The sequence below is a fragment of the Acipenser ruthenus genome, chromosome 3, assembly GCF_902713425.1.
Source record: "Acipenser ruthenus chromosome 3, fAciRut3.2 maternal haplotype, whole genome shotgun sequence".
Classification (NCBI taxonomy): Eukaryota; Metazoa; Chordata; class Actinopteri; order Acipenseriformes; family Acipenseridae; genus Acipenser; species Acipenser ruthenus.
In genome coordinates, this window is record NC_081191.1 from 71,974,449 (window position 1) to 72,113,699 (window position 139,251).

The 139,251-nt window shown below is 36.4% G+C and overlaps 3 protein-coding genes and 1 pseudogene across 4 annotated transcripts; 2 read left to right on the plus strand and 2 right to left on the minus strand.

Moving 5' to 3' along the window:
- Positions 1-134, plus strand: part of LOC117394530 (maternal DNA replication licensing factor mcm3-like) — a 6,810-nt pseudogene extending 6,676 nt beyond the window's left edge.
- Positions 135-7,990: 7,856 nt separating this feature from the next.
- Positions 7,991-13,344, minus strand: LOC117435616 (E3 ubiquitin-protein ligase RNF114-like). The gene is made up of 6 exons (XM_034058939.3): positions 13,207-13,344; positions 12,692-12,842; positions 11,849-11,919; positions 10,712-10,826; positions 10,515-10,622; positions 7,991-9,899 (listed from the first exon to the last, which is right to left on the minus strand). Exons 1-6 carry the CDS (start codon positions 13,305-13,307, stop codon positions 9,828-9,830), a joined length of 618 nt encoding a protein of 205 aa, XP_033914830.1. The 5' UTR covers positions 13,308-13,344; the 3' UTR covers positions 7,991-9,827.
- A 1,008-nt stretch (positions 13,345-14,352) lies between these two features.
- On the minus strand, positions 14,353-27,052 carry LOC117435775 (E3 ubiquitin-protein ligase RNF138-like). The gene is made up of 8 exons (XM_034059195.3): positions 26,944-27,052; positions 20,964-21,128; positions 19,530-19,683; positions 18,075-18,214; positions 17,544-17,591; positions 17,082-17,187; positions 16,757-16,864; positions 14,353-15,945 (listed from the first exon to the last, which is right to left on the minus strand). Exons 2-8 carry the CDS (start codon positions 21,104-21,106, stop codon positions 15,862-15,864), a joined length of 783 nt encoding a protein of 260 aa, XP_033915086.1. The 5' UTR covers positions 21,107-21,128; positions 26,944-27,052; the 3' UTR covers positions 14,353-15,861.
- Positions 27,053-29,077: 2,025 nt separating this feature from the next.
- On the plus strand, positions 29,078-109,862 carry LOC117394661 (trafficking protein particle complex subunit 8). 2 transcript variants are annotated; one of them, XM_033993055.3, is made up of 30 exons: positions 29,078-29,462; positions 34,504-34,698; positions 36,103-36,186; positions 39,169-39,258; positions 41,885-42,059; positions 42,373-42,526; positions 42,872-42,971; positions 43,645-43,904; positions 46,095-46,210; positions 48,440-48,590; positions 49,367-49,467; positions 49,591-49,696; positions 52,803-52,934; positions 57,169-57,393; positions 58,610-58,718; positions 68,447-68,641; positions 71,384-71,538; positions 73,485-73,559; positions 75,536-75,662; positions 77,220-77,377; positions 79,490-79,935; positions 81,225-81,375; positions 81,698-81,794; positions 82,018-82,086; positions 82,183-82,241; positions 86,001-86,183; positions 86,693-86,794; positions 91,524-91,669; positions 108,982-109,071; positions 109,462-109,862. In XM_033993055.3, exons 1-30 carry the CDS (start codon positions 29,306-29,308, stop codon positions 109,694-109,696), a joined length of 4,443 nt encoding a protein of 1,480 aa, XP_033848946.2. In that variant the 5' UTR covers positions 29,078-29,305; the 3' UTR covers positions 109,697-109,862. The 2 variants fall into 2 exon arrangements, with proteins under 2 accessions (XP_033848946.2, XP_033848947.2); XM_033993056.3 differs by lacking the exon at positions 36,103-36,186.
- The last annotated feature ends 29,389 nt before the right edge of the window (positions 109,863-139,251 follow it).

Genomic DNA, 139,251 nt, shown 5'->3' on the forward strand with positions numbered 1-139,251 from the left:
GTTTTCCTGATTTAGAAGATGTAATTTGCTTATTCATCTTACAAATACTAAGTATTTTGCATTGAATGTGTGTATAAATGAAATCACGTATCAAATATATATACGTATACATAAAAACAAAATAAAATAATACCTTTGAGCATAACATTTCAGTGTTCTGATTTGTAGGAATAGCTTGTACATTGTAGCTTTCTGTTTCTCCACAAGGGGGTGCAAGAAAGCTAAGAAATAGAAGTTCCCTAGCAAGGATATGGAGGAATCTACCGAGCTAGCAGGCACTGGGACAAATATGCAAGCGTTTAAAAAACCTTTCACTATAAAGTATGGATTAAAAACAGAAGTAAAAAAAAAAAAGTCAGTAATAGAGGGGAAACATTCACTATTCACAATCCTGCTCCCGCACCATAAATAAACAAAAGTATAAATAAATGTAATAAATACAAAATAAATTAACTGCACACTTGTGCACACTTTATGAAATTCAGATTCACTCTGTAAAGTTTCAACAAGTTTAATACATTTTTATTAAAAGGACATTTGTTTCAAGAATCCAGAATCATATTTTATTAACCATTTTATAATTTAGTCTGAAACTTAAATCTAGACATAAACCTAGGATCCTCATCAACATGTGCAGACCTCATCACTTGTTGTATTTGTCAGACTGTAAAAATCTATCCCTTTTTTTGCCAAAAGTTCAAATGCAGCCAATGTCTTCTTCAAAATGCATTGGTCTGGAAAGAAAAATAAATATTGATTATTGTTTTTTTAATGTGAGATCCATGACTTTAAAAACTCAATTACAAATTGTGAACAAAAACTGGTTTCACTGTAATAGAGCTATATGAAACAAACCACAAAATAATAACTAAAAAAGTGTAAAAAGTACCAGTTACGATTACTACATCTTGCTTAATCATATGGATTGGGTACTATGGAGCCAATTATATTGTTTCAATTAAACAGAATTCCTCACTAGTATACATATATTTATCAAGAGATGTTAAGATGTCCCAATGAGATAAAACAAGCAACGAATGTACCTCCCCATAGTGGGTGATTTACTGTATAAAGTAAACCAGTATTATGAGGAATATACTGTATTTGAGTGTATGAGTTCTGGTTATTTCAAGAGCACTGGCAAATGGATTGTACGGGGTGGAATTATTAAAGCATGTCCTAGTCATTGATATATGGGTTCAATGTGGGCACCCTGTGTTACCAGTAAGGATCCTTTTGTGGTCTGGATGGCTTACAAATACTTGGAGCATCCCAGTCCCTTTCTCATGTATTCTGTGCTCTGGTGTCAAGATTGTGCATCTGTTGCAGCCTCAGCTCTACGTTGGGTAACGCACGGTAATGCTACAGCAGAGCTGGCAGGTGACGTTCACATCCTCTGGTCGCTACAGGAAGTACCAAAAGTATCCAGAGAATCAATAAAGATTCAACAAGGGATAGGACTTGTCTGACTGAACTGAAACTTGTATGGAATTTATAAAATGGGTCTTTTAAATACTCTATCCTGATTGGTCAAAACAGGTCACATAAGGGTGTGAATATTGCAGCATATGCGGGACTTTGTCAAAAGCTTTCTGGAAATCTAAATAACTTATGTCATATGCTTTGCAAAAAAATCAAGCAGGTTAGTTAAACACAATCTCCCTTTCCTAAAACCATGCTGACTGTCTCCCAGGATTCTGTTACCATATAGGTAATTTTCCATTTTGGATCTTATTATAGTTTCCATAAGTTTACGTATAATAGAAGTCAGGCTTATTGGTCTGTAGTTACCTGGTTCGGTTTTCTCCCTTTTTGTGGATCGGTATTACGTTTGCAATTCTCCAGTCTGTCGGTACAACCCGTGTCAAGAGACTGTTGCATGATCTTGGTTAGCGGTTTGTAAATAACTTCTTTCATTTCTTTGACTACTATTTGGAGGATCTCATCCAGCCCAGGGATTTGTTTATTTTAAGAGCTCCTAGTCCCTTTAACACTTCTGCCTCTGTTATGCTAATGTTATTTAAAACTGGATAAGAACAGGTTGATATGTGGGGAATTTTTCCAGATACTCCTTTGTAAAAACTTGTGAAAAGTACTAATTTAATATATTTGCTATTATTTTTCTTCATCTATGATTTTGCCATTTGTATCTTTTAGACATTTAACTTCCTCCTTGAATGTTCTCTTGCTGTTATAATATTGGAAAAACATCTTGGAATTGGTTTTAGCCCCCTTAGCAATGTTCATTTCTATCTATCGCTTGGCCTTAACTTCCTTTTTGACTTGCGTTTGCAGTTCCAGGTACTCTTTCTGTGTACTTTGTTTTTGGTCCCTTTTAAATGCTCTGTAAAGTGCCTTTTTTCACTGAATATTTTTTTTAATTGATCTATTAAACCATTTTGTTTTAGATTTAGATTTGTCTACTTTTGGGATGTGTTTTGCGCCTCTAGTACTACATTTTTTAAAAACTACTCCCCGATCACAAAAAAAATAATCTTCCCCAACACTGTCACCTGTCACTGCTTGTGAGAAAGGTTTGTTTTGATGTGCAGCTAAATATGGCCAGCCGTGGCAAAGAAGGTCTGCGTGATGTTGCTTGAAATCACTTGCTGCAGCTCCACCTACTGTTCGGAATGAACATCTAAAAAAAGGGCCTGTAAACCTTCAAAGCTGCAATTTCAGTGGCAGTGTTCAACTTAACATCTATAAATAGTGTTTGTTGTTTTTAATCAGTTCAATGTTTATTAAAAAACAAAAATAATTACTTATTTGTATTCATTTTTACTATATTTTTTTAGGTCAGAAGCGGAAGGATATTTAATAAAAATTACTTTTTTGTTAATTAAAACATGTTTTTACGTTATTTTTTATTTTTTTAATTTAGTTTCGCCTCATGACTTATAACGCACCCGGGGCGTGTGGATATTAGCGTATATCCCACACCCTGTCGTGCCTTATTGCTTACGTATATCAACTGGAAAACCAAAGAGATAAGCGTTCTGAGTACACAAAAGGGTAAACTATGAAATAATGTAGTCACCCAGGATACATAGATCAGGATCTGGGTGTGGGATACTGCTGCTTTGAACTGAAATTGAAAAACACAATTGGCAAGGAGCTGCAATTTACAGTATCAGTCTAGGCAGTAAACAGTTTTGATTCAGCATAATGATGAATTAGAGAATTATTAACTTCTTCTTCAGGCAGTATACACTAGTAGTAACTGTGACTAATAACATTGCAGCAAAGACAGCAACAGATGCTGAAACTGCTGTTATGACAGTGTCCTTTGATTTTCCTTTTGTCTGACATTTCTCTCCCATAAACCACCAGTCTTTACCCACTGCACATCTGCAAAAAATACATTACCATTTCACGGTTAAATCTAGGTAAAGCTCCTTCAACTTCAAACAATGCACCCAGAGCATATTAAATGTAAGTTCTGTGCGCCGCCTTAGCTAAGGAATAAATGTTTGTATTAAACTATTAAATTCATAATGCTACTGCTATTGCTTGGTAATTACACATTTTTTAGATGCCACACAAAGTGTGTTTTGCAGCTTCACTTATGCGGAGCCTTGTAGGGTCTGTCATTTGGTATAAATCACATTAATTCAAGCGTTGTGGAAGATTCGAGTTTAAATAATAAATAACACAACATATTAACTAAATATAAAATTGGCATTCAACATTACTAAAGTTTACCAAAGACAACTATAGCCTATCCAAGTGGGTCTGATACGGCGAAATTGTAACTTCAGTTTCTTTGCAAAAAGTAACTATATGCCCGCCTTATCTCTCTTACCATTTTGCGTTGCCTTTTCAGGAATTGTTTCATTTGATGCTTTGATGCATGCTGTTCCTGCCTCCGCAGCCAGGGGGCCGGGGTAGTATCAAATTCAGTTCCCCATGAAATTCAGTGCCTCCTGTTTGTTGTGACAATGCGCTAAACAATCTTTTGCTTGTCACAACATGTGCCCTGCTCATTTAATCAAAGCGGGTTCCCAGCGATTTTTAATCTTCCGCGGATACGCACAAAGCTTGTCATTCATGTTAAGCTTCTGCAAACTCCATACACTTTTAATGATTCAGCAAAAATAAACAACATAACATAAAAAATAATGCTTTTTTTAAGGCCGACCCCCAGCCCACTGCACCTGCTCGCAGACAAAGTCAGCATTTCCTTCGGCCGCCTCAGGGACACTGACTTTGTAAAACATTAAGGGCCTGATTTTCAAAAGGGGCAAAATAAGAACTAGGTCGCAAAGTGATTTCTAAAACTTGATTTTTGAGGGTTGATATAAAATGTGTCACGTATCCACCTGTTGAACCCTTAAAAATATAAATAACTCGATTTAGTTACATAAATCAGGTATTAAAAATAATTTTGCCCCTTTTGAAAATCAGGCTCTTAGTGTTGGGCCGATGAGACATTCAAGTCGTATCCCACAAACATTGTTAAACTTACTTCAGAAAAAATGAAATGTTTGTTTCGTAAAACCAACAATAAAGAAAATGACTATATATAGCATTTACATTGATAAAGAATATTAAACAGCTGTCTACAAATTTCCCTTTTTGTTCAGCTTTAATAGCCTATCTAAGGCTATTTTTTAAGTTCTACAGTTATTTACTGCTTCGGACACAAATTACATGAAATGGCAACAGATGTCTCAACTGTGTTCTATAGTGTTACAAGATGATGAATGTAGAAACATTCGCTATCACACCTAAAGTCGGCTTCTCTGCGTTTATTCTTTGCTATAATTGTTCTAGCAATCACGGTGTTAGTTCTGTCTTTGTGTATGCTTATCAAAGCCACTGCATTTAAAGTTGTCAGTGTTTTTGCTTTGCTGTGGAGAGTGGCTCCTGCAGGAATAATTTTATGCGTTGCCTTATTTTATTTTATTTTTTGGTGGTGGTGAAATGAAGATTTCCGCTGCCTCACCCACAATATTATCAACTTCTAAGGTGATATTTTTCCGTTCTTTAATTATCCAAGCTCTCTGTATATTTCCCGTTTTAAAAGTAATTATTTCTTGCGTTGAAAAAAATCTTCTCACAGCAAAAGTAAAGGCTCTGTACACTGAAAGGCAGTCTGTCTACCTGCCACTGAACTGGGTGGCATATCCCTCTCCTGCAGTCCTAGTGCATTCATGATCTGACACATTTTGAAACCTGAAGAAACATTATTTTGGGGTCTCTAGATGCTGTAGCACCAGTTGTATTTGTGTTTTTTAATTTGCCGGTTTCCCATTCTCCACCACACAAACCCCATCATTCTCACAAACAAAGGTCTTGCATAGTTATTATTATTATTATTATTATTATTATTATTATTATTATTATTATTATTATTATTATTATTATTATTATTTATTTCTTAGCAGATGCCCTTATCCAGGGCGACTTGCAATTGTTACAAGATATCACATTATTATTAGTTCACTTGCTGGTGGAGTTGTGGTAGGTGGTTGTGTACTTGGTGGAAGTAGTTGAGTAGCTGTAAGTCTTGAAATATCTATTAAACAAAAATTAGTTTAATGGTGGAACCATCCTCATCAGGTTACAGTCTCACTTGACTTTCTGGAATGAGGAAATCATAGGAGTCTAGCATCAACATCAGGGGCTCGAGTTGAAAGCTACAGGAAAAAGTTTTCAGGGAGAAGGCAACACATAAAATAGATTAGTAGGCGTTTTAGAGGGTGATGGAGAATGAGTGAGCAGAGGGTAGGGGGTGAGTGGGGTAGGAGGCGAGGTATTGAAGTGTTTGCAGATGTCAGTGATTTTAGTGGAGGAGTGTGGCAAAGTGCCCTGCCCCTGTGTGCATTTGTGTGTTCTATGTTGTATATATGCGTGCGTATGTTAATGTTGGTGTATAGATTGGTACACGGGATATAAATGGGTCTGTGTTTCACATGTGTTTAAATTGTATATTTGTATTTAGGCACGGGATTGCACATCACGCACGTGCATTTAAAATATAATATGTGAACACGGGGTTTCACGTAATTAATTCACGTGCTGGGATTCAAGTGAGTAATTAATTAGTAATTGAATCCCAGCACAACAGTATATATAGATGCACGTTTCTTGCACTAGGGGTTGGGTGTTCGAGAGTGGAGAACGGGTGAGAGAGAAGGAGAACGTAAAGTAGTAAAGTAAAAATAATATCTAGAAGTGTTTGTACTCACCGTGTTTGTTTGTCTCTCCGTGCACCGTTTGTTAAGTGTAGTACGTTTTGTTTGTCTCTTTATTTTGGCGTATAGTGCCGTGTCCTGTTTTGTGTACCGTTTAAAACCTTTTTATTTGTTAATAAACGCTGAGTGCAGCCATTGCACTCAGCTCATCATCACCACCGTCTCTGTCTGTGTATTCCTGTCTGGTCTGACGCCACCCACTCTGGCCGTCTTTGTGACAAGGAGGCAAAGTCATCAACTGAGATAGAGGAAGGTGGAATGGATGGGCTAAGGAGGGAGGAGGTAGAGAAATGTTTACGAGGCTTGTTAGTAGAAGACTGAATAATAGAGTGGAAGTAGGACCGTTTAGCAGAGGTGAGTGTAGATAGAGGAGAAGGTTTGGTATGAGCTGAGTGGAACACGGTGGAGAGCCAGGGCTGGGGCGGGCAGTCGAGAGGTGAGGGGGCAAAGGGAGTGGAGGGAGGAGAAGAGGGTGGAGGTAGCCGAGTCTACAGAGAGTTGGAAGAATGAGTTGATAGAGGGAAGTGCGAAAAAGCCGCAGAGGAAAAGACCGAAGGGGAGAGAGAATGGAGGTTTCGATGGAAGGTAACGGGGGATCAGCGGTGTGGGAAGGGATGGGAGCGACAGAGAGGAGATAAAGTTGTAATCAGAGATATCGAGAGAAGTAACCAAGAGTTCGGGGGAGAAGCAGTCCCTGGTGAAGACGAGGTCCAGTTGACGGACGGCTATGTGAGTGGGGGGGGGGGGGGGGCAGGGAGAGACAGAAGGCAAAGGAGTGAAGAAGGGGAAGAAATCCAGCTGTGGTTGGAGAGGTGGGTGTTGAAGTCACCTAATAGAACAACAGGGGTGGAGGGAGAGGGGAGGGAGGAGAGGAGGAAGTCAAGCTCATCAAGAAAGTGAGTAAGGGGTCCAGGAGGGTGGTAGAGAACAATGAGGAGGCGACAAGGCGAGGTGATTTCGACGGCATGAAACTCAAGGTGCTAACAGAGAGAGAGGAGAGAGCAGAAGTCCTGTTTCCCCACCCTGTCCAGAGGGGCGAGGAGAGTGGGACAGGACATAGAGAGAGGAAAGGGCAGTCGGGATGGTAGTGTTATCAGGGGAGATCCAGGTTTCAGTGAGAGCTAGGAAGTCAAGAGAGAGGTGAGAGGCAAAGGCAGAGATGAAGTCAGCTTTGTTGGAAGCCATGGCAGTTCCAGAGGGCACCATAGAGAGCGTGGGGGGGTGAGCAGAGGAAAGGGGGAGAGTCAGGGAGATCAGGTTAGAAGAGTTAGATTTGCAGCGGCAGGGAGAAGCCAGGGGAAGGGAACAAAAGGAGAGGATTATAGGGATATCAAAGTTAGTCATGGCAGGAAGCAGTAGAGGAAGTAGAAATGGCTATGGGAGAGGGTGGTGATGAGAGGGAGGTGAAAACAGATAGGTACAGGAGGAGCAAGAGCATTAATTAATAAATAGAAAAGAAAGGAAAGTGTATGCAAACCTGGTCTAGAGTTGGAGCCTTCACGGTCGTTGCTTGGTTAAAAAATTGGTTCTCGTTGGACTGTCCTCGTTTGGACTACTATAGTTTAGATTACCTGCCCTTTAGTGATAAAGCCCTTCGGTGTGCTCTATGCCTTCTGCCTTTCTTATTAAATTCAGCTGTATAATTAGTCTTACATATTTATTTCTTCAGCTACAACACCAGCATTTTTTTTTCAGCAATCCTCATGAAACAGTGAACATCTACTGGTTGTTTGCTTATATTGTAAAACTAAATGTTTAAAAATGAAACATAATTCAGATTTTACACACATCTAAGAGTTTATTTTTATTGTTTTAGAATATACTTAGGATGGACAAAAAACAGTGTTACCAAATTAAACATTACATTCTGGAATTGCATTACATTCTACAGTCCTGTGTTAAGGTGCTTTCAGAAGCTTAGGTTGCACATTTTACAAGTTGTGCTGTATACTATGGTGTTTTCGAAAAGGTACTGTAGTGGCGGTGTGTATTATACAAGGAATACATGTTATATGCAAATGCAAATGAACATCCAGGAGTGTCTACACAAAAACCTATACAAACTTTAAATCACAATATACCCCAAATCTGAAATCCAGAATCAAAATTGCTGTTCAGTCCACCAACATGTGATGACTGAAATGTTATTACCTAATAGGGCTGCTACGATTAAATCGAAAATAATCACATTTTTGTAACGCGCATTGTTAATAACATTATTTAAGTTTATCAACGAAAATCCACCGAACGCCCTGTCTTGCTATTTACAGTATTTCTGCCAGACAAGCAGTGGGCGTGCTGTTCTTTTCCTGCTCGTGTTAACTAGCATCTGATTTGCTGGTCCCATCCTACCAGCGAATCTGACAGCCCTGGCTATTACCTAACAGATCCTATTCAAAACATGGATGTTCCAGGTGGCATTTAGTACGGGACAAATCAGTAATCTGCGGATTAAACAGGAGTGCATGTTTAACATAATAATGCACAGAATATAACACTACTACAATAGAGCTTTAACTAGGATAGGCTGCCCACCAACTAAATGCGCCCTGCAATACCTTGTGAGTGGTCGTAGTTGTGAAAATGAATACAGTATTACAATATGTTTTAACAGAAAATAAAACAATGTCATACATTTTACTTCCTTAGTGTTTTGTAATTAGTGGGCTGTTACAGCGTGAATCTATAATTTAGGATTTAATTGAAAACTGAAATCCCTGACTGATTATTAGAGAAATGTAATTGTCTACGACTATCTCACTGATTATGTTGGTATTTCAATCATTTTGACAGTTGTTTTTAGTAAACTAGGGGTAGGCAATTCCGATCATGGAGGTCTTTTCCACACAGGTTTAATAGATACTTTTATTAAATAATTATAGAATAAATTGGAACCTGGAGTGAAGAGGCCAAAACTGCCACCCAAAACCAGTTTACTCAAACAAACCGTTGGTATTATGCATTATTTAAGCCTATTTTTTTAGGAAATAATTTATAACTTCAAAGACTTAATTATAAATTAAATTAAAATGGTCATAGACCTTATTTGCAAATCGTATTATCAACAGTAATCCTTCAAGAGAGACTACATAACAACATTCATTAAATAATATGACCCTAAATCAAGCAAGCTAACATTTCAGAAATGGAAGTACAGTGCACCCTTGTTATACCACACTATACGGGACAGGTACCAAACTGGTGCTAAGGTACCAGTGAATTGAGGGACATTACAATTAACTACAAAAACTGCAGGTTGGCAATCAAAACATTACATTTTTCAGTACAACAATGACAATAGTGTGCTTGCACAGTAAACATATTTCATACTGTAGGGGGACTGCTGGAGGGCTGTTAATTCTGTATTTGCTGTAAATATTTTCTGGGGTGATGAACAGGATGCACAGTGAAGAGCGAGCTGAGAACCCTAATAGCATCCTCTTTCCTCTTGTAAGCTGTTGCTACATTCTAAGGTTTCATTGGCCTAGTACTCTTTCATATCTGCTAAGTGGCATTTTAAAACCAGCAACATCTTCCTTTTCCATTTTTTCTCTTACATTAAATGTAATAATATAGTTACAAAAAATAATCTATTTTACAATCACAAAAACACAGTGATGTAACAATTTACTGCAGCAGTGCATTGTATGATGCTAAAATTGCACCTTGTTCATTTATTGCATCATTTTGTGTTGTATCCTGAAAAACAAAAAAATACAATGAGGTATGAATTCACATATTCACATCAATATCACACTCACTGAAAAAAAACAAGCAAAACTAGACAAAAGACAGAGAAGTGTGATATATCTGGTACGGGATTGAAATATCTTGATTTCAGTAATCACATCCTTTTTTTTTTAATCAGAAGTTAAACTCATCCCTGTGGCTTCAATATAATTATCTGCCTCATATGCTTAAAACTTCTCTAAACTTTCAACAAAAAATGTTAACATGCATTTTACCAACACCATCTGTAACCATATCTATATCTTTAAATAAGTCAGCTAACAGTACAAAGTAGTCACCCACTGGTTTCTGCAATAGTGCAATGCATAATGTTTGAATCAAGGGAACTGAAACTTATCAATAAGAGAAGATAGTTATATCTTCTTTAAAAACATTTTGAGAAACTTACTAGGCTACCACTTTTTTTCCTGTAGAAAACATTAAGTGCCATTAATTTTCTTTTGAAATATAATAGGTCTCTCTTTTTCAGTGTGGTCCATGCACTGACATTCAGACTTCCATTTTGTCTGTACAGTGTTCTGTCTAAGATCTGTAGGACTTAAGTATTCTCAATTAGCATCTCACCACATAGTCCTCTATGTAGAACCCATGTCTCAAGTTTAAGTGTCCAATGAAGTTCCTGCTTTGATAAGACGGATCTCCATGAGGCATGGATGCACAGATGGGACACACCTTCCAAAGGAAATACAGCAAAATCACATTTGTGGGCAACTAACTGGACTGGATATTAATTACATAATAAGAAGAAGCTTCAAATTTACCACACGCCTGTTGTCAAACCCATGATTTTCGTTACAATGATTCAAGAGGTCAAGATCATCGAGTCCTGTCTCCTGACAGTAAGGACATTGAAAGGTCATCACTGATAGCCTGAAACTGAATACATTTGTATGCAATGTTAGAGCTTTCATTAAAACAATGGGACTTAAAATAAATAAAAAAACAGTGGGTAGACCTACACACTTGTAAATTAAATCACTTGTAAATTACATTACAGTACCTCACCTCTTTTAGGGGGAAAGAAACAAAAAAAGCAAGCCAGTGGATTTAAAACAATAACATACAAAATAAATGATGATGGCAAAATATTTCTTGTTAACCTTTTAACAAATTGAAACTATACTTCTGCAAGAAAGAAATTAAAACTACAGTATATTGTTTCAAGAAAGAGACTAAAACCCAGCACCTGTTTTAAAGTACATACATAGGAGAAGTGGAGTAGTAAATTAAATAGTGTGTATTTTACTACCATGTATTTTGCTGGCATTCTTTGAAAGTGATGTTTAGATAAGATCAGTTAAATAAAGGAATTTGGACTTTACAACAACAACTTCAACTTACACAGCCGCATTACCCAAGGTGCTTTTTTTATGTTATTCACACTGCTTATGGTCTATGTAGTTTGTTTATAGTATGAGTTTAGTTTTTCAAGCCATTTTCCTTCTTAGGTCAGATCAAGTCACGTAAGCAAAGTAAAACAAAACACCTGGGACCCAAACTCACTCTAAAAACCTATCCACATCCTGCGATTTCAGTTGTAATTTAAGTTCCTGAAACTGCAGGATGATTCACTGTTCATATCAAACTGTTATTACTCACAATAGCATTAAGATTGAAGTCTTTGAAAGGGTGAGAAAAAAAAGAAATTAGCCATGGGAGATTGAGTCTGTCTCATGTTAGAAGACACTTCAAATTGCATGACACCTCCAACAGCACTGAATGCATCTAGAACAGAAAATATGCCTTGTTACATGGAGGTCTCAAATCTAAGTGTAGATCAGGCCTAATACAGCTGAGATATGACCAAGATCATAATCCAAGATGGTCTAGTGATAGCTGGGTAGGAGAGCCAATATTATCACTGAATGGCTATAAAAACAAATTTAAATGGTACTAACTCATGTATGTTCTGTGTATTCACTGCAGAGACATGGCTTGTAAGATGGGATCTCATTTGGCTGAAAGGCACCTAGGAAAAAGAGAACATTATTCCTTTCTCTTATTTTAATGGGTTGTAGCTATTCAATTCTCTGTGTTTATTTTACTGATTAAATCTGCTGGAATTGTGTCAAAATCAAGGGGAAGGTGCTTCATAAGCATGTGTTTATTTATATATACAAAACATATATACTGTACGTTTTGTGGTGGTTATTAGCATAAAAATGGACTTGACTGAGATGAACAAACACACAAAATGGGTTCGTTTTTTGAGAATGTGGGTGGTATTTATATACAACTAATTGTATACATTGGAGGAGTGGAGTAGTACATTAAATAGTGTGTATTTTACAGAAATGAAGAAGTTAAAAAAGCAATACAAATACTTTTCAGCAGATGGCGCAAGTGTTTAAAAAACACTTGCTTATCGTTCGCTCTTTTCACTGTGATCCAGTATTCCAAAATATACAGTATATTATCGCAAAAATATACATTATCTTGTCAAATTATTATTATTATTATTATTATTATTATTATTATTATTATTATTACTTGCTCCCATTAGACAGGGACTTTCTAATGATTTTTTTATTTTAATTTTATAAAACCATAATAATATCCCGCCAACACTGAACACAGCATTTCTTTGCTTTTCTGATCATTAAACATGTATGGGATGACTTTACAATGTTATTTTCTGTTTCCCTTGAGGGCTATCCATACAACCACATTTGTGTTTTTACTTTTTTCAGTTGGACTACTCAAACTACTTGTATTACAGTAGAGATCTGAAGTCTGCATACCACAGAACGACATTCCATACAGGTGCCACGTCTGCCTTCCATCTGCTTGATGACATCAGTGGCTGGTGTCATTTGCCCAATATTTGGATTCCTGCAGGCGGGGCAGTGTTTTTGTACTTTCAGTGATTCTGTGAGACAACAATGGCAGAACCTACAGAACAAAATACCAAAGAGAGATATTTGTTCCAATTACTTCAGTCACTCTAGTGTGATTATAAAATGAACCTCCTTGTCATAATCTACACCCCCAAACCAAACCAAAAAAAAAACTGTTCCATTAGCCACTGCAGTATCAACGATTATTAGAATCATTAGAATCATATTTAATTATACAATTAAACCTCATAGTGGGACACTGCAGCTTTAACATAACTGTTACTAATTTTTAATTCCTAATACCACTCTATTAATCCGGAAAGTTTTCCTGAAGGGTAGACTACTCCATTTTCAGCTTTCTGTAAATATGTATATATATATATTGTAACAAGTGAAATAAGCAGAGACCTGCTACTTACACATGTTGGCAAGGTAAACACACAGGTTCAACAAAGACATCTTTACAAACAGGGCATTCAAATTCAGCTGGTGTGTTGCCGTCTGTAGTGCCAGTGTCCATAGTCCTGTCTCTTGTTCAACTGTGCCTGACACTTCACGCTGGCTTCAGTTTAATAAGCATTGACTTCCTTATGACTGTATCTATTTTTAAAAAGAAAGTCCCTGGCACATTACTTGCAATTTGACAGATGTTGTTTCAGGTCATGGTTTGGTCTTTGACATGGTAGTCTGATAATATGTAATATCTTTGTGTATCAGTTTTTACAAACATGACTGTGAAGGTGTATTTTTTTAAATGATCCTATTTGGTCAAATGATGGCTTATTCCTTTATTCATGTTTTTACCACACCTGCTGGCCTGTGCTTTTTGGAAAATATATATTTAATACCTTTAAGGGAAGTTTTAGGTAATGGTTAGGTCTATTAGAAAATAGAATGGTGCACTTTAGTGTTTGAATGTAGACGTGAATGAAATTATATTAGCTATCAGATTGAGAAGGTACTTTTTTCTGATCAGAGGGCTTGTTAGGAAATCAGTCCTGACTTATTTACTCAGCAAGCTTGACAGACTCAGAAAATAATTAGCTAACCTGGACTCCAATAGCAAGTAAAATATTCTACAGAAGCTAATGAAATGTACAGTAGATACAGTACATACCGGTACAGGTTTAAAGAGCTGAGGTCATGCTGAGATCATTTTAAAAAACACTGTGTTTTCTGAAGGAAACTGAAATTGAAAGTGAAAAATAATTCCCTGTCACACACACACAGCTAGTCCTGTCATTATATGCCTCGTAAAACTTTTCACATGTTGTTCATTCAGCAGAAGAGTATTGTAGTTAGTTAATCCATAAGATCAAACACTCAAACATAACATGTTCAGTTGTATTGAAAATAAAGTTAGTTATAAAATAAAACAAACATGTCAACAAGTCCTTTGTCAATGTCTGTAGCTTTATGAATATTATAAATTGTATTATTTTTATTAATTCTGTCTCATCTTTACCAAATAAAAACATAACACTGTATGCGTCAGTGAGAGAAGAAAGCTTGTCCATGCAGTTATCATAAAATGTGTATTTTAGAAAATGAACACACCAAAGAAATATGTTTTGATTACTTTTATTCAACAATTGTGCTGCACAAATACAGATTTACACATTATTGTAAACATTGAATATTATTAATAGATAATGACGCAATGTTTTTTTTTTTGTCCTATTCTGTTCCCAAACAGTATGTCTTATGCAGTATGAGCTTTCAGAAATTATCAGAAATATATTTTTATATATTTAAAGAAATATATTTTAAAAAAAGATTTAATAAAACTGTTGCTATTGTTTATATCTGCATTAAAAATACATGACGTATCATTTCTTTAAAACTACAATAAAAAACACCTACACATGCCTTTTTTAAATATGTTTTTACACTTCACTTCTTGTTTTATGTTTTCATTACAAATTGTTTTGTTTCAATATTATGATTTAATATAAATAGAATATTATAATTTTGTTCTATACCATATCACAAAGCAGGTGGTGTCCACAGAGTTGAAAGGTTCTGTATCACACAAGGAAGCAAAGACACATGACAAAGAAATATAATCCTGCATCTAAGATAGAAGTCTTAGATGCAGGACAGAAATTATTTCAATAATTCCATCTCAATATAACTGAGAAACATTAATAATGATGGCAAATATACAGAGGTATAAGAGTGTGAGAAATAGGACAAATGGGAAAATGGCAGTTGTAGCTTCTCTGACTGGCCAAATAATGCGTGTGACCTGCAAGACCACAACGTGGAGCCCCTGATAACATTGTTAAAGTGAAAACAGTCAATGTCATGCCCCTTGCAAAGTTAGTGAGCTACTGCTATTTTCTCATTATTTTGGTGAAAAGTTGCACACTACTACCAGTGTATTTATAAGGGTTCTGATTTGCAGTTTATTTTTATTTGCATTTTGCTTTTGAGTTTTAAAATCTGGTTGAATCCAGAGCAGCGGTGGACGGACTACCGATCCTGGAGAACAGAGACCAGCCCTGCTTCTTATCCACTCTGAATGTGCTCAGTGTCTGGCCAGTAGGGTTCGTTGTTGCATGATGAGGAGAAGCAATCCCTGCCGGTTTCCCATCTCCCACCCCAGGAGTGTCAGAGCCTATGTGACGCCCTCCTCGGGGTCCCCAGCAAAGTTCGGCCTCTTTGCACAGCCCAGACGCAAACTGTCGGAGTCCAAGCTGTGTGACTCATCGTGTGCGCCCAGCAGCACTTTAACTGGATGAGCCACTCGGGACCCACTTTGGAGAATATCAATTGGGCTTTATTGGGTTTAACCCTAAAATCAGAACTCCTCAGTTATATAGGTCCAATGATCTCATGACACATCAAGTAACCACAATTTGAGTAAGATGCAGATAAGGTGATTTTCACATTTTTACTTTTACTCCAATGTATTATAAAAAAAATATATATATATATATATATATATATACAGTATATATATAGATATTTTTTACTGTATCATGTTACTAATGATTGTACTTAATGGCTTCTTAATCAAGCGGTTCCAGGTGAATTTAACCTATGGAGGTTAACATTTCCAGTGTTGTACTTCAGCGTGTTATCCAGGAAAAGCTGGCATTCCATGACAAGTGAATAGCAGATTGCAGCTGCACATCTTCATCTTGACGAATGTCCTAAAATGTGAAAACATTAACCTCCTGGTAATTCAATAATCAGCTGATGTGTGAGAATATCATTAAAACTGTTTTCAACCCCAGGCGAGGCCATGCTTCAGTTCTAAGGATTTCTATGTTTCAATAACATCTGCCTTTACTGGTTTATTTTTTGAGGCAATAATATATGCTAAATAAAGTCGCCATGTGCACTGCAGTTTTATACTTTTTTAATCAAATAGTAAAGTGCAGTTGTCTCGATAGTCCATAATCAAAGGTAGGCTCAAAATTCTGCCAGTTTAGAAGGTCTTTTACTGAAGAACAAGAAATTGGATTTTTGAGTTCAAAGTATCCCTGGGCCATTCCTCATAATTAAGGGGAAAGGCATATAAATACATTTGTATAATTGATATGGTAAGAGGTAAAAAAATAAATAAATAAATAAATAAATAAAGTGTCAGAAAACTTAATTTTTACTGCAAGTTTTAAATAATCCTACAGCTATAAAGTCCCTGTCTCATATGGTGTCTGATATGAAGCTTTGACACTGTGACACTCATGAAACAAAATCCAAAAAATGGCACATGATAGTTTTATAGAATACAAAACTTGCATATTATTATAAAAGTGCAAGAGCCTTCTGAAATGCATTATTGTTTTAACTGTACTGGGCACTGATAATCCTAGATTCAACAAACAATCAGTTCAAAGTGTACCTGTGTATGTGTGATGAAAAGCTGTCTTATTTTACATCACCACAGCCTTAATAATGAATCTTTAATCTAAAGAGCCAATCTAAAAAGACAAGTTTAAAATTACAATATTTACTCACCATATAATGACCATAGCTGATTCTGTGCCTTTGGTGTAAATGGCTCATGAAATTTCTGCTGAAGTAACTTGGATTTCCATAGGGCATTGCAACGCAGATAGGACAGACCTAATGCATAATAATCTTGTCAACATGTGTGAGTATTAAGCTTTTGTAAAACAATTTTAACTACTACTATGCAAATCAGCTAGTTCATGTTAGTTGATATTGTTTTTCTCTTGCAGAAATAAAAGTTGGGGAAACTTTCAACCTTATTTAAAATCAGGGCCAATGATTGTACAACACTGTACATATATAGAAAATCACATATGAATTCCTAACTTACCACATGTGTAAGGTCTCCACAGTGATTGTAGTTGCAATGCCGCACCAACGCCATATCAGTAAATCCACTCTGATGGCAGTAGGGACACATAAATGTGATCTCTAGGCTATAATGGGATGTCAGAAAAAATAATTAGATCTAGTGCTTCAATCGGTTATTATGCTGCTATAGATACAGCCATTTTATAGTCATTCAAATAACATGTCTTTATAGACAATAACATATTTCTAAAGAAAAATAAAAAAGGGGAGATTTTTAAAATGCATATTAATTTTGGAAGATTTTACCAATTTCTGGGAAAACACTGCCCCTGTTCATAAGCTTTTTTATTATTATTATTATTATTATTATTATTATTATTATTATTATTATTATTATTATTATTATTATTATTTTTTAGCAGACACCCTTATCCAGGGTGACTTACAGTCGTAAACAAAAATACATTTCAATCATTCCTACCTTCCATTTTCTGGGGCCTGAGGTTGGGCACTGTTTCCACTTTGAAACCTAAATTTAAACAAACATACTTTTTCATCATCATTTCTAAAAACAAATACAAAGTACTTTTCGTATTAGTTGCATTTGTGCACTTATTAAACCGAGCTATAGTCAAACTTGCAGCACACAAGCACTGACCAACTAGATGCAATGCCGACAACCCCACTTTTTATTTTGGACAAATTGGTTATTTTTAATAATTGGTATTTGGCACACCACAAAAACACAATGACCACAGTATAGAACAGAACTAAAAGACACATCGTTATTAATAACATGTTGCAGTACTGTATGTTGTAAACAGAGATGCAATACCCAGGATAGATATAGTCCTTGAAGAGCTGTTCAGGTGTTGAACTGCTTTTTAAAATGACTGTCAGATTAAACAATCTGTTTCATTAATTTACCTCGTCTTCTCAGTTAACACTGGAATCTTATTGGTAGAATTTTCCTGAGGTGTTTGACCTTCAAACTACTGTCACTCTAACTTACCCATCTGCGGCTGTGGCCTGTGTTATCCCTGCATATATTGCCTGTGCTCTGGGCACCACAGGAGTTGATGGAGGGGTGCCATATTCTTCTTTGTACAGTGTGCAGTATTTATAGTGAGATCTCATTTTACTGAAGAAAATCTGTGGATAAGATAGCAAGTTAATCATTACACCCTGAAACACTTGCCCAATAAATTAAAGGTCTCCCTTGGAAAGCATTTACTATGTGTGACAGATTTTTAAAACCACCTGAAACCAGAATGCCGTTTTGGAATAGGTAACATGATTTGAATATTCCAGCTTAGTCCATATTGTTCAGGGTTTTCCAGGTACTGGTACTTATAACATTCTAGTTAGTGGCAATTCCCTTTCTGAAAGTGATAGTATTTGGTTTACTTGTACAATGTAAATGTAGTGTTGGCTTAGAGCACTCTTGTCAAGCCATATAGCTGGAAATCACGTTTTAGGGTAAACTGCCATCATGAACTGGTTTCAGAGGTAATCATACCTACTTTTCATGATTTCTGTGGTATCCTTAAAGTTTAAATATTTACTGGTATCTAAAATATTTAAGCAATGTGACATGGAGATGCAACATGTCGAACTTGCAACAGCATCGAACTTGCAACAGCAATTCCATCTCTTATCACATATTATTATTATTATTATTATTTATTTCTTAGCAGATGCCCTTATCCAGGGTGACTTAAAATTGTTACAAGATATCACATTATTTTTGACATACAATTACATTATTTTTTACACATTATTTTTATACAGTGGGTAGGTTTCCATATTGTTTTATAGAGGACTATTAAAAAAAAAAAAAAAATATTGAATGCTAATCATATACTGGAATTTCAAAAGTGTTTACCAGAAACCACATGCAGATGTGTCAGCATAAAGATATTGAAAAATCCCCTAGACAGGTAAGGGGATTTCATAAATGTTTTTGTTTGTTTGTGGAGCTGACATTGAGACAAAGTGAAACAAACTCTTTAAGAAATCATAGAACTAGGTCACAACTTAGCCAAGTTGGCTTTGACTAACCCTTGAGCTATTGAAATACAAATTCTATTTTTCTAGTTTAATAATTCAACAAAACAATAAAACAATAAGTTATGCAAGAAATGATTACTTTTCAATGTAAAGCTTGTTGTGTTTCTTGAAATATGACATTTTTAGGACTTTGAGTGTGTGGGCTATAGCAACACTTGTAGTGCATACATAGTTAACTTCTATTTGTGCCCATATTCTCCTTATACACAGACATTCAACATCCTATTACCCAATAACAGATATTTGTCTCCACTTCAAATACTGTACATGCAAATTATTTGAATGTGCAATCTGAACCAATGCAAAGCTTTTTTTCTGCAAAGACTGGCACCACATTTAGTTTGAATAGTTGTGTGTATGTAAGTGGTAATTAAACAAGAAACACATTTAGAGTTACCACAGTGCTGCATGCCCTGCATTTCCCTTGTTTTTCCTTCATTTGACGATGTATATCAGTGGCTCTTCTCTCATTTTCTCTCACTGGTCCTCGGCACATTGGGCATTGTGGCCCTTGAGTCCTTACTGCAGCCACAAAACAGTTTTTACAAAACCTGTGTAGTGAATAATACTTTAAATTACATGTTCCATTATGATACATGATGTTCCATTCATGATACATGAACTCTGAAGGTTATTTCTTTTTAGAGAAGTGTGATACACTTCCAACTTGTGCAGTGCCAAAGTGAAACTAAAATCTGAGCTGCTGTGTGGTTGCAAAAACAACCCTGTACCAGTATGTATAACTCAGCAGCAAACTATTTTAAAATCAGATGGTGTGTGAATGTGAGTGTGTGTCTGTGTCTGTGTGACTCAACTGAAAACTGTATTTTTATCAGAAATATATTTAATATATTTACAATATATGTTTTAATATAGTATTTGTACAACAAACATTGAGATATCTAGCATCAAATAACTTTTTAATATTCTGTGGTCCTGAGTGAATATTTTTCTTATCGTATGGTTTTCAGGCCACCAAAGGAATTGAAGTAAATCTAATTTCTCTATGCAAGTTTAGCACTGTACCTCCTGTACTGATTTACTTATTGATTTATTTACCAGACTGTGACAGGGAGAGCCCTGTCGCTAATTCTTGTGCAAATGTGTGCAGCTGGGACGTGGAACATTAGACACGTTGCTAGGCAACCATTTGAGCAGTTCAGCTCTCCCGTCGCTGAGCTGATCGGACTGACTGCGTGGAGCTCGAAAAGCATCTTTGCCACAGCTCGAGGCGACTGCACCACCCTGACTACACAGACAGGTGCTGTGTTTACATCGAGGAGGGGAGCGTCTGCTTCATGGAGAGAACTCCTACATTAAACCCTTCCGCTCTGACACTGTGCTCGTGAAGGCATTGCCAGCTGAGGCCATTTGAGAAGGCTGTTTGAAGAGGCCTGGAGTTACCTTGAAAACGGTGGGACTCTGGGAGGCCAGAAGTAGGTCGGTTTAGGGGATGTTGATCCCAAAAGGTATAGAGAGGGTTTGCATAGTGTAGTCGGTTCCTGGAGCGCAACGTTCCTTTAGCGGGATCAGCGCTCGCCTTATGTGGCAAACTTTTATTTTTAATTTAGTTTAGTTTTGTTTTCTTTATTAAATGTGACCCTAGGGCTACCATTGCTGGTAATTAAATCTGTGTGCCTGTGCCATGTGTCAACACCCAATGCTCTGTGTCTGCCTCAGTATTATTCCTTGACGACTCACACACGTAATAACCCTCCCCCAGCCCTCCCCCCCCGTTACACAGACTTAACTAATTTAGCGTCTGTTTTATTACAACACCGTTGTTTTATCCAAAATAATTAAAAAATTTAAACAAACTCCAATTACTTACACATGTTTGCAGGTTTGTGTTCGAATAGGTGTTTTGAAGACCTCTTGACAGATGGGACAGTCAAAAGCCTCTGGGGAGTTCAGCTCTTCCAGGGATTCATCATCTTCCCTGTTAATGGAAACAGGGCCTTCTATGGGATCCATCACAATGTCAACTGGATCTCGGCTGAAATGAGAACCCATCCTTTAAACCACTGAAGCTACTGTATGAGTGTCAGCAGTGCAGCAGTGTGGAAAACCCCCTCCTTGTGAGCAATTTGTACCAGCAAATGGGAATTTTATTATCCTGGCAGTGCTTTCATTTTTAGGCCGGTTAAATATTAACAAACAAATATTGTATACATGCTTTACATTAAATTCTTACCACACACCCCCACAACCACACTCACATAATTCTAACATTACACTGCAAAATGTTACAGTACTATAATTACAGTACGTCAGGTAAAAGAACAGTGCCAACTAGGGCCTGAAAAACCACCTGTAAAATACGTTGAAAGCCATAAGGATTTTTTTTAGTGTGGATTACATTATTTCTAAACCCATATTTTCTCATTTTAAGCTTTTCATGTGAGAAAAAAAAAATGTATGGTCTTAAATGACAATGCAGTGGTGATGTGCTAATGGAAAAAAAAAAAAAAACATTTGTATAATATGTGACATTTTGGCATACTGCACCAATACCAAAGGTATTGAAATGGTATAAACTAATCTGCACAACATATTGCAGTATCATGCACACAGCCAACTGTTGTCTCAGTGTACTATGTATCAGGTTTATTCCAAACCATTCAAATGTTGCATTATTGGTAATGCTGTTTTATACTGTACTCTGCTAAGGTTCTACTAGGGTTTTTAAGATGATCCGCTGGTAATATAATGGTGTCAAAATGGTATTATTCTAACTTTTCTGTAAGAGGTTCCCAGTGAATATACTTTATTTATTTTAAATACTGCAAACTGGATATATGTTTATGTCATTTGAGAGTGCTTGAGTGGAAATGTGGAAATACAATATTCAAAGAATTTGACTTCTACCTCTGTTCTCTCTGCTGGTGAGTTATTTTATTTATTTATTTTTTTGTATTACTTAGAATTTGTAGTATTACTTGATATCAACATAAAGGATATTTCATGGAGTACTATAGTTATTCCACAAAGAGAATAACCAAATAACCATCAAGCTTCCGAAGGGATGACATACCCACAACACTTCATGAACATTTATGGAGTATTCTGTAACATGTACAATGTATGGTTTAAACCTAAATGACCAGCTGAGTTCCCTAAAAATCAAACTCTGCATCTGCTTGGTAAAACAGTGTGGAACAGTGAGATTTTCCCAGTCATTCTGTTGTGCTGAATAAAGTTATGTAACTGTATAACTTCCACCACTTTTGCTTTATTTATTTATACAGAAGGATTGTAATGTAGCATAATAACGATGAGCCTAAAATACAATTTGTAGGCAATAATGTGTCTAATATTTGAAAAATATTGTAAAGGTAACTCTGAGTCTTGTTTTGTGTAACTATATTGTTAGGGCACCTAAACAAATGATAATTAAGGCTTTATTATCAGTGTTTTCAATATCTTAACTGTGGTTTCATGACTTCCCTTACCACCAGCAGAAGCGTTTCTTGTAAATGTGTAAAATAAATATACACTTTGAACACCCTTGTAAGAACAAATTAAATAATAAGAATCATTTGGGACTTTCCAATGTCATCAACTGTAAATAAAGTATTTATTAAGGTTGACCCTTATTCCACCACAAACAAGGAGGTTTCCATTGCAAAACATTGGCAACCAAGATATACCAAAAAAAAACAAAAAAAAAAAAAACCTCTCAAGTGTAACCAGCACTGGCCATACTATGGTATGAATCAGTAGTTAATACAATAAGGACTGATGTAAGGATATGTGGAAAGTGATTTGCGGCTGCAAAACACCCATATTGCTGCAAAAATCAACGTTTTGCACACGCAAACCGTGTTTAGCAGCCGTAAAGTTTAGCGGCCACTAAAAATGCAGCATATGTAAAGAATGGTTTTCACCTGGCGTTGTGCACCCGCTATCAAATTATGCCTTTGCCATCATTAAACAATTTCAATGATATTGAAATGTATTCAAATGAATTAAAGAGCATGGAATTGGGCAGGGATCTGGAAAACTAAGTGGGTGCAAACATTATAATGAGAGATAAGGATTTTGCCTTGCACTTGGGCAATTGCTGACCATTGTGGTAGGAAATACACAAAACACAGGAGTTGCAGTGAAACGCCGTAGTGTACATTTATTATATAAAAAAATTAATAAACAAACAAAAACCTACTCCAACAAGGAGTGCTAACTAACCACAAGTCCCTATCTAGGTCAGGACAGCTAAGCTGTTTCCCTGTATAGAAAATAATTGGTAACTTTACAAACAGCACAACTAATCCACACAGTGACAGTGCATTTTGAATACTCACAGTAATCTTTCATAAACACCATATGTCTCAATCTACAATGGTCTCCCCCTTGAACTGGATTCGAGGCTGGCTTTATACAGCCAGGACCCCGCCCTAACAAGACACACCTGTATCCTCTTACACAATTAACTTCGGCCATTGTGACTATGACTTTCTGGGAAATGTAGTCTTTTAGTCGGCAGCCATTTTACTCCACTACCCACAGTACCCAGTATACAGACAGTTATTTATTGTGGAAACAGGATTGTTTTCATTCTGTTACTTATGTATGCATTGTTACACACTTTACCATACACCCCACGAACCACTCTGTCACACCCTCCAAAAACTTTGCACCTCTTACAAGGTGCAAAGCATTTTAGAAGCGAGTAATTAAGAGCTGTATAAAACCACACACCTTCAGAGACTTGTCATTGGCCTCAGGATGGCTGCTGTGGTACACTTCCTCATGCGGCACTTGATGCCACTTTGTTTAGGATGTCGGAGGATGCGGTGGTAAGGCGTTATCGTCTCACTCCACAGGTCATCCTAGAGCTAATCGCTGAATTTCACCTTTTCATCACCTGGTTGACTGTCCTCCTGGTAACACCGACAGCATTGACGTTCTCCACTATAGAGGACCATATGGCCTCTGGTAGCATAACTAATGTTGGCTGAGGCTTTTCCAAATAGCTCAATTTCATGCTGAGTAACCTCAGCCGTAAGGACTCTCAGTTCCTTCTCAGAAAAAGTTTATTTTCTTTACTGTGTGCCCTGAGGACTTTGTTGCCTTTCCACTGACATATTTTTTAGTTTGGTTTGATTTTCGTGCTCCACAAATCTCATACAGCGCCTACTGCTCTCTGTATATCTAACTCACCTCACCTCTGGACTGTAAGTGCCGGCCGCTAAATAGCCCGATGCACAGGCGGTGCTCATTGCGACCCTCGTTATCATGATTGCAGCTCGTTATTTGTGCATGTTGAGTAATTTGCTCTTAAGCTTAAATTATCTGCAGTGCAAAAGCAATTTGAATTTTGCAATCGCAATTGCACTACGCCTATCCTTACATCAGCCCCTAAATACATTAAAAGAGGGCCAGGTGGTGCAGACTGCTAATTCACCAGACCTCTAGAGATGCCAAACTTGTCATGAGCACTAAATACACTAAAAAGCTCAAGCAATCATTTTTAAAGTAGAAAGAAAGAAGGCATCTAATATCAGCATCTTAATTTCACCAAAATAAGCTCATACTTGTAGATATTGTAAACATGTTTGTGTTTCATGTCATTTTAAAATTCCCTTTAGCCTCTTATGTAAAAATAAACAAAACAAAACAAAAAAAACATCATATATTTGCAGATATGAAAACAATGTGTACTTAAAAAAATATAAGACTGTATTACAAACAAATAAATTGCACCCAGGGGTTCTGGAAAAGCTTGAGTGGTTTGTGAAATGTCACAGTACACTGAGATGCAATTTATATGTGTGTAATTTAGCAGCTTATTTATTATATTATAGTAGTCTCTGCATATAGGAACACCTCTTAAGAGAACACTTTGGCTTAGGGAACAACCTTGTGGTGAAACAGAATTTTCCCCATTGTGCCTAACGGAAAAGGAACTTCACTTAAATGAACAGCATTTTTGGCACTGATAGTGATTCATTGCTAACTAATTAAAAACTAATACAGTACTGTTTTGCAACCTGATAACTCATCATCATCAAGCTCAAGTTAGAATGGTTTTTAATCTTTTCAAAACTGACTTGTCATCGCGAGAGTAATCTAGAGCTGCTGTTGCATTTTTTAACGTGCGTAGGCTGGTGCTCTGTTAATAACTATTGTGTTCAAATTATTTCTCGTATTCATAATTACTGTTTGAGCCGCTGCTGCATTGTTACCGTATGTAGGGGTGCTTTGTTAATTTAGCTGGTCAGTTAGTTATTTATTATAATTTATTAACATACGCTTGCCTATTCCTTTTCTCTTACTTATTTTGTTCATTTCAGATATTGACTCAGGTGCGTCATGACATAAGCAATACATACATTTGTATTGATTCGTTTTGTGATTGGCCTTGTCATGGTCAACTCTGTCTTAGAGAACGTTTCGCCTAAGAGAATAGTTTGCTTGCTTCCCAAAGAGTATTCTCTTAGCCAGAGACTACTGTATATGGGTTTTATTTCACTATATTTAGACAGAGAATGTTGTGCAATTACTTTTTGACATCAAAACCATGCAATTAATTAAGCTAAATACTGTTGCTACCAAGCTTCATGACAATTGGATAAGCATTTCTACAGATATATGCAAAAATGTAACTGTTACAGACAGACAGACAGATAGACCGATAGACAGACTCATCCATATATCCTCAGAATCTGACATTCTCAATAACTGATGCTACATAACGTTTATACCAAATTTCATTCTCTAGATATATGCAAAAATATGTGAAGTGTGACACACGTATGAACTGCCGCTAGACTACTTCCAGGGGATTTCATTCTGGCGGTGGATAATAATAAACTCCGATAATAATAGAATACCGGACACGACCAATGATCTTGTGTTCACTCTCCTCTCCCCTGGTTCATGGTGCAGTTTACTGCGTTTTGTTAAAATAAAAATACAGAATACAGTGTGATTCCCTTCTGTGCTGATATTTAATTTGAGTAGTTCTCAGGAAATGCCCCCATGCATCACAACTCTAGAACTTTACTTTTTGGCAATACCAGACTGGTCATTTAAATTTCGGACGGTATATAGTACAAAATAAAAGCCCTGATCGAATTGTAGCTATCTACAAAAAGCCTAAAAACTTTGACTACAGCACAAATGAGCACCGAAAAAAAGATGCCCCATTTATATATACGACTTTTGGTGACTACTGTAATAAGTCTGAGCCCAAGGTACTAATTGGAGTGTACATGCATGGAAGTTATTATTCAGTAATAACATATGGTAACTGGAGCAATGATATCTGGAGCAATGAAATCTGTTAAGGAGAACTTCACAGTTCAAAACAAATTGCACACATTACGATTATGTAGTGTGGACAGGGCCTAACTCTTTACCTCTTTTGAACTGTGAAATAGTCAATTAAAGAGTAGTTAGTTCTTTAGTACATTTAAATAACCCCACTCAGCTGCCGTGAAGCGTGCTGTTCAGCCTTTTATATACCAACCTGCTCTCCAATCAGCAACAAGGTGATACAGTTATTAACCAATATAACGTATGTATTCACAATATTGGTGAGTGCTGTGTTAAATGACTGAAACCTAATACTCAGGGCCAGGTGTTATCAAAACCCTGGACTGGGACTGTTTGGTGCTAGAATATACGTTATAATGGTCTTAAACTACCACTTGAACTTCCCCACTCTCTCTGAATTGTGTACTGCGTATAGCCACTGAAATATATGCAAAGCACATGCAACTCCTAGAAAACAAACTACACAATTTAACTAGATTTATACAGTATTATCGACTGCAGAAGAATGACAATGTATTAGAGTTCCATACCTGGGAAGATGAAAACACCAGAAGTCTCCAAGTAATCTTATTTCAGGGATTGTCTGGGAATTTGTTTGAGATAGCAAAATCCCCTTTCCAACTGCTATGCTCTGCTCAACAAACTTGCAAAGGTTTAGTTTTGTTTTCACTTTCTGTGTTGTTATACAGGAAGTAATCTCCCTGAATATGATACATCTTTGTTTTATTTGTTCCATGACTCAAAAGGTAACAGAGTGTGTTTATCAACTGTCTACGGTCTTATAAAAAGCACCAAAAGTGTTTGTTTCTCCATGTTTTGCTCCTCTTTACTAAGCACTCTGTGTCCTCCACTTACCCAGAGAAAGCTATATAAAGCCTGGCTCACCTACATTACCCTATTGAAGCTAGGTACTGCATACTTGGAGAACACAGCACCCAAACGCTCCCATATAACCATTTTATAGGGATGTGTACAATTAGCTGAAAACATAAAAGGTGTTAGCATGGAAATGTGGTTAAGAACAAAGATTGTAAAAGGTTATTGTATTAATACAATGCGTGTATTGCAAAGAAAAAGCACTAAAGTATATTATTAGTATTATCAGTTTATTTGGCAGATGACTTTATCCAAGGCGACTTACAGTATTTACAGGGCAATACAAGATTACATTGCAATAACAATATTTAAATATAATGTAGTTTACAGTAAGTGCAAATACTACTAGAATATAATATGAGATAACAATTATTGTGAGATGTTTTTCCCCTGGGAATAATACTTTAAACAATTGTTCTGTACCAAAAAAACATAACAATACAAATGCAGTTTCCAGTTGTCATGAACTACATTATATCTGTCTGTTAAATATTTAAACATAATACCTGATAACTGTGAGGAAGCTTAGTGTGGAATTATGATGCAAGTGTGTAATACCAACAGTGCACACATACAGTAGAAATCTGCCTTTTATAATGCTTAAATAATCTTTCTTTCACAGCATACGCTGCTATTCTCATGCTTAATCAATGTGCACTTGGTTTGAAGTTCTTTAATAGCTATTTTACTTGATACTACATATTTTGTATAAAGATTTTGGTTTTTACACGTTTCCCCTATACAAATTGCCATGATATTCTAGCTGGTGCAGCTGCAGTATTTTTGCATCGGTCAGCTGTATGGAGAGAGATACAGTCAGGCCCCACCCTGTGGAATACATTCAAACCATGAAAACAGGATAATAGCACCCTCTGCTGTTTAAAGTCTCTAGTCCTACGTAGTAAAAAAAAAAAAAAAAAACCAGTACATTTCAACATTAATTAAGAAGACTCAAAGCTACAGTACAAAACGGTATCTCTCAAACATGAACTGCCAATGAATTGATTACATCACATACCTAAATTGAGATTTTGACCAGAACGTCAGTGACGTTAATGAACAATTACAACTTACAAACAAAACTACCATGCACCAAGGTTACTTTGCAACTTAATTGCTTTAGTGAGATACCCTGTGCCCTAATACAATGTTGGGGCGTGTATTATATTTCAGTTTGATGAAATTTGGAGCCCCAGCTCACATGGCAGTGTCTACTCTAGCCTGAATCAAGGACCCCAGACTAATATCCAATTTAAACCAATTTATATTTCTCCTTCTCGCATTCTATCTTTCCCCTGCAATGGAGTTACAAATCTTTTTTTTTAAATGCAGTATTTATTATTGAAGAATGCAATTTTAATGGGTTTGTTGTTCAATGGCAAATGCATTCTGCTTTTGTTTAAGATCTACACTATTCCCTGTGTGCCCTGTTTACTCTAATTATATTCTGGCTTCACTCACAGCTAAAGTGTCCTCTTACGTTAACCCTACAATAATCTTTACAATTATCAGTATGAAACAGAAGTAAGTTAAATAAACAAGGCACAAACAAACAGAAAACAGACAATGTAATTTCATTACACTGTGTTGCCATCGCATGGTAAATCCATCATCTAATTTTCATAATACGCCACAGTATTAAAAAGTGAAATCACATGTTTTTAAATTATAGGTACAAACGTGTCAAAGTAGTTTCCATTTAAATGGGGGAGGGGGATTCCAAACATTTGCAAGAGCCTTGCACAGTACTAATATATACAACACATAAACAAACTTATCACAGCTGTGTGCTGTTTGCGTTGAAAGGTTGTGTAGGGTCCAGTCGTGTCACATGACAGCGGCGGTGCTACACCGGAAAGAACTCGATCAGCAGGCAACTCCAGGATTCAACATGGCTTCCCTCGGCTGTCAGTAGACGCGAGTTGTTTTCAACTCAGGAGCTTCAAGTTTACCACTTAACAGAGATCCGATAATTGTTCTTCTTTAGAGATTGAACCGCAGAGCGCGTTATCCGCAATGGCCCAGTGTCTCCAATCTGTGCAGGAGTTTATCCAGGACTCCTTTGTCCCGATGGTGGCCGTCTTGTGCAGCGAAGATGCAGAGCAAGTGACTCGTAAAAACAACCTGAATTTCTCTGAGCTGGTCAGGCCTTTCTGCCGGCTCACCTCGGAAGGTTTGTATTTTTCATTTTTCAACTTGTCAACTACAAATTGTTTCGATGTCTGGCAACAGTACGAGGAATTTTCTCTTTCGACTGTTGACACAGACCATCGTCAAATGACAGGAAGGATATGTGATAAAATTGTATGGATTCTACTTGTGAACAGACTAGGCCATCTTCCGTTTCAGATCGTGCCACCTCAGAAGGATCATTAATATTTGAACAGCGTACCTATGCTATCATTATGACAGACCAGATATACAATTGCAGTCCAGTGATACATGATGATGTGCTGTGTCCGTAGTGGAACAGGCCCAACACTCAGGAACTAGACAAGCTCGTATAGTTGCACTTGCATACAGTACAGTCCTACTATAAACAGATTTGGTTCTATTTGCAGCTACAGTGAATTTCCTCTTTGCTTGTCTCCAATGTAATAGAAAATCCTTATTATGAAAACATATCTTTTTATATTGAAGAACAAAAATGTGACGTTATGTAGACAGTACTACTTCACAATACAAACCAGCCCTACCGGAACCGAAGATTCATAATTTACAATTGCAACTATTAGATAACTATTGGAGTATTAGTTATTTTGTGCTGATTTACACTAATCAAATAAGTATGTTGGAGACAAGTTACAAGACACAATAAAAAAGCAACTACAATTACGGTAGTTATCAATTAGTCCTAACCATGTTTCTTCACAACTGTATTCTGGTATTAAACTCACTCTGCAGTGCACATAGTCTCTGTTAGTACTTGCAGCTGTCGGAGATTATGTAAGATGTAGGAGTTAAGTAAGCAATAAATACATGATATACCGTATGCTGTATAGTATGCTATGGATAACAAAAACATCCTACTATTTATAGTCTCCATATTTTTGTTGTTCATGTTTTTGCTATAACCTGGGTATCAAAAACTTGTCTGGACCACATTCTGGGGAGTTGTTTGCTTTGTTTGTCCTTGCTAATACATGAACCATGTGTATTATCATGCTAAATAGGAGCTGTATAAGGGTTTACCATTTTAACCAATTTGGGGAGCTGCTTTCCAACCAAAAATAAATGAAAGTCACTCACATTAGATATAAAGAAGCCCTGTTAAAAACCCCACTGGGAATGTCTGTTCTTGGCGTACAGAGATATACTGTAGTGGAGGTGGCAGTCTTTCTGTCTTTACGTCTATCACACATTTTATTTGTAATCTAGGAAAATGTATATATCCAATTGTTGTAAAACTTGGCTTTGCATTCTTTACCACAACTTACTGAGAGTTTCAAAATATAGGATGGAACCTGTTTCTCTGTCTGTACTGCTGTCATTTTACATGTACACTGTGGCCTACATACAGTGGCTGTAGGTCATGGTGATCTTGTAATGATACGGAAGCTATGGTACTTAAATACTTGTTAAGACTATATAAGAACCAAAAAATAAGGACATTGAAACAAGTGAAATTGTCATTTTTTTTGCTACAGTATGTGTTATTTAAGAAAGGAGACGGGAAGGATATTTATTATCCTACACGGAAAGTCACCGAAAATAACTCATCTGTAGAGGCTATTGTAATTGAAAAGTTTTAGAAAATGCATCTGAACACGAAAGTCACAGAGCTTTGAGCAAAGCACACATTTACTGTCCCAAAAGGCCTTTTTGAGTACAATGCCACATGACCAAACTGCAGTACAAACTAAACTGCACTCCCTTTGGTAAGGCTGGGGCGATGCCTAATATTTCACTATAGATAGTCCTATATCGTTCTCCAAAAAAAGCAAATGCATCAATTCATCGATGTTATGAAAAGGTAAAAAAAAACAAAAACGCAGTAATACATGTGGAGCTGTGGATTACTGTGTAACATTGCAAGTAATGCTTTAAAAACTATTATGCATATTAAATTGATTACATCAGTTTATGCATATACAGTAGTTTATATTTGAATTGTGTTAAGGAACATGATAGTATCCACATTTTGTTTTAATTTAAGCGATGACTGGCACTTGCTTACAATCTGTCCAGCATTAAAGAATACCGTCCTGGGGACTGACGTTGCCTGGATGCTTAATACTTCTGACTAAAGATGCAACTTTTGGAACGATCTTGGTTGTTTTTCTTAATTTTTAGTCGCTGGGGGGGGGGGGGGGGGGGTTGTTCAGATGTATAAATGCAGATTTTGTTTGAAGTTTTGTAGAGTGTCATCTGCAGAGGTCGCGTTTACGCAGGACATTTGAATGAAACGCAAAACAATAACAGCAGTATGTTTCTAAAATGCAGATGTAAAAGAAAACATTTCCCCTTTTCATCCCTATCCAATAATTTTGTTAAAATTACAAAGTAGTTATATGCAATGCAACGTGTAAAAATGGTTCCGTTGCTCCCTGCATCCGTTTTTTTTTTTTTTTTTTTTTTTTTTTAAAAACAACCAGTGGAGGCCTCCCATGTAGCACTGCACACATCCCTGGTATTAGAGTGACTCAGTAATCTGTATCAGAGCATCTTACCTGTTGACTCTCAGCCAAGGATTTGGACAAGTAAAACACATGCTCAAAAATCATGGATGAGGCCTGCAGGGTTTTTATTGAGAACTATTCCGACAACTTTCCTGATTTTGCAAAACTTGCAGCAATTGCAGTTACAATACCTGTATCTTGTGTACCAGCAGAATGGGGTTTTAGGTGTCAGAACAGAGTACAGACAAACAAACGCTCTCATTTACGTGAGGATCTTCTAAAACATGACAATTTCAATGGAAGCGCTTGAGAATTATTAAAACTTTGATTTGGAAAGAGCACAAGTCATTTTGGACTTGGGTGTTAAAAGGAAAATTTTAAAGAACCTTTAAACAGCAAAACTGTATATATAGTTATGATGTTGACAGCTACCCACAGAAACATTGGTACATGTTCTACACCACTGATTTTTACGTTGTGAACGGGGGATTTTCAAAAGAAAATGTTTCATGTGACGAATAAACTCGCAAAAAAAAAAAAAAGGACATGGTATGTCTTCAATTACTATACACTTAAGTGTGTATTGTCGACTAATGTGCTAATTACATTTTTACCAGTTTCAAAACGCTTGATTTCTGAAATGGTCGTTTTTTAAAAGGAAAATAAAACAAAAACCGTCAAAGTGATGTATTGTGATTTGTATTTGTTTACCAGAGTAATAGTGCAGAAAGATTGTGCTTCACTGATTTTAGTATTCAATTGTACAACGAGTTAAAAACTGTAAAGCTCATGAGCAGCACCAAGCAGCATTCTCTATAGAGGCAGAATCACCAGATGCCTGCTTCGCCCACCCTGTATCAGTAGATTCGCTGGTGTCCGAGCGAGTGCTGCACTAATGTTTCATTTTTAGAGGGAAATCCGAGAATCAGCTGTAAGACAGACAAATATGCTTATGTTAGTGCTTTGTAGGAATGGTCTCAAAATAATAGGTTTACCTCGTAAGTCTGGAGTCTCGTTTGAGGTTTACATTTATGGTAATAACTTGCGAAAGTTAATAAATTGAGTGCAAAGGTTGTTGCCATTTACTGCTAGCCTTAGAGGGAATGCTGGATACAAATAAGTTCAGGAGATTTGCTTATAAATAGGGCCTGCAGATTGGTTTACAACCAGCTTGCGTAACACTGGGATACTCAAAGTGCTCTGTAAGAGAATGGAACATGAGCATAGGTCTGCTTGAACTCAACAGGGTAAAGCTGTTCTAGTAGGTCCTTATTGTAGAGTTGTAGTGATGGGGTTGGTCGTAACATATGATTGACGTCCAAAGTGTGGCCGAGTTGAGGCGCTGCAGCAGTGGTTTGAATGTACAATAGTAACAATGTGAAACCGTGAATCTATAGTTTTAAAAAAAGTAGAATAAAATCGAGGGATTATCGGAACACATGCAGTCAGAAACGGCTATAGGTGGCTAGGAGTGCACTATTCAATTTTTCATTGCCATTTTCCTCCAAGTTTTTTCACCTGCTGGGGGAATTCACACATTTTTACATTTACATGGATAACCTCTTATCCAATTGTCTGGTATTAACATGTTTTAGCGTATGTTATTTTGGGCATTTATGGGGGTGTCTGTCTGTCCCATTTGTATGTCACATTTACATTTTTGCACAAATATGGGGAACCAATTATCATGAAACTCAGTATTAACATTACACATCACAAACAACTTAAAAATGTAAATGAATAAAGTACAGGATTGCATTTTGCAGAGTACAAGTCAAAGCAGAATCAGGCCTTCCAATGTTAAACACATCAGCAAAGACAGAAGCATAATTGGAGCACTGCATTATTATTGAGGTCTATACAGTTGTTGCCAGCCCTGAGGCTGATCAGTATGCTCAAAGGTAAACAACTGACTGAGATGCTCCTGGGTAGGTGACTTTCTGAGCTTTCAAGGGTTGTGCCAGGGCTACCTTTCTTCTCGTTGCTTATGTGCAACTCCTCAATTGTGCAACATGAAAAAGATTTACATTTTTGTAATAAACATCTCTGGCTTCCAAATGCTTAGAAGCCGAGGTTGAGGAGGCGGTGGGTTACAGGGAATGTGTGAAAGATGGGAGGCAGGTTAAGAGATGGACAACTCTGGGTACGGTCGTTCATGCAGTCACTTACCTAAAAGCGCCATTCAATGCCAATATGTGTTTTATCAAAAGATAATAAATACTAGAAAGGGTTGAATCAGTAGTCGTTAACAATTTGACCTGAATTACACACAAGCCTCATTTTAAATAGAGATGGCTGTGAAAACTGCGAGTGTACGTGTAATATTGGAGAAATTCTTGAAAAATAAGAGCTCATAATATTCTTGGATTGAGTGTTTTTGGAGTTATGGATAAAAAAAATAAATAAATGTATTTCTCCAAATTCTATATATATATATATATATATATATATATATATATTATACAGGTATATATAATATATATATATACATATATATATAGCCTATATATTTTTTTCAATCAAATGTAATGTGGCAAATTCATTACATTTCATCATAGAATGTTCAATTTGCAACTCTCCCTTTTTTAATTTCAGGCCATATGCGAGATCCTAATAACCAGATCCAAGTAATCAAAAATCTGAAGATACACGTGTCCAATATTGTCACCCAGCCACCTCACCCGGCTGCCATTCGGAAGATGCTGAGTGAAGTTGTCTCTGTCAGCCAGCCAGCGGAAGGATTAGTTGCTAATGTGATCACAGCAGGAGATTATGATCTCAATATAAGTGGTAAGTCACAAGGCTTAAAGCATTGCAGACATAAAAAAAAAATATCTTTCCATATCCTATTACAAGCAAAAGGGCCATCAATTAATCGACCTTTTACAATTATACAGTTAAGTGTTTTAGCTACTTCAGGCATCATAGTGTACAGGTGGTTTGTACATTTATATATATTGTTGCATGTTTGCAGGTTAGTGAGTTGACCGTTTAAATGACTTAAACTAAGGCTTTAAAATGTATTAAACATATTGCTGGGCCCCTTTTTACTAGTGTGGAAGATACTTAAGTTCTTTAATTGTTTATTTTTCTACTTTGAATGTGGATTTGCATAGTCTAGATGTATTGGAAAAAGTCTGACATCAAAAAAACAAGCACATAGCCAGTCTTAGTTCGCACTTCCAATTAAAAGTGCATTTCTGCTAAATGATCATATTTTAACTGACTATGTAACTCATAACTAAGTTTAAAATAACTACCTTTTTAATATTATAAACTTAACTGCAAGTGATTTAACAAGCTGCTTAACATTTGAGAGAACGATTGATGGATTAATACACTGCTTTTTTTGTTAAATCATTCCTGTAATGAGGACCTCTCAGCGAGCTAATCAACTATAGGGATTGTTGGTTATTGTGAAGCGATACAAATTTAAATGTGGTCTTTTTTAAAAATGATTAAAAAAAAAAAAAGAATGGATTGCTTGTGGGATTTTTAAACATTCTGCTTCTCTGATAAATGTGAATGATTATTAAGGGACCAATTATTTCACAACGAATATATTGGAGAACCAGGAAAGTGAATGCATCCTTTTTGTCTTGTTCAACTGGGGAAAAGGTGTTTTTTTTTTTTTTAAATACTAAACAGATGATGCAGCCTAACTTAACAAGATCTACAAAGAGCTGTACACAAATTGCTGAACATATATTTTCTCCACAGCATAATTTGGAGAGCTAGATGAATTTAATTCTTGTTTCATTACAGAATCTTTGTAAGTTGTCTACATGCATACTAATGAAATAGCATTTATGATTATTGTCTGTGAATCCTATATTTACTTTGTGTATAATATATTATTATATTAACATATAGTAAATGTATTTTTCCATTAATGATGTTCATAGTTATATTTAATGACATTATGCAATGTTGTAATTGTAAATGTTTGATCCTCAGAACAGTTATCTAGGCCTAATTGTCTAATTTACTTCTCACTTATATTTAAACATCATATTTTTTAATATTATATATGATACACATTATCAAGGTATATTCTGTACTTGAAGGTGTGAAAATAACAATACTTCTCATCTCTCAAGTTTAAAAACAGACTACCTTGTCTGCTTTTTAAATCCTTTTTAAAGCAATATGATACCCAATTAGGTTAATAACATGGTATTTTATTTCCATCAGATCGCTCAGTTAAAGCTAGTGTTCCTTGGTACAATAGTTGGAAAGAAACACTGACGCAACTGAACACATCCAAGTCCTTCACAGGTATTCTCACATGTTGGTGTGGGGCTTTCATACTCCTGCTTAATTTAAAACCCCTGTTCCTGTCCCCAATCAAAATGTTCCTACTGTAGCTAAACTTGCTGTCTACAGTAGCTAACTCTTGATTCTTTTGTCTGTAAATGGTTCTCTCTCTCTCCTAGATCCCTGTTTGTACATTACTTGCTGTGATGCAGGAGGAGGCTTTCTAGTTTACATGTTGTTTGTGCTCGTATAAAAATGTTAAGTTGCTAAATTGGTAACATTCCTGTACTGTACATCACATTTTTTGTATATTTGTTATTGAGAAATAAGTTTGCTTTTGAAACTTTACCTTAAGTGCAATGAATCTTATTAATGTTTCTCTTGTCTTTGTAGCATTTTGTGTTTAGAAATCAGCATTACTATCCTGTTACATAAACCAAGTTTCTGTGTGTTTAACAGTTTGTAATACATTGTTTTCTTTTTAAAGTGTTACAGAACACCCTGCAAAGTTTACAAGAAATACATCACGTTACCTTTCCTGTGTCACATGTTGTCAGTATTGCAGTGTTACATTTTTTTAACATATTGCTGACTCTCTTTTTAAATTTTTAATCGCACATCATGGGTCATAAATCAACTGGGCAATACATTTCTCAATACTCGGGAGCACCAGGAAGCATGAGCCAGAAAGACTTTGATGTTTTGAAGAAAAATGCTCTCCTGGTGAACGTTCCCAAGTAAAGGCTCGAAAAAAGTAATTCCCTAGTTGATTTACTGTACCTATAATGTGTGATAGAAATCTAAACCATCTTGAATATACTGAAAAAAAAAGTCTGCGATATAGACAACATGGGATACAGCAAAGGTAATATATTTCTTATAAACACTACAGAGGGTTCTTTATTGGCATAATAATAATAGTAATAATAAATAATAATAATAATAATAATAATAATAATAATACATTGATTGTGTAGAGACTTGCTTTACATTTTTACTTTTATCAAATTATTTATACTTTTTATTTAACTGAACATTATGAAGCAGCACATCCAGCCTGTTATCCGCTAATTTACTTCTTTATGTCCTCAGATTCTTCCCTCTAACACAGTCCTGATTCCAGTTATTGCTTGCAAGTTTTCCAGTCTAAGTTGTAACCACAGCACAGCTTTGCTAAGAAAGACGTGTTTACCAATAATATGCTTCACTTTTGTTGTTCTGTGAAGCATTGGCTGAGTATATCTTCTCTTAGGATTAACCACTGAATGAAACATTAAAACAAGAAAAGAAAAAAGTCTGTCTTCAATAACATATATACAGTGCCTTGCAAAAGTATTCAGACCCCTGACCAATTCTCTCATATTACTGAATTACAAATGGTACATTGAAATTTCGTTCTGTTTGATATTTTATTTTAAAACACTGAAACTCAAAATCAATTATTGTAAGGTGACATTGGTTCTATGTTGGGAAATATTTTTAAGAAAAATAAAAACTGAAATTTCTTGCTTGCATAAGTATTCAACCCCCACATATTAATATTTGGTAGAGCCACCTTTCGCTGCAATAACAGCTTTAAGTCTTTTGGGGTAAGTATGTACCAGCTTTGCACACAGTGTCGGAGTGATTTTGGCCCATTCTTCTTGGCAGATTTGCTCCAGGTTGTTCAGGTTGGTTGGACGACGCTTGTGGACTGCAATTTTCAAATAGTGCCACAGATTCTCAGTGGGATTGAGATCAGGACTTTGACTGGGCCACTGTAGGACATTCACCTTTTTGTTCTTGAGCCACTCCAATGTTGCTTTGGCCTTGTGCTTGGGAATCATTGTCCTGCTGAAAGATGAATTTCCTCCCAAGCTTCAGTTTTTTAGCAGACTGAAGCAGGTTCTCTTGCAGTATTTCCCTGTATTTTGCTCCATCCATTCTTCCTTCAATTTTAACAAGATGCCCAGTCCCTGTTGATGAGAAGCATCCCCACAGCATGATGCTGCCACCACCATACTTCACTGTAGGGATGGTGTGTCTTGAGGCATGGGCAGTGTTAGGTTTGCGCCACACATAGTGCTTTGAGTTTTGGCCAAAAAGCTCTATCTTGGTCTCATCTGACCACAAAACCTTTTCCCACATCGCAGCTGGGTCACTCTCATGCTTTCTGGCAAACTCCAGACGTGCTTTCAGATGGTACTTTTTGAGTAACGGCTTTTTTCTTGCCACCCTCCCATACAGGCCAGTGTTATGCAGTGCTCTTGATATGGTTGACTGGTGCACCATTACTCCACTCCCATCCACTGAACTCTGTAGCTCCTTCCAAGTGATTGTTGGCCTCTCTGTGGTTTCTCTCACAAGTCTCCTCCTTGTTTGAGTGCTGAGTTTAGAGGGACGGCCTTTTCTTGGCAGTGCCTGGGTGGTGTGATGCAGCTTCCACTTCCTTATTGATCCAACTGTGCTCACTGGGATATCCAAACACTTGGATATTATTTTGTACCCTTTCCCTAATCTATGCATTTGTATTACTTTATCTCTAACTTCTGTAGAATGCTCTTTGGTCTTCATTTTCCTTCAGATTCACAGCCTGACCAATGATCCTTCAACAGTGGGGTTTTTATCCAGAAAATGTGACAGCAACTTTAATAGTTCACAGGTGGAGGCCAATGGTAAGGTAATTGTGTCCTCGTTAGGGCAATTTCTTTCATCGGTGTAAACTGGGAGCTTCCACAGCACAGGGGTTAAATACTTATGCAAGCAAGATATTTCAGTTTTTTATTTTTCTCAACATAAAACTAATGTCACCTTACAATAATTGATTTTGAGTTTCAGTGTTTTAAAATAAAATATCAAACAGAATGAAATTTCAGTGTACCATTTGTAATTCAGTAATATGAGAGAATTGGTCAGGGGTCTGAATACTTTTGCAAGGCACTGTGTGTGTGTGTATGTGTGTGTATGTGTGTGTATATATATATATATATATATATATATATTTGTAATTATTTTTCATTTCAGCAACAACACCTTGGTTTGAGACCTACAGAGAAACCTTCTTCCAGTCTATGCCAGCATCAGACCATGAGTTTCTTAACCACTATCTGGCATGTATCCTTTCCTATTCTCTGGGAACTTAAAACTCCTTAAGCATTGTGTACACTTTGTATTTACAAAATTATGGAAATACAAGATTTACAGTACAGTTGAGTAGTTCTATTATACTAGTATACTGTTGTACACATGTTAATATTGCATTATGAGACTAGTTCGCAAATACAACAGAATGAGATGGGGAGGGGGTGCAGTGTACAATATTTCAATACAAAGCACATACAGATTCAAATGCTACTTGGGCTGTAGAGTTTTATAACTGAACACATGACTTACTTTTGCTGCCTGCTGTGTGGTACGTAAGCCATATATATTAGCAACGTATTTTTACTGACACATCTGCAGTCATTTATCAGTGTTGCTCAGTGGTTTTCATTTAGCTTGACTGAAAATTTCACGTCGGGTTCAGCATCCAAACTTCATTCATTGGTTCACGATTCCTCTCAGTCTAGCAGCAAACAAGTTCAGAGTTTTGATTGTTCATCTTTCTTCCTCTTGTTGACTTCCTCAAGGATGTAGACTGATTAACAGATTATCAGGTTTTTAAATATGGGTGTGCTTTATTCTTACAATATGTATTAGAACTGAGGTCATTAGGGAAACAACTAGTGAATAATAAAACATGAACAATTATGACTTTTCATGACACAGCATACACACTAAGAAAAAAATATTATTTTTGATAAAATAACATTCCAGAAGTAAATTGGTCAATTAAAAGATTTGCTGAGTGGGATACGAACAGGGAACTAAGAACACCTAACAGTACATAATGCTAACAAGATAATTGATATAAATCTTGCCCAATATATACTGAGCATCAAAAGAAACTTATCACTTTTATATTTGGATAAAATTCAGTAGATGTGATCGGAAAATGACAAACTGTTTTAGAGCAGGTGCAGTGACTTTTTATTGTGCTGATTAACAATTGATATCGCGGAGATGCTGCAAAATGATCTGTTGTTCTTGGGCAGATGTTGTGGCTCTTGGTCTCCCAGTTCGTGGCCTGTCATTGACAGAGTGTGTCTGGTTATACCGTCTTGCCAGGTTTGAAATTGCTGGCTGTGAGCACCCAAGACGGCGAGCCACAGTACGCTGCCCTAGTCCAGCCTCCAACATGCCGATTGCATGAAGGCGCTCCTCTCTTGACAGACGTGGCATATTGTTTTTTTTCTCTGATTTTCTTTATTGCTTTTATTCAAGCTTGCAGTTCAACAGCTGAAATCACTCCATATCCAGTGTCCAATCAACTGTCTCATTAATTAGATGATCAAGTCAATATGCTTCAGTCATAGTCACTCAAGCGTGTCATGGTCAAGGATGAATGATCGAGTGGTTAAAAAGAAACCAAAAACATTTTGTCAATGTCCATCATTTATATACCTTATTTTTTTCGAAACAAAATGTGTTATAATAGTTATAATATATAGCTAATATTTCGTAGGTCAGCAATGTTTTTTTGTATGAAAAACAAACCCATTATGGCAAAGTTGAATTAGATTTTGTAATAGTATGGCAAGAGAACGTTCACCAAGGGTATTGTTTACAAATGCTATGAAAAAATACTGTTAAAATATGTGTTTGAAATAGTGTGCCTCTTTCATGTAGGAAAATGCGAGAGGTGATGGTCATAAATATTAGATAATATTTGCTTGAATCATTTTGTTAGCTATATGTACTTCAAGTAAAAATTGTGCTTTCTAAGCCACACATCAGATTTAAGTATGTCACTAGATATCACTGCCTGTATACTCAATGTTCTGTGCGACAAGACCTACACGCATTTTGTTGACCTACATTGATATTTACATTGAGGTGCACCCCTTGTACATCATGGTTACTTCATTTAACCAGACAAGGCCTGTACAGTAGACTGCTTAATTAAGCAAATGCTGTGGCGTTGACATGAAGTGTCCATAAGAAGACCTGATGCTCGTCAAATGTCAATTGAAAATCAGTGGTCAACACGGATTTATCATCAAAGTAACAAACCAAAGGATATTGTATACACACCAGCCAGCAACAGTTAGTCATATATGTTGCTGTAAACTATATAGCCTATTCAGTAACACTGTGGACCAAGCAATCAGAAGATAAATAGAATTTAATAGGAAAACCAAATTTTGAGCAAGGTTTGATTTTTCTATTGCCAGTGACTTGTATGTCCGTGACATGCGTCCCCTGCCACAGCTGGAAATTCAGAATTGACACGCAGACAGGGTGCCATGTTCCCCAGATTCAGTTGAAAGAATATTCAAACCACTGTTCATCACAGTTGAATAAGCTCTTTATTAGATCTGTGTAGCCAGTAAACCCTTCTATGTCCTAGAGAATGAAGTGTGACCACAAGAGTCTAGAGCCTGTTAAAGGCTAAAGACTTTAATATGAACAAAACGATAGTGTAGCATCATATAGTGTCTTGCCTCATCATACAACATAGTGGAAAATATTCCAGTATATCTAGAATTGTAAATATTGATATTGTTATTGCTGTTTTTGTTTTTTTTTGTTTTATTTTGGAAAAGTGGTGTATAATGGTTACAATGTGTTTTTAATTCATTTTGTTGTATTAAATGTTTTCAAATGTATATTTATTATCCTTAAAATGCATTATAAAAAGGCATGCTTGTAGTTTCATCTAATGAACCTCAGCCTGTGGAACAGTTTTTGAAGCTGTCTCAGGAACAGCACCGGATTCAGCACAGCAGTGACTACACCTATCCAAAGTGGTTTACTCCAAACACACTGAAGTACTATGTGCTGCTTCATGACATCAGTGAAGTAGAGGAACAAAGGTATCTTCAGATATATATTTCTTCTTGTATTCAGCTTTGACCTGAAGTGAAATGAGTTGCCTCAGATTTGTTAAACTACCATTATATAGTATCAAAACTAATGGATGATTTGTCTATAATATAAGCTTTTACCCAAAGGTCCCAACATATATTTAAAAATTCATTTTTTCAGTTATTTTGGTTCTTTGCTTGTATTTTGTACTTCAATTTGGAATATACAGATATTTCAAATACAACGCTATATAGAATGGCTGTTCCCTCAATATATTAGTTATACAATGCATATGTACCTGGGTCTTTATCTTTTTTGCAGGGCAGATACTGTTTATGAAGAAATGAAACAGAGATATGGAACGCAGGGTTGCTATTTACTTAAAATCAATTCCCGAACTTCAGCAATATCAACAGATGAGCAGATACCAGACCCTTGGAGCCAGTATTTACAGAAAAGTAATTTGCAAAACCAGGTACGAAAGAGTCTCTTGATAAACATTTTATTATTGTCGCACATTATAAATTCACACATGTATGAAAGAAATTGTAATTATATTTGGGCAAATGGAGGGTTAAATGGAATTATGTAAACATTTTAGGGTAATATATATATATATATATATATATATATATATATATATATATATATATATATATATATATATATATTCCTCTTCAAAGAAAAAAAAAACTTAATTTTTACTCGTGTTTATATATATATATATATATATATATATATATATATATATATATATATATATAATATAAAAAAAGTTTATCATGAAAAGTAAAAAGAAATGTAATAAACTGTGTTTTAGGAATTGTATGAAGATGGCACATCTGTCGTGATTGGCAGTACAAATACAGAAAACAATGTAAGTGAACCTGAAGTGGATGGAATCGATCCTTCAGTCAAAGGTAAGCCAGGTACATTTTGTTGATGCATGCAGGAAAGTTCATACGCAATCATGTTTCTTTTAAGTTGTAAAGTGTATTGAATTAATTGCAAAACTACTGTATACTGTTCATTTAGAAGTGTAGATATAACATGATACACCACTTCTATACCCATACTTGAGAATCCTGAAATGATACTGAAAAGTTTTATTATAGTAGGTTAAAATGAAGGCTATGAAAGTATGAAGATTGAAATGGTATATTTATGCTTAACCAACAAGTTTTCTAAGAAACTTGTATTGATATTTATGTATTTCCTTTTTATACAATGTACTATAATACTTTCTGTGAAAATGCTAAATCTTAAATTGTTTAGTTTTAAATGCGTAATATGGGAAAAAATATATTGATTGCTCTCTCGTTTAAATTGTTTTGCAAATACACAGACGTGGGTATTCGAAAATTGCTGATTAACATTTACCAGTTATAAGATTGGTTCATTTTGCAGCTGTTTTATGAAAATTGAGGATTAATGCAGTAAATGCAAGATAAGGTTATGTAATCACTGTAATAGCTCTATTGGTGGTTAATGGTTAATAAAAAAAATACAGGTATGCACATTTTTCTTGAAATTGAATGACAGTGGCTTGAAAAATTATATATTCTTTTTTAAAACATTTTTTTTTCTTTTTAGCTGATGGTGTTCCCAACAACTTCAAAACCCACCCTCTTCAGCTAGATCACCCCAGTGATCCAGGTGGTAGCTTTGATGCCCTTGATACCTTAAGGAATGCTGTACAGATAACTGATGGGAAGAAACCTAGCACTGTGACCACACATGGCGCATGTTTGACACTTAATGACCATGACCGGATTAGACAGTTCATTCAGGAGTTTACATTCAGGGGGCTTCTACCCCATATAGAAAAATCTATCCGTCAACTTAATGACCAGGTAAGAGAAGACATTTCACTATTGTTTGCTTGTGTATTAACTTACTTGTATAAAAGTAGAAGTTACTTACTGTGGTAATGTTAAAAATAAAATTAACTGCTAAATGGGTAGAATATATTGTAAAGCATATTCCATGACTACTGCAAAACAGTACACTGTAGCAAATTATTATTATTATTTTTATTATTATTTATTTATTTATTTATTTATTTATTTATTTATTCATTTATTTATTTATTTATTTATTTATTTCTTAGCAGATGCCCTTATCAAGGGAATACTTACAATTGTTACAAGATATCACATTATTTTTATATACAATTACATTATTTTTTACACATTATTTTTACATACAATTACCCATTTATACAGTTGGATTTTTACTGGAGCAATCTAGGTAATGTACCTTGCTCAAGGGTACAGCAGCAGTGTCCCCACCTGGGATTGAACCCACGACCCTCCGGTCAAGAGTCCAGAGCCCTAACCACTACTCCACACTGCTGCCCTATAAAAATATAAAATATAAAAATGTTTTGCAAATACAGAGAGGTGCAAACGTGTGTGCTTTTTTTTTTTTTTTTTTTTTTTTTTTTTTTGGGCTTATGGGTTTTTTGAATTGCTATAATTTAACCTCAGACTATTGCTGCAGTACTTTGTGGTCATGTGTGTTTAAGGGTTTTGCTGGATAGACAGCACACTTGATAGATTGTTTCCGTTCTAGTCTTGCAGATTATTGCAGATCTTAAGTTTGCATACAATGGTGTGAGGAACTTTCATTTATTGTTGCTGCTTCTCTGTCTAAAGCCCTAGTGGGAGTCATGATAGTGTATTGCTCATATTTACTTTTAATATCTTAACTGTGCCAGAAATAGACAATCCTTAGATCAAGTTACCGATAATAACAGAAAAATCACCCCGAAGACCTATTTAGAATTTTTTTTAAAATTTTTTTTAAAATGCTAAACTTTTGCCAATATATTTGAAATTCCTATCATTCACTACTCTCTTTCTACATAAAGAAGGCGGGCAGTGTGCAAAGACACTGCTACTGACCAATCATCAATTGTTGTGCACCTACGTAATAGAATACACACAGGGGGGGATGAAAAAAAATACTCTATACAGTGCTCCAGATAATTTTTCTGTCAGCAGTAATCACTCCCAGAGTTTTGTTAGCAGGAGTAATTTTAAATGTCCCACAAACTGCAGCAGTACAGTTTTGTGATAATAAAACAAGTCAGGTTTTACTCTGGCTTTTATATTTTTGTAGTCTTTTGTGGACTAATCCTTTGAATAAATTTTAGTCTCTACTGGTATAGAATCCTCAAGTGCTTTACACCCTGTTTTTATTCTGTACCTTAAATTACTATAAACAGATACACTAATCATACATCATAACAAAATGTATTTAGTTTGTTTATTTTGCAACTTTTGTAGTGGTTTTGCAATATAAAACATTGCACTAAAACAGAAAATATCATTATAATTTGTACAGCCCTATAGTGATTTTCATGAAAAAATTTCAGGTTTCCCTTCTCAAATAAAAGGTGTAGTCCATTACAGTTGTTACAAGGGAGGAACTAAAATTATTATTTTTTTTTTTTTTTGGAGCTTGTGGTATAGACTAGTATAACAATTGATCAACAGGGTTTTACTTTATTGTACTTGTGTTCACTTTATTGCTGGTGGAACACAGAGCCACCAAAACAGATCTCAATACTTGGTGAATTGGCCTCCACCATATTAGTGAAATGTACATGCAATTTGTTATAGAATGTATATGTTTTATATTTGTGTTTATATTTAACAACCAAAAATAACCGATTGTTGTCAAATAATAATAAAAAAAAACACAAAAAAAACCTGATCAACAAAAAATAAGAACAGAAAGAATCAAGCCCTAAATATCTTATATTCTTTTTTTTTTTATATGCTATTAGGTAATTTGATCTCCTGTGGTTTTTAAATGAATGTTGGACCAAATAATTTTGGCCTGCTTCCTAGCTTCTTGCTTACATGACCCATGTGCATTTTTTAATTGGGGTTGGTTTTCATTATGTCTGTCTAAAGAACAGTATCAGCATCTGAAATCTGCATAAAGCTGATTAGGTACATTTTGATTTTGTATCCCTACTTGTGTTGCATTTCGAGTATTGGTGACTAATGCATGTGTTTTTTGTTTTTTTTCAGCTGGTGTCACGAAAAGGTTTGAGTAGGTCTTTATTTTCAGCTACTAAGAAGTGGTTCAGTGGTGGCAAAGTACCAGAAAAAAGTATAGCTGAACTGAAAAATACAGCAGGCCTGCTGTAAGTATTATGTTTGATTTATTATTATATTAAACACAAAAAAACTATGTTGTACTTGACGGTAAGAGCTGACAATTCCAAAAAAGACGGGAAACTGTCAGGTAAGGCTGCCACTGCGCCCTTACCTGACCCATGCTCTGACAAGGCTTTCCAGCACACACTGCTTAACTGGTGCAGTTCAGACAACGTGTAGTTACCACTGGACAGGTGAGGTGAGGTCTAAAACCAGAACAACCATGGTTGTTTTCATGTTGTTGTAGAATTATATGTGAATTGGAAAAGCTAATTAGAATAGTTGGATTATTAACACATTTGGAGTGAAACAAGTTATTTATCAGGAGGCAGTGTGGTCCAGTGGTTAAAGTCCAGGGCTTGTAACCAGAAGGTCACTGGTTCAAATCCCATTTCCTGCCACTGACGGTCACCGGTTCAAATCCCACATCTGACACTGATTGACTCACTGTGTGACCCTGAGCAAGTCACTTAACCTCCTTGTGTTCCATCCTGTGGATAAGATGTTAAATCAGTGTCCTATTGTAAGTGACTTTGCATATAATGCACAGTTCACAGCCTACCTCTGTAAAGCGCTTTGTGATGGTGGTCCACTATGAAAGGTGCTATATAAAAATAAAGATATTATTATTATTATTATTATTATTATTATTATTATTATTGTGTACTTTTACAAGTATCCACATATTTACAAATGTCACAACTATTTCAGCTATTTCTTTTTTTTTTTTGTTTGTTTTTGTTTATGAAAGACAAACATGTGTTTGATAGGGTGGAAAAGATATGTGATGTATGTGCGGCATAGTAATGTACAGAACCACTAAAGGTACATGGTGTAAAAATGAAAATGGCAGGCTACCTTCTCATGCTCACGACTTACTATACTATCTCTTGCTGACGAGCCTCCCTTTTTAAATTTACACCATGTCCCTTTAGGGCTTCCGTAGTAATGAGCTCATTGAAGAGAGGCAAATAATACGGTACACAAGCAGTTTTCAACCAATCAATCCATGAACTTCATAGATCTCTTATCCATTTATGAGACTGACTCGTCTGAGCTTCTAAAGGATATGTATTAGGCTGTTTCAGAGAACTTTTGAATCCACAGCAACCCACTGCTGACTACACATATTGTCTGAAGTGAATCCACCTACTGTACCAGTTAAGCAGTGTGTGCTGGAAAGCCTTGTCAGAGCATGGGTCAGGTAAGGAGCGCAGTGGCGGCCTTACCTGACAATTTCCCGTCTTTCTTGGAATTGTCAGCTCTTACCGTAAAGTAAAAAGTAGTTTTTTGTTTAATATCCATTATTTTTTCACTGAAAGGCTGATTTTAAAACATGATATTTATATGCAATGGAAAGTAGATCCCTCCATTTAGATTGTAGTCCTCTCTGTATGTTTTAAAATACGTTTTTGGTTTGCTATTTATTTTTTTATTTGTGGTGCAACTCTTAGTTTTTGTATAAGAAAAATGATCTACTATTATAGCAAGCATTCCCAAGTAGGACCACATTTTTATACCTTGTTTAAACATGTACATTGATTCAAATGGCACCATTAAGAGGAGAATGTTACATTTCCATACAATCGATTCAACCATTTCATCACTTGATATAAAAAAGATAATAGCCTTATAATCATAAAGAACAGGATATCCCAGATACTTGTAACTCTGTTAACTAGGGATTTCAACATGTAAACAAACACTGGGGTAAATCACATACAAAAAAAATAAACACTTAAGCACTGCTTTTTTACTTTTTTTTTTTTTTTTCAAATAGAGATACCCTATACTGTATGTATTGTACGTTATAGTTCACACGGAAGGAGGGTTCTGAACATAAATGATCAGTCAAATGCTGCAAATCCATAATTGTTTGAGCAATTTATTATGTGATTTTTGTGTTCAGAAACAATTTGGTAATATTAATTATCATGCACATTATATTGTTTGTAATATGTTATCGTACACGATATATTAATATTACAAATATATATATTTTATGCTTATGTTTTAAAGTGTCTATAATGCATATACTAAATATATACCGATCTTGCATTTTGCATTTGACCTGAATAACTTAATAAATTGCTTGCATAGTCAAGTTTTTTTTACAATAGATTTCTAGTTTTTACAATACAAAGGCCCTCCCCTGCCCCCTTCTCCCTGCTGCTTCATGCCATTGCTTTTAAATGTGTGTGCTTGCTACCTTGCAGATATCCTCCAGAGGCTCCTGAACTTCAGATAAGGAAGTTGGCAGATTTGTGCTTTTTAGTGCAGCATTATGACTTGGCATACAACTGCTACCATACAGCCAAGAAAGACTTTTTGAATGACCAAGCAATGCTTTATGCTGCCGGTGCTCTGGTAAGTGGAACATTGTATAAAACGTTTTCATGGGAATCCTTGATACCCACCGTGCTTGGACACCTTCCATAGGGATTGTCTAGGATAGCTTAAAAAAAACAAAAAAAAAAACACAGATCATTGACAACTTTGAGAAACGTTCAAAATAAGTGTAAAGCTACATAGAGATTTGATGACACTAAGCTTTAGTTCTGGTCGATTTTAAATTGATTTCCTTGTATTTGAAGAACAACTATCACGTTATTAAACTGAAGCAACACTTGGCAACCCAATAAGGGATAGGAACAGATTGGTTGGAAGGAAGGGATTGAAAATTCGAGAGATTCATCGTTTTGCATGCTTTTCCCAGAATACCAAAAGAGGTATTTCAGACAAGCTGAGTGTTGACAGGCTTACCAATCCTTTTCTTAAATGAAACCTGACCTCTCTGGAACTGTTGTCTTTGTATAGAAATGTAATGTGCTAACTAAACTTTGCCATAGTTCCAGAGGGGGCAGACATTACAGTTGTGCACCCCCTAGTGGTAATTTCTAAAACCACCTTTTAGGTAGTTAAGGACAGTTTTTCTTCAATAGTTTGGTAAGCTTAAGCAGAAACAATAGAGAATGACAGAGAACACACACAATGTAAGAATAAACATAAAAATAGACACATACAAATGTAATAATTATAAATGTAGATGGCATTAAGTACCACCTTTAAGGTAAATCTAAAACACCACCATGTAGTGTGAGATTTATTTCGATTTTAAACAGGAAACGTTCTTTGTCTTTTAGGAAATGGCAGCAGTATCTGCTTTTCTACAGCCTGGTGCTCCCAGACCCTACCCAGCACATTATATGGATACAGCAATACAGACTTACAGGGACGTGTGCAAGTATGTGGAATACGTCTCATAGTTACGAGATATAAATAGTACTACAATTAGACTAATTTAACATTTGATCTGTTCTCGTTTTTAATTCTGTTTAAAAGTATCAGTTTTACACTCTTATTACAGGAACATGGTGCTGGCAGAAAGGTGTGCTTTGTTGAGTGCTGAAATTCTGAAGAGCCAAGTAAAGTGTTCAGAAGCTGCCACTCTCTTAATCCGGATGACCAGTGAGGTAAAACAGCAACAAAACAGTTCAATTTTGAAATCAATTTCTTTTTTGTACAATCAATATTATCCTCTATTTTCATGTGATGAATATTTTGGTACTTTTCAGTCTATAGAGTGTATGAACCTTTAGGGCAGGGCTATTTTAACATTTATTTATTTATTTATTTATTTATTTATTTATTGATTGATTGTTATTTTTTAAACAATGCACCTTCTGTTTAGTTTTATTTAATATATAATTTATATCACAAAAGTTTGGGACTGACAAACTCCTGGTTTAGGACAGAATACCAAACCGTAGGCTTAATTCTTAAAAGTTTTAATTACATGTCTTTGGATGCACAGAATTAAGACAGTATTTGGAAACACTCGTATTCACTTTCTATTCGGGCAATAATACAAAATAGTCTGCACTGTAAATTCTTATCACGTTACCATTGACTTCCCATCTTAGCATAAGTGTGTGCCGTTTAAAATGTTTACAACATCAAAAACATTAACCTCAAGATAAAACTATAGTAACTAACAATGACAAACTTTTTTATTATTAAAGCGAACGTAGAAATTATCCATTGGGATTTGGTAAACTTTCTATCGCTTTGCACTTTGTCAACTCTTTTGTGTTTTCTTCCTTCGTTTTTCTTTTGCAAGTAAGAAATGTATCCAATTCAAACACAGGAAAACAAATTCAGCCAGCCCTTATTGCTGTAACTAAAATGCAGCCGCGCCTAATAATAGAGTGGGCAGAACATAGCGTGATCACGTTATCCTCTGTGAGGAGGTGTGTGCGAATCAGTAGCAGTTTTGAAATCTATGTAAGATTCTCAGTAATCATGAATGCAAAATAAATATATATTTAATACAACTTTTTGTCCACTACACGTCTGTCTTAAAATATTTAATTATGTTGTAGTTTTGTATTAACAGAGCTGTAAAGTCACTACATATCGCAAAAGACAATGAAACCTGTCGTATTAATCGTAATAATACTTTCTCAAAATATTGTATAAATCTCACATTAATATAATTCTTTGGTTTGTACAATTCACCTAGATTACATTTGTCACAAATTTTTTTTTTTTCTAAGTGGATTATACTGTATAACAGTTTGTTTTTAAGACAAGTGGCCATTGAATTTCCAGACTTAGCCGTGGCGCCATGTCTGTGGCACCCTGAGTTGTGGTTAACCTATTAACCACACCGACTTCATTATGCTACACATACAAACTGCTTAAAAATAAATGTAAATACCATTTAATCTTTCTGAATCCCTTTCATGTTATTCTGTCGGAACATTAAAAAAACTAAAAAAATAGTTGACAGTTTTTGGGCGGTATTTCAAAAACAAATTCTAAACTCTCAAATTACATAATTGGTTAATGCTATGTGTCCGGAAGACATACCTCTTTGAATTATTATCCTATCAGGTGGGGGGTTGGAAGATATATGTGGGTTGGATTAAGTGTCGCGCATTCAGGTTTGTCGAAGTTTAGCTCATTCTCTGCTCCGAGACAATGGGAACAGCAAGCGATACTGCATTGACAGAGTGGCTGTCTCATGCCACACCCTCCTGACAGTCTTGGCAGAGTGACACATATGTTTTAAGGGGCAGGCTGTAGCATAAAAAATAAAAAAACCATTTAGGGCCTAATACTTTATATACGTATTTTGTATGAAATGTTAGTCATTATTTTGTAACTTTAAAAAGTACTGTTATGAATAAAAGTAAGCGACTTCTATCAGGATATTCTTTATAGTCTTTTGAAAATTGTATTTTGGACCAAAACTGAAAAGTGTAGCAGTGTATAATTTGCTTAAAGTGCAAACAATTGAAAATCTGCCTGTAAATAGTTTACAGATTTACCCTCACACCACTAGCTAACTGGTAACCTATAGTGACCTATTCCTAGTGTTGGAACAGTTTATTGATAGATTTATTTTTTTCTCAATTTTAGTTATAAAAAAAAGGTTTGTAACCATATATGATGGTCATCTGAATTTAAAAAAGAACCCTTGTTAATGGGATTCTGGTATGGCTTTAATTTAAAAAGCCATTCCATGAAAATCAGGCAGAAATTAGGGTTGCAATTAATGGGAGCAGAAATAATGTTTAAGATAATTGCTCTTATCCAAGATATTGTCCAACCCAAAATGTTCCCCCATTTTTTTTTCAGAAAGTAAAAAAACAAATAACGATGCAGGGATGAGGAGGTAAAATACGAATTAGTACGCTGAAGAAGGCATTAGCAGAAATGTTTGTCTACTTGACTTACTTATAGTCTTACCTTAAAATTCTCAATCGCTACAATCGTTGTATAAATGAATCCACTTTATGAACAATTAATACTTTAGTTCACATGCAAACCGCATGCAAAAAGCTAACAAGTCTGAATCACTGAAGCAGCAGGGTTTGCATTTCTGTGTGCCATTACAGGAATCCTGCAATTGAGACAGATGCCTACATTTTTTAAGTAAAGTATAATAGTTTAGTAAATTATGTGTATTCGATTAATAAACTATACAGAAATGCCCATCCCTAGTTCGTGCCCTCTGTCACTCAGCTGTAAAACTGGACACCTGATGGATTCTTACATTTTTTTGATTGCAGTAAGCATTGAGTATGCCCGTCCAGAAGCTAGGAGATTCTAGTTTAGAATCCAGCTCTACTGCTGTTTGTCTTTTGGGCAATTTTTTTTCAGCTAGAGACGTGGCCCACTTGTCTGTAAAATTGAGAAATAGCTGGGCCTCGCTGTAAATGAGGTGTGACATCCAAGTACTGTTAGAATCCTGCCTAAATAATTTCATACATTAAGATTGTGAAGTTTTACAAACATTTCTGGAAAAAAAAGTTAGACTTCATCTTAATTCTGTTTTTGAAGTCAAAATTCAGGGCTTTGTTTTCAGAAGAGAGCTGCATGCCATGTCGCTGTCTCAAAACAAACAAAAAAAAAACATATTTCTTGTATTCACTGCATTGATAGTCGAAATACTTTGAGAATATCTTGCAGTTTTTATTAATATCTTTCAAAGTGCTTTGTTTTACAGTTTTAGTGAACGTTGATTTGTTACAAGGGCATTGTAGTAATTTTTTTTTTTTTTAACTAATTTAGGATTCAGACCTACGAAGTGCCCTTTTACTGGAGCAGGCTGCACATTGCTTTATAAATATGAGAAGTCCGATGGCGCGCAAGTTTGCATTTCATATGATACTGGCCGGACATAGGTTTAGCAAAGCTGGGCAGGTAAGTTTCTCTCTATTCTTCTTTTTTATATAAACATTAAGAGCTGTACTCTGATTAGCACCAATCTTGGATTACTTTGTCTAAGGTAGGGGTGTCGTGATACACTAATGTCATGATCTGATACAGTACGTATTTCTTGACAGTCCTGTAGGGCTACTTTTATGATGTATAATAAGATGAAATGATCATTTAATGACTGACTTGTTAAAAGACAACAATTGAACGAGATAGGGGAGAGTATGTATTCACACCAACTATAAAACATACGTATTCTTCATTCAAAAACCTCTTTATGAACTGCAATGATTTATGTTTTGCTTTTGGTCTTGTATCAATGCAAACGATACATATTGTACCTCAAATATGATATGATCATGTAAAGAAGGTATCACGATTCATTGATGCACAGTGAATCGTTCCACTTCCCTAATCCTAAGGTAACCTTCCATAGTCCAATGTGTATTTTTTAAATAGTAGCTCTTTGCAATTAACTTAATGTACCACAGTTTATTTTTTAAAACATACATTAAAATACAATTTACTTTGAGCATTCTTTGACCCACTTGCGTTTGTGACCTCTGTGTCTGATTCAGCTCTTAGTCATTGAATGTATCAAACTTCAATTCAAGGCTAGTTGTATTTCCTTCACATTCTGGGCAGTAGATGAAGCATGTGGACACATTTTAAAGCATTATAGTAATGCTTTTGGAGCTACTGTTTTGACCTTACTAGAGTGTCTTGCTGATATCAACAGTTGGAGGTCTTAAAATCTCTTGCAATTGAACTTAGATAAGACAGATGTTTTGCTGTTAGGTTCTCAGCAACAGCTAGAACTTGCAAATTCCTGAAAAATAGATTGGGCTAAAAATAGGACTGGTCTGTGGTCTGTGGACTGGTCTGGGAAGTAGTAAGCTTTCCTCAGCTGGGACTTGTGTGTGACATCCAGTTAGGCAGGGACATGACAGCATATAGGAGGGGTGCCCACATCAGCACGGGCAGAGCTGAGTGAAACAAGCTGCTGTGTGATACTAGGCTAACGGGCTGGGAATAATCGTCCTAATAAACTGTGGATCTTGATACTGACCTTAATTCATTTTCCACTGTACGTTACAGTATTAATTTGGTCATTGTACATTTCGTGAACAAAAATGACCATATCCGTTATAAGGCCAAACACAAATAATACGGTCTCCGAATTCTGTACCCCGACAACCGCATTATAAGGGGTAGCACTATATAATGTTGTGTGTGATGCAGCTTATGTTACTATTTGTTCAACTTACTAAGTACCGTATTCCTTCAAATTTAAGATGCAGTTTTTTAACCGTTTTTTGGCGTCTCAAAAATATCCTGCGGCATAAATTCGAGTACAGTAGTGATGCGTGTATTAAAATCGGCAACAAAAGACGTGACTACCCAAGTACACAAACAGCAACGTGACTGACTGCCGAGAAGACAACAAAGACGTCACTGCCTGATCTCAAATCATCCATGATACAGGCAGCCAGTTTCAAAGAAGCATCATTAGCTTCCTGAGGAATTCAAAGGAAGCTTTTACAATTTCAGCGTTTCCAACAAACCAGTACCAGCTTGGACAGATTGGAAATGCTGATCAGACACCTGCATTTTTTGACATGCCAAACCACAGTTAACAAATTGGGAGAAAAACAGGTGTGAGTAATCATGACGAAATGAGAAGCAGCACATAACTGTAATGCTCTGTGTGATAGCAGACGGCTGCAAACTGCCTCCATATGCGTAATTTGAGGTTGTAAATGCATATTTATTTGATTTATTTTTTTTCTCAAATTGAGGGTGGGAAATTTGGGCTGTGTCTTAAATTTGAAGGAATACGGTAATCCCTTTTAGATCCGTGTATCAAGCGGATTTTTAGAGGACAGAAGTTAATTCAGTTGCAATGCATCAGTCTGTACCAGTTGCACACATAGCATTTCTTCCTCAAAGTGGGGGTTGGGACCCTGTAATGTTTATGGTAGGTGGCAAAAAGTACTGGAAAGGTTTTCTTTTTTTTGATTATCTGCAGAGGCTTTTTTGTAGTTTTGGTAGCTCAGTAAAATTAGGTATTTGTTGCATCCCTCTTGAGTTAGCTGGATTAAATGTATCCAATCAATTTGAAATTGACAACGACAAAATATTTTGCCATTATTTTGATGCAGTGAGGTACATGTAGTTCTGGAACAAGCTTCCCACATTGCCTCAAGGGCCCCGTACTTGTGTGGTGGGATGACTGTTGTCAGAAGTAAATAATTCACACTAGAGCTGCACTCACTAGAGCAGTACAGGGATTTTTCTAAAGCTAACCTGTAAATATTTTAGAAATTGTGTCTCTCCCTCCCCCCATAAGTGCTTCTGTCTAGTGATGGGCACATGTAAGTGTTTATTCGAGTAATCGTATAGAAAATTGTAATCGTTAAAAAAAAAAATAATAATTACTAATCGTATAATCTTGTATTGCAACAAATATACATGGTCTAAACAGACCGTGTCTCATGTCTTCATTGGACAACTGTAAAATATAAATAAGTTTCAATTAAGTAACGTCTCTTATTAAATACTGTACATACCACCTGGTCCTGGTATACGTTCTGCTACATGAAGCCTTATAAATAATGTAGTACAGACCCACGCTAAGCCTGCCACTGCAACTCAACATATTACTATAAATGCATATTAAATAAATCATTATTTCTTTCTATGGTACAATTACTCCAGCTCCTGACAGATTAAAAAAAAAAAAAACAGCCATTCTTAATGGGCAACAGAAGTGGCTAGAATGCACCATTGCACAAGTTAAAACTATTTTAATTAGTCAATTTAATGAATAAGAGACTACAAAACAAAAGATCATCCAATTTTGGTTTTGTTAGCGGTCGTGGTGTAATTATTTGTATGCAAACCGCTGTGGTTAATATTAATAAGCAAGCTGATACCAATCGGAACATGAATGAGATTGCAACCAATAAACATTAAAAATAGTCCAGAGTGATTTTGGGGGAGGCGGGGGGGGAGGCAATTGTTTGGGGACATTTTAACAAAGTAGACACTAAACAGTAAAATTCACACTTTGCAATAAGACTGAGCTACATGAACAGCATAAGGGACGATGGAAAACCACCTACGATACAAGCAGCATGTATCCTTCTACCTGCAGAGAGAGGCCCAGCCGCAAGCCTCAGGCTCTGTTGACTGCGAGACTGACAGTATCTTTCATTAGAAAAGTATTAAAGTATGTGCAGCAACAGTAAATGAACAGTGACGCTGTTTTATCTATTTAAAAAACGTAAACAGTGGCGACTCTGGATCCAACCTTCTTCAACTATTAATTCTGCCTGTGTTTTCACCCACCTTCGCCACATGTAATAAAAGCACCACCAAACTGAAAGGTCAGTGAAAAAAACAGATTTAAAAGAAGATCTGCGTTGAATGCACCCCATTAAGCTTGGAATTGATAAAGGGGTTATAAAGCTAATAAAGGTCTAACTGGAAACTTCTACTGTAGCTATTTCTGTGTTTTTTTTTTTTTTTTGTTGTTTTTTTTTTTAAAACAAATTCAGCTCAACTCAGATAAATCCAAAAGCAGATTTTAAATTTAAATAAGATAAATCATGACATCAAGGCACATTAATCTATCTATCTATTTTTTTTATACTGCTTTAAGTTTCTATCTGTTATGCAGCTAAGCGAGTCTTCATAACAAGTATGATATCTAATAAGTTTTCAGTGCCACAGGGGAAGATCTGAGCTGGGTCTATACCTGGCATGACCCAGATCTGTTCAGATAGTGTGCTTTTATTAAACCTATAGTAATTAATTTAATTATTATAGGATAGGCAATTAATTGGATAGGCAACAGAATATCTACTGATATTCAGAGTGCTCCCAGATGCAGGTACAACCGACACTGCTTCATACATATTACATTACCTCATCTGTAAATTAACTAGAGGACAGTGCGCAGAAGTGCCCTAACAGGAACTTAAGCCTATTCAATTGATCTAAATAGTGATGTACATTCATACGGTTTCCATCTAAATAACTGAAAAAGTGACACCTCTGACATTTTATATACTGTTCCAAAAACATAAGAAACTTTCTTCTGTCTTTAGTGATGTTGGTTTTCCAAGCCACGGTGTTTAAACTGTGGTGGCTGTATTTAGTTATGTTGGAATGAAATGAGTATTGATGTTTGTGCTTTTTTTCTTTATATATACAGAAAAGGCATGCCCTGCGGTGTTACTGTCAAGCTATGCAAGTGTACAAAGGAAAAGGCTGGTCCCTTGCCGAAGACCATATTAACTTTACCATTGGACGCCAGTCTTTTACATTGAAGCAACTGGACAACGCAGTGTCAGCCTTCAGGCATATATTGATCAATGATAGCAAGCAAACAGCCTCCCAACAAGGGGCTTTCCTTAGGGAATATCTTTATGTTTACAAGGTAGGTAAAGTGAAAAAAAACAACCAACTAAAACCCTTAAAGCCGGGAATAATAGTTTATGCTTCTACTGACTAGTGAAGATGCATGTGATTACTATAATATGCAACATGATGAAATCCATGCTAGGCTTCACATATTTATTTTATTTCTTTACTTTAAACCTGCACCATACCAGAAAGACATTTCCATAGGGCCTGTGTATATCATGCATGCTATCAGATATTATGTATAACTTGGAAAGCAATAATTGGAAGACCACATGAAAGCATTAATTCCTATAGGATTTCTAGATTAATCCACCAGTGCATACAGCCTTCAAAGAACATGCTACCTGATTTACATATAAAATCCAGTGAACCAGCTGTAACGATTGGTATTTAGTTTACTGAGCGACTTTAGAGTACAAATTAGCATGTTATTGTCTCCATGGACAGCTGCTTTGACATAGTACTATACAAGTGTAATAGGACGTGCTGCAGTGTTTATAAGAAACGCATTACATTACCGTTGCTGTGTACCATGCTGTCTGTATCACAATGTTATATTTTTAAGCATATTGCCAACTCTTGACATTTTTAATTACACAGCATGGGTCATAAATCAGCTGGGAAATACATTTTTCAGCATTTACTCTGGGAGCATTCGCCAAAAGAAAAAATATTTCTCTTCCAAACTACGGCACTCATTTCAATTAGAGAGCCAGCAGGAGGGAGCATGATCTCGAAAGTTTTTGGAAGAAAACATGCTCTTCTTTGCTGCTCGGCTCTTCATGAATCGATATAATTTTTGCTAGCGCCTTTTCCTGTGTGTGTGTGTGTGTGTGTGTGTCTATCTATATATATATATATATATATATATATATATATATATATATATATATATATATATATATATATATATATATACAGTAAAGTATATATGTGTGTGTGTATATATATATATATATAATTACATGTACATGCTGACCTTTATAGTTACGTTCTTATTCATAAGTTCAAGCATGTGATTGGTTGGTCTAACAAATTTCATGAAAGTATGTATGGATGTATGTTTGTAAAACAGTCAAGTAGGCAAATGTTTATGAAGGCAGTAGCCAGAACTATTTATACTTGGTTTAGTTTCTCAGAATGTATCACTGAATGGCAATTAAATCTGGTAATTTTCCAAAGAACAATTATGTTTTAATTTATCATGTCATTTTTTTGGTTTTCTTAAGAATGTTAGCCAGCTGTCGCCAGATGATCCTTTACCACAGCTTCCGTTGCCTTGCATACAGAGCTCAGCAACACGGGTCTTCTTTGGACATGACCGGCGACTGGCAGAAGGTGAGTTTCCGGGACACGTTTTTGAACGTAATTTTCAATTGCTTTTTGCACATACATGACTATGTCTGTCTTATTTTTACTTTTACAAATACAAAGTTTAGGAAAAGGGCTTGAAATATGAGGCAGAACTCTGCAAATGCATAATTGTAAGGGTAAGTTTTAGTGCCGGTATCTTACATAGGCAGAGTAACATAGAAGACTGCCATGGCATGTCGGTTTAAACCATTTCAAATCCATTTGACTAGGAGCGTAGTTAGTGACCCCTAAGCTTAATTAGGCTTATCCTAGAAGCCTCAGCTTTGGGTGCAACTAATTAAGTTCAAAGCAAAACCTGACATGGATTGAACTGCAATGCAATGAGAGTTTTCTGTTAAAATAAAAGCTTGTGTAACCAGATCATGGATGAATTGCATTGTCAGAGTGCATTTCCCACACATCACTAAAATGTGTTCAGTACTCTTCATAACAGTAGGAGAAAACAACAATGGTGAGTTCAGCAATCATATCGTTCTCCTAAAATTGACTTCATTTCTCTCAAGTGGTTATGTTTGTAAAGGTTTTTGAGTGTTTAAGTGAAACAAATGTAAGGCGTTTGTTTATAACTATAATTAAATGGTTAAACAAAGTGCAAGTAAGAGAGAAGGCTCTTAAAACTTTCCCCCACAAACAAGAAATACATATTTATTTTGACAAAATGCAATGATCCGATTTAGTGTTAATGATCTGTGTGTCGTAATTGTACATGTCAAGTACTGTATATTAATGATTCTCAAACAAGCACGTACTTAGAAAACGCTCTCTGAAAACTCTTAAACCATTCTTTATTTAAATAGGTGTTTCTAACTAACCTTTTGTCTAAATCCTCTCATTTGCATTCATGTTTAGGTTTTACTGGGTGTGTATGAATTGAACACACAACTGTAATTGATTTGTATAGTTAATTTTAAATAGCTATTGAAGTCCTTTCATTTGAACATATTAATTTAATGTGTTTCACATAATTGACTACTTGGATTCACTTGTCAAATTCTATTTAAAACTTTCCTTATGATGAGTTACGTGCAAAAAATAAAGTGACAGTCACTGTTTTTGTGTGTACTCTGAATAGAGTTTTCTTGAACAAACTTTCATTGCCCCTTTTGCTTTGGGTAAGTATTCTAATTCTAAAAGGCCCTCATTTAATTGATACTACTGAAAAGTAAATTTCCTGCTGAAAGCGATAAAACATACAGTAGCGGTATGTTAAACTTTGTGACATTGTGTGCTTACCTCAAGTATGCTTACTAATTGCATTGTCCCTGAAGCATCCGAACCTAAGGCCTTGTCATCTGCTGGGGTCCCCACTGTTGTGTTGAGCCTGATAACAGATAAAAAGAGAAACCAACTTCGCCCTCCAAGGAGGACAATGCAGTTAAAGCCGATGTCTGTCTTTTAATATTATTTGTCTGCTTTAACTGGTGATCTACAGAATAATACATTATTTGGTAATTTGAACACATAGGTTTTTCTTGATAAACATGATTTATACTGCTCCCAAGGTCTCACCTAGGTAATCTCCCCACTCCGCCCAAAATGTTTCCCCTCGATACAGTATGCATGATACCATGTAGGGGTGAGAGTAACTTTTAAATGTATGAGTAGTGTGTGCTGAGAGAGAGATATATGCCATTTTGAACCTTATTCATGGTGAAGGGTCTGTGATATCCCCTTCAAAACTGGACCTCAAGCCAATCCAATTAGAACACTCTTCTCAATAGCAACCTATAGTAATTATTATAAAAACAGTGTAAGAAAGCTAGTATGCAAAAAATGCCCCCTACATCAAAGGATTGTGAGTTCAAAACCTGTGGTTGGCATGCTGATTTCTGTGCTAAAGATGAGGCTCGTTTGAAGATTACGTATATGGCTGGTGGAGATCCTCATTGATGTAGTTAGCAAAAGCCACAGGACAACAGTGTGCTTGGTAGCAGGTTTTGAAAAGCTTTTGGCATGGACTGATCATGTAGTTTCTTGTGTTCAACATTCCTAGCAGGGGTCTCCAAGGCACATATGGTAGACATCGTGAGCAAGCCTATCTGGTGTTTCCTTGTGCCCTTTGGCAGTTTATTAATCCTGTATTCTGGTATCTGCTGCCTTGCACAGTTAACATGGTATCATGTCATTTAAAGCGAAAAACAAGAACATGCTTTTTTTTCCTGCTGTTTTTAAATTGGAATATTTTAACCTAGCAAACTGTGTCATGAAAAATGCTGTGCTTTTAAAAAAAAAAAGAATAAAATAATTGCAACCCAGCATCCCACAAAACAATATTTTTTATTTTTTTTTATATAAAACTTTCGTGTGTGTTTGTAAAATCTCAGTAGAGCAAAGATCTGGTAAAACTACAATTCTTAGATTCCCCTCATGTCTGAAATTCTTTAGTTGGTCTGCTGTACAGAACGCCTCCACACACGTACTTACTGTACTGTGACAATGATACAGGAGTGGTTATAGCTAAGTTAAACTGAGGTGAGTTTGTCACAGGAAATAAAAACATCTTGTGTTTTGTGCAGAGATTTGCTTTACAATACCAGGACGTGTACAAATAGATATATAGTCTGCTAATATAGTCTGCTGATATTTTATTTGATGTTATGGAGGTATAATTGGCACTGCACTGGAGAAAATCTCAATTTAACTAGGAAAACATTCACCAATCAAATATTTAAAAAAATAGAGCTGGAACAGGATTGCCGACAGAAAGACTTTTGGTACTGTAACAGACTCATCGCTGAGTGCTCTGCCAAAGGGACATTGTGGTCCTGGAAGAGTCCAGTGAATAGCAAACAGACTAATAGCCTAGAACAAAGAAGAATTAAGGGAGACATGATTTTGAAGTGATTAAAATCTTAAACAGGGTTCAATATAACCAGTACATTTTTAAGCGCACTACAGAAACCAGGACCAGAGGACGCAGTTGGAAATGAAGTGGAGACACACATTTCAGTAGTGTGGGCTGGGGTAGGTTTTGGCAAACACATGTGTTGTTGAACTGGGTAAAGCTGTAGGATGTGCAAATATCAGGTCAGCATCAAGAATGAATAAAGCTGTCGTTTGTTTATGAACGAAGAAGAGTTGGTGCAGAGAATAGTTCAGGATTAGTAATAGACAGGACTCTTGTTTCTGTTTTGCCACTTGCAACCCCTGCTAAAAAAATAACAATTTCAAATATGTTTTTGAGTAATTAGCTCATTGTTAGAGAGCTGAGAAGACACGGACAGATTGTCAGGGATTTCAATGGTCCCTCTAGGCTGTAAATCTCCTGAATTGAAACATGTTGTTTCTTTCAGAAGATAGCTCTATATGTTGCTGAATGATATTAATGGAGATCTTAACATTGTATTAAAATTTCAAGTAGATGGGAGTGAATATGTTGTGTTTTGCTTCCTCTGAATTCATGAAATGTTTTAAATGTGGTCATGAAGGGCATAAAGCAACAAATTGTAAGTGAGGTGATGGGGAAAACAGCAATGCGGGGGAAGGGACCTCGGGGGAGAGCAATCCCGCTGAAGGTACTACAGAGACGCCCGGTCAGGGAGTTGGGCAGGCAGGGAATGTGGGAGAGGATTTGGGAGCTGAAGGGGAAAATAGTGATGACAATGAGCCTCGGGGGACGCAGGAGAAAAGAGAGGTGGTGTGTGAGGCAACAGGGATTGTCGGGGCTCAGGCTGGGGAACCGGCGAGTAAGATAATCTCAGCCACTGTGGAAGACAGTGAGCAGGTGGAGCTAGGAGCGCAGGTTAGAACTGCCGTACAGAAAGACGTAAGGGGGGGGGGATGAAGTGTTGGAGGAACAAAGTAGTCATCAGAGCAGAAATCAAGGAGTGGTGGTTTCAGGGGAAGAGAGAGATGAGGGAGAAATAAATAAAGATATGGGTGAATTTAAATTCCCCAATAGGAAGAGGAAAGAGGGATTGAAGCACCAGGGTGCTGCAAAACGTGGGCACTTTTCTGAAAGCACAGAGAGAGGGACCGGCGCTCGACTAGGAAGTCAGAGCTCTGAGAACAGTGTGATTGAAGACAGCACGGCGAGTGATGAGGAAGGCAGTGACACTGACTCCTCTTTCACTTACGAGCTGTCAGCTAGTCAGCAATTGAGAGGAGGGTACAGCGCTGAGAGTATTCAAGCTTTTTTAAAAACGATTTAAAGGAAGGAGGGGGAGTAGTGTGAGAGATCACTTTCCAGATCTCAAGCTGTTCCTGAGCTCGGCTCAGCAGGTGATGCGCAACGCTGAATCTTTAGGGATAGAAAAAAAGGAGAGATAGATTGAAGAATGTGATGCGTACATGCTACTCTAAAAATGCAATGATAATGTTTAAACACCTTCAAGTAATTTTTCTTTTTCCTGTTTACTTGGTGTTTTTTTCTAATTGTGTGTCCTCATACTTTTCTTTATAATCTCTCAATGCAAAACCTTAGTTTGGGGGGCTCTAAATGTGAATGGATGTAAAGATACAGTAAAACGAGCGTCTCTTTGAGTATTTAGTTAAAAAAAAAAGAGTGAGTGTCAGTTTTCTCCAGGAGACACACACTGATGATAAAAATCAGATACTGGGTCAGTGAGTGGGAGGGGACAGCCATTCTCAGCCATGGCTCTAATTTTAGTGCAGGAGTAGCCATTTTATTTGCAAAATGTTTTACTCCAGATTCCTTTAAAGTAATAGAAGTAATTAAAGGACGATCATTAACGGTTCAGGTATGGGCGGGAAATACAACTTTTAGTTTTTATTAACATTTATGCTCCAAGTAACGGAAGAGAGAGGGTGTTTTTTTTTTTTTTAAAAAACCCTGAGTGGAGTGCTGGCTCAGTATCAGTCTGAGGAGATTGTTCTGTTGGCTGGGGATTTCAACTGCACTGAAAATGAGCAGTTAGATAGGAACAGCTCAGAGCCTCACCCCAGCTCAGTCAGGGAGCTGCTTGTTGAGTTAACACTACATGAACTGGTGGATACTTGGAGGAATCTGCACCCTAATGACAGACAGTACACATGGGCAAAAGGGTCTCCTGGGCTGGTATCTTTGGCCAGATTAGATTTTATAGTTTTAAACTCCAGTTAAATTTAGTTGCACATTGTTCTATTCTTCCAGTTGGTTTTTCAGACCATAGCATGGTCAATTTAAAAATTATTATTCCCTCACCAAGAGTGTATAAATAGTGTTGGCACTTTAACATAAAACTGTTACAAGATGCACACTTTTTAAAATGTTTTAATTTTTGGGGGGAAAGATGGAGGGGGCAAAAACATGCCTTCTCTTCATTAAGGCAGTGGTGGGATGAGGCAAAAGTGCAGGTGAAGTTGCTTTGTCAACAGTATACTGAACACGCTCCACAGAGCACTGCTATAGTCATGAGAGAGCTGGAGGAGGACATCACGGAGCTACACAGAGCTCTGCAGTCTGGCTATGATAACAAGCTGTTTGAAAGCTTGAAAACTAAAACAAAAAACTAAAAAAAAAAAAACTGAATGATCTGTTGGATGCACGGGTACAGGGGGCGCTGGTGCGCTCCAGATTTCACAGGTGGATGCCTCAACTCAATACTTTCTTGGGTTGGAGAAAAAGGCAGCTCAGTGCAAGCTGATTCATTATTTAAAGACCTCGACTGGGCAGGAGATGAGGGAGCCTGAGGCGATCCAGAGGCATGTTGTAGCTTTCTACATGGATTTGTACATGGCGGAGACTGTAGAGGAGTCCCAAGATGCCTGGCAGTTCCTCGAGGGTCTCAAGTTTACTGCAAGTTGAGTTCTTCAAGGTGCTTTGGTCTTATGTGGGGCGAGACCTTTTTGAAGTCTTCAAGGAAAGTATACAGCAAAAAGAGCTGCCTTTAAGCTGCAGGCGTGCAGTGTTGACTTTGTTACCAAAAAAAGGAGATCTATGTAATTTGAAGAACTGCGTCCTGTAAGCCTCCTTTGCTCCAATTTATAAATCCTGTCTAAGGCATTGGCAAACCGCTTGAGAACTGTTATGGACCGTATTGTGTACCCAACAGATCTATTTTTGATAATGTGTTTTTAATTCGGGATCTAATAGCAGCCTCCAAGCTTTTTGGTTTTAAAGCTGGTCTAATTTCCCTGGATTAAGAAAAAGCTTTTGATCGGGTACCCCATAAATGTAAATGTAATGTTTTTAGAGAATTTGGTTTTAGCCCTAATTTTGTGGAGAAAATTCAATTGCTCTATAATAACGTGTTCAGTGTGCTGAAAGTAAATGGTGTGTTGAGCTCTCCTTTCCCAATGCAGAGGGGCATCCGTCAAGGGTGCTCTCTGTCTGGGATGTTATATTCCCTCTCCATTGAGCCCCTTATTGAGAAACTCAGGCAGCTCTTACATGGCCTTTCTATTCCAAACATGACAAATCAGTTGTTTAAAGTAGTGGCCTATGCAGATGACATAGCAGCGATTGTGACAAACAATCAGGATATTAAGGCTTTGAGTTACTGCCAGGATATCTTTTGAGAGAGTGTCATTTGCTCGTGTTAATTGGGCTAAAAGCAATGTTTTTTTGATGGGTGATTGGGAGGGTACCAGACCGCCCGATTTACCGGGGGAGCTGCAGTGGAACAAGAGGGTGTTTCTGCATCTCGGAGTGTTCCTGGAATGAGAGGGTACAGCACTAGAGAACTGTGAGGGAGTGTTGGATCAGGTGAAGGTGAGATTGCAGAGTTGGAGGTGGCTTTTGTTAAATATATATAAAATCATGTCTCCACAAAGTCATAGAACAGTTCTTGGTAATTGAATAATTAATCAGCCATGCATACCTTGCATATTTGTTGATATTTATGGAGTTGGGACTGGTTGCACAATCAAACGTTTTTATATTCTTGAAGACATGACCACTAATGGTAAAATCTTCTTGCATTTGTTTTTGCTTAAAAAAATTTAGATTCCAACAGAGAAAAAGCACAACGCATTTTGACACACAGCGTGTCTTCATCAGGTGTAGCTATACAACAATCGCTAATTGGAGAACAGCTTTTGAGTGTATATATATAATAGATATCAATTAATCCAGTCATTGAGCAATTAAACAATATACATAGACACATCATTATAAAGTTACAAATCACAATGGAGAAATCAGGTGTGACTGTTCAACCCTTTTATCCAATTGAAAAGTGACTGAAATAGGCTGTTAGATAAACAATTTATACTAGGAGTGGGAATTTTGAGTAATTTAGTGCTCGAGTACTCGAGCGTTAAAAATTTCGACCACTCGAACCTAATGCCAGACAATATTATTCTACATATGTGCCACAAAAATTACCACGTTAACACTAGAACCACTGCAGTTATACACTATACATAAAACCACCGCCGGCAGTCATTATGACGGTACATTTTAAACAACATCAGTATTAAAATGAAAGACAACTATCCGATACAAATCAAGTTGTATTCAAGCACATCATATCAAACATCTGCACAGCCAAAACGCCGTATTTAAATGAACAATTAAACATAAAAGGGTTTATTTTCTAACTTGACACATATAAAGCACTACTTCAAAAAATGAAAAAAATGTAATTAAATAAACATTTCAAAAGAAACCAGTGTGTAAATAGGTATATGTACAAACAAAACTAAAAATGAAAGTAGTTTTTCTTTTAAAAATAAATAAATAAATAAATAAAATAATAATAATAAGCATACTCAACATCTTGTGTGGCATACATATTGAGACCTCTGCACATAAATAATTAACTTTAAATCACAAAACGGGATTATATTCTATTTCCAGGTTTCTTCAGTTTCACTTTCAGTTCTACATCTGCCATTTAGGCTCTTTTATGCACATTTTTTTTTTGCATTACAAAACTTTATGTAGCTCTTCAACTGTACAAGCAATTTCAATTCTGATTAAATATTTAAAATCCTCATAAAATTGCACATCTCCCATATATTCTAACTTTTTTTCTACATTGTTTGGGGGAAAATATGAATGTGCATATTTTTTAAATATTATTATTTCATATTTCAGTATTTTTTGGAGGCATTGCTTAAGACAAAATCTATAAAAACACCCTACAACAAAATAGATGATATCATTGGAAAGGTCTGCTCAATACCTTTCTGTTGATATATTGGGTTTTAATTGGTGATTTTATAGTTATTAAACTACAAGTGCTAAAATAGAAAGTTGCTGGATACATGCACAATTTATATTCATTCCTAGTAGGCAGCATAGGGTTAACACTGTAATTAGTCTTGCTGTTTTTTAACATTTCTTTTTCAGGGGCTCACACAAGACTGTAATAAATCACTCACAGAGTATATATTTGATATCATGAAACCTGTTCATTATAGGTTTGGCTACTTTCAGTTTCTGACCAGCTGAGCTGACAACAGTCAGTAATAGGAACATTTCACGATTGACACCCATTTAATTTGCTATAATTTTCCTTGGAAATTTCCACTAGGCCAAATTTGGTCAGCTGCTTGTCAGAAGCACAGACTACACTGGGGAAAAAAAAGCAATTTCCTGCAACCTGTTTCACAATTAACAGCTTTCATGATTACTCAACAAAGAGCTTAAGTAACACTAAAAGGTGAGTGATGTATAGTGATATTTTGTGACCCCCTGAAATGGAGCATGTTTACCTATATAATAATTCTGGAATTAGTATTTCTGACTCTTGTGTCACCTCTTTTGTTGTATTAACTTAATACTCCATTTTTATCCTCAGTCAGATAAAACATATTGGATCTCCTTAAAATGATCTTTAACAGTTGCAGATCTTAATCCCTGTTGCCGGTAAGATCAATACAATTAGGCCTTTTGTCAACCAATAGTATGAAAAACAGCAGCTGTGCATGCAAGTGCATTTTTGTCTTTAACTCTTTCAGGACCAAGCATTTTTCAGTGGGGTGCTCCCCCAGGACCAGGTGTTTTTTGGCTGTATATGATTCTCTTCCTATAAAAATCTTGGAAATGGTGTCATTTTTTTCAGAAAACTCTTGTGTATATTAAAGTTTTTCACAAACCGTACAACATTTTTTTTCGTTTTTTAACACTATATATATATATATATATATATATATATATATATATATATATATATATATATATATATATATATATATATATATATATATATATATATAATTTTTTTTTTTTTTTTTAAATGTAAAGTATTTTTTATTATGTATTCTGCTTGGAGATACATGCATAAAAATGTGTTATTCAATGACCTGAGGGACCTTACAATACTTCCTGAAAGTGTTGTTGAAAAATGTTGATGTTTGGGCAAATTACAAGATATTGTTTCATCTATGTGATTGCAATGACATAATACACGTTTATTCTCAGGGTCTTTATAAGCAATAATAGACACTACTCTTGATTTTAGAAAGTGAACATGAGTCCCTCCCCTATCCAATGATATGTGTTTCAAGTCTGTACTGCAAAGTACGGTGGCCCTGTAAGTCATCAAAACAAAGTGCTTTTTTTTTTTTATCGTGTTTACACGATCACACTCATAGAAGTCCACTTCAGAGTGATCGTATTAACACGATCCTGGTCCTTAAAGGGTTAAAAGTATGTAAAATGTAAATGTCTGAAACAGCACTATAATCGGCAGCAGTACTGAAGTCTACTGCTGTCGGTTTGAATCAATCCCTGTTGTCTGCTAACTGTTGTGAAGGAGATTGCACTTCAAAAGAGTGTCATTCTGTTTATGAATATTTTTCAGGACAAAAACAAGCAGCTACCCATGTCAGCTTGGACCAGGAATTTGACTGTGAATTGTCACAGCAGTGGAAAGAGCTGGAGGAGCAAGTTGTAGCTGTAGTCAACCGAGGAGCAATCCCAGTGAACTTCCAGCCAACTCAGTACTGTCTGAACAGCCAAACTGACAACTTAAGATTTCCATTGGCTGTAGTTCAAGGTATATTCTTCTTGAATATTGTAATGGAACAAAAAAAGATACAGTGACATACATTAATTCAGACTGTTTTAATATCTTAGTTTTCCAGTCCTTTTATAAATACACAACATTTCAGTAAATAAGTGAACATAAGACATCCACCTAACAACACATTTAAAAAATAAGAAAACTAAAACAGCTGAACTACAATTGATGTCTACATTTAGAGTTACTCACAATCTAAATGGGCTGTATTATTCTCTGCTCCTGTGAGAATCTAAAAAGGTTGTTCAGTCTTCCCTTAATTAACGGATATCAGGGGGAATTTAATTTGTATTTATTTATTCGTTTATTTATTTATTGACGCCCTTATCCATGGCGACTTACAGTTATTACAAAATATCACAATACAAAGCATCACCTTACAAAATATCAATGCAGAAAATCACTTTACAGAATGTCACATTACAGTTAAAGGGTACTTTTTATTTTATTGTGTTGCCATGTTCCCATGTTTTGCTACAACTGTTTAAGTAAGGTGTGTGTATTGTGTTAATTTTTTTTTTTTTTACATTTTGACCACTTATTTAAACTTTTAAATTGCATTCCCCTGCCTCCACGATGGCTTTACATGGACCTGCATGGACCACTCAAACTACATTTCCCATCATCCTCCTGCTCATATGTAACTCGGGTGGATTTACCAGTGAGCAGGGGGATGATGGGAAATGTATGTCTGAGAAATACATAAGATGCCATGCTGGAGCTATAATAGAAACAGCCAGAGAGCTCTGCAATTTAAAAGTGAAAAAAATGGTCAAGATGTAAAAAATAATAATTAAAACAATACACACACCTTACTTAAACAGTTGTAGCAACACATGGGAACATGTAACACAATAAAACAAAAAGGTTGTTACATACCCTTTAAGAGCAGTTATAAAGTACAATACAATCAGTAGAAAATAAGATCAAAGTCAAATCAGAATACAAAGTTCATAATACATAATACAAAATTCAAAGTAAAGAATACAGTAAATTACATTTAAGAGCAAGTTCGACTAAGAGCAGTTAACTTACAGTAAAAATGTTTGCTTATACAAGTCCATTAAGAGGCCATAGTAAGTATGATAAATGGATAAGAACAATTTCAAATAAGAGCAGTTACCAAAAGCGTGAATATGGATATCTGAAAGTAAAATCAAGTACAAGACACAGTGAATAGTTATAAATAAGAGCAGCAGTAGAATACAGCAAGGTATGTAGCAGTTTCGTACAAATACAAGCTGATGCTTCATTGGAAAGAGGGTCTGTAACTACTGATTAAAGATACTTGGTGAAATTGCTGACGCGTAACTTATTTTTGTTGAAAAACGAACTTCCATCAGTTCAGTGATTCCACTAAAGCAGCGCCATAAACTTTACTCTGGTGAAATTACAGGCATTTCTGCAGTGGGAGTTTTTTTAACATTAGGTAGGTAGATTACGTTTACAATGAGGCATGCTTAAAATTTGTGGCCCCTCCCCCGGGTCCGGCAACGTGGATTTCAAAGAACCTCTAGAGGCCCTCTAACACACACCTCACACGTGGAATTTTTCTACATGGGGTAGGTCACAGAATCACCCTTTACCTGATTTGGCATGTAGACAATGTTCACTGCCACATTCTTTTAGCCTTGGGTCATATGAATGATACAGACCACTAAACTTCAGACAGCATTTTTACAGTTGATACACTGCTGTATTCTAAGATTCTCTCGGGTACTGTACGGTACAAATTAACCTTTTCACTGCTGCATTGTTTTAATCTCGGTACATTTAAAAAAATACAGATTTATTTTTATATTTATTATTATTATTATTATTATTATTATTATTATTATTATTATTATTATTATTATTATTATTTAGCAGACACCTTTATCCAAGGGGACTTACAGAGACTAGGGTGTGTGAACTATGCATCAGTTGCAGAGTCACTTACAACTACGTCTCACCCGAAAGACGGAGCACAAGGAGGTTAAGTGACTTGCTCAGGGCCACACAATGAGTCAGTGGCTGAGGTGGGATGTGAACCAGGGACCTCCTGGTTACAAGCCCTTTTTTTTTTTTTAACCACTGGTCCACACAACCTCCTATATTTACTTCATTTTTTAAATCATTCTGATATCTGGTATAACATTGCCCTTGGATTTTCCCCTGGGCATCCCATTTGGTGTAAGACATCCGAGGCCAGTTATTTGTAAGAATATTTTGTAAAAAAAAATAAAAAATTAACACATATTAGAAGTGCATCTGGCTGCTCATCTTTAATTGTAAGTTGCTTGGTGAAACTGCAAGTAGACTAAGAAATGTAAATATGAATCAGAGCTATCTAGTTTTCTGTCACCTTGAACATAGTGGTTAAAGAAACGGGCTTGTAACCAAGAGGTTCAAATCCCACCTTGGCCACTGACTCATTGTGTGACCCTGAGCAAGTCACTTAACCTCCTTGTGCTCCGTCTTTCGGGTGAGACGTAGTTGTAAGTGTCTCTGCAGCTGATCTGTAGTTCACACACCCTAGTCTCTAAGTCGCCTTGGATAAAGGTGTCTGCTAAATAAACAAATAATAATAACAATATAAAAAAAGAACAGAACCTCTGTGCAAGAATGTATGTCACAGAAGGTCTTGGTCTATTACTGGGAGATGAATACATTTTGCAATTTTAAAAAAACAGCTGTGTATTTCCTTATGATTGTGGACATTGATTTGGTTTCCTTTAGAGCCCATCATCGTGGAGGTTGTCTTTAAAAACCCCCTGAAGGTTCCTCTCCTGCTGACCGACCTCTCGCTGCTGTGGAAGTTTCAATCCAAAGTTTTCGGTCAGCTTCAGAACGGAGATGAGCCAATTAGCAATGAGAAAGAGGCACATGTGAAGGTAGAGTTTTCTTTTTAATTGTGTTGTACAACCAATTAAGTTGTTTCATAACTAAGGGTCTATCTAAATCGTGGATTCCGCGTAAATCAGGAAATTGAGGGGTCATCATGAAATTCACCTCTTTAGAGGCCAATGCATACCGGACAAGTACGGAGAGAAAAAAAAAAGAAACCTTGTTTTAAATGAACTACTGCACAACGCAAGTGATGCAAACTATGTATCTTCCTTCTGTAGAGAAGCTTTTTTTTTTATTCCGTCCTGTGTGCATTGCACTTAGACAAAAAAAAAAGAAACGTCCTTAGAAAAATACTCTAAAGTGGTTAACGTTTTTGTTTACTGTTCAAATGACAACGATGTTTTAATCAGCCTATCAGTGCATCAGACTGGCTTTTCTGTGACCTGTACTGTGCAGGAGGGGGTGTACGTGCAGATGGAGGGAATTGTTTTGCACATCTTGTAATGTGTCTTTGGAGAAAGTACGATCAATCGCTATTTTGCTTCAGAATCACACATTTAACGAAAGGCTACTACAGAGGCTGCTGAACAGAACGTAAAATAAACAGCTGGAAAGTCAGCGCACACAAATAGTATTCCTGTCGGTTGTAGCCAAGTTAAATCAGTACTACAGGTACGATCTTGCACAGCCGCCTCGTTTCAAACAAACTTTTTAAACACAGTTAGAATTTTAGACCCAAATAGGCACGTTTTCTTTGTTTTGACTCGGCACTAATAAAATAAATTATTGGATGGGACAAATAACATGCAACGAACGTGTTGCATATATTGCCTTTATTGAAGTATGGCATTGCCCTTGGGTAACAAGAGTTTTGGGACTGTTTCTAATCAATTTCAACATCTGTGTAACTTGGCAAAGCTTTGCTTTACACTTCAAACAATTCAGTGGATGCAGACGTGCAGCCTCAATGTATGGGCAAGTCCACACCAGACAGAGAATGTCGGCAGCAACTGCAGGGGGATGCTGCATGCTTGCCTTTAACAAATGATAGCCCTCTGTTTAATAAGGAAGCAATTACCACTGTTTTTAGGCTTTTATATTGTCTGCTTAGGTTTATTTAATGTTTAAACAGGTCAGTGAAATCCTACATTTATTCCATAACCTACCCGCGAAAAATACGTAACTTTACCGCGATTTAAGTAGACCCCTATTCATAACTCCTCTACCCTCCATCCCCGGCGTTAAACATTCGGATTACTTGCTATGCATGCTCTGTGTTTGCTCCCAGAGCAATTTCACTGCCCATAACCTGGAAAGCAAGCAAGCATATATTGTTTGAACATCAGTGTTGTGTAAATCAGTGAAAATAAAAGCCCCCTAACCATGTTGCTGATTCTCTTTCAAAAACTGCTTTGATTGAGAATTATTTTTGAAGATGCAGCAAAATTACTTCTAAAAGACCAGATAAAGAAGTTTCCTGAAGACAGACAGTTTGGAATTGCTTCAGGAGCAGCCTCAAATTGGGTAATGGCCCAGGTCACACAAATAAGTAATTGAGAAAGTAAATGCAATTACATTTTGTGTCTAAAATGTAGGTATGTGTATAGTCATACGTATAGGGACTTCTTGCTTCTCTAGTTTTATATAGTAATAGGCCCCTGGTCATCCAGTTGTTTGGAATAGTGGAACTGCAAGTGACAGCAATTGGCAATTTTCTTCCTAGAATATGCCCAGACAAATCCCGAGACAGCACACCTATACTGTTTGTTAAGGCTCATATGTTTATTGACGACATGCAAGCGCTCAATTAAGATGTCCCTGTGAACTACTGTTATGATCTGTGGCCATTCATTTATTTATTTTTTTCTTGTAGTCCTTTTAAAAAGTGCACTGTATTGAAGGGGGTTTTGTTCTGATTCATGAATTAAACATTTCTTTCAGATTAACCATCAATTACATCATTTGTGAATTGATCTTTTCATATTAATAGGCAACCTTCAAAAATGAGATTGTCAGCACAGAAGTCATACTGGAGTTTTCTATGAGTAGTGAAGAAACGAAAGTGGTAAGTTTCTCCATAAAAAGCTTTAGTTTAAGTGGACATCTTATTCAAATGATATTTTTTTAACATTAATCTGCTCCTCTGATTAACTGCACTTTGTTTCTATCTTGGCAAGCCCCTCACAGTTTCAGTAAAAGCGCATGTACTGCCCCCAATGATTCCTTGCTTGCTGCAATGTGTGAGAACCCTGTGCTTTTGCTTCCAAGAATCCTACTGGAAAATGAGAGAGAAGAGAGTCACATTTAACCAAACAGCCCTGCAGTTTTTAGAACCCTTGCAGTTGTGAAAACAGTGGCTCGCCCCATAGACTAAAATAGCCTATTGGAAAGCACTGAGTCGCAGTCTGATTTCAAGAGAAGGGCCACAGTTCAGTGAAACGAGGCGTTTGGATCGCAGTTCAGTGAAACGAGGCGTTTGGATCGCAGTTCAGTGAAACGAGGCGTTTGGATCGCAGTTCAGTGAAACGAGGCGTTTGGATCGCAGTTCAGTGAAACGAGGCGTTTGGATCGCAGTTCAGTGAAACGAGGTGCTTGGATCGCAGTTCAGTGAAACGAGGCGTTTGGATCACAGTTCAGACATCCACAGGTTTTATGAACGAAAGAGAAATCTTGCTGTTTTATTTTTCAATGGAGCCTTCTGGGTTTCCTATTGGACTGCAAAGTAATTTTGCGTGCAGCTTCAGAGCACATCAGCAGTCACAGTCACAACATGCGGATAGCTAGAACAAGTGAAGACTTCCCCTTCAAGCCGTTCATTTTACTGTATTTCAAAAAATTGCAGAAGCGATTTAGTGGTTTTGTTATTGTGTCTATTCATATATTACCATAAACGTTGAATAAGTTGATTTTCTAGGCATTTTTGCGGGGCCCTTAAAAGGGGGGGAGTGATTTAACAGCTTAACTAAAAACAACACTGTAAAATTAATGGAATAAAATGTTGCAAACAATGGTTATTTCGAAACTAAACCTGTGTATATTTCTTTATTTATCGGTGTTGAGCATGTAGGAAAAAAAAAATTGTAAAAAAAAAGTATTTTAAACATTGAATTGAAGTCTCAAAAAAGGGGGAGTGACTTTTACCCCAGAGTGACCTATAAAACGACTTTACGGTAAGTTCTCCAACTGATTTTATTCAAGCAAATGGCCAGTGTATTTGTTAATATTTCTACAGTAAACATAGTACTGGTGTTGTTCAAACTGTAAGCAACTTTTCAGTCTAATCCTTTTGATACAGTATCTAAACTGAAGAAAAGCTGCGCTGGCACTTTATAACACAGACATCTTATTCGGCATTCGTTTTATAACTAAATAAATATTAGGCCTATTACGTGGTTATCTTTCCTAAAGCATTTACTTTTTTGCTGCCGAGAGGAGCTACGGCTTTCTCCAGGAGACGAAACGCTTCAGCCCCGCTCCGGCAGCCGAACCTGGGGCGAGCCCATTCCCTCTTCCCCTCTTCCGACCCGCTCTAACTTCTTGCACTTGGTTTGCTTGTCTGTCGCGTCAAACTGAACTCCCAACCACCGATTTAGCCAGGCTATTTATAGTTTTAGAAACTGCTAATTAAAATGATCCACGAGTGGGAATGTTACCTTTTTTATTTTTTACAAAAAAAAAAAAATGTTGATTTACATGGTGCTTTATGCATGGTTAATTCACGGCAAGTTACATGTTTGCTTCACTATATGTGCATTATAGAGAGGGAGTTATTATTTTATTTTGTATTTGTCAGATGTGCGTTGTTGTGTCCCGCGGCGCCCCCTCCCCACTCCCCCGTTTATTACGCTCTTCAGTTATAACACTCATATTGTGTGTCCCCCGAGACCCGCATTATAGCAAGGGAGCAGTGTGTGTGTGTGTGATGTATGCATTTTATTTATTTTGCCAGGTGTCATGACTAGTGAATGACTACAAATTATGAACATGTTAATGTCTTTATACTGTTGTCACAAATGACTTGCTATGATTTCCATTTCACAGGCACGTTTGAAGCTCCTTCCCCATCAGACAGGAGAGTTGCACATTCTTGGGGTTGTTTACAACTTGGAAACAGTCCCATCTGTGAATGTGGTAGATGGAACAGATCTTTCTGGTGTACAAGGGGAAGGTGAGTGCAAATGCCATCTATTTTTAATTTTAAGTATGTTATTCCAGGTGGCATATCTGCACATGCTTGGCGTCTGCTCAGAGTGGACGACCTGGGAATTTTGAAAACTAAATAGAAATTCCAGTTTTCCCCAATGCATGACCCAACAGGGTGAGCAACAACACACTGAATTTCCGTGGCCAACACTCCAGATAAGCTGAGTTCTACAAATTAAAAAAAAAAAAAAAAAAAATTATTTATGATATTTTAAATGGTATGTGTAATGAATACACATAGCAATTTTGCTGCACAGCTTGAGTTCACATGTTATCAAGCGTCTTAGTCCCCCTCAGCCTAACCTACCAATATATCTACCTATTGTATAAACACAATATTCTGTGTTTGGAGAGAGTCTGGATGCAATATATATATATATATATATATATATATATATTTTAATAGAAATATATAGTATATGCATGCAGGCCTAGGAGGCTGTGTGGTCCAGTGGTTAAAGAAACGGGCTTGTAACCAGGAGGTCCCCGGTTCAAATCCCACCTCAGCCACTGACTCATTGTGTGACCCTGAGCAAGTCACTTAACCTCCTTGTGCTCCGTCTTTCGGGTGAGACGTAATTGTAAGTGACTCTGCAGCTGATGCATAGTTCACACACCCGAGTCTCTGTAAGTCGCCTTGGATAAAGGCGTCTGCTAAATAAACAAATAATAATAATAATAATAATAATCAGACCTTTTGTTAAGTATATTCCATCAGCAACGTTGGAATTAAAAACAAATAAATCTTGTTCTATGTTTATTTGCTTCACAGACATATTGTTTGTGGTCAACAATGAAAGTAGGAACCTATATATTTTTTATTGTAAGGCCAATTTTTGGCACAGTAGTTCAAAGTAACCGTTAAAAGTCTGTAGTTCATGCATACCCCATACATTAGCATTAAAGTTTGTACAATATTTATTGAAAGTACTCATGACTTTAAGGTAATGTTGCATTTTTCTCACCCAAAATACATTTTCTCACGTGGTGTCTAAATTGGAGAGTAGATTACCCAATGACCCAAAACCTCTGGAGTGCTGGCTGTGAGCCTATTATTTTTTCGTGTGTGTTTTTTACAAGTGTAATTTTTTATAGCACTTAGACAAAGTGACTATGAGATGATATCATTGCCAAAAATGACAGGCAGTAAAGGGGTTAGAGAATGTCTTTTCACCTCTTCCATTCAATCACCATCATACTATGTTTTACGCCAGTGTTGCATTTGGTTGTCAAGAAACAAATACGGTTACGGTACAGATTATAAAGTCAGCAACTTCTTTTTTTTTTTTTGCTTTGTGTTACAACTTACTCTTTCAACTCTGCAGATCTGTAAAGAGGTCATGGCAGACTAAGAGGTGAAAAGCTCAAGAGCAAGGGCAAATATGAAAGGAATTGCACAGCTGCTGTAACAGTGAAAAACTTGCAGGACTTTGTGCAGAACAGTTTACCTGCTGCAACTAAGTTGTTTTTATACCAGTATAATTTATGTTGTTTCCTTTCTTTCCCCACTTTTGCATTCAAGGAAACCTTGTAATTAATGGTATGTCAGTTCGAGGTCGTCAAGATCTGGAAATTCAAGGACCTCGTCTTAATAACACTAAAGAAGAGAAAACTTCAGTCAAGCATGGTCCTGATCGACGGTTAGACCCTATCATCACTCCCCCGATGCCATTGCTAGAGGTGATTTATTTTTCAGCATATTGCTTTTCACTAAATCTGAATCTATTTAAATAAACATATGGACAAGTCCTGACCCATTTCCTGATTTTACACATGTGTAAAACATGTGTACACTCATTTGTTTTAGAGTTTTAAATGTTAAATTTAATAGAAGCCAATGCTGACATTTTGAAGAAAAGAATGCCAAATGAAAATTATTTTACAATTGCTGTGCAGTAGTCAACCTTGGTTAACTCCATTTAGTGTCGCCAAGGTGTTGAGTTAACCACGGATGCACATGAGCCATGGCATTAACATGCATATAAGTAACAGAACTCAAACATTTTACAGTATTACAGTATTTACAAGCTTATTTTGTTAAATGTACTTATGATAACAGTTGAACGAACTGCAGTGAATGAATCAAATACAGTATACAGTACTGTACAAGCTCGATACAACTCGTATAGTTCGGTTGAAATAAGAATTAATAAAATAACTACAGTGTTATTTTTGCAAAAACAATCCAGTCACAAACTGTTATCTATACTTTTAGTTATTGGATTGTACTGTCTAATTTGATGGCTTAAATAGCAAAACAGTTTCACACAGAAATCAAGCATTGTTGTATTGTTTCGCATGCAAAAACATGCACTTTGCAAGTTCTGCTGACAAACTTTTATCCCGAATAACCTGATTAAAGCCAGTTGAACTAGAAATAATTTTTTGCATCTTGCTTATTGTAATACTGTAACCATCTGCACTTGGCAGTTGCGAATGAATAGTTTTTATCCCTTTGGTACCGGTAATATATATATATATATATATATATATATATATATATATATATATATATATATATATATATATATATATATATATATATAGTGTATTTTTCTACTCTGATGCATTATGAGCATCAACAATTTTAATTGACAACAGAACTGGCAGAAGGCACAGGTGTTGTTGTCCATCAAATCAACAGTACGAAGGTCACTCTTGAAATCAGGACTTATAGGATGTGTTGCAGTAAGAATACCTCTGTTAAGAAAGGGGAACAAGACTAAAAGGCTAAAATATGCACAAGAACACAGAAATTGGACTACGGAACAGTGGTCAAAGGTGCTTTGGACTGTTGATGGATGGACAACGACACCTGTGCCTTCTGCCAGTTCTGTTGTCAATTCAACGCTTGTCTTCTTTCTATTCCGTAAGGATATTATCTTCAAGTACTGCTCATTCTTGTTAGACAGCTTTTTAAAAACATAAGAACATAAAAAAAGTTTACAAATGCAAAGAGGTTATTCAGCCCATCTTGCTCGTTTGGTTGTTAGTAGCTTATTGATCCCAGAATCTCATCAAGCAGCTTCTTGAAGGATCCCAGGGTGTCTGCTTCAACAACATTACTGGGGAGTTGGTTCCAGACCCTCACAATTCTCTATGTAAAAACAAAAGTGCCTCCTATGTTCTGTCCTGAATGCCCCTTTATCTAATCTCCATTTGTGACCCCTGGTCCTTGTTTCTTTTTTCAGGTCGAAAAAGTCCCCTGGGTTGACATTGTCAATACCTTTTTAGAATTTTGTATGCTTGAACCAGATCACTGCATAGTCGTCTTTGTTCAAGACTGAATAGATTCAATTCTTTTAGCCTGTCTGCATACGAAATGCCTTTTAAATCTTGGGTACAGTAGTCAAAAATATTAATATGTTTATTTTTTGAACATGCAAGCCCGCTTTTTTGTTTCAAAAAATAAATTAACAAGCGCTGTATGTATGTGAAGATCACAATCGAGAGTTTACAGTTACATATGATCTGTGTTCATTCACAACTTTTGTTCAAATTCACGATTTTCATGATTTCCGTGACAAAATCGTAGCCTTGCATATATCCATGTGTTGCAGACTGATGACCTCTGGTGGTCGACACGTTGGTGCTGCAGCCAAAATACCATAACATGCTTTATATAAGTTCTGAATAGGGAAACTAGCTCTTTTCATGCTAAGGCTACTATATTTAGAGTCTGTCACTCTTCCCAGCACTTTACCACAATTTGTAGACTCAATATTTTTAAAGGCTTCAGCCCTTTGTGCCATCAGTAGATATGAGTCATTTACTGACAACTTTGTATTTCAGGTATTCTTTATTAATTTTCCTACTGGACTGCTCTGTGGAGAGATACGGAAAGCATTTGTCGAATTTGTGAATGTAAGCAAGGTTCCTCTTGCTGGATTAAAGGTTGCATCCAAACATCCAGAGTTCTTTACATTTGGAAGCAATACTGCAGCACTGACACCACAAAGTCCCACAGCATCAGAAAACTGCAGTGCATACAAAACTATAGTAACAGACTCTACCTCTGCATGTACGGCATTGACTTCCCTGGTGTCTCCTGTGGACTTTGGAATGGGTTCTGGGAACTCATCTCTTGGGGTGATTGATATTCCGCTGCCTGACTCTGTACTCTTACCGGGAGCCTCTATTCAACTGCCTCTGTGGCTGCGAGGACCTGATAAAGAAGGCGTCCATGAAATTCAATTCCTGTTTTATTATGAAAGCCCTAATAAGCTTTCCAAGCTGAGGTAGGTAAAGTAATACTCAACTGTTAATACTGGGCAAACTGTAAAAACACACTTTTTGATTTTGTGGTGTTAATGCACACATTTAAGTGTTTTTTACAGCCTTTATATAAAGGATAATCACTCAGCTGTTTGACGTGATGGTGGTAATGGGGGGAAAAAGCATGAGGATGTCTACATTGGACACAAGGAAAATATACCAATGAATACATTGCACATTAAGCAAGATAGACTGCTCTTTGGACTACTGCACTTGAAGCCTTGTTGTGTTGGACAACTGTCTTGTATTGATTGTTGCTTTGTAGGTTTCATTTTTCAGCTTCAGTGTCCTTTCACCTGCTGACTGCAGGTGCGTTCATAACTTGGTGTAATGCTGGGACTTGGCAGTTTTCCCAGTTGCCATGATTGTTTCAAAACAGCTGAAAAGATTTCCTTGAAATTTTAGCAAGTGGTTGAAATAGCTGATGTTATAATTAAAAATGGATGACTGGTCATCTTTGGTACACACAGTTCTGCTTTTCTAAAAAGTGGATACTATGTGGGATATCGCTGAACACAAATTGATGTTGCCTCTAATTTATAGTTAGACCCTGCCCACCTATGTGCTGTTGAAATAACAAACAGTGTGTGTAAGTCGGTGTCCACAAGCACCTGAAATTATTAGGCTTTTTATTTTGGCACATTTAGGCTACTCTGTTTGTCTTTCAGTGAGAAAACCTGGATGTGAGCTAGGGAGGGGGGAAAAGAACCTGTGACTTATGTGGGACTGTTTATAATATAGCACTATAATTGATAATTGGTTGTATTTGACCTTCTGAACCCTCTCCACAGACTGTGGAATAACATGTGTATGTAAACTTAATATGACATACAGCATTGGCATTTTTGACATGCATGTTGTTAAGTTTTCTTAAGATATATTGGCTGCCTAAAGATTAGTGCACTTGTTTATCTTGCCTAATACATGGAAAAACAGGTCAAGAATGATTGTCCAACCATGAAAAGTTTGGACATCCCTGTCAGGGCATTGTCTGTTTGCTGCCTTTCCCCACATTAAGTTTTGTTTCTAAAGGCAATGTCAAACAGGATTTGTGGTCCAGAAAGTGATAGATGTTTACATAAAAGATCCTTATGATACATGAATATATCCAACTTTCTTACCATTGTTTGCAAGCCTCATTTAATAGAAATGATTTTAAATGTGGAACATCTGTCTGTACTTGAATTATAAATAGTCGTGTGATTGGTCAGATAGCTTAGGTTTGTATTTATTTATTTATTTTTTTCTCCAGCCATAGAGTTTTACGACATACAGCAGTGATCTGCACCAGTCGGTCTCTGAGTGTGAGGGCAACAGTTTGCCGGAGTAATACTTTCCAAGATGAAGAAGATGGTAGAAATGGCAATATGCTAGTTTTTGTGGATGTTGAAAACATCAACACTGTAAGTATTATTTACTAATTTATTTATTTAGTTCATTATGTAACATTCTTATGAGCTAGCTGAATAGATTTTTATTAAGAGTTTGTATCCATAATTAAGCTATTAAAAATTACAAGTCAGTCCTTTTAAGTAGTGCATAATGGGATTGTGGATAAATTAGCAGGGTACACCAAGATGTGTGTATTTCTTTTCCTTTTTTTTTATTTTCTTCAAGTTGCCTTTGCTGTCCTAGTCACATCTGATAACCCGTAAACTCAAACCACTTCATTCAGCTGCCACTTGTTCCACCTGTGTTTACTTATGCTCATTTTTGCTTTTGCAGAACGAAGCAGGTGTTAGGGAGTTTCACATTGTGCAGGTGTCTAGTAGCAGTAAAAAGTGGAGGTTCCAGAAATGCATAAACCCATCTGAAGATAAAGGTCAGTTTCATATTTGTAAGCCCAGTTTAAAATTTGTTCTGGCCCCAATCTTGTGATGCGTGCAGGGTCTATTTGATTAGTGTCCTTGGTATATGTCCAGTACATTAAAATAGAGCAGTGGTGTTTGATTGCTTACAACACTAATTTATCCTGATGTTATTCATGTAATTGTGTCAAGAGTTTTTATACAGCGTGTTCTTTATATTTTACTGGTGTTTTACAGATGCGAAGCTTACAAGCAGAGAACGAGGAAAATTGTGCTTCAAAGCAACTACATGTAAATATCAAGAAGGTAAGTTACTGGTGGGGTTGGGGGGCATATTTAACTTTGTTATCGTACTTCTAAAATGTTGTTCTTTAAACTCCTATTTTGTATTTTTGTCTTTAGCTACCTCAGGTGCATTAGGGAAGTATACATTTGCTGACATCATCTTAGGAAATGAACAGGTAAGAATTTGTCTTATAGTGACTTCACAGTTCAACCCTTCGTCTACCAAACTCATAATATGCTGGGTTGACTAAAGCAGGCAGTGCTGTCCCTTTCAAACACTGACTAGAAAACACTTCCAGATTTCAAATTTAGGCACATTCAAAACAATCTAAGGTAGCTTCTCCCCATTTAAGTACAATGTTTTTGTTCTGTGCTTCAGTCAAACAGCCTCACAGATCCTAGATCCTTCCCCTTCCTAAAATCCTCTTGTGATTCCAGAAGTGGGCCGATCTTTTAAGCCTTCTTTTCAAAAACTCTCATCTTTCAGTGCAGGATGCTCCAATTCATGTTTAAAAAGGGAGTATGAATGTCTATGTAGTATACGAACATTCTGTAGGGCGCTTTTCTACACTTTTTGTTTCTTGTTCTTGTTAATACTGTTTCCCTTACCAGATTTAAACCTCTGTGTATATGATTGTATATGAATTTGGTGCTATCCTACATACTTTCTGTTTGAATGGAAGCAAAATACTCTGCCCTCCACTCATAGAAAAAGTATAGGATATTGGGCAGTGCCTTAACATTATACACATCTGAAATTTCCCCTACAAAGAGTTCAGAGACCTAACACAGGTAGTACAGCCCTAGCCCAGATAATAAGGAACTTTTCTATTTTATGTGATATTGTGTCCTGAACATCCCAGTAATATAATCTGAAGCTATTTAAGTAGATCTACCCAAAGCTGATGGATCAAGGTTAATGTATATTTTGTAATTTCATAATTATTCAAATTAATCCCATAGCTTATTATTAGTTTTTGGTTTTCAGATGACTCGTAGTATTCACCTAAAAGTAGCTTGACTCATTCTCGCTGACTTGTCTGGAAAATGACACTTGCAAAAACATATATAATTCTCAGAGAAGCCTACTGTGTGGAGAAATAGCTCCATGTCTAGAATCAAATCATCAAGCAAATAAAAAGTAATCCGTTTTGGAAATTGACTCATTGTAGATTGCTTCCTTTTTCTTTCATTTGGATTTAGATAGTAATGCTCAATTGTTCGTAATTCATTTTATGCAGTACAAATTTGTGTTGCTAATGAATACAAACGTTTTCCTCAATATTCCATGAGCAATTCAGTTTTCTGAGAATTCCATACGTGGTCTGGTATCCTTCAGGCTTCAGTATCCCAGCGGTGGACAATGTAGTGGCTGTTTGCAATAGCCTAAATTGGGGGGTTTCAGCCCGAAGGGTACTTCTGTGGGTCATAGGGGGTATGCAAAAATTGGCTTGCTAGACCCTAAGAAGCTTTTAATTTCTAGGGCTAGCAAAATCCGCTACTATATGCTGCTATATTTCCACTACTATTTTCTACTTTCATAAATTGGCATCTCTGTGATGGTGAAAACAGAATGTCTTTTAAAAGGTAGACTTAAAAATGAAATTCTACAATTTAACATTTATTGTTTTTCAGGTTAGCATTAGTGATTAAACATAGTTTGTTTCTGGGAAGATCTATATTGTTTGTTTTGAATTCTGGGAAATGTAAATCTTCAATGGAACAGTATTTGCAAATTGTCATGTGGCTGAAGAGCTTTGCTCGTTAGGCTTAAGTTTATTCATTTACTGGGTTGTTAAATTGATTATCAAATGTAATTGTATACCTAGGGATATGAGGTCAAATTTACATTTCTATTGACCAAAGGAACATAAACATGCAGTTATAAACCATGAATTTCCCCTGTGCTTCTAACATTGATTTAAGGTGGGTAGTTTTAAGGAAAACATTCCTGTGATATGAGGCTATTTTGTATTTTCTATATGTAAGCTCAGTGTGCAAGTAGTTCCAATGCTTAATTATAATCCCAGAAAGGCTGTCATAATGGTTCAATTGCAACGAACTTGCAGAGTTAGTACGGAGCTGCTTACTAAAGTTGCGTACCAGCTAGTACAGTACTATCTCGGGATCATCCCCAGCTGCATACTAACTTAATACCAATTGCAACGAAAAAAGAAGCTGAACAAAGTTGGGGACTAGCTGATCCCCAGCTTTAGTATGGTACTAAGGATTATGGTTTGTTTGGTGTGCTTCCAAACAGGAACTGAAGAGGGCCAGAGCTCAAAATGTGAGAGATTATTATTTTTTTTTTAAATTATTTTTTAAAAGTGTGGTTTTTCGTAAAGTAGCTTTTTATTTATTTATTTATTTATTTATTTATTTATTTATTTTACGAAACCTAAGATTCTTAATTACTTTATTTATTTTGATTTATTCATGCTAAAGTTTTAAACTTGAAAGGATATATTTACGCACAACAAATACATAGGTTGAATTGCACCTTGCTTTTTTTTTTTATTAATCAAAAATGAGACCTCCCCATCGCAAGTGGTGTTGTATGTAGTGTAAACATTGAATACAATATTTTATTTTTTTTTAAATATAAAAAAAAAATAATAATAAATAAAAATTAAAATGTATTGCACAGGCAATACATTGAACCCGGCACAGCGACTACAGCGCTGATCCGCTGTACAAGAGAGTCGTGACCCCTTATGAGCGTCTCGGTATTCTTGTGTTGCATCACCTACCAGTTAATCAGCCAATCACAAAATCTAAATCATAAATCCTACTCTTCTTATTGGTTGTTGCTCGAGAACCAAACTGCGGTTTGTAATTTGAAAAGGGATTGAAAGCAGACGTAAAAAATTGAGCGTTTAATTCGCAAAAAACGAACAAGATATGAAAATGAAGAGCTTTCTACTGAAGCCACCTATACTGCTCCCAGTCAAAGTACAACAAGCGAGTCCCCAGCGCTGTCTGATTCTGAAGATTTTTCATGCCAGGCAGCAAGTCCTCACATTCAACCAACACAAGTAAGGCACACGTGTGAGGAGTAGGCCTAATAAAAATGATTTCTCTTAAATACAGAAAATTTAAATCTGTCTGGGAAGATGAGTTTTTCTTTATCGAGTTAGAAAATAAACCCATCTGTCTGATTTGTTAGAAATCCGTGTCAGTCATGAAACGGAGCAATCTGGAAAGGCATTTTAAAACAAACAACAGTGATGATTCAGTCCGCTTTCCAATGGGATCTATAATTAGAAAACAGCAAGTAAAGAAACTGAAAACATCCCTGAATTACCAGCTGCAGTTGTTAATCAGGCAACTGGGCAGGAATCGGTAGTTACTGAAGCGTCTTTTCAAATTTATATGGATTTTACTCATAAAGGAGTGCTTCATTGAATCTGCTCAAATTCTTTGTGCTAACTTTCCAAAGAAAGAATACTGAGAGATCAGTCTCTTGCAGCTATCGGACAGTACAGCTACAAGGCAATGCGAAGCTCTTGGTTCTGATGTATTTGAACAGCTGCTTGAGGCGCCTTGCTTCAGTATAGCACTGGATGAAACAATCGATGTCCGAAATATTGCACAGCTTATAATATGTCTATGTGGCCCGCTAATGATCGCAGAGTTACTTATGTGGCCCTCCACAGTATTATAGTGGGGAACGCTGGGTTAGACTAACTTAGTCTCGTACATAGTATCCTCTAGAGGGCAGCAGCAGTTGTTTTGGGTTAGTTGCTATTGAGATCATTTTTAGTACGCAGCTGGGGACTGTCTTGAGCTGTTGCAATTGGTATTAACTTGCGTACTAGTTTAGTACGTAGCTCCATACTAACCACAGGATTAGTACGGGGTTAGTACGCTGCTTTCATTTCGTTGCAATTGACCCAATGATTTTATGTTTGTTTGTTTGTGTGTTTGTATTTTAGATAATCAGTGCAACCACTCCATGTGCAGACTTTTTTTTCCGAAGCTGCCACTCTTCTGAATCAAAGAAGACCCTGACTAACAGTTATACAAGTTTTGTACCTGCAAGATGGCCAACCGATGACGTGGGAAAAGTCGTACGGAAATGCAGTGAAATTGATTTGAACATCATTGTGCTCTGGAAGGTATGGCATATGGTTTAGGTTTTATGTTGTCTTGTAACATTTATGTTGTGCATGTAAGACCATGATGCTGGGTACACAGAAATGATTTGACATGCTTGATAGAAAATCTTATGCATCTATAACTTTAAACTCACAAGTAGTAAAATTCAAGCCATTATTTTGTAAGTCCTGCTTTTTTAAAGCTGTGATTGTAATAAGAGTTATCAGCTACTTTAGCTAAATAACCCTGTGCCTGTACCTTTTTGGCTAAAAGTACAATTTATATTTACTCTACCAAAGCAAGTGACTTGTGGTGTATACAGACATGTCAGTAGGGAGTATGATCTGTTAATAAACAGAAAATTGTTATTCTAGTTGTGCTTCTTAAATGTAAATTGTTTAATCACTTTCCCTATGCCTGTGCCTACTGCTTTCCAGGTCCTATAATGATTAAAATGGATTTGCATGCCTTCAGTTTGCCTGTTTGTGTGTGTGTTTTTCTGGTCATTTGGTTGCCTTTTTATTTACAGGCATATGTGGTTGAAGACAACAAGCAGCTTATCTTAGAAGGTCAGCTTCATGTAACTCTTCAGACTATAGGGAAGGAAGCATATTCTTTATCACAAAAACAGGTAAAGTATATGTGTGTGTGTGTGTTTTTTAACATGGCAGTGGTCTTTGTTACATTTTTGGATTTATTCCTTGTTTGTACCATTAAAGACAATCCAACACAGTCCAACAATTCATTGTGCAGAAAGATTCATTCGAGCCTTTTCCCCTCTGCCAGTACAGTCCCTGGATCAAAAAATGTTAAGGCCAAATATTAGCTGCAGATGAGATTATTTATTTAGTCTTCATTGGTGATAGGGCCATTGTACATTGAGTCAGGTTCCCTTTCTAGTATGAAATGCAACCATTACCGAATGGGTATTTACCTCCTCAATATCCGAATTCTGAGTGTTGTATACCAAAGCTACTCTTTGAGCCTGTGATGCAGTCGTGGCCCCGTCCCCAAGGGAACAAAAGGACTGCACTCACAAATCTCAGCGACATTTCTCCTTTCAAGACTGATCGGAGAGCCTTGTTCAGATAAGTACATTGTTGCTTCTATCTGTATATATTTTGCATATTTTGTGTTTTACACAAATTATTTATGATATTTAAACTAATCGCTGTAATAGTTTCGAAATAATTATGCGTATATGTGTGCACTATATCCTGTTGCTTGTTACGTCGCGCTGCGGCCTGGTGCTAAAGTCACCAAAATGATAACGAACCGACACGGTACCTTACCTTTACCGAACCACTATCCACTAAGGTGCTGCTTCCCAAGCAACCATCTCCAGTATGTAAACCAGCGGCCCCAGTAGCCTCAAACACCGGCACAGTCTGCTGAACCCGCTGCCAGAGGAGATGTTTGGGACCGGCACGCACCAGGTCGCTGTGGGGGCTTTAATAGGTTCCACCGTCTTGTGCAGACAGAAGCCGCAGGCCAAGCCACAGGCTAAGCAGCAGCCCTAGGAATTTGCTGCCACAAGCCCAGAGCCCCTTCTCAGGGAGCCATCTGGACTATTGGCATCAGTGCACCACAGACATCTGGATGCTTACAACCATTCAGACTATTCGCTGCAGTTCAAGCATGGTCCTCCTCCCTTTTGGGGCGTACAACATCAGTCATGGACCCACAGGGTGCTTCTGTGGTGTCTCAGGAAGTAGCAGCTCTGCTGCAAAAATTGGCTATTTGCATGACAGACCCCCTCCAGTTGGAGGAAGGGTTCTACTCCAGGTATGTCGTAGTGCCAAAGCAGGATAGTGGCCTCAGACTGATCCTAGACCTCAGACAGGTCAACTTGTATCTGAGCCAACGGAGGTTAGAAAATGTTGACAGTGCAACAGCTGTTGCAGTCAATCAGGCCAGATGACTGGTTCACCACTGTGGCCCTCAAGGACGCCTATTTCCACATCCCCATAAAACCTGCGGTTCACCCTTCAGGGAACAGCATAGGAGTTTCATTTTTTGTCATTTGGCCTCTCCCTAGCTCCATGTATATTCTTAAAGTTGAGACTCAAAGGCATCAGTGTAGTCATTATCTGGACAACTGGCTAATTTGTGCCTAGTCTCGAGCACAGGCAGAGACCCACATGGAACTTGTCACCAGCCACCTTCAACGGTTGGGCCTTACAGTGGCTCATGCGAAAAGTCAGCTTGTGTCTTCCCAGACAGCCTCCTATCTCAGAGTGTGCTTGGACTCGGGGCTCTGCTGGCCACTCTGTCGGACAGCAGAGTGCACAGAATAGCCACCTGTTTGGAGCTCTTTCAGCTCAGAGCGCTCACTGTAATGACGTTTTAGAGACTTATGGTTCTGATGGCAGTAGCTTTCCAGACCCTTCCATTGGGTCTCCAGCGTATGCGCCCTCTAGGCCTGGTTCAACAGCAGTGTTTTTCAGCTCACGTTGAACCGCAACCGCCTATTGACAGTGGCCCACAACTGTCTAATGGCACTCTCTTGGTGGGAACAGCCGGCCCATCTATACCTAGGTGTAGCGCCGAGCAGTTTTACCAGAAAGGAGGTAGTCACCACGGACACATCCAGCCTGGGCTGGGGCGCTGTGTGGAATAGCCGGGGTGTGCAAGGTGTATGGAACCCCTCTTGGCAGGGTCTCCATATCAATGTTTTAGAGCTGCAAGCAGTTTACCTGGCCTTGCAGAATTTTTTGCAGGAGGATCGAGGTAGACATGTGCTTGTCTGTACAGACAACACAACACTGGTAGCTTACATCAACCACCAGGGCGGCCTCAGGTCACCCAGTTTCCATTGTGTGTCCCGCAAACTTTTGCTGTGGGCGCACGAGAACCTCATCTCACTGTGAGCAGTGGATCTGCCCTGGGTGACAAACTGGGTGGCGGACCTCCTCTCAGTGGGAGGCCCCAGCAGCTCAGAGTGGAGGCTTCACATTGTTTTTTGGATCCCTTTTAATGGCTTTCATAGGGTAAATTACATATTGGATAGAAATTCAGTTTCAACCTCTAATTTTGCAGACTTTGGTGTAGTAAGTTATGGTTCTAAAGTATAAGTAAATACCATACTTTACTCATTGTACCTTTTGATATTTCAGCAAATATTTTTATATTGTGAACATTTGTCTAGGAATTTCCCTTGTTGCTTTTCTTACTTCTTTGACTTTTATAACACACTGTTGCTGCATGTGTCAGAAATCACACATGTCTGGCTCACAGGAAGACCTGGATGATTTTTCTGATGAATTAATATCTTTTCAGCAGTATGCACATGTGAATGAACCAATTCCATGTGTTAAAAATATCGGTAATGCTGATAGGTGGTAAACCATAGTGCTTTTATTTCCAGTATTTTATTTAAACTGCAAGTTAAGTTGTTCTGAAGAAATCTGTTCAGTCTCAGTTTTGACTTTGAAAGTCGTAAATTCGATAAATCATATTTGTTGTCAAATGTCATGAATTTTATATTTTATATATATAATATATATATATATATATATATTTTTGTGGGTAAAGGGTGCCCTATACGGTATTGTTTCTGCTGACACTAATGATAGTGATGCAAGCTTTAGACCAGCAATTCAGAAAAAATACCTTTAATTTCAGTTTGCTGACATCCCAACGTTCACCTTTGCCCTGTAAAATGTAAAGTTTAGTGAAGATTGTCTTTTTTTTTTTTTTAAATTAAAAGTACTCCAAACAGAAATATTCTGTTAATTTAAAAGGGTAACTGTCTCAAGATTATCAGCTTTAATTATAATATTTCCAAAGGTTTCTTGGGATTTTGGCTGATATACTAATATTTAAAAACAGCTATAAGAAACAAAATAAAAACGAAACCTGCTGCCTTTGTTTTGTTTTTATTGCGGAAGGGAAGGAAATGATACTAAATCTGACACTTTTTTTCTGTCTACTGTTGCATGGCAACTGTGTCCTGTGAATAGTCATTCATATGCAATGCTTTTCGAATCAACAGAGATTTTATGCCTGTGGTGTTTTTTTTTAAGCTTGCATGCAAGAGCTTTTAGTGAGTCGCGCAATGAATGCCAAAAATAGAAGCATGTTACCACAGGCATCATGAGGCCATTCATGCTGGTGTAACAAGGTGCAGCCTGGGCATGAACTGGTGACCCTGTGTACCTCAAGCAAGCGTCTTAACTACAATGCGTAAGTGCTGGGCTCATCTGCATTCATGGTTTTAGAGCTTTCAGCCTCATCTAACCAGCTGTCATAACACTGAAATACCAACTTCCTATGTTAAAACATATGAATGAACCCGCTATATAGGCATATATAGAGTAAAGGTACTTGAAATTACATCATTCCCATACATGTATTACCCTTTCAATAACCAATAAAAGTACAATCAGTGCAAAGTAATGAATCCACAGTCATTTTTTGTAACGGCTCAGTCTGTGGACATGCACCTCTTGGCAATTGCTTGTATCTCTTGAAAGTTCTTTCAAGTTTCTGTAGAAGAAAATTAAATATAGTAAGTGAAATTATACAATAAAAACATAAACATACATGCTGGGGGGGGGGGGGGGGGGGGGTCGGTCGGTCCACACTTATTTATCTTGCAGATTTCCTACTTTCACTCTGAAGGTGGCATGGATACATCTGTCTGATTCAGATAAGCCAAACCTAAAAACAAAACAAACTTCAGAACAAATATTTACTTTCTTGCTGTCACAGGTAAAAAAAAAGATAAATACACCTATGTGTTTTCTCTTTGGATTGTAATGTTTTATGTGTCATTTGATATAACTGCTACAATGGTCAGTAAGAAATCATTGGATTTTAACCCTAATCTTAAAATACACAAAGTCATGCTGTGAATCATTACAAGACAGTTGTTTCAATTTGTTTAGGGGGAGTTTGTGTTTCTTATATACCAGATTATAAACTGTAATCTAAACAGTCAACAGGGTTTGCAGCCTCAAAACAATTATTATTATTTGTTTATTTAGCTGACGCCTTTATCCAAGGCGACTTACAGAGACTAGGGTTTGTGAACTATGCATCTGCTGCAGAGTCACTTACAACTACATCTCACCCGAAAGACGGAGCACAAGGAGGTTAAGTGACTTGCTCAGGGTCACACAATGAGTAAGTGGCTGAAGTGGGATTTGAACCGGGGACCTCTTGGTTACAAGCCCGTTTCTTTAACCACTGGACCACACAGCCTCAACAATTGCTGTGAACATAGAGGCTTACAAAAAGTGTAGAAACTCATCCTATTTAAATGAGTGCTACATTTTGTAATAATTTGAAAGCTATCCTAGACTAGATTAGTTTTAAAAACCACTGGTAATTACAGGGTGTACTTGTTTTATTCGCAGGAAGCACAAGAAATGGTGCTGTTAAAATTAATTCGACCTGAACAACCACCTCTACCAGCAAGGCCGTCGGTGGAGCAGCTTTCTCATCTTATAAAAACAAGTCTTCATTACCCAGAGTCCTATGACCACCCATTCCTACACAAGAGGTAAATGAATCAGTTCCATCATTTAAAAACAAAAGTTAACAAAGGCTATTTAATTCCGGCAATGTAAATAACTAAAAGTTATTATCAAGTTATCAGCAACACGATTGGGGTAAATAGTCTTCTGTTCCTGGTTTAATATGAAATATGTTTATTGACATTACAAATTATGCAATTTCTAAGCTTTAGTTTACTGTTTAAAACTGCAAAACATAAACAATTGACAAATAATAGATGTTGGTCTTAAGTGGCACAGTTCTCTTGGTTTGCAAGTTGTTTTTTTTTTAAATGTATTTATTTGTACAGGAATTTAACCCATTGAGACCTAGATCTCATTTACAAAAAACAAAAAATATACAATAAAACAATACAGTGGTCTTAATCATTTTAGGAGTCATAAACAAAGGACATTCACCCTAACATGTACGGATCCTTAATCAGGATCAAAACATTTAAATGAAGCCCTAAACAATTTACAGAGATCGTTTAAAAGAGAGACTATTAAATGTACTCCTTATATCATGGTTAAAAGTTTTTGGAAGCCGATAGGCAAAGGACATTTCACCCAAACGTGCCAGCCCTTGGAACGACTAGGTGGCAGAATCACAGGAACGCAGATTATAGTTGGTATCATACCTGTTAACCAGAGCAGTTAAATAACAAGACACCAATCCTTTAAGAAACCTAAACACAAAACAGTACCAATGATAAAGCCTTTGGAACCATGATTTGTATGGAATGAGGAAGCCTGTTCAGTGTGGACAGTTAGGAGTCAGGCAGGCGCAAACACAAATAAGGACAGATACAGTAAAAAAAAAATTAAGGCCATTCTAAAAATGTTTTTCTGCTTTATACCCACCATTTTACCCCTACCCAAAAATGTTGTTCAATGTTTTTTTGCAATCAAAGAAACACCAGTTTCTCCAATCACAGTTTTCAATACATAAACCAGAAACAGAAATTATTATCAGCAAACCAGCAAACTGTTTGTTTGATTAATTTGTACTTGTTGAGCAGAAAAAAAACCTCCCCAGCATTGCCCAACACAATATTTGAGCAATTGAACCCTGAAACCACTCTGAATGATTGCAACCCTCCGAGTGGATAAGGAGACGTGTTTCTGAGGTTTTAGCTTGTTATCTCTACTGTTTCATGTCCTCTTTGTCAGTCCAAACAGAATGTGTGCCTGTGTAAATGTACTTATTGTGGCTCTACAGGCTTTCTAGGTGTTACAAATGTGGTCCCAGAGATATTAATAAACAAGATGGTCCGTTTACTAGACCTGGACCGATTTCTTCTGACTGCCGGAGAGTGGTTCTAGGTCTCCAAATAACATTTCTTAAACTCCATGTAGTTTAATTTCTAATCCCCCATGGAGGGTATTTCACCAAAGGCAAGGATTTATTCATATGAAACCAGTTTTTGATGTGAAAACAATCAGCAGCGTCAGTGTAGCCGGCACTAAACCAGCATGTTGTGTGTGTGTGTGTGTGTGTGTGTGTGTGTGTGTTTATTTATTTAATATCGGAATCTTGTTCATTTTCATTACATTGATTTGACTTTACATATTACTTCTGTTTTATAGATGCATCAAACTATCAAACAAAGATTTCAGTCTTCTTTAATATTTTAAGTAATACTGATTGATCTTGCCTCCTGTTGATTTTAACCCTTTGTCAGAAACACATCCCATAGCTTAAGATCTCAGGATATCCTTGCATGTAACTAAACTTTAATTGCTTACCTTCGTTTTGATACTAAGCACGTCCTTTCCCAACTGAAGAAATGGGAGTAATCCTTCTTCAAGATGCACATGGTCATTTTCTGGGGCGCATTTGCACCTCTTGCCATTGACAAAGGGTTAAATCAAAAGAGGCAACATTGATTCTGAACAAACAGATTTAGAAAAGTGTGTTTAAACCAGTACAATTTAAAATACCAGAGAGGCTATTTCCTTACATTTTTCATTTACCATAATCACAGCTCCTGCTTACTAGCAAAATCAATTGTTGAGAGCTGAGGGAGATGTAGAAATGGTTTATTTACATTTTTGTAGCCAATAGTCATTTTCATAAAACAGTGCATCAATGTGTGTATAATAATTTTGTTTCTATTATTTACGATATCCTGCTTATTTCTGCCATACAGAGTTGAAAAAATATGATTTTATTATTTTGTCTGTCTTCAGGGAGTTGCAAAAAGGCATGTTTTTCATATACTACATGCAGCTCCTTTTGAGAATTGCAGGGGAGCTTGGAATAGATGTAGAAAAGATACCGCTTCTAAATTTAGCAGAACAAATTTATTTTATTGAGCTACAGTATATGTAGACAATCTCCAATCTTCGAATGAGTGTCTATTTGTGTATAATACATAGTTTCCAGCATTGTATTTGATTTACTTCATTATTTTATTTATTTATTTATTTTTTTAACAGTTCTGTGTATTGCCTCCTATAGTACATTTTTTGTGGGGGAAAAAATGCCACTATTGTGCAGCCCCTGGTGACTTGTAGCATTGATGTCTTCGAGAGATGACAAGCAGGTTGAAGTACGTGTCCCTTGACCCGGCTGTCTTATCTAATTTCCATCCTATCTCAAATCTCCCTTTTCTCTCCAAAACTCTCAAAAGGACTGTAGCCAGTCAGCTGATGAAACATCTCACGGATAACAATCTGCTTGAATCTCTACAGTCTGGTTTTTGGCCGCATCACAGTACTGAAACTGCTCTGTTCCAGATTGTAAATGATCTCCTGCTTAATGCTGATTATGCTGCTACCTCTGTTCTTGTCCTCCTTGACCTAACAGCTGCTTTTGACACCATAGATCATAGCATTCTTCTTGACCGCCTTCAGAAGTATGCTGGAATCTCTGGAACCTGTCTCTCCTGGATGTCCGCTTACCTATCTGGACGCATGCAGTCTGTTTTCTATGCTGGATGCAGTTGTGTCGCAAACCCAGTCACCTGTGGTGTCCCTCAAGGGTCTGTTCTTGGACCTTTTCTTTTCAACATCTACATGCTTCCCTTGGGCCACCTCATCTGCCAACGCAGCCTCATGTTTCACTCCTATACTGATGACACCCAGCTCTATTTAAAACTCAACCTTGTATGTCCCTCTTCCATGGTCCGGCTCTCTGCTTGCATTGAAGACATCGAGGCCTGGATGATTGCCAATTTTCTTCAACACTAACAAATCTGAACTCCTCCTAGTAGGATCTAAAACTCAACTTAAGAATCTCAATATAGCTGCCCTGAACCTCGGAAACTGTCTGCTGCTGCCTTCCCCCACAGTACGAAGCCTTGGTGTACTTCTGGACAGCAACCTCTCCTTTCATGCCCAAATCTCCTCTGTGGTCAAATCTTCCTTCTACCACCTTCGAAACATCTCCAAAGTCCGTCCATACCTTTCCCTCGCGGATGCAGAGATACTCTGTCATGCAATTGTCTCCTCTTGACTCGACTACTGCAACTCTGTCTATGGTGGTCTTCCGGCACGCACTATCAACCGACTGCAGATAGTTCAGAATGCTGCCACCAGGATCCTTACCAGATGTAAAAAACATGAACACATCACCCCCCGTCTTGCCCTGTAAAGTTCAGGATTACTTTCAAAATTCTCCTGCTGACCTACAATGTCCTTTATCACACAGATCCTCAGTACCTCTTCAACCTGCTGACCCGCTATGTCCCTGCCCGCAAGCTGAGGTCCTCTGACTTTGGCTTGCTTGTTATCCCCAAGCAAAAGTGCACCACACTTGGAGAATGCTCGTTTAGCTTCATGGCTCCGACTCTCTCTTTTTTTTTTTTTTTAATTTAAGCATTGCCAATGGTTTTTACCCCGGTTTTCTCCCCAATTTGGAATGCCCAACTATTGTTGTTATCCCTTGAAACCATCTTGTTGTCCCCAGACCCTAGTTTGGAAACCCCCGGTTTACTGTATATTATATTGAGAGTATGTGCACTAATAAAATGTTATGCATTGGATTTTACTACTTGTGGAACTCTTTGTGTGATTGAGTAGTTTTAAAGAAAATCTTTTCTGCAGTTATTTGTGAACAGTGTTTTTTTTTTTTTTTTCTAAATCTTTTCAACATTTAAAAGAAATAATCAATTTCTGTGGCTGGCTTACAATTCCACATCACACTTGTATAAGGATTGTAATGGAGTGTGAAGAAGTTTGCCCATATATATATATATATATATATATATATAGTCACTTCCAAAATTATTGGCACCCTTGATAAAGATGAGCAAAAAAGGCTGTATAAAATAAACACAGGTAATTGGCTACATTTTATGCTCAAATATGTGGGAAAACCATATTCTTTTATTCTAATACAATTGCTCAGAGAAAGTTTTTTATTAACAAGTAATAACAATTTTTCTCAAAAAGATGTCAGAATTATTGGCACCCCTAAAGATTCTTATAAATAAAATCAAACAAAATTAAATCTGCATTAACATTCTACTTCTTTAAGTTCATCTTAGTCTTAAGGAACTATATTGTGGCCTTCCATAGCTTCCTGCTTCACTGGGGTATAAAAATGAGGTAACGCGCATATGAAATCCATTTGTCATCCATCACCATGGGGAAAGGCAAAGAACTCACAAATGAAAATGGGTACAAAACAATAGCTAAAAAACTAAATATACCACTTAACACTATTAGGGCAATAATTAAGAAGTTCAAAACCACTGGAACAGTGGTAAACTTGCCTGGTAGAGGACGCAAGTGTATCTTGCCCCCACGCACAGTGAGGCAGATGGTTCAGGAGCAAAGGGAAATCCAAGGGCCACAGTTGGAGAATTACAGAACTTGGTTGCATCTTGGGGTCACCAAATCTACAATTAGACGCCACCTCCATGCCAATAGGCTATTTGGAAGGGTTGCCAGAAAAAAGCCTTTATTGAGAGCAACCAACAAACGTAAGCGTCTGGAGTTTGCTAAATGGCATTGGGACTTCAATTGGAACCGGGTGCTATGGTCAGATGAGACGACAATAGAGCTCTTTGACCACGCACACCAGCGGTGGGTTTGGTGTCGAAAGAAGGGTGCGTGTGCAGAAAAGAACCTCATACCTACTGTAAAATATGGTGGTGGATCTTTGATGTTATGGGGCTGTTTTGCTTCCACTGGTCCTGGGGCCCTTGTTAAGGTCAACGGCATCATGAACTCTACCCAGTGCCTGGACATTTTAGCCAAAAACCTGGTTGCCTCTGCCAGGAGGCTGAAACTTGGCTGCAAATGGATCTTCCAGCAAGACAATGACCCCAAGCACACATCAAAATCCACAAAGAAATGGTTAATTGACCACAAAATCAACATTTTGCAATGGCCATCTCAGTCTCCGGACTTGAACCCCATTGAAAACCTGTGGTTTAAATTGAAGAGAGCAGTCCATAAGCGCAGACCGAGGGATATCCAGGATCTGGAAAGATTCTGTATGGAGGAATGGTCTAAGATCCCTCACAATGTTTTTCTCCAATCTCATTCAACATTATAGAAAAAGACTCAGTGTCGTTACCCTTGCAAGGGGAGGGTGCACAAAGTACTGAAAACAAGGGTGCCAATAATTGTGACATAATGTGAAATAAATGTATAATTTGAGAAAAGTGTAATTTTGGTTGATTCCATTGAATCATTAATAAAGTCAAATATATTCCACATGTTGGAAAATTACAGTATACCTCAGTACTGGTATTTATTTTATACAGCCTTTTTTGCTCATCTTTATCAAGGCTGCCAATAATATATATATATATATATATATATATATATATATATATATATATATATATATATATATATATATATATATATATATACACACACAGTGCTGTGAAAAAGTATTTGCCCCCTGTCTGATTTTCTGCATTTTTGCACATTTTTTACATTGTATTTGGTCAGATTTTTTGTGGGTTGTAGTAGTATATAGAGGGAGTCTGAGAGAAAAAATGACACCAAAGTTTGGTGCTTCTTTCATTTGTTTGGTGTGCAAGGTAATCAAACATGCAATCTTCACGTGTGAAAAAGTTATTGCCCCCCCTCCCTAGTTAACAACCCAATTAAAGGGATAATTAGGGTCAGCTGTTTGAGTACTTTGGTTAACAACCAGGCCTGATTTGGGCCAGCCCTGCCCAATATAAATCTGACTAACTTTGGCCCTTACCATCAGAGTGAAGTTGTCAGCACACAGGTTCTAGAGGCACATCATGCCACAAACAAAAGAAATTCCTGAAGACCTCCAGAAAAAAGTTGTTGATGCCTATCAGTCTGGATAGGGTTACAAAGCCATTTCTAAGTCTCTGGGGCTCCACCGAACCATAGTCAGAGCCATATTGTCCAAGTAGTGAATCTTAGGAGTGGCCATCCTGCCAAAATCTCTCCAAGAGCAAGGCGTAAAATCGTCCAGGAAGTCACAAAGAACCCTAGAACAACATCCAGGGATCTGCAGGCCTCTCTCGCCTCGGCTAAGGTCAGTGTTCATGACTCCACCATCAGAAAGACACTGGGCAAAAATGGGATTCATGGCAGAGTAGCAAGGCGGAAACCATTGCTCACTAAGAACAACATGAATGCTCATCTCAAGTTTGCCAGAAAGCACCTGGATGATCCTCAAGAGTTCTGGAGCAATGTTCTATGGACAGAGGAGTCAAAAGTGGAACTTTTTGGCTGACATGGGCTCCGTTATGTCTGGCGAAACCAAACACTGCATTCCACAGTAAGAACCTCATACCAACGGTCAAGCATGGTGGTGGTAGTGTCATGGTTTGGGGATGCTTTGCTGCATCAGGACCTGGACGCCTTGCCATCATTGAAGGTATTCTGCTCTGTATCAGAGAATTCTACAGGAGAATGTCAGGCCATCCGCCTGTGAGCTGAAGCGCAGCTGGGTCATGCAGCAAGACAATGATCCAAAACACACAAGCAAGTCTACATCAGAATGGTTGAAGAACAAGAAATGTAAAGTTTTGGAATGGCCTAGCCAAAGTCCAGACCTAAACCACATTGACATGGTGTGGCAGGACCTGAAACGAGCAGTTCATGCTTGAAAACCCGGAAATGTCACTGAGTTGAAGCAGTTCTGCATGGAGGAGTGGGCCAAAATTCCTCCACGGCGCTGTGAGAGACTAATCAAAAACTATAGGAAGCGTTTGGTTGCAGTTATTGCTGCTAAAGGTAGTGTAACAAGTTGTTGAGTCTAAGGGGGCGATTTACTTTTTCACACGGGGGCATTGGGTGTGCATAACTTTCTTTTAATAAATAAATGAAATATGTATCAATTTTTTGTGTTATTTGTTCACTCAAGGTCCCTTTTATCTAATATTAGGTTTTGGTTGAAGATCTGATAACATTCAGTGTCAAAAATATGCAAAAATGCAGAAAATCAGACAGGGGGCAAATACTTTTTCACAGCACTGTATAAGCCTTAAGTTTAAAGCTGAAATGTCTACAACATTGTCAATGTCAGCCATCTACTTTTAATAAACTTTTAATATGTTATTTCAAGAGTTTAACTTTAAATGACTCTGTAACATATATTTCCAATTCAGATACTTCAGTAATTTTATTTTACTCCATTGATCTGTTATGAAGTCATTTAAGCTTTCAATGGAAGGTCCAGTTATTTTCATCTATTGTTAACATGTTAGAATGTAATAGTTTTGTAGTGACTAAACTAAATCTGACCTCTTTCTCTGTTCATACAAAATCCAGTTGAAGCAGGTTTTAAGACATCCTAGCCTTTTGCCAATTTTTGATGTTGATTAATATGAAACACAACTGTAAGCATTTTCTAATACTCATTATTTTAGACCAGATTTGAACTTCACGCAGTAAACCTGTCCTACGCTTTTCGTTTCCATTTCTTCTTGCCAGGTTCTAATTAATTTGTTATATATAACAAATGTTTATTTTAATATAAACTCCTATCTTCATTTATCCAAAAGGTATTTCGTTCGTTAATATTAACGAGATCGCTTATTATAGAGAGGGTCTTTTAAATCGCTAACCATCAAAAAACCCAGCTACATTGGCCAAAAACTAATGAGTCACCTTCAACACTGCTTTTACTACCAGCAAGTAATGATGAGGTTACAAATCGGTTCACTGTATATGTAAAGTTACAGTTTATACTTGAAATTATTTTATAACTTGTATTTATAATTCAGATACTTCAATATAGCAATCTCTTTTATAAATTGTAGTTATGTTTTACTTCATTGATATACACAGAAGGCAAGAGGCTAATTTTTAATTGGGCACCTGCTTGGCAGCAAATGGAACCTTGAATATTAAAACTTAGAACTGCTCTTACATTTACTTAATGTTATTATATTAGATTTTTATTTATTTAAATACTTTTGTTTTTTCTTACTATAATCAAACCTAGTTTGATTGCTTCTAGCATATTAACTGTGTTCAATATAATTTGCCATTCTGCTCTTGATGGATCAGAATGTTTTATGGCTCTGAGTCCAATTAAAAAATGTGCTTTTGTCTGATAAGGGAGGTTTGGAACTCAGCAGCTTGGCCTGACTTTTTGATACCAGGAGCTCTCTTTTTCAGACCTTACACAAACCTATTCAAAAGGATACAAAATACAGGATCCTACAACATTACTATTAGCAATGTATTTCATTCTATAGCATGCAATCCATATCTAATAAGTCAGCTTGGTCACAGCAAGATTCGAATTCTCCTCTTGGCTCAGCTAGAAGTGGCTCTGTGAAAACCGCAACAGGCCTGTGCATCCAGCGTTTTACGTCACAGGTGTGGGCGACCAGGGTCTTTATTTGATACCTGCACAAACTTAAATCTTGTAGCTGGGCTCCCATCTCTACATTCTCATTCCCATGGTCAGTGGGCAAACACATTTTAAATGAATGTTGGTCCATCAAAGAACCGAGGCCTTCCATGTAAAAGGATCTAATGACTTCTAGCACAAAAGGGATGTGCCAGAACCGTCTGTGACAAAACAACATGACTGTGAAACAAATAAACACAAACAGATTTTCTTTTTTAATTTGAACGCTGCAGATGGAATATACCGAACAAAATTCCTGTTTTTGTTAATAAAAGTGTGGGAAGAAGTGCTAAAGTGCGCCACACAATGCAAATAAAATCGTTTAAATGTACATTTTACCTCCTTGACCCGCAGTCCTGTCTAAGTAAATAGTGTCAGTTGAAGACAGGGGAAGGGACAAACAGTGAGACGGAGGAAAACTTTTCACATGCCTTCAGCACAAATTAAAAGTAGACTGTATGCTTTAAATTGGACCTTGGTGTGTTCCCTAAGGTAATATACTGTATAAATCTATATATATGTTGATGATGTTATCACACCAGGTGAAAAATGATCAGCATGGCACACACACTGCTTATCATCCGGTATAGCTGGAAATAACAAGCTGACATCTTGCAAAATCCAATAATCTAATTCTAATGTTACATTCCATTGGACATAACATGTTGACAGTCATTTGAAATTTCTTGACAGATGATAAATAAATGTAGGTTATAGAAATAATATTGCGAGGAGAAACCGTCAATCTTCAAGGTAATCACACCTGCATAGCCCCCAGTGATATAACCAATCCAGAGTTGCAAATAAATTAACTTTCAATTATAATGCTTTCAAGTGTTTTGCAGTTGACTGCGTTCAGCGGATCATCTTCAAAGTGTGTATATCTTAATAGAGTATGCATTTAACAATGATCGCCTTAGGACTACAATTAAACAAAAAACCTTTTTTTTTTTTTTTTTTTTTTTTTTTTTTTTTTTTAACTTTACCATTATGCAAGGACATTTGTTTGATGTTTCTTACCATAGCATTTGAACTGAAAGAATGCATGAACCATGTAAAAACCTTGAGTGCAAAAACTTTGAAATTGTAAATCATGTTTACATGTATACTTCAAGCCATTTTTTCATCTGGGAAGAAGGTTGACATCTATTTTTTTCTCACATGAAATCCTGTCTCACATCAAAATGTATTGTTTTACTGTTGTCTTCCTCAGACAGTATCCTAAACCCAATCAATCCAGCAGAGCAGAGGGGGTATTATTCAGGTATTGGGTGCCACTATTAACTGGTTTGTTAGCTGTACTGGTATCAGTACAGTATGTGAGTCATGGCTCCTATTGAAGATATGCAGTAGGCCACTTACTTACTTCTAGGCATTGTACACTAGCCTTGCAGCATCTATCGTGGGTACCCAAGTATCAAGGCAAAAAGTCAAATTTGTACCAAAATATGTATAAAATCAGAGCTGTGTTATTGCTGCTGCCTACTGACAGCATCAGGCTTGAGCCTAATTCAAAGTATGAAAAAGAAGAAAAAAAATTTTGTTCCACAGATTTGTTCAATAAGACAACTACTGGCGAAAGCTGTCGCTGTGGAATTTGAATTCACATATTATTATTATTATTATTATTATTATTATTATTATTATTATTATAAGAATGTCTTTGTGTAGTGGGGAATACAGGAGTGTAGGGTAGCTTATTGTAGATATACTATAGATACTTTAAAAATGTAATGTACTAAACATTTTGACCAGATCATTTTTATATGATTAACCTAAAGTGCTGGTATTTTAGCTCTGTTTGACCAGAATTGCTGAAGCTACAGTTCTGTAGGAAAACTTAACAGGTTTATTATATATATATATATATATATATATATATATATATATATATATATATATATATATAATATGCAGTTAAAATGTTTAGCACATTTTTGTGTGTTTTTGTGCAACACTATCTCGTTTTTTGTTTTGTTTCCCATAATTTTTTTTATTACATTTTTTCAGTGGCCAAGTGAGACGGGCTGCACTAGTGGTGCTTCAACACAAACTTATAACTTTGTGGAAACAGTTTAAGAAACCTGTACGAAATCAGTAGTCACTCAAAGCCAAATTGGAACTCAGATGCAAACATTTAAATATACACTCCCATATTTTATTATTAATTAGGTTATTTGCATTTGGAATGAGAATTTCTCTAGCTAAAAGAAAACTACATGGAAGCACACGCTACCCAAAAGTACTACCAAAATAGAGTGAGAAAAAGATGAGACTTATTTTTCTTTTTCCATGGAAATTGCCCCCATTGTTGCATGGTTAAAATTATTTTCTGGATTCACAGGAAAGTAGTGCAATGGAAGTTATTTATGTATATAACTCTTAAATCCTAATTTCTGAACACTGTGTAACTAAAACGTCCTGCCGTTACCTCTCACGCTGAACTGTCATGCACAAAAAAAAAGACGAATGCGCACAATACAGAAGGAAACGAGAGCCTTACTTTTTTCGCCACTACTCTGTACAACCAAATAAAACTAGCAAAATCACATTGTTGGCTTGCAACATTCCACCCCCCCCCCCCAAAAAAAAAAAGAAATCGTGGAGCACAGCTGTGCCACTTAACCCCCCCCAAAAAACTTATGAAAATAAATCCATATGCAGCGAAATTTGAATTTGTCAAAAAATGTTTTTTTTTATTATTATTTTCCAACAAAACCAGTAATCCATAAAATAGCCAAACATTTTAACAAATCAGTTACTGGTATGTAACAAGATTTATCAGTTTGATTACTAACTTGATTTAGTTAATATTGAAACATACATCAAAATGCTCAATATTTTTAATGTTAATAGCTAATTAGTCACAAAAACGTAGTCATCATATTATAGCATCAACTGAATTTTTAAATGAATGTTATCAAGTGCAAAAGTTAGTATGAAAACGTTTCTACAAAAGAAATCCATTCCAGCACCTCAAAACTGAGCCCAAGGTACAAATGCATTCAAACTCCTGTAGCTGCCTTTTTTGTTCTTTATACTTTGCAAAACGTATTCTTTGGTAGCGGATTCAACATATTGTAATGTTACTAATACTGAACAGACTTTTTACATCTGCCAACAGAGCTATTACATTACCTTAACACTGCCCTATTGTCAGAGCTCTCGCTCTATGTCCCACCTACAGGTAGGCAATCTGTTAGCTCTCATTTGTGAATTTAAGCGATTGTCCTTGTGACGTTTTCCTAAGAGTGGCTTTTTCCTTGACCAGCAACCATTGAGACCTTCACCATGCAATACTCGACCTATGGTTGAAATGAAAACCCCAGTCCTGTCCCACTTGCAGCCAATTCACTTTGAATATCGTTGGCAGTCAATCTCGGATTGTTATTAACTTTCCTCACAATTCTTCTACTTGTTCTTGGTGAAATAACCTTCTTTCTTCCAAACCAAGGGAGCGTTGTGACAGTACCATGAGTCTTGTACTTCTTTCTTGATAATAGAGACAATAGTTGAAATTGGGATACTCAAGTGCTTGGAAATCTTCTTCTATCCTTCTCCAGCTTTATGACAATTAATAATTTTCTGCCTAAGGTCTTCAGATAGCTCTTTACTTTTTCCCCATATTGACTTATTGGTAATGACAGCAATCAGCCTAACCTTTTTATACTTTATAAGAATGTTCAGCTACAATCCAGAATGTTCTAGAATTAGGTTCTGCATTATCATACTGAAATTTCTAGCACCTTGTAGACCATACTATCATAGCATCAAAGGGTATGAATACTTTTGAATTAGCGCTTTTGGAGTTTTGCAAAAAAAAAATGCTGAATTAAATAATTGTAAATATTTCTTGTAACCTTTTTTTTTTTTTCCTCACCCAAATAATTTCCCTATAATTATGTTTTCAAGAAATGTCTAGAAATTATAAATTTCCGTTGGGGTATGTAAACTTTATATGTATGTGTGTATATTGTGGATGGGGCAGCGAAAATCTTAATTTCAACGACACCAAAAAAATAAATAAAAAAAGGCAACATATTAAGTTATTACTGCTGGAGCCACTATCCACAGCAAAGCAAAAACACTGACAACTTTAAATGCAGTAGCTTTGATAAGCATACATGAAGACAGAACTAACACTGTGAATACTGGTGAAAAAATATGGACATGTTTATAGCAAAGAAGAAGAGCAGAGAAGCAGACTTTAGGTGTGATAGCGAATGTTTGTACATTCATCATCTTGTAACACTGTAGAAGAATGCTGAAACATTTGTTAGCATTTCATGTAATGTGTCCGAAGAAGTCACATTTATCTATGTAAATGGTCATTTTCTTTGTTTGTTTTACAAAACAAACATTTTATTTGTTTTGAAGTAAATTAAACTGTTTGTGGGATACAACTCACTACCCGATATTCAGGTAACAAGCTTATTATTATTATTAGTAGTAGTAGTAGTAGTAGTGTTGCAAACTTTAAATAACCACTAGACACATAGATTTATATAACCTCTTAAATATTTGACGTAGTTATGTTGCATTCATTTATCCATAGAAATACTGCATTGAAATGTATTTTTATTTTATTTTTTTTAAACAAAATTGGTAGTTTTTCCATGGTACGTTGAAATATCAACACCTGTTAATAAACCATCTTTCTGTTTTAATGTTTTAAACCCAAATTTCTTGTACTTTATATGAAGGCTCCGATGCCGTTGCCGTAAGTTTTCAGGTTTCAGACTAACAAAGGTAACTTACTGAGTGCTATTTTAAGTTAGCTGAAGAGAAATGTAATTTATTGAGTGCTATTTTATTTTAGCTAGCTGAAGAAAAATACGATATAGCTGTATATTTACTGATACCGTTAGAAAGAAATACGTTGAATAAAAAAAAGAAATCAGCTTACTTTTTATACCTTCATTCTGAAATATGTATACCATAGCCCTTTTGCCAAGGTCTTTAGAAGTACCGTCCTCCATTTTTCAAGATTTCTTTTTAATGCAACCTTTTTTGATACTGCACTCGAAGTAATCGATCAATTATTACAAAAAAAAGACAAAATACACGCATGTTTTGTATAAAAATTGAATTTTCAAACATTACATTTGTGCTATATTTAAATGGTATTTTAAACACATTAAAACAAACAGTAAACCTACAGCTTACAACACTGAAACCTACAGTAATGAAAAAAAAACAGACTATTGTACTTACAATATAAGCACAAGTACACTTATGATACAAGCAGTACTGTTTGCTAGCACTTGCTTTTACTTTATCAAATGCAGTACTGTAATTTTTTCAGTTTGTTCAGTTGTCAACAAATACAACCTTTCTTTTAAATGATTGGCTACACATTTCAGTAGTTACTGACATGTATTCCCAACGATTTCTAATTGCTTTTTTAACCCATGTGCACATTTTGGGACGGATAAGTGAGAGTTAATACCAAACAGTATAGTGCTAGCATAACAAAATAACAGAGGCAGAGTTGGAAAACGTGTGTGATGGTTACATGTAGTATTTTATAACAGAGTTAATTATAAATAGTAAGTTTTAATAGTCTTCTGAGAATGTTTCTATGCTAAAATGTGTTTTTTATGCCTTGGTTAATACACTTTTAACTTGGTGTCATTGTAAGGTTATTTCAACATATGCCAAATGGTGTGGCTGATACCATTCTGTCTAATTCACATAAATAAACAACTTGTAATTGACAGCACAGTAATGGTACTGTCATTTTCGAATATAGCCATGCACTGGTGCAAAACACTTTCTTCTTGTCATTCCTGTAATTCATTTTTTTTTTGTTTGTATTACAAACACCTATGGATGACGTGCACGGTTTTCACCCTAGAGGTATTTATTCTTAACACTACATTCCTTTGCATACTTCACTATATTATGTTTAAACTAAACTCCCCTTTGAAAGGAATAGTACGGCTAGATTTTTAAGTTTAATGCAACCCCTTCCTCCTTTTGTCATCTCCTCTCCCTGCATGACTTCAGATCACATTTAAATGTTTTTTTTTTCAATTTTTTATTTAGTATTTAATGAAAAATACAAATCTGGTTAAGTGAAGCTTTATACTGCCCACTTTTGTATTGCATTTGAAACTGAGTGAAATAGCATCAATGTATTTGGAAAGGGCTAATAAATTGCTCTGGTACTGGTAATATGTTGCCAAATTAAAAACACAAGCTCATTTAGTTTAAAGATCATACTTTTTCGTATCACATAGCTGTTCTCAAAGACCTTTATTCTAAGATTGCTATTTAAAAAGCATTTTTAAAAAATCATTATTCCACTGCATTTTAAGATCACCCAATGTATTGGATTTTACATAAAGATGAGGTTATGTAATTTAAACAATCTCAGCTATTTCTAATCATTTAATATTAAAACAAATAACACTATTTTAAATAATGGTATTTTTTTCTTAAATAGGCCTGTCATGTTGCTTTTATTCAGGCTTGCAAAATGTCACATCAATCAGTCACATCTACACAGCTGTGTATATTCATAATGAAACTTTAAAGAAGTGAAATAAACTTTGACTTAATGTGAAAAATAGCTGATGTATTTTATGTTTTTAAAAATTATGCATCGCACCAAATGTTACTAATAACACTGTAGCTTGCAAACCTTAAGACTGCATCAAGCATTTTTTAATAGCAAGTGGAGACGACTAGGGTCCAAAAAATAAATAAATAAAATAAATAAATAAAATACATATTAATAACACTCTAAAATAGGCCATCCCAATCTACAAAAAGGCCTCTGCGTAAAGATGTGTCTTAAACTTTGATTTCAGTTGGAAGATTGTTCCATAATACAGGTGCATAATGTCTAAAGGCTCTTCCTCCACAAGAGCTATGTTTTATCACTGTAGTCACCAGAAGCCCAGCATCAGCAGATCTCAACTGGTGTCCAGGGACATAAGGTAAAATGCAGCCCCTAAAGCGCCTTTGTTAATCCAGCCCTGCCCACAATCCATTGCATAAGAAAGGAAATGTCTTTGGAAACAGGGTCATCTGTTTGTAAACATCAGCAATAAGCTATGTGGTTAAATTCAGCAGGTGTGTGTTTGTTTTCTTTTTTTTCCTAGAAATGGTCAGTACGATTAACTACTAAATACCTATTTACTATTGCTTTGCAAGTATATTTTTTATTCTGTATAACATTTTACAAATCTTACATAATTGTTACATTATGCATTTTAATTACAGCTAACTTAGCACAGTACACAAATGAGATACTATGAAATATATTTTAGTTCATACATTAGGAGTAGACGGTGAACCACATTTTCCTAGTGTTACTGCTGTGATGCACAGGACATCAATTGTAACTACTGGCAAAACATCACACCAAAAAAACTGTTTATTCTATGTCATTGGTTGTAGTAGTTCTTATACGATCTCATTGCATTCCTGAGATCCACTACCAGCACCTTGCATGCGCTTTTCAGGAAGCTTGTGTATTTCATTATTGAAAAGTTTCAGTGGTGTCTTCTGCTTTCATCTCAGCTGTGCTGTTTAACATTGAAGCGGGCACAGAACTGTACGTGTAACACATGCTTGCATTCCTGTATGTGTTGCACGTTCACGGGAAATGCGCCAAATTTGAAAAACAAATCATAGTTTCAATGCATTCCGTGGACTACTTCGAAAACTACAGTATTCCATTATTAGTTTTTGTGTAGATTTGAGAAGGGTTAAAAGACAACCAAGGAGTGACGAATCTCTGCTGCTTGGGTCACGCAGTCTTGTTCTGCTGTTTTGTGTTGGTGCTGATTAAAATTGGATATAGATAATTATTAAAAAGAATACTTCTCCCTCCCACTCATTACAATAGAACCCAGTCAGCAGAAATGTAGGAGGCATTATGGGAGATTTAGTTGATATCATCAATATCGTCATTATGATCTCAATAGTGTAGTATAAGGTACAGGGCAGCAGTGTGGAGTAGTGGTTAGGGCGCTGGACTCTTGACCGGAGGGTCGTGGGTTCAATCCCAGGTGGGGGACACTGCTGCTGTACCCTTGAGCAAGGTACTTTACCTAGATTGCTCCAGTAAAAACCCAACTGTATAAATGGGTAATTGTATGTAAAAAATAATGTGATGCCTTGTAACAATTGTAAGTTGCCCTGGATAAGGGCATATGCTAAGAAATAAATAATAAAAATAATACAGTCTTTCTCCAGACAGTAGTTATCCAACAGGAAAATGTGGACTAGATTGGGTGGATGTAATAAACAATTAGTGCATATCAGACCACAATTACTGTGTGAATTGGTGATAATCATCTTTTAACCATGTGAAACAAATAGTGACTCTTGATTTTTCTGTATAACAGAAGAAATAAAAAAAAATATTTAAGGAAACATACTTTCAAAAAGTATTGTATTTAATAAGTCAGATACTGGAAACTGGTTTCCTTCTGTTAAGGTTAACATATACTAGCTGTCATTCTGGTTAATCTTATTGTATCTCTTGCCTTACAGCCTTTGTGTAGTACCTGTAACCCTAATGCTTTCAAACTGCTCTCAAGCTGGAGTTGATGTGATAATAGACCTGCGCCATAAAGCCATAAGGTAAGGAACATTTTGGGATTGCCTCTCACAGTTCATGTTACTTTTAACAATGATAGTTACTTTAAAAAAAAAAAAAAAAAAAAAAAAAAAAAAAGTACTGCATCTTTTCTTTGGGGAGGAAAAAAGCAATGTTGCAATAGAGGTCAGGTTTGGGCGATATGGTTTCATCTATTGGCTGTCCTTTTGAGTTGCTAATAATCTAGTGCATTTTGATAGAAGTTTGAGTTTTTACATATTAAACACAATTAAACAAATATATGTATATTATAAGACTCATAGCACCTTATTTTTATACTTTTCTGCAACTTGCCTGCCAACAAAATTATTTTTTCTTGGTGCTTTTATGACTATTTTGAACCCTGTTTAACATTCTTATTTCTCCCTCCTCAGCCCTGAGACATTAGAAGTCCATGGTTCTTTTACTTGGCTTGGACAGACCCAGTTCAAACTTCAGCTCAAAGCTCAGGAAATTCACAAGCTTCAGCTCAAAGCCTGCTTCATTCATGCAGGGGTCTACAATCTGGGAACTCCAAGGGTCTTTGCTAAACTGACTGACCAAGGTTCAATGTGTGAAACCAGCCAGCAGAACTCTATGCCAGCACTGATCATAATCAATAACATCTGAACTCAATTTCAGGTCCCAAACACATTGAATACTGGACATTGAAAATAAATTGTTTTGTACTTCTTAATAATTCCTGCATCAGACCTGCTTGTATAAAACAAAGAGCACGGATTTAAATAAACCTAGTTATTTTATGTCTCAAATAAAAGGCACTATGGACTTTTAAGTGTGTAATGTAATTATTTTTTTCAGCATATGCATCTTTCATCTCTGCTTATAATTAGTCTTTTAATAACAAAGGTGATTGAAACATTGTAGCTGCCTGGAACTGTCAGCTGTGTGGTTCAAGTCTGTATTAATTTGTGTTTTCCACAAATGTATATTTGTGGCTGATAGTGAGTCAAAAGAAACATGGTTGATATCTGCCTTGCTGCACCAACACAGGCCTATGGTTTATCGGGGCAGTTGACAAAAAGTCAAATACTGCATGAGCTAATAGCTCTTTGGAATCAAGACAACTGAATTAGAATTGTGTCTTTTGTTTGGATTTTGTTTATATGTTTTACACATTGATCTAGTTCATTATTTTGAAATTTAAAACTTGGACACACCTCAGGTTTTAAGAAATGCCTAAGAAAAGATGCACCAGATTAGGACAAATCAAGCTCAAGTTTCACCATTCAGATTAAAGTTGTGCTATATTCACAAGCACAAGATTTTATTTCTCTTGAGCAGTGGTCCTCAAAGTGGTGCCCCCCCCCCCCCCCTTGAAGAGCCTCTGCGATACGATCAACCAATCGAATATCTGCATTTTCTTTGCGGTAGCCCAATCCATAAATTAGCTGGGTGGGACATATCTGTGTCTGTTTCAGTTGCAGGTACTGACAGTAAGTTTAACCAATAGAAGAGTAAAAAATCCGCCAAGTTTTACTCAGCTGTCAAATCATAAGGAAGCAGAGGCCATTCACGGTATTCTGCATGAAAATTGAAGGCGAGTAATTAGCCAATGGGAAAGTGAAAGATCTGACAGCTGTCCAATCATTCGTGAGCAGAGGCGGGGTGTTAATATGACGGGTAAGCACTGAATTTCGCCGACTGTTATTGAGAAAAATAATACATTTCAGTGTTTAGAATTTAATTTTCTCTATTTTTTAATTTCATCAGACAAGGGAAACACCATAGTAGATGTAGTTACGAATCCACTTTCTCTGAATAATTGTACTGGAGATCAGCGACTTTTTAAAACAGAGTTGACAAATTTGCTAAATTGAAACAAAGCGAGACGCTATCTATACTATTATTTTTGTTTATTCATGGTTATCTGTGTAAACATGCTATTTAAAAATATTTGCATTGCGTATTTTAGATAAATTATTTAAAGAGTAAGCGCAGCACGCACAATTACTGCCTAAGACTTGGCCTTATCAGAGTGAGCCAAGAATAACGCCTAATAAAACTCATATATATATATATATATATATATATATATATATATATATATATATATATATATATATATATTACATATATACACACACGGGTGTGTGTTTGTGTTGCGGGAAGGCAGTGTTTAAGATAAGAACCTATGCAATAGTTATCGTGATCGCAAACAGCCGAGTAAGTAATTTTGCCCGTGCCCAAATTACTTTGAGGACCACTGGTGTATATATATAATTTCCCTTACTGTGTAACTTAATCATTTAAGTTGGTTACACTGTTATTTAAATGTATCTACACAAATATAATGTGTTGGTTTTCAGAAAATGATGTATTATATTTATAACAAATGTACTGTAAATAGAATAAAACAACATAACCAATACATGTTCTTGCAAGCCTGTTCTGTTTTGTCTCTTTGACTCCATATAGTACAAAGTTATTAGTGATTTTACCAAAGGGGTCCCGGTACACCTTTTATAAAACACAATGTTGGATTAACGATCAGCTTGACCTATAGCGGGTGTGCATGTTGTGGTAAGTAAATCTATTTATTATTATTATTATTGTTGTTGTTGTTATAATGATGTTTTAAGCAGGGATTTCTGCATTGTTCGTTTTCACAGATAGTGAAGGTTAGGTGGTACAGTATTAACAAGATGTGATGCTGCAGCTGTCACTGAATAAAAAAAAAAAAAAGACGGTTTTCATAAACTCGTGTCTAGTTTATATAGATTACATTCCAAAGTACTGTAATCTGTTTGGAATAAATATTTTAGTAACACTCCTGTAGTGTGTTAAACTTGCTTTAGGCTTGTTGCGAATGTTGTGTTTTTTTTTCTCTCTCTTCTTTCCTTCTGATGCTACCAAGGCATAATTTACCCCATGGCAATAAATTGTTGTGCACAAGCTTTTACTTATAACAGCAATGATGTTAAAATAATCACGTCAGGGTGAGAGGAATGGAGTAAAAATGTACGTGGGCGGTACAATCATCGATATTTATTCGACCAATTTGATTTTGTGTGCCCAATAATCGATTGCTGTTTGGAGGCTTAACTGACAGCCCTAGAGGGCACTGTCACACATGCAGCTAATCCACATAAGGTTCACATAATGTTTTTAATTCATTATGCATAGTGTAGGATGGCATAATAGCTTAAAGCATGGCATTTCTATTGACTAATACAAGCCACAAATACCAAATAAATTGTTTTAATAACTTTGAAACAAATTAGTAGGAATATAAAATTTAGTGCTGTCCGAAGGTTTGAAGTTTCGTTCGCTAGCCAGGGATTCAAAGATTGTTTTAAACCTTCGAAGGTTCGACAGAAGGGTTCACGCACTATGTTTTTTTGTTTTTTCCTATTAACACAAACTGTTTGACAATGTGTGAATACTATAAATCACACATTAAATGCCACTCAAATGCAAAATTTGATCTTTTGATTTGTATAATGCATATTATGTAAACAAAAGTTGTAAATACAATCTGCTACCACATCGTTATATTAAGTACAACTGGAGCAGGGTATAGTATCCAAAGCAGTGGGCTCGTACCTCTAGTTGTAGTGCTTCAATACATACAAAATATACGATAACACAAATCATTTTAATTTCGAAAACTGAGCAGGGTCCGCCCCTCTCCGCTCCAGCTCGTGTTATCCAGAGGCAAACCTTTAATTTCTGCATTCACCATCTCGACAGCAAAGCATTGTATAGCGTAAGCTGTGTTTAAAGAAATGTCTCGAAACCCCTCTGCTGTTTGGGATTTTTTTGTTGAATGCCCAGACAACCAAAAAATAAAGTTGAATGCAAACTGTGCAAGCGACTGTTGATGTATAATGGAGGCACAACCAATCTCCGGGGTCACTTGACAAGCGTAAGTTCATATTATTAGTAATAGTATTATTAATATTTTTAGTAGTAGTAAAATGTGACTGATAACCTGCTTGGATCGGTGACTGTTAAATAAAGCTTTGTCAGCTGCAGTTGGTGCTGGTGCAATGTAAGCTTACTGTATATATCGCAAGCAGGCTCAATTACGTGTAAATAAACAACGTGCATTTTTATTTAAATTATAAAAATATGATTACTGTTCTACATAACGTATTTTTAAACTACATGTGAATGTTTCATTCCTTTTATATGGATTACCTGTAAAATAAGATTTTCGATCAAATATATACAAGTAGCTAAGGTGACGTCACCAATAAATTATTCAAATGAGTACCTTTGAATGTTCGAACCTTCGAAGGTCAAAATGTACCCTTCATTGCAGCCCTAATAAAATTGTATTTGGAAATCTGCCTACAACGCAGTAGGGGTTCAAGGAAATGCATGCACATGGATAAGGGAGTGGTTAACATGTAGAAAACAGAAAGTACTGATTAGAGGAGAAACCTCAAAATGGAGCGATGTAACCAGTGGAGTACCACAGGGATCAGTATTAGGTCCTCTGCTATTCCTAATCTACATTAATGATTTAGATTCTGGTATAGTAAGCAAACTTGTTAAATTTGCACATGACACAAAAATAGGAGGAGTGGCAAACACTGTTGCAGCAGCAAAGGTCATTCAAAATTATCTAGACAGCATTCAGAACTGGGCAGACACATGGCAAATTACATTTAATAGAGAAAAGTGTAAGGTACTGCACGCAGGCAATAAAAATGTGCATTATCAATATGATATGGGAGATACTGAAATTGAAGAAGGAATCTATAAAAAAGACCTAAGAGTTTATGTTGACTCAGAAATGTCTTCATCTAGACAATGTGGGGAAGCTATAAAAAAAGGCCAACAAGATGCTCGGATATATTGTGAAACGTGTTGAATTTAAATCAAGGGAAGTAATGTTAAAACTTTACAATGCATTAGTAAGACCTCATCATGAATATTGTGTTCAGTTCTGGTTACCTCATTACAAAAAAGGATGTTGCTGCTCTAGAAAGAGTGCAAAGAACAGCGACCAGAATTATCCCGGGTTTAAAAGGCATGTCGTATGCACACAGGCTAAAATAATTGAATCTATTCAGTCTTGAACAAAGAAGACTACACGGCGATCTGATTCAAGCATTCAATATTCTAAAAGGTATTGACAGTGTCGACCCAGGGGGCTTTTTCGACCTGAAAAAAGAAACCAGGACCAGGGGTCACAAATGGAGATTAGATAAAGGGGCATTCAGAACAGAAAATAGGAGGCACTGTTTTACAGAGAATTGTGAGGGTCTGGAACCAACTCCCCAGTAATGTTGTTGAAGCTGACACCCTGGGATCCTTCAAGAAGCTGCTTGATGAGATTCTGGGATCAATAAGCTACTAACAACCAAACGAGCAAGATGGGTTGAATGGCCTCCTCTCATTTGTAACCTTTCTTATGTTCTTATGACATTGTAATTGCTAAATGGGCACAAGCTCTGCTCGGTTTATTTGTTTGCAGCTAAAGAGAAATTCCATGATCAAAAGATTTAAAGAAATAATGTATTTGAATTGTGCAAGGTTTACACAAAAGTATGTGCACATTTTTTTTTTCTTCTCATGCAAACTGATTACAGACAGAAGGTACTGTATTTCAAACCAGATGGCAAATACGTTATTTTCTGAATTACCTTTAGTTTCCAGGCAATAGATCAAACAGAAGTTGCAAATATAATAGCACTGTAATTAAAATTTTACAATAACATAAAATACATTTGAATATTTATTGTGAGCTTTACACTTTTCAGATCAGTTACAAGTGCAAAGAAAATTGAGTCCTATATTTTGTTTTATGCTTCATTAAAAACTAAGAAGGGGTGAGTTTAATTAATGTTTCGAATACATGATCATAATTTATGTATGGTGCTAGCATTGATGTTTCTAATATGTGAACAATATTTTTTGGTATATGATAATTGGGTGAAATTTAATATTCAAGCATTTAAAAATTAGTTAATTAAATTTTAGATGTTCTTGAATCATAACTTTTACTTTTCCAGCAACTTGCATGGTATTCTCATAATAAAACATTGAAAGGAAAAAATAGCTTTTCGCCTTGAGAAATGGGAACTGCATGTACAATAGCATTTTATTCCAGGTAACCTTCATAGATACTGTGTTTAAGAAATGTGCTGTTTATACTCTGTAACATGTAACTGCTGAAAATCTGGTTTGGTATTAGAAGTTTTAAAACAACTACTCAAAGTACTTCACCATTCTGCATCACAATCTCGCCTAGCTTGTCGAACATCCCAGTTGTTTTATATGATTCTCTCAATAAAGTTCCATTACAGGCAGGGCCCAGTGAACTTTAACTGTTTCAGTGCCACATAGTTTTTAACCTCTGGATCTTTTCCATGTTTCCATTTTAATTCATGTTTATTTACTTAAATTATCCTACCAGGGATGTTTTGTTTTTTTTGTTTTGTTTTCTTTTTGCATTTTACATGTTGTCAATATTGTGTAGTTTTTAACTAACTGAGAACCTGCTCCCACAAAATCAGTCACATACGACCCCATGACAAAAAATGAGTTATAGATTGACACCAAATTTATTCAAATATCTTTAAAAATGACAAAGTTACAACATTTTAAAATCTCACATAAGAGAAATCCTAATTCTGAGAAATTCATGAATAAAGTAAAGCAACAATTTACAGCTATGTCCTTAGAAACACATATTCAGGCATATGCTAGACACTTAAAATTTGGCAGGCTTTAAGAGATTGGTCTAGTCTAATACTTTAATTTGGAGATTGAGATACGTATGTATTTTTATATTATTACCTTTCAACCTACAGGCCCTTTAAAAAAAAGAAAAAGTTGACAATAGGATTCCATTGGATTCTATGGGATTTTGTAAGGGCAGCTATTTGGCTGTTGGTGCAAGTGTGATTCGACTTGCTCATTAAGTATCTCACATGGGTCTTATTGTTTTAGTGAGCAAGCCATGTGAGGGAGGTAAATAATCAGGCAATAAACACATGCAGCGTATATATATATATAATTTGCTTCTTGTTAAACAGTTTACTAAAACTAAAACATTTTTTTTTTAAATAAAACAAAAATCGAAATGAATAATATAATAAGCCTACATAATGTATTCCAGAAGCCTACTTTTCTAAATCATTTTTTAAAAAAAAATTTCTAAATGAAGACTCACCGGAGTGCTTCCCTCACTTCATTATTATTATTTGTTTATTTAGCAGATGCCTTTATCCAAGGTGACTTACAGAGACTAGGGTGTATGAACTATGCATCAACTGCAGAGTCACTTACAACTATGCCTCACCCGAAAGACGGAGCACAAGGAGGTTAAGTGACTTGCTCAGGATCATACAATGAGTCAGTGGCTGAGGTGGGATTTGAACCAGGGACCTTCTGGTTATAAGACCTTTTCTTTAACCACTGGACCACACAGCCTTCATCTGTGTTTACAACCTCTCCCTCGGTTTCACTCCCTTCATTACGTTTTCTTCCTCTGTTGAATCAGACTAATCCCAGATGAATCGGTAATGGTGTCCTCTGAATCGCAATTTTGGACACAAAATAATCCATTCAGAGAATGCCACTCTCCACTTCCTGCAGCTTCAGATAAATTTAACTTTCCAAGATTTAAGCGCATTGCTAGCAACTTCACTCTCCCAATTTAACATTCTCATTTAATGTGAAGTAACGTGATTATTTTAACTATAAATTAATACTTCACATTAAATAACAACTGTGTAAGTCACCCTGGATAAGGGTGTCAGCTAAGAAATAAAAATAACTATAGCTACGTAGATAGCTAATGGTATAATAATAACAATACATTGAAAGTATAAAAACTAGTGACCGCGATTGTAAGAATATTCTCATTTAATGTAGCCTAATCTGTAAATGATTATTATTAATACAAAAAAAACTATCAAAATAGAAAGTATAAAAACTACCATGAATAGAATTCCTCAATGTTTTTCAACTTCAAGCCTCACTGAGTCTGAAGGATGAAAGTGCGAATGTCAGAAGGGTATGCTTAACCAATCAGAGGCTGCCATTCGGTCACATGGTAGCATCACGCTTCAAGTTGCCTTTGCAACGTGCTATTAAAAACTTAATTTGATCGGCGGGTTGTGTGAAATCTGACCTGCAGATGGCGTTGTGTTGAAAGAGCAGACTCAGCTTTCAGGGGATGTATAACTTGAGGTGGTACGCGGCTTTGAATGAACGTCTGCTTCACTTTAAATTAGGCATAGTTAAGCGTTCTCACATGAAAAGCACTCGACTGTAATGTGTATGTGTTATAAAAACGAATAAAAATAAAGATTTTAAAGCTGTTTAACATAAATAGCTGTTACCAAGTTATAGTTTAGACTTCAAACTATCAAAATAACACAAAAACCAAAAATTGTTCAGGGACACCATTTTTTCTATTTTTGTCTCTAGCACAAGAAATGTTGGCGACATGCGACTGATTTTGTGGGAGCAGGTCAATTTTCATATTGTTTACAGTCTGTCAATTTTGACCACATCATGCCATATAGTCACCAAAAGATAGCATTTTATACCGTGTTTGGTTGCAAAATAGTACTCTGTAGTTATTCCACATTTATCCCTGCATGATTAATAACACACAGTACACATACAGTAGTAGATTATGTTTTGTTGCTGCGGGAGCAGACTGGAGTCACATGAAGTAGTACACAGCTTTGAATATTTAGCTAATTTTACATTTAAAACAATCTGACATTTTCATAGTAATTTGTCGATTTGAAATGATTAAACTTCACTATATTGGCAATATGTTGAAAGACAAAAACATTATTTTAAATGTGTTTGAATTTGGACTCTTCAATATATATATATATATATATATATATATATATATATATATATATATATATATATATATATATATTATACATATATATATTATACATATTATACAAGCCATCATCAAGGGGTGATGTTTTAATTGTGTGCTAGTGGATAATTAGATCAATCTTACCCATTGTTCCCCTATATTTACTATATAAGTTTCAAATCTGCAGTTGTGAAGGGAACACATTGTAGAAAACCTATTTACATTTAAAAAAAAATGATCATCTGGTACTACACTGGGTTAAAGAAATCTCTACTAGCCTTTCGAAGGCTTATTTCCTGGTATTAACCTGCTACTAATGATGACATGCATTGCAACAAGTAACATGCTTTGACCCTAACTGCTGAGGTCAAATGGCCTAAAGCACTGACATCCCAAACCAGCAGCAGAGGTCACAATCATGGGGTCTCCATGCGGGTCAATTTACAGGTGAAATGGAGATGCGCATGCATGTTTGGGAGAATTACTTGGGTAAATCAGGTTAGTGGCTGAAAAAAACGGCCAAAGAGAGGGATAGGGTAAATCTCATTTACTCGTGTAAATGACGACACACACAGGAAATCCACGGCCAGTTTCGCATGGAAACCAGCATTTCATGTGTAAATGTTAATGAGCGTGTTTATCCTTAACTATAAATATTGCAAGGGGTCAGGTCAGTTGTTACTGTGGATTCCAAGATGGCAGAAAGTAGTGACTGATGGCCGATTTTATGGTTCACCTTAATGCTAATGCAGGTGGCCTTTTTTATTTTTTTTTGCTGTGTCTGGTCTGTCATGTTGTATAAATATTGTGGGTTTACAGTTCTGTATAAAACCACTTACCACAAACTGCGTTATGCATTTGTTATAGTATTAAAGCAGCTGTTTGAGAATACCCTTGCTGTAAAAACTACGTTAACGTTAAACACAAAGAGCAAGTGAGCTGCTTAACTGAATTAATTCCTGCCCTTTTTTTGATCCCAGCTATGTCCAAAGACAAGGCGCGTCTGACCTCTACGTTAATAAATATAGTTTGTGAACTGGATGTCATAAGCCAGCTCGATCGCCCAAAACAGCGCAATAACATCCAAGTTGTTGATGCCCTCTCAGAACTGACTAAATAAAATTGCAAATGAACGTATTGATTGTGTTTTATTTGTTTGCATCATTAATAGTTAACAAAGCAGTAAAACTTAAAAGAAAGGAGAGCATCTCTGACAGCACAAGCCTCCTCAATCGCTGCTGTCCAATTGAAACTGGTGGCTGAGGTAACTTTCACAATTGCCACGTCCGCTTATAATACATTTTTACAGTCGCAGGTTGTAATTTGCATAAACACACACTCTAACATGGGTTGAGCTTGTTTTGGGATTGTTGTGAAAGGCAGTGCTGCTTTTTTTTTTCTCATGAGACTTTAACCTTCCCCGTCTGTCTCACAGGTAGCCACTGATTTCTGAACACCTAATTTTGTTGTTGACAAGAGTTTGTGCAGGCAGCAGGCAGTGGCAATTTTGAGAACGAATTAATGCACTTCAGTCTGTTTCATCAGTATCTGCCACCTCCCTTTCAAGTGCCCACAACCCATATTTGCCCAAGCGTGATTTTGAATGCTTCCTTAGCAGTCTGGACGGGTAGAGTTTCTAAGCCAGGGTAGTGTACTCATCATCACCTGATCCCCTATATGCTGTATTGCCTGAATGAAAGGGATATACGTCTCCGCCGGTTTTCAGTCATGGTATATCTCCATACCTATGTTGGTCAGATTCATTTTATACCTCAGAGTTAATTTTTAATTAATGAGTCGTCAGATAAATTATTTGAAAGCGGATTCAATACTAACGACAAGCCAACCCACCTGACATTTGAAAAACAATTTGGTCAAGAGCAGTAAAACACATTATTTACCAAGCAGACACAGGGTATTTTGCTTTATTACAGCAGCTTAGATTCACTCGTGTACCAGTTCTCTGCACATGGAAACCACATTTTCACAAACTTCACTATTAATCTTCAAAAACAGCATGAGTACTTCATAGCTAATTTACATACCAACCCCCACCTTTCCCATTCATTTGCATGACGTCAAGTGAAAAGCCTGGTTTACTCGGGTAAAATAAACTGAGCGAATGGAAACCCAAAAAAGCATTTTACACGAGACATTTTTCTCGTGTAAATGTCTCGAGTTTAAAAAAAAAACTTGCATGGAAACCCCATGAATGTCTACCCAAGGGGTATTGTTTTGGTGGTGTTCTATACTCAGTGGAAAGACAGCTCCCAAAGATTAACCCAATTAAGCAGTGTGACAGGGCGGCTGAGGGTGGTGACGTCAGACCAGAAGCAGGAACTGAAACAGACAGTCAGTACTCGGGTGCAAAGCGCACTGCAGCGCTATGTTTGTTTTTATTTTAACAAAAATAAATAAAATATTTTAACAAAAAGAAAACGCAGCTCACAGAGCAAAAATAAAAAGGTAAACAAAAACAGGTCTCTCACGCAAAACCCAATGTTAAATCAATACTAACCATAACAAAACAATAACAAAGCAAAATACTAATTTGAACTAACACAAAATTATAAATTTTAAATCATAATACATCGCGTTTTTACAGAAACACAAAATGCAAACACCCGTTCAAAATAAATAATACATTTTCCCTATCACCAATAAAGACCAAACAACATATTTATTTACACGCTGCCCCCTCTATTTATGTGCAGGGTTTTTCCTCTGCTCTGCCACAGGCATGGCCCTGTATGCCACTAATGGTATCCTCTATTCCAGTGGTTTCCAACCCTGGTCCTAGAGAGCCCCAATTCTGCGGGTTTTCTATGTGTCTTTACATCATGGCTAAAGATCTCCAGGAACACATATTAATCTTGACTAATTAAACCAATAACTGGTTCAATTAAGTAATTGAGAGCTGGTTGAAAGGAAAACCAAAACGTGAATGACTTGTATCTGGGTAATGGATATCCGAGTGCTCACTGTATATCTATATAATAAAAAGTAATTGATAAACTGAAAACTCACTTTAATAATTAGCTACAACGTTTAGGCGTCCTGACTTCTTCTCATATATATATATATATATATATATATATATATATATATATATATATATATATATATATATATATATATATATAACATTTAAAAACAGATTTCAATGGACAGTAGCAGTTTGTTAAAGCTGTTGAATTCTGTTCCTTACGGTATCTACACAAATCTGGATCCAAACAATATCGACAGAGAGGCCGAATCTCCATAAAGCTGATCGCTTTTTCTACTTAAGAAATCCTGCAGATGGTAATTCTCAATTCATAACCCTCTGGGCGCCAATTAGAACTGCGTGTTCACTGTCAGCCTTCTGTGTGTTTATTTTATTTGTATTATTATTTTTGTATTTCCCCACAGCTAACACATTTAGAATCACATTCATGCCAATATATTAGTACTGCACTCTAAATGATGTGGATTCCCCATACACCTCGGTTCACCTAAAACTGAAGGACAAATTAACAATGCATATTGTGAGTCTTGCTGTCATCTCCCCATCCAGGAAAACAAACACACATGCGTATAAAAGACTGTAAAAGCACAGAAGTGTAGTCAATTAATCTGTATTGTATGGCAGTTTTTATGGTGTGTATTTATTATATTATTTTTTTGATTGCTTTATTTTCCACTTTTCCACGTCATCATTTCCCACGTTCACGTGGGTTTTAAAAACGTTTTAATGAAAAACACTTGATCACTTTAAGGATACACTTTTTTTTTGGATTACACATTAAAATAATTGTAGAAAATTCCCATGACTGCATTTAGTTGGTAACTCTGCTGTTACACTTGAATTCATTGTGAATTTGTGGCCATTAAAAAAATGTATCTTCGGGACTAGCAAAATCATTACAAAACAAAACATTTGTTATTCGGATGTTATTCTTACCTAGTCGCATGAAACATCATTGCAATTGATCTGAATTTGCGTCCGCGGCGTTGTCTTACAAGTATAACCTTTTTTTTAATGGTAAGGTGACTTGTTACTGTACCAACATTGATATCTAAAACGCAGGACAATAAGTTGGTGAAATGTTATATTTTTTTGTAGGAATTGCCTGGACTTTTCCCTTTCTTTGTGCGCCTTCAGGCGCCACAGAATCGGTCAGTGTGTGTCAGCCACCAGCGTGGGAGGAGCAGGTAGCAACATACTCCCCTGAGCCAGTACTCTCACGTTTATAAGAATATGCTCAAACAGGCTGTCTCGCCAGTGCAATGGCATGTCGAATATAACTGCTACGGTTAAGATTCATACAAACTGCCAGACACAGAACACCCGGTTCTTGTTAAATACTGTTCAGTGTGACACACTAGAGAGAAAAGAGCACTTTGCATGCTAGTTAAGGATTCTTTTGCGATCTTGTATTTAAGAGAAACATTCGAAGTGTGGCTAAATTAATGAAACATTGATAGAAAATCTGAAACACTTAAATAAACGTTTTCTTAGTTGTAGTATAAGGTAAGACGTAGTAAGTGTTGGGCTTTCCGTGAAACTGGACCAGACGTCTCGGATTTGTTCCAGCTCAGTGAGAACCACCACACCAAGGTAAATGATGCATTATTTATTATTTCTTTATTTTTTTAAAGAAAGCGTCCATTGTTGCTGTTGGTAAATTATATTGGCAGACGTTGAAAAAGAGGTTTAAAATATCAAGAGTAAGTTTTACTCCATCAATTCTTGATTGCTCTTTTTTGTTCTATACAAAGTTTGCTTAAAACAATGACATTTTCAGAAATCATCAGAACATCAGCAGATTCCCACGGGGGCTTCCAACTCAGAAGAATCTCGAAATCACCCAATACAAAAAGAAAACGTATAAGTTAACTTATTATAATGGTAAAATGCACAGTGTGATGGTTTGCAGTTGTTACATTTTATTGTCATTAATGCCTAAAACACATTGCATTTGTATTTTTCTTTCTATAAATGCAGTGTTACAATCGTAATTATAACCTTCTACTGTTGTACAATATTGCATTGTTGAAATCTAGAAAACATAAGTACTTGAACATACAGTTCCTAGATTATAAACATTGCCATATGGAATTGAGGTGAGAAACTGACATGAATTTGCTATAGACAATGATGCTGGTAAGGTACCAGTTATTTTCACGAATAAGGAATTACTTAAAAAAAAACGTGTTATAACTAAATGTATAAGCTATAGATTGTTAGTACAAGTTAAATTGTAGAAAAATAATTTAAAAAAAGATACAAAAACAAACTTCTACAGATGTGCACAACTTTAAATACGATTATTGGCATTATATAAAGCAAATGTACTATTGGAGTTTCAATGCAGTTCTGTATGAAATGCAATTCCCATTGAATGGCACAGGTGAGATTAAGAGGAATACTCCATATCTGCATATTCGGAATATTGGAGTTGGCATATTCCACAAGTATGCGGAATACTAGTGGAATGTAAAGCCATGTAAACAGAATATTCCGACTATGAAGCGTAACCCACAAGCTCCGTGAAGTTGCCCCCTTTACAATTCCGGAACATTTTACATAGGATATCATGGGTTATTTTATGAAAAATGTCCATCTCCGTCACCGTCACCAAGCAAATGGTCCCACCCGCCAGAATCATTTTCATAGTCCTATGAAATACAACCCCCCGACATATTCCTTATGAAATGAAATGTACCTCTATTATTATAGCCTTATTAATTATTAATTAATTAAGATTAATTATTAGCATTTATACGGTCTTACCAAAATACTATAAATAACTAAAAGAAACGGGTGTGATAACCATTTCTACATCCATCACCTTATCATTGCAACACAAAGAAGACTGTTAAAATTGAAACGTTTGTTTGCAGACTGCTTCCATGTTTCCATGATTTTCTGACAGAGTGCTTTATGTGCTGTGCCTCAGATGTCTAAATGCTTTTAAATAGCTTAACACTAAAGCGAAGGGGAAACTATTTCAAAGACAATTAAAGACAGTAAGTATATCTTTGGTATTATAGTAAATAAACCAGATACAGTAATGGTAATCTTTGTTAAACAGATTAAAGGCACTAGCAAAAATGGGTACTTGCTCAAAAGTAAGATTTCAGATGATTTTTGACAGATTCTATAGAAAACTAAAGTACTTTTGTGGTACTTGTTCTGTAGTACTTCTGTGGTACTGTAGTACTTTTTTTAGTATGGCTTTATAAACCTTTGTAATGCTGGTCCACAGAAGGTACTGATTATGTGGCTGTTTTGTATTTCTTAAAATGAATCATTGTATTCTGTATAAAGTGTTGTTTACTTGACACTTTACATCTGAATTACTGCAGTAACCAAGCAGCAGCACAACCAAATGACTCAAGGACACAAAACTCAAAACTCAGTTTTACAATGTATGTTTTATTCTGTAAGAAAATGTAGTATTTTCCAGTTACTTTTGTAACTGTTGGACACCTACAGACTATAATAAAACATTACTTTCACTCGCAGTTTTTCGCTATTGTTTCCTCAAGAAGACATAAGACAAAATATTAAAACAGTAGTCATTTTTATTAAATGATAAAATGTAACATATACACTATTGTAACTCCTAGTATTCACTAGTTAGGATGGACAGTTCGGTTAACTTTCAATATGTGCAGTCGATTGCCTCGCCTGCCTCTGCACCACGTTTGCACAGGTGTTTAAACTCTTTACTCAAACGTCTGCCCGTTCCAGGAATTCCGTCTTTATTGCGTCTATAATAGTATAAAGGCAGCCCATTAATGGAACCATGTCACATTGAAAATGAAATGGCAATTGAAAATGCATATTATTGAACAGTGCCTAATAAAAAATGAATGTTTTAGGCCCTTTCAAGATTTAATTGAATGTATGCATATAGCAGAAAATAAATCGTATTTATTGAAAGGGGACATGTTTATAAAATGCAAAGGAAATAGATAAAAACTGAAAATATAAAGATAGAATATTTAGATTGGGGGGGGGGAAGCAATTGCTTGTGGCTAAGAGTTATGTGCCAAACGTTTTTATTCAAATACTTGTTTTCAATAATAATAATAATAATAATAATAATAATAATAATAATAATAATAATAATAACATATTTCCCCCCATGAAGATGATCATATCAATTCTATTAAAAGAAAAAAATAAACGTTTGGCAACGAAACAGAGGTTTCCCTATTTTGTTTTTCCTGTTGTAATCGCAGCCATTACCAATGACTTCATTTTTTATAGACTTTATGCTCGTACAGTTGCGTGGTTTCCTGCAACTAAATAAATCAACACAGTGGCGTTCTTTCAATTATTTGACCATAAAGTTCGTAGCAGCAGCAGAGCAAAAGCAATAGTTGATTTGACTTTTTAACACAACTGCAAACTAAAAGGCAGATAAAAAGTGAGGTAGGCTAGATGGGATGCGGTAGTGAAATACTTAAAACCCGCATATCATAGTCTAACGTTTCCAAATTAGAAAAAAAAACACGACAACATAACTCCCCTACAAAAGGGGGGCTGAGTGACGTCACTGCCCTAAAAAATATAGTGTTAATATTTCAGAAACAATAATAGCAAAAACGTTCGTTTCAGCGGCACAAACCGGCACAAATGGAGCAGAAACGGAAGAGACAAGTTTGGTTCAATTCCGGTATTGTAGGGGGGCTGAGTGACGTCACTCACTTAAAAGAATAATCGTTAATATCTTAAGCTATAGCGGCACAAAAGTTTGTTTCAACGGCACAAACGAATGATATATGACTCAACGTTTGTGCTGTTTATAAGGAAAGGGGGAGGGGAGGGGAGGGGGCAACTTTACGGTGCTTAAACCACAACAGATACACGCAACAGGCCTATCAATAACAAATACAGCAGTAAACATGAAGGCACGTGCGAGCAAACGCGGCAACTTTTGGTCTGATGAGGAGACATCACTTTTGTTTTATTAAGAATTTTAAATTCGCAAAACACCTTGATGGCAAGAAACAGATGTGCAGAAGTGTTTAAAAGGATGGCAGAAAAAATCATGAAGAGGGATTTGAGAGAACTGGATCAAGTTCGTCATCGATGTAAAGTTTTAAAATCACTACTATAAAGCAAAAAAACCAAAAAAAAACCAACAGAAGTGGGGCGAATGTATCAATGTTTCCTTACTTCAACCTTATGAATGACACACTGGTAATCGCGCTTTGTCTTCACTGACCCGATGTAGCATGCAAAAGTGCATCCTGTGAGATAGTGCACCCTTTCAGCACAGCAGTGTGCCTTTTACATGTGGGAGAAGATGGAACAAACCTTGAGTTTAACATTTTCAAACGAGAAGGTAAAACAAGCACATATTGTACATTTTACTCTGTACTTTTGCTTTTGCTGTGGGTGTGTTTATTCACACAACTTTTTACTTGTATTACAAAACTGAAGATAAGTGTATAAAAAACTAGGTGTTGTATTCAGTGTTTTATTAAGTGTAGCATTGTATATAACTATATCACAGGGTGCACTTTCACACCAGCGTGGTGGACATCAGGATTGAAGAAGAAAGTTACCCTGACCAGCTGACTGATGAGACTGAAGGAAAGTAATTCTATTTGTATGTCATCACATTATAATATATTAGCCATCACATACATATTATCTATTTATTTATTTCTTTTTCAAAATTTCTAAAGTGCCACTCACCAGTAGGTATCGGGGTGCTGTACAGACACAGTATAAAATGCTACTACAATTTGAGTACAAAAGAATATACAGAAAACAAATATCAATACATGCTAGATCTGCAAATATACATCTAAATTTAAAAACAGCATACATGTATTTATTTAATGATATACAATTACAGCTCTCGATAATAGAAATTCAATCACATGCTCTTTGTAAAAGCAACTATGCATGAGATGACACACACACACACACACTATGGATGTTATTCTGCTGTACATTTGTTTACTGTAGGCTCTGTTGACGATGTTCTTGGCTCGTCTTCAATCTGTCTCCTTGTTATATTAATAAAGACATAACCGTACATGTCTGCATGAGCACATTGCACTAAATTAAGACCCAGAAACATCTACAAAATTCTGAGGATTATTCTGGAAAGGGAAAGATAGTCAGTAGTTGGGTTTGGTGTTCCTTACAGGTTCAAGGCTTGTTTAAAAGTACAAATTTGGAGCCTTCCAATGATGTATCATATGTCCTGAACACACGTTCCTAAGCAAAACTACAGCAAACCGAAATTAAGGCTTGAGTCATGTGACATGAGTCCGCTCCTAAGTTTTGTTTGTTGCCTATTACTCGGTTGTTTCATTGTGCTTTCCATTGATGTCAGGCATGTCTGTATGCATACTTTCTACCACCCCCTCATTCAATGCTCCAGTGCTGTGACCAGCAAATCGGTAGGTGTATTCAAGTGTCTGTAACTCAAAAATGGAGAGAGTCAATAAACCAAATGAAAGAGGAGGCTTGGGGCTTTTCAATGATATCTCACCTGCCCATGACATGTTCCTAGAATAAACTGCAGTGTCCAGAATACACATTTTCATTCATTCATTTACTCCAGTTGTTGGTTATATGTTGTTTTATTGCTGATGAATACTGTAGCAGCGGGGCAGTTGCAACGAGGGACCCATGTGAAATTTACTGTGTTTTGGACTGGGGAAAGGGGATGGGGCTTTGCTGTTTACAATCACGTACGGGGAGGAGCAGGGTACATGCATGGCCAATGTGCTGAGCGGGTAATAAAAACAGCAGTTTTCACTGCTTAAACTTCATGCTGTTGTCTGCCTCTTCCTTCACCGCTGCACGCACTACCCGGCCACTACACTGGTGTCAGAAGTAAAGCAGGACTGAATTGGAACTAGCGGAAGACACAAAGCAGGACCTGAGAGAAGGAGGATCCGAGGAACCTGAAGCGCCAGTCAGGAGCAGACAATGGGCACTGTCCTGGTTAAAAGCAATGGCAATTGTAAAAGCGCTCTGGAGAGACGAGAGAGAGGGACCAGAGAAGTGAGACGGGAACGCATCAGGAAAAAAGTAGATAATACCTTTACTACGCATGCGCAAATTTCTGAAATGAACTTTAATCATTGAACACCCTGTATATCTGTTTTTATATTTGTAAAATATAGCAAACTGTTTTAAATTTTAAGAATGTTGTCAAAATCTTTATAAAAAGCTATATTTTACGTGAAAAAAAATTTGATGTATATCTGTACACTACAGATATACATCACATTGTTTCAATAACTTTAGTATGACATACCGTTAAATTAATTAATATAACAATACATTTGTGTTATTATCTATTATTATTATTATTATTATTATTATTATTATTATTATTATTATTATTATTTAATCATAGTGGTTAACTTTACCTTACTACCCTGTTTACAAAGGGTGGTAAGGTAAAGTAAAAAAATTTTAGTGCCGGGAACTATATTATTTTTTACATTTTTTTAATAAAATGTATAAATGCATTAATTTGTAAAAAATTCTTGCATGCACAGTATAGGTGATATCTACTTTTTCACGGTTTTTCAATTGTTTTCCAATTTTCTGTGACAGTATAGACACCATATCACAACCTAAAAAATAAATAAAGCTCATCTACATTCAAATGTATTTAGAATGAGTCATACAAATTCCTGTAAAATGTAAGAACAGGGCAAATACAATTAGTACGATATTTTACGTGTTTTAAATGTATTATTTATTATTTATTTCTTAGCAAATGTATGACCTGAGATTGAAGATTAAGGTCTATATGAACTGTAGCAGGATGCCTCGATAGGTAGCTAGAAGAAGCAGAAAAGGGCAATTAATACAATTAGTAAGGCATTTTATGTGCTTCAACCTGTGTAGCTTTGAAATGTCTTATTGCTACTGTGATTGGATGCAAAGACAACAGGGCTAGCCAGAGATTGGATAATGTTGTTGGGTTGGTTTTTCTTGGGTACAGTTTACTAGTAACTGAAGACAATGTATTCTGGGAGATGTAGTTGTTAGTGTAAGTTTTAGGGGAGGCAGACAAGCTGTGCAGCAAAATTGCTTTGCATATTTTTATGCATTAAATTTAAATTTAGTGCGTATTTCAAATGTTTTAATGCGTAAAAAAGGCAGGTACGTAGCTTATATGGACCGCTGATCCTGAGATTGAAATTTAAGGCTTCTGATGCGGGGGTCTGATGATGGATCAAGGAACGGGTTTTGGTGGTGATTTTACCATGCCGGAGGGTCCCACAGTAACAGTGATGGATATCGTTTCTAGAAGGACATCCTTGAATAGAGAAGCATCCAGAGCGCAGTGTTGACAGACTCCAGGACTCCTTTGTGATGAGTGGTTTGGAAGATGAAGGTCGGAGCAGTTCTTTGGATGTCCTGCAGCGATATTTGTATCCTGAAGGTAGGAGCAGATCCTTGAATGTCCCGCAGCGACATCTGTATCCAAGGTAGTGAGTTAAAGGAAACATTAATTGCGAGTAGCGAAGGTGACATGTGTCAACCTGATTAGTAATGCATATCGTAGGGAGACATGATTGCATTAAGTAAGCGAAAGCCATTGATTCTTTAGTAGAATTTTGAGTAGTCAAAATGACCGAGCATTTATAACCTGATGAGTACTGAATGACGTATGTGAAAAGAGACACTAATTGCATTGAGTAAAGCACAAGTATAATTCTATAATACGATCTGATAACAATTGCTAGTCTGTATTATAGGATCCTCAGGTGCTTTGGGAACCTAATTTGCCATTAGGTTGAATGCTAGATCATGATGTGTGTCTTTGAAAAGGGGGATTGATTTGTATGTGATGATGTCTTGAACATTGAGCATGAATCCTGTGGAGAGTCTCGTGCTGGAAGGCATTAGGGGCTGCAGCGCAAGCCTCGGCTTACTCCGTACTGACTCTGCAGAGCGATCCACACTCTGGGAGGCCCACTCCATACTGACTCTATTTGTTTATTTAGCAGACGCCTTTATCCAAGGTGACTTACAGAGACTAGGGTGTGTGAACTATGCATCAGCTGCAGAGTCACTTACAATTACGTCTCACCCGAAAGACGGAGCACAAGGAGGTTAAGTGACTTGCTCGGGGTCACACAATGAGTCAGTGGCTGAGGTGGGATTTGAACCGGGGACCTCCTGGTTACAAGCCCATTTCTTTAACCACTGGACCACACAGCCCACTCCATACTGACTCTGCAGAGTGATCCACACTCTGGGAGGCCCACTCCGTACTGACTCTGCAGAGTGATCCACACTCTGGGAGGCCCACTCCGTACTGACTCTGCAGAGCGATCCACACTCTGGGAGGCCCACTCCGTACTGACTCTGCAGAGCCAGCCACACTCTGGGAGGCCCACTCCGTACTGACTCTGCAGAGCCAGCCACACTCTGGGAGGCCCACTCCATACTGACTCTGCAGAGCCAGCCCCACTCTGGGAGGCCCAGTCCGTACTGACTCTGCATACCATTGTAGATCTCAAAGCCTATGGTTTTAATAAAGGTTCTCCCATTATGTTAAAAATAGATGATATGGAAGGGATATAACATTCTAAAGAAGTAATATTTGAAGGGCTGACCCTTCTTTGTAACTTGCCCTCTTTGTAGATATCACAGAGGGACGCTCAACTGGTGAAGTGGAAGTCATTAAGCAGGGATATTGCTGCTTGTGGTAGGGTAGAATTGCGGTCATGTTTGGCTAGCGGCAGGAATAGCAGAAGCAGAGGCAGAAGACTGCAGTTCAGCACTTCTCAAGAACTTTTATTTAAGAAAAACAAAATAAACAATTAAACAAAATGCACAAAACAAAAGCAGCACCTAAGCTAAGGCTAGTGCAGTGCAGGACAGCAAACACAGCCTGCTGCTCTCAGTCCTTGTCACTGCACTAACTAACCCCCAAACAAAGGTGCTGGCTCCTCTTATATACAGATGGCCACCCCTAAATTGCCAATCAATTAACCAATTTGGGAATTCCACACTTTTTGCAAGGATGGGATTTTAACCCCATGCCTGCCAAACATAAGTTCAAAATAAACCAAACTTTATTTACGCAAATTACACAAAGAATATTTGCTCATCTTTGTCACACTGCCAAATGATAGTTGTTGTGAATCTGTTTTGGTTACTTCTTGAGTCATGGATTTAGACAGCTTTTGGGTGACAACTAATCAATTTAACCCTTGCAAAGTCATATTTGCTGTTAGTATATGGGGAAAAAACAGATGGTTGTCTAATTTAAGAAACAGAGAATATATCAAATAAGATATGGGTCAAAGATATTATTTTCACAGAAATGTACTGTATCTCTCGTTGATTTTGGACTAGTTACTGCCTAAAATCATTGAGACATATATTACTGTGTAATAATATACACTTTTTATGATTAATGTTACAGTGCTGTTAGCGGTGTCAGAAAAGTGCAGTAATGTTAGAAGGGACATGTTCCAGTGTACCTCGAGCAGTTTGTTCCAATGATTTCTGAGCGGCACATTCCCATTCAAAGCACAGCACCGTCTGCTAATTTCATTGAATTCAGAATGAGACAGCACACGCTGACCTTTTATTATTCAGAACTTCAAAAAGGAAAGTCCACAGGACTTGTCACATAATAACTAGAGGACAAATTAGAAATGCAAATACAATTTCAGTAAATATAGTAATTTGTCAGAAATGTAATAAATCTACTGTTATTTTAATCCGATTAATTTCTTAGTTATAAAAAATGTTATGCCCTGTGTGCTGTAGCCTACCTAAAACATTTCCAGCTCCATTGATCAAAAAGCCAATTCCAAGTCTGTTAATGAGTGAAGTTTACTTTAACACTATCCCTGGTCGATTTATTACAAACAAAGGTTCATAATTCTACCTGGAGTATGTTTAGAATGTTCATTACAGCAACTGCCACCTTGCGCTCCCTTACCGAGACCCATATGTAAAATGTTAAGGCTTACCTATTCTTTGGTACTTATTCATTTTAATTTGAATCAGAATGTCGTATAATTGTAATAAAGCTTTCTATCTGTGCCCTTCATGTTATGATTACCCCCAGACAGCATAATGAACCATTGCCTTTGGTCAGTTATCTCATAGTCATAGTAGTGTCAGACTTTGGTCTTTATCCTCCCCCAATGACATGTTTCTTTATTTATTCTAGGGTGTGTTACCAGACGCTTATCCACAATTTATCCAGGTATTGTGTGCCTGGCAGCACACATTTTGAGCCCTGTCTAAGTAGCTTAAAGTTTGTTGTTCTTTATAAGGTTGCATCCACATTGGACAGAGCGATGCAAGCGGAGTCGCTGAATGTCAATCCACACCAGACGCGACTTGGAAACGATCCAAGACTGGAAATAAACACATGACCCCGCCCACGCATTCCTATTGGACATACTAGAGATGGATTGTCCCATTACAAAACAGGGCTTGTTTTGATAAAAGGTTACCACCCTGCCCCCCGGCAACTCCATTGTAAAATAAAGGTTGGACTTTATAGATCAGTTGAACATCCTTATATAGCCAACAGTTTTATTGTTATCATTATTAGTAGTAGTAATTGTACAGTTGTAGTCGTAGTATTTTTTTTTTTTTTGTGGTACCAGTAGTAGTCCGATAAGCCCAGTAGATCTCCAGCTGGACAATAATATTAGTATAGTTGAACTGATATTTTCAACAAAATTATTTTATATATAATATATATACAGACGTGCTCAAATTTGTTGGTACCCTTACAGCTCATTGAAATAATGCTTCATTCCTCCTGAAAAGTGAAGAAATTAAAAGCTATTTTATCATGTATACTTGCATGCCTTTGGTATGTCATAGAATAAAGCAAAGAAGCTGTGAAAAGAGATGAATTATTGCTTATTCTACAAAGATATTCTAAAATGGCCTGGACACATTTGTTGGTACCCCTTAGAAAAGATAATAAATAATTGGATTATAGTGATATTTCAAACTAATTAGTTTCTTTAATTAGTATCACACATGTCTCCAATCTTGTAATCAGTCATTCAGCCTATTTAAATGGAGAAAAGTAGTCACTGTGCTGTTTGGTATCATTGTGTGCACCACACTGAACATGGACCAGAGAAAGCAAAGGAGAGAGTTGTCTGAGGAGACCAGAAAGAAAATAATAGACAAGCATGGTAAAGGTAAAGGCTACAAGACCATCTCCAAGCAGCTTGATGTTCCTGTGACAACAGTTGCAAATATTATTAAGAAGTTTAAGGTCCATGGAACTGTAGCCAACCTCCCTGGGCGCGGCCGCAAGATGAAAATCGACCCCAGATTGAACAGAAGGATAGTGCGAATGGTAGAAAAAGAACCAAGGATAACTGCCAAAGAGATACAAGCTGAACTCCAAGGTGAAGGTACGTCAGTTTGTGATCGCATCATCCGTCGCTTTTTGAGCGAAAGTGGGCTCCATGGAAGAAGACCCAGGAGGACTCCATTTTTGACAGAAAAACATAAAAAAGCCAGACTGGAATTTGCTAAAATGCATATTGACAAGCCACAATCCTTCTGGGAGAATGTCCTTTGGACAGATGAGTCAAAACTGGAGCTTTTTGGCAAGTCACATCAGCTGTATGTTCACAGACGAAAAAATGAAGCTTTCAAAGAAAAGAACACCATACCTACAGTGAAACATGGAGGAGGCTTGGTTATGTTTTGGGGCTGCTTTGCTGCGCCTGGCACAGGGTGCCTTGAATCTGTGCAGGGCACAATGAAATCTCAAGACTATCAAGGCATTCTGGAGCGAAACGTACTGCCCAGTGTCAGAAAGCTCTGTCTCAGTCGCAGGTCATGGGTCTTCTAACAGGATAATGACCCAAAACACACAGCTAAAAGCACCCAAGAATGGATAAGAACAAAATATTGGACTATTCTGAAGTGGCCTTCATGAGTCCTGATCTGAATCCTATCGAACATCTATGGAAAGAGCTGAAACTTGCAGTCTGGAGAAGGCACCCATCAAACCTGAGACAGCTGGAGCAGGAGTGGGCCAAACTACCTGTTAACAGGTGCAGAAGTCTCATTGAGAGCTACAGAAAACGTTTGATTGCAGTGATCGCCTCTAAAGGTTGTGCAACAAAATATTAGGTTAGCGGCCCCATCATTTTTGTCCATGCCATTTTCATTTGTTTTATTATTTACAATATTATGTTGAATAAAAAATCAAAAGCAAAGTCTGATTTCTATTAAATATGGAATAAACAATGGTGAATGCCAATTACTTTTGTCAGTTTCAAGTTATTTCAGAGAAAATTGTGCATTCTTCGTTTTTTGTGGAGGGGTACCAACAAATTTGAGCACGTCTGTATATATACACACACAACTTACTGCAATCTCAATTGTGTTTCTTTACAAATTCCTTCTTTGATCTTTTTTGTTTATTAACTTAGTATTTTAAAGTGCAACATTATTATTATTATTATTATTATTACTTTGTTGTTACGCACTACATAATCACCATTATTATTATTATTATTATAATCCATGTTATTATGCGCAGGTCACCACTTACCTTGTATTACTACCGATGCCGTTCTGCAAATCTATTTTTCTACTATATTGTAGACGCTATTGAAGACCGTGACACATCAGATCATGGGTGAGTGTTTGAGCCGTCTCTGACTTAATTTAGTTGTGAATAATTATATTATCTATGCATTCAGATATTCTATAAGTAAACTAAAAGCACATATCTCCGAATTTGACATGAAGTGTTGTGATCAGATTTGTTATTATTACTATTTATTTGGCAGGCACCCTCATCCAGGGAGACACAGGTAACAAGTTATTAAAGTATAATAAGAGCAAGTACAAATTAAGACAAGTACAGTTATAGTACGACACATTTACAATACGTCACGGTTGCATTAAAGACAATTACAGTTAAAGAGCCAATAGAGCTTGTGCAAGTGCAAAAACATTTAAGTGCAGGTGGAAATAGTGCACACACTGAAAACAATCAGAGCAGGTACCAATGCAAGGTATTCATGCAGAACTGTAGAATGATTACTATAATGACAGTATCACACCGAATAAGCACATACTTTACATACAAAGAAGTCTGTGCCCCAATAAACAGCAAAAATGTACTGCCATCTGTCAGATTTTTGTCTTTAGTCTTATATTTTTGCCAATGCCTAAAAGCAATAAACTCAGTAGAAGGAATAATTCAAGGTAATTATGTTGTTGGGATGGTTACCTTAGCATTGCTGACATGCAAAAGTTCCTGATTGTGAAGCAAACGTGTGTGAGGACGGTATTGTGGAGACTCCGGGTGAAAACAGCTTTGGATCCAGAAGTAAAAGAAACAGCTGAATACGATTATTCAAAAGTTTACTCATTATGTGGAAATGACGACATAAATATTGTGATACATTTGCGTGTGTGACTGTACAAAATACAAATGCTGTCTTAAAGGTAACCCTGTGTCTTACTGATGTAAGACTTACGGGATCTTGGATTGAGATCCAACCAGCTCAGATTGTCTTTAGCGTGGAGATCAAGAAATCAGGAAAAGAGGAAATGTAGTAAATGCATTTGCTGCAAACTGTATTTAACACATTGAATGGGTTCCTAGGCAGCATGAACGGGTACAAAATAGAAAAAAAGAGAGAGGGGATAGTGAGGTATGAAGAGACAGCTGGAAGTTTAAGATAAAATCATTCAAAACGGGACAGACTTGTAGCAGAAAGACTTTTTACTGTTTTCTATACAATGGCCTTATTTTGTTAACCAGCAGACCAGTATTCTCTGGTTATTGTTAGATTGTCAATACTGAGGAACTCTGTTGAGATAATAAATACAATGTATGGTTAAGAAAGTATGTTTAACCCTAAATTAAACATCTTAGATCAAGCTTCGTAATTTAGAACAGTTTGATTTGCCCTGTCATTCTGTCGTTGGATTAAAATGAATGCAAGATTACAGAATGAGATTCACTAAAGAAAATATTCACTCAGTAGCACTGAATACCAAATAAGTTATTTCATGCTTGATTTCTCTACACGTGTTGGATAAATAACACCAATATCATGGATATTTAATAACATAACGAGAAGAAAAGTCACAGCACCTGGAAGGAACAGTAAATCGTTTATTTCTGTATTCTAACAAAGACACAATGTTCTGGAATCATACAAAAACACTTTTGTTAGACTGTGAGATTGCATTAAAGGTGTGTGGTTAGTGTGTTGGAATTTGGGATTTAAATCTATTATTTTTATAATAGAGCAACATCATTTTAATTAAAGCAAGTTGCTGTTAATGCTTTTCTTTGATGATTAACATTCCAAATTAGACTATCCTAATCTGCATTATTATTATGTATTTAGACTTATCAGTTTAGAAACCAGATACAATAGTGTATATAGTATTACACAGTACAAATAACAAGGCTAAATAAATACAGATCTGAATCTGTAACTTTGTGATACATCGAGTGAGCACTGGCTAACAGAAATCATAATGTGTTAGAATTTACTTCAGACAAGAATATAAGCAAAACAAGGTGAAGGCTGTGTGCCATAAGAAACAAGTATATTTGTAACATACCTCCCCCGGCACATCTATCAATTAAAGCTACAGTATCATTATGGAGTTGATGACCCTGACATATATCAACAGTGAAAAAACGGAGACTACGTATACAGTGGAAACATAGGACTTCTATTGGTCTTCAGTACTCCCGGTTCAGTATGTGGGTTACAGCTGCTTTTTAATCTTTTGAAGACATTTATAAAGAGCAGCATACACTGGTGGTCATGCAATATTAGCCAAAGCTGTACAAAAAAAAACTATTCCAGGATATACAAAAATACATCTTATGGAAAATAAAAGTATTTTATAAAGAGCTTGTTGGTGAGCATCTTTTCGCTGAGCAAGCTTATAGAGAGATCTTGCACAAGGATAAGTGTCTCTTTGAGAAAGAGAAATGTCTTCCAACTCTGCAGATGGAACTACAAAATGAAATGCAGTATTCAAGTAATAGTTGAGCTGAACTTCTCCACTTGCACTGTGTCAACTGGAGAAAGCAGCTTTTCTGTAATTATACAGGCTATGGTGGCTTTTCAGTTGAAATCAGGTTACAAGCCTTTGATGATATGCATGCTTACTTTGGAAAACTGACAAAATGTTTTTTTTTGCCCATGGCAATGCCTGCTAAAAATAATGTAATTTACTATAAGGAGATACAATTGAAATATTTAGCTAAAATGGTGGGTATGCTAAGAAAAGCCTTGAATAACATCAAAGTTCAGTGAGTCCCATTATTAAGAGAACCAGGTCATTGAAGCAATGAGTGGAGATATTACATGTATATCTGGAAATGTGTGTATGTTCAGTGCACAATAAAAGGACTTCAAATGATTAACATAATCAGATTATGCTAGATATATAGGCTAGATAAAGAACATTCCATAACCATAATATATATAAAAAACAGAGTACAGGGAAAGATTATAGAGGGTAGATACATGAGACTGCGAATAACACATAGCTTGTACCCTCTATAACAAGTATGGAGGATGTGTGGCAGAGCAAAAGCTGTGCCTGTAAATAAAGTATTGTGGGTTTCAGAGGATTGGCAAATATATTTTGGTATGCTATGGAATCCATTTTACCATATATTGGAACTACATTTTCCTGTGTCATTAGAGGAAAAACACTCCATAAAACCTCCATCATTCAAATGCTGTTTTGCAAACTTTAAGCGATTGTCTCTGAGCCTCAACCTCTGTCATCCTTGTCACATTTCTGACACCAAATGTGACAAGGATGACAGAGGTTGAGGCTCAGACAGTTTAAAAGTTCAAAATAAAGTTTTTTTTTTTAATAAACAAAAATACAAAATAAACAGGCACAAGGGCCAAACAAAGGTTTTAAACAGAAATAATAAACACAAAACTTACAAATAAAGTTTCCAGGCTGGGCATTGCCTTCACTAGTCCAAAAAACTTACAAAACACAGCACACACAAAAACACTTCTTCTCTTCTAGAACTCTCTCTCCAGCCAGGGCCTCTCCCCTGGCTTTTATCCCCTGTGGCTGGAGCCCAATTAATCAATAATGGCTGATTATTCAATTAGGGCTCCAGCCACATTCTCACATGTTTTCCTGGCAGGGAGGAATTTAACCCCCTCCTTGCCAGTCCCAACCACGTTCATAAAGACAGGGCAGTCCGCCGTCACAAAGAGAAATTAATTCACGTGTTGTCGCGCACATTCTGAATTACACCGCGCATTAGCTACTTGTTTGTCTGGTTACCTTTCCAACACACACACACACACACACACACACACACACAAAATTATATAACATATAATTTCTGTTAAGTACAAGGTTTACTACTAAGAATTTATATTTGTGTGTTTGTGGAACATCTAAAAGTTACATTTCATTAACACTAGAACCGCCTTTACAATACATGTTTTTATTTTGAATAAAGATTTTGCCTTTTAAGCTAGCTAGAGCGCTTCAGAAGAAAAATTTCTATCAGAAAACTGCAAAGCTGCAGCCAGGCTGCATCAGCTCAACCTGGATTCTGTGCTGCGAATGACACACACGCAAGAGAAATCATATTTTACTTTTGTTTTCAATTACAAACTACTTTTGTTTTTACAGTTTTTTATGTACAGTACATAAACCTGTTTACACACTAGTTTCGTTTGAAATGTTGTTTTGTTATAGTTTTTCATTTTTTGAAGTAGTGCTTTATATGTGGTAAGTTAGAAAATAACCGCTTTTCTGTTCAATTGTTCATTTAAATACAGCGTTTCGGCTGTGCAGATGTTTGATATGATGTGCTTGAATAAAACTTTTGAATTGTATAGTTTTGTTTTTCATTTTAATACTGATGATGTTTGAAATGTACCGTGATAATGTTGTTGGTATGAGTATAACCGGTTCTACTGTTGAAGTAGTCCATAAATGTACATTTTGGGTTGGGTTGGGTTGGGTTGGGCTGGGGGGGGGGGGGGGTATGTTTTGTACGGCCTTTCTGCTGGAGATTACGCGAGATTAAGTCAGAAGAACGGGATCTTGACTGCTGAAATCTCGTGAGCCACAAGCACGATTCCTGCTCCGGTTTACGTGGGTTTTTACAGCTATTTTTATCGTGAGAAAGCAATTGACCCTGTCCTTAAAGTCGCGCTGTTAAAAGGACGTCCTTTTCCTGTTCCTTGATATATTCACGTAACAACGTCACACAGTCATGACTGTAGAGTCGATTTTCACGTGCATGTAAACCAAGCCTAAGAGGATTTTCACAATGAAGTTTATACAAGAGAAGTACAGACCAGATTTTGTATATAAAAAATTCAAACC

What these genes read in the sequence shown, in the direction of transcription:
- LOC117435616 (XM_034058939.3), bottom strand. Translation starts at nt 13,307, where the DNA reads ATGGACACTGGCACTACAGACGGCAACACACCAGCTGAATTTGAATGC. An exon ending in TGTTTACCTTGCCAACATGT is followed by an intron (nt 12,843 to 13,206) that starts GTAAGTAGCAGG and finishes TTTGTTCTGTAG; the next exon opens with GTTCTGCCATTGTTGTCTCA. An exon ending in AATACACAGAACATACATGA is followed by an intron (nt 10,827 to 11,848) that starts GTTAGTACCATT and finishes AAATGTATTCAG; the next exon opens with TTTCAGGCTATCAGTGATGA.
- LOC117435775 (XM_034059195.3), bottom strand. Translation starts at nt 21,106, where the DNA reads ATGGATCCCATAGAAGGCCCTGTTTCCATTAACAGGGAAGATGATGAA. An exon ending in ACACAAACCTGCAAACATGT is followed by an intron (nt 19,684 to 20,963) that starts GTAAGTAATTGG and finishes TTCACTACACAG; the next exon opens with GTTTTGTAAAAACTGTTTTG. An exon ending in GTGGAGACCTTACACATGTG is followed by an intron (nt 16,865 to 17,081) that starts GTAAGTTAGGAA and finishes ATTATGCATTAG; the next exon opens with GTCTGTCCTATCTGCGTTGC.
- LOC117394661 (XM_033993055.3), top strand. Translation starts at nt 29,306, where the DNA reads ATGGCCCAGTGTCTCCAATCTGTGCAGGAGTTTATCCAGGACTCCTTT. An exon ending in AGTGAAGTAGAGGAACAAAG is followed by an intron (nt 42,060 to 42,372) that starts GTATCTTCAGAT and finishes TCTTTTTTGCAG; the next exon opens with GGCAGATACTGTTTATGAAG. An exon ending in GTAGTGAAGAAACGAAAGTG is followed by an intron (nt 73,560 to 75,535) that starts GTAAGTTTCTCC and finishes TCCATTTCACAG; the next exon opens with GCACGTTTGAAGCTCCTTCC.